The sequence below is a fragment of the Heloderma suspectum genome, chromosome 11 (genome assembly GCF_057233095.1).
Source record: "Heloderma suspectum isolate Gila_16-S chromosome 11, 16-S_ref, whole genome shotgun sequence".
NCBI lineage: Eukaryota > Metazoa > Chordata > Lepidosauria > Squamata > Helodermatidae > Heloderma > Heloderma suspectum.
In genome coordinates this window covers 44,227,133-44,348,649 of record NC_139468.1, presented here as the reverse complement: position 1 = coordinate 44,348,649, position 121,517 = coordinate 44,227,133, and the positions used below count along the sequence as shown (strand labels likewise).

At 51.6% G+C, this 121,517-nt stretch overlaps 8 protein-coding genes across 13 annotated transcripts; 4 read left to right on the top strand and 4 right to left on the bottom strand.

Moving 5' to 3' along the window:
• Positions 1 to 252: 252 nt before the first annotated feature.
• Positions 253 to 10,425, bottom strand: LOC146337370 (uncharacterized). Its single transcript, XM_084817722.1, has 3 exons — positions 9,822 to 10,425; positions 9,173 to 9,266; positions 253 to 2,386 (listed from the first exon to the last, which is right to left on the bottom strand). The coding sequence occupies exons 1-2, from the start codon at positions 10,423 to 10,425 to the stop codon at positions 9,220 to 9,222; spliced, it is 651 nt and encodes a 216-aa protein (XP_084673848.1). The 3' UTR covers positions 253 to 2,386; positions 9,173 to 9,219.
• A 13,990-nt stretch (positions 10,426 to 24,415) lies between these two features.
• LOC146337368 (uncharacterized) lies at positions 24,416 to 37,055 on the bottom strand. 3 transcript variants are annotated; one of them, XM_084817720.1, is made up of 3 exons: positions 35,977 to 37,055; positions 28,074 to 28,451; positions 24,416 to 24,512 (listed from the first exon to the last, which is right to left on the bottom strand). In XM_084817720.1, exons 1-3 carry the CDS (start codon positions 36,965 to 36,967, stop codon positions 24,487 to 24,489), a joined length of 1,395 nt encoding a protein of 464 aa, XP_084673846.1. In that variant the 5' UTR covers positions 36,968 to 37,055; the 3' UTR covers positions 24,416 to 24,486. The 3 variants fall into 3 exon arrangements, with proteins under 3 accessions (XP_084673846.1, XP_084673845.1, XP_084673844.1); XM_084817719.1 differs by lacking the exon at positions 24,416 to 24,512 and adding an exon at positions 26,205 to 26,485; XM_084817718.1 differs by lacking the exon at positions 24,416 to 24,512 and having other exon boundaries at positions 27,893 to 28,451.
• On the top strand, positions 33,652 to 35,676 carry LOC146337369 (zinc transporter ZIP1-like). The gene is made up of 3 exons (XM_084817723.1): positions 33,652 to 33,772; positions 33,836 to 33,969; positions 35,032 to 35,676. Exons 1-3 carry the CDS (start codon positions 33,652 to 33,654, stop codon positions 35,674 to 35,676), a joined length of 900 nt encoding a protein of 299 aa, XP_084673849.1.
• Positions 37,056 to 37,070: 15 nt separating the features above from the next.
• PDIA3 (protein disulfide isomerase family A member 3) lies at positions 37,071 to 48,773 on the top strand. Its single transcript, XM_084817717.1, has 13 exons — positions 37,071 to 37,290; positions 38,794 to 38,872; positions 39,278 to 39,395; positions 39,614 to 39,718; positions 40,141 to 40,270; positions 42,160 to 42,276; positions 42,373 to 42,498; positions 44,193 to 44,375; positions 44,686 to 44,794; positions 44,916 to 45,044; positions 45,308 to 45,387; positions 45,604 to 45,661; positions 45,878 to 48,773. Exons 1-13 carry the CDS (start codon positions 37,148 to 37,150, stop codon positions 45,995 to 45,997), a joined length of 1,497 nt encoding a protein of 498 aa, XP_084673843.1. The 5' UTR covers positions 37,071 to 37,147; the 3' UTR covers positions 45,998 to 48,773.
• Positions 48,774 to 49,585: 812 nt separating this feature from the next.
• On the top strand, positions 49,586 to 59,684 carry LOC146337366 (uncharacterized). The gene is given in 11 exon segments (XM_084816390.1): positions 49,586 to 49,663; positions 50,120 to 50,507; positions 52,032 to 52,144; positions 52,435 to 52,665; positions 56,307 to 56,661; positions 56,869 to 56,991; positions 57,140 to 57,259; positions 57,584 to 57,798; positions 57,801 to 58,785; positions 58,969 to 59,169; positions 59,424 to 59,684. Coding segments are annotated over 11 exon segments (2,982 nt in total). The 3' UTR covers positions 59,597 to 59,684.
• A 7,919-nt stretch (positions 59,685 to 67,603) lies between these two features.
• On the bottom strand, positions 67,604 to 77,320 carry SERINC4 (serine incorporator 4). Of its 3 annotated transcripts, none has more exons than XM_084817802.1 (12): positions 74,553 to 74,972; positions 73,874 to 74,038; positions 73,403 to 73,581; positions 73,186 to 73,265; positions 72,579 to 72,672; positions 72,196 to 72,407; positions 70,739 to 70,834; positions 70,529 to 70,655; positions 69,875 to 69,947; positions 69,182 to 69,233; positions 68,744 to 68,891; positions 67,604 to 67,740 (listed from the first exon to the last, which is right to left on the bottom strand). In XM_084817802.1, the coding sequence occupies exons 1-12, from the start codon at positions 74,949 to 74,951 to the stop codon at positions 67,683 to 67,685; spliced, it is 1,683 nt and encodes a 560-aa protein (XP_084673928.1). In that variant the 5' UTR covers positions 74,952 to 74,972; the 3' UTR covers positions 67,604 to 67,682. The 3 variants fall into 3 exon arrangements, with proteins under 3 accessions (XP_084673928.1, XP_084673929.1, XP_084673930.1); XM_084817803.1 differs by lacking the exon at positions 74,553 to 74,972 and adding an exon at positions 77,125 to 77,320 and having other exon boundaries at positions 67,605 to 68,535; XM_084817804.1 differs by lacking the exon at positions 74,553 to 74,972 and adding an exon at positions 77,125 to 77,320 and having other exon boundaries at positions 67,605 to 67,851.
• Positions 77,321 to 81,768: 4,448 nt separating this feature from the next.
• On the top strand, positions 81,769 to 92,100 carry HYPK (huntingtin interacting protein K). The gene is made up of 4 exons (XM_084817801.1): positions 81,769 to 81,980; positions 88,812 to 88,867; positions 89,415 to 89,466; positions 89,600 to 92,100. The coding sequence occupies exons 1-4, from the start codon at positions 81,795 to 81,797 to the stop codon at positions 89,693 to 89,695; spliced, it is 390 nt and encodes a 129-aa protein (XP_084673927.1). The 5' UTR covers positions 81,769 to 81,794; the 3' UTR covers positions 89,696 to 92,100.
• MFAP1 (microfibril associated protein 1) lies at positions 91,669 to 104,486 on the bottom strand. Of its 2 annotated transcripts, XM_084817799.1 has the most exons (9): positions 104,374 to 104,486; positions 104,029 to 104,248; positions 103,711 to 103,840; positions 99,719 to 99,906; positions 99,363 to 99,471; positions 99,115 to 99,275; positions 92,707 to 92,866; positions 92,332 to 92,421; positions 91,669 to 92,181 (listed from the first exon to the last, which is right to left on the bottom strand). In XM_084817799.1, the coding sequence occupies exons 1-9, from the start codon at positions 104,453 to 104,455 to the stop codon at positions 91,999 to 92,001; spliced, it is 1,323 nt and encodes a 440-aa protein (XP_084673925.1). In that variant the 5' UTR covers positions 104,456 to 104,486; the 3' UTR covers positions 91,669 to 91,998. The 2 variants fall into 2 exon arrangements, with proteins under 2 accessions (XP_084673925.1, XP_084673926.1); XM_084817800.1 differs by lacking the exons at positions 91,669 to 92,181; positions 92,332 to 92,421; positions 92,707 to 92,866 and adding an exon at positions 95,977 to 96,292.
• Between the last annotated feature and the right edge of the window lie 17,031 nt (positions 104,487 to 121,517).

Genomic DNA, 121,517 nt, shown 5'->3' with positions numbered 1-121,517 from the left:
CAATGAACAGGGAGGCCACAGCTCAGTGGGGGAGCCCCTGCTTGGCACGCAGAAGGTCCCAGGTTCAATCCCCGGCATCTCCAGGTGGGGCTGGAAAAAATCCTGCCTGAAGCCCTGGAGAGCCACTGCCAGTCAGTGTCAACAATACTGGGCTAGAGGGACCAAGGATCTGACTCAGTAGAAGGCAGCTTCCTTTGTTCCTAGCCTCCGCTGCCTGAGGCATGCCACTGTTAAAGAAATATTCAAGGCAGGTTAGGTTGAACAGTCAGAAATTTATTAAAGCACATCACGGCCATGGGAGAGACAGACGAAACTGTGCCTCTCCCAAATAAAAGAAACAGGATGCATTTATTCAGACTGAAAGTTGGAGAACAAAGAAAACACACTATGCATGCTCAGACACCAATTAGAATCTAAGGCTATCCTTGACTTGATCCTAACCAGCAGAGGTGATTTAGTGGATAAAGCAGCAGTTACAGGAACTCTGGGGGAAAGCGACCATGTTGTACTTCCGTTCTTGGTGCTAAGGGAAGCAAAAGCTGAGTGTAGCCAAACGCGTACCCTGGATTTTAGGAAAGCTGATTTTAATAAACTCAGAACAATGATCAGGAAGGTCCCATGGCAAGCGACTCTAACGAGAAAAGGAGTCCAAGATGGGTGGGAGCTTTTAAAAAAGGCACAATCACAAACAATTCCAAGAAGAAGAAAAGGTGGAAGACAACAGAAGAAGCCAATGTGGCTTCACAAAAAGCTTAGAGATGACCTGAAAACAAAAAAGGACACATATAGGAAGTGGAAAGAAGGCCAAGCAACAAAGAAGAGTACAGGCAGGTAGCACAGAATTGCAGGGTTGCCGTCAGGAAGGCTAAAGCTGAGAACGAGCTGAGATTAGCAAGGGAGGCTAAAAACAACAAAAAGGCTTTCTTCAGCTACATGCATAGTAAAAGACAGAGGAAAGAAATGGTTGTTCAGCTATTAAATAAGGATGGCAAAATGATAACAGATGACAAAGAAAAGGCAGAGGTGCTCAATTCCTACTTTGGCTCAGTCTTCTCCCAAAAGAGGGTCTATGATCCCCCTGGCAAAGGCGAAGTATGGGCTGAAGGGGCAGGATTGCAGCTTGAGATCGGTCAAGGAACACCTAATTACTTAGAATGAGTTCATATCTCTAGGGCCAGATGAATTGCATCCTAAAGGAACTGGCAGAAGAACTCTCAGAACTGCTGTCTATTCTCTTTGAGAAATCATGGAGGACGAGGGAAGTGCCAGATGACTGGAGGAGGGCTAATGTTGTCCCTATCTTCAAAAAGGGTAAGGAGGAGGAACCTGGGAACTACAGACCAGTCAGTCTGACATCAATCCCTGGGAAAATCCTGGAGCAGAATTGTCAAAAACAAGTCCTGCCAGACAAATCTGATCTCATTTTTTGATCAAGTAACCTCCCTTGTAGACCGTGGGAATGCTGTAGACATCATATACCTCGACTTCAGCTTTCGACATTTCTCTTTGCATTCTACTGACCATCTGATGCAGTTCAGCTTTATGTATAGTTTTAGTAAGGAATTTGATACAACATTTAATCAAAGCAATGATCACATGGAACAAAACAAACAACAACTGTGCTTATTACATTGCAGGTCTTGCTAGGTGGTTGTTTCCAGGAGATCTAGGTAATAGGGTTTAGTCATTTCAGTCTCATTTGTGGAATTGGGATCATTGGTGTGCCTCTATGGGCATGGACTGGCACATGGCTGCAGATCCAACAGTTGGATGCATTCAAGTCTACTCAAATCTTGTTCACTATTTTCAGGAAAATGTTCTTTGGTTTCAGGCCACAAAAGATGCTAAGCAGCAGCACGATGCAGGTGGCATGAGAATGTGCCTTTGGTGGCGGCTGAGACAACTCTTTCTTCACTAACAGGCGCTAGGCTCGCTGCTAGGCTTATGCTCACCTTGCCAGCAAGTGCTTGGCTCACTACTGGTCTTTTAGAGGTAGCTGTTTTGTAATCCAGAGGAGGCCAAAGTGCCAAAAGTCTAAGAAGATCTCACATGATAGCAGGAAAAAGGGCAACGAGCCAGTACCACAATGGTAACCAGAGATGTTCTTCTCTTTCCCGTCCAAAATGACTCAAAGGGCTGATGAACTCCGTGATGGGGCACATCCAGTGTTGTCTGGTTCTGGGGCGTGTCGTCTCCAGGGGGCAACTCTTTCTTGCAGTGGGATGCGGGGATCCAGGTAGGCTGTCTTTGCGGCTTCACAGCGGTGTGGGTGGTCAACAGCACCTGATGGGGTCTTTTCCAGTGAGGCTCAAGGGAAGACTTCTTGTGTCACTAGGCTACAGGTTGTGACACTGTATCGTAGGAATGTCTGGAAGCACTTTTTGACCTGTGAATGGAAAGCCTTCACACATTTTATTAATGCTTGGAAATAGTTCAACACAGTCTCATCCCTTAAATGCAAGTTAGTAAGATGTTCTTTGATAGGTGCTGAAGACGGGAGTCTCATGGGCACTGAGCACAGTTTGTCGGTGTGAAGTGGCATGTATGTTTGTCAGGGCCAAAGGTAGAGCATCTGGCCATTTAAGTCCAGTTTCAGCGCAGATTTCCATTAATTTGTTCTTTAAGACTCCATTCCTTTTTTTTTTTCTACCAGCTGGGGATAGTAGGGGCACTGGAAACGCTGTTGAATTTGCAGTGTACACACAACTACTAATACATATTTAAAAGAATAAAATTTCTTCATCTGAATGAAACCTATCTGTACGTTAAAAGAAAGCTTACACGTCTCTTAACTCTTGCTTCAGTCACTCTGGTTTCCAGGGGAATAATGGATCGCCGTACTTTGGAGCTGGTTATCTGAGCAGGTGGTGCACTTTCCCCCCTCTCAGACAAGAACAGGTAACAGGCCAATTCACTCAGGATGTCTCACTAAGTTAGGGAACAGTCAGAAAGTACACAGACTGCTGGCCCCCATTCACCAAGGCCTTTGTCTTTTGGCCACAAAATAAGTTTTCTCACAGTACAGAATGAAGCATTCCTTATCGGTTAGAACGTACACAGTGTGAAGAGCGAGTACGGTGCCTTGTTTTAGCCACTGCTGGAAGAAAAAGTAAGTGGACTGGAGCGGCGACTGTCGACCCTCCAGGGAATAAGAGAACACGAAGAGTTCTTGGACAGAATGGGGGAACTACAGCAGCAAAGGGAAGACCAGAAGCTTGAAGAGCAACAGCAAGATGAGGCAGAAGTGGGAAATGCTGAGGAGAAGAAAAATGGAGTAGAAGATACTCTTTGGAAAAGGGTGAGAGTTAGGAGAAGAAGAACTAGACGCCACTTTGCACCAGTGGAAGCAGTGGAGCTGTGGAACCGATTCCAGGTACTTGTGGATGAGACTGGAGGGCAGCCTGCAGAGGAAGAATCACAGGGGAACCTACACGAGAGTGAGCAAGAGGCTGAAGGTCAGTCAAATAGAGGCGATGAAACCCAGGCCTACAACAACAAGAAGAGTGGCAGTACTGGGAGACTCCTTGATGTGTGGGATCGAGACCCAAGTATGTCACGCAGACCCGTGGACTCGCCAGGTATGTTGTCTCCCGGGAGGACGGATTAGAGACATGACTGAAAGGTTGCCTGCGCTCATAAAGCCCACTGACAGGTATCCCTTTCTTCTCATCCATGTGGGAACAAATGATACCACCAAGCGGAGCTACGAAGAAATCACGTCAGACTTTGAAGCTTTGGGAAGGAAACTCAAGAACTTTGGGGCCCAGATAGTTTTCTCATCCAGCCTTCCAGTAGTCAGAAGAGGGATAGAAAGGGAACGAAAAATACTCTGGGTGAATGACTGGCTACGAAGGTGGTGCTGACGAGAGAGATTTGGATTCTGGGACCACGGGCTACACTTCCTGGAAGATGGACTGCTGGCAAGGGATGGGTTGCACCTCACAAAGGCTGGGAAGAATGTGTTTGGCCACAGCATGAAGAACTTCATCAGGAGGGCTTCAAACTGAATCCTACGGGGAAGGGAGATGTAAAGTTGGGGGTAACAATGGACGTAGGCGCATGCACTGCAACAGAGAAAACAGCTCTGACAGCGCCCAATAATAGTCTTCAGACACATGTAGGAAGAAAGCCAGACTATGAAGCACATGGTCTTCGATGTCTATATACTAATGCCCGGAGTATGGGAAACAAACAGAACAAATTTGAACTCTTAATACAGGAGGGAAATTATGACTTGATAGGTATAACTGAGACTTGGTGGGATGACTCTCATGACTGGAATACAGCAATTGAAGGATATAACGTGTTCAAAAAGAACAGGAGGAACAGAAAGGGAGGTGGGGTTGCACTCTATGTGAAAAATACATATCTCTGCACAGAAATACAGGAGGAGGAGCTTGGTAGCCCCGTCGAGAGCATCTGGATCAAAATAAATGGAGCAAAGAATAAAAGGAACATGGTGGTCAGAGTCTACTACCAGCCACCCAATCAAGGAGAAGACGGGGATGAAACTTTTGAAAAGCAAATAGCCAATGTTTTAAGGAAGCATGATGCAGTAGTCATGGGGGACTTCAATTTCCCCGATATTTGTTGGGAGACAAATTCTGCAAAACATGGCCCCTCCAGGAAATTCCTGACTTGTGTGGTGGATAACTTCCTCCTACAGAAAGTAGAGGAAGGAACTAGAGGATACTTGAAAGGTTGTCACAGAGAGGAAGGCCAGGATCTCTTCTCGATCATCCCTGAGTGCAGGACATGGAATAATGGGCTCAAGTGACAGGAAGCCAGATTCTGGCTGATCATCAGGAGAAACTTCCTGAGTGTTAGAGCAATACGACAGTGGAACCAATTACCTGGGGAGGTAGTGGGCTCTCCCACACTGGAAGCATTCAAGATGAGGCTGGACAGCCATCTGCCAGGGATGCTCTGACTTGGATTCCTGCATTGAGCAGGGGGTTGGACTCGATGGCCTTGCAGGCCCCTTCCAACCCCACCATCCTATGATTCTATGATTCTGTTAGTAGGAAAAAACATGGCTTTCGCTCTACATGAATACAGCTATGAGAACAAACTCTAAAATCATGAAAATTGCCAACTTTCTTGCAAATCAGCATATTTGTGCTATTGATTACTGCATTATTACTGCATATGCTTCTGGGCAAATTCACACCTGACTGCTCTCTATTTTTCTGAAACTAAATCTAATACACTTCTCCCTTAAATTCTCACAGATTCTATATGCAGTTGTTTATTAAAGAATTACAACAAATCATATATCATCAAGCTATATATGAAGGGGCAGGATTGCAGCTTGAGATCAATAGGCATACGGTCAAGGAACACCTCATTAATTTGAATGAGTTCAAATCTCCAGGGCCAGATGAACTGCATCCTAGAGTCATAAAGGAACTGGCAGAAGAAATCTCAGAACCGCTGTCTGTTCTCTTTGAGAAATCATGGAGGATGGGGGAAGTGCCAGATGACTGGAGGAGGGCTAATGTTGTCCCTATCTTCAAAAAGGGTAAAAAGGAGGAACCTGGGAACTACAGACCAGTCAGTCTGACATCAATCCCTGGGAAAATTCTGGAGCAGATGATAAAGCAATCCATCTGGAAGCACCTTGAAAACAATGCAGTGATGACTCGAAGCCAACATGGATTTGTCAAGAACAAGTCCTGCCAGACGAATCTGATCTCATTTTTTGATCAAGTAACCTCCCTTGTGAACCGTGGCAATGCTGTAGACATCATATACCTCGACTTCAGCAAAGCTTTCGACAGAGTGCCGCTTTCTTTTGACAAAGAGCAATACGACAGTGGAACCAATTACCCAGGGAGGTGGTGGGCTCTCCCACACTGGAGGCATTCAAGACGAGGCTGGACAGCCATCTGCCAGGGATGCTCTGACTTGGATTCCTGCATTAAGCAGGGGGTTGGACTCGATGGCCTTGTAGGCCCCTTCCAACCCTACTATTCTATGATTCTATGATAAGCTTGCTAGGCTACATACAAAGCAAAAAGACAAAGCAAGAAAACAACAATAACATAACAATGGGACAATGCACAACACATAGGGTTTCCAATCCATTGTTACTTCAGTGTATACCAGTGACTTTCAATGAAAGTTTACCTTTGCTTAGACCATTTTAAAATCTCATTCTTGCCTTGACAGCATCATTCTAGCACATGCAGCATCTCTCAACAAACATTCAGTTTAGCTTGCATTTTCTTCTTTGTGAAGTAACCTTTACTGTTACACACAGAAGGTTGAGCCTAAGCTACAATACATGTTCAAACGCATTAGCTACTACATGACCATACAGACGGTCTCTAGCCAACACTCATTCTCCACTGCCAGTCTCCCACAGTCATTGCATCTTGATCTTTGTCTGAGAGAGGCTGCTGTTATTGTAGCTTTCAGGTGGCATATAGGACAATCTGTCCAGCAGAGCCAAAGGACAGGCATTTGATGACCTAGGGTGCAATCCTATCTAGATAGGCGGCTGCCTCCGAACTCGGAGGCGACTGTCTATCCAAAGCAAGGCAGAAGAAGCATAGGGGGGATCATTCCCTCCACACCTCTCCTGCCCTGCTTTTTCTGCTAGACAGCCGATTTCAGCTGTCTAGCCACGGGCGGGGGGGGGGGGGAGTGCCAAGCGGGAGAGGAGGCTGCTGTACCACACGACACGTAGGATGTGTCATACACGCAGCTCAGCTCTCTCCACCCCAGAACGCCCCAGCCCTGCCCCTTTTCAGCTGCTCCACACTCCTCTTCTGAGTGCAGAGGATGGGGCTTCTCCATGCTGCCTCCAAGGCAGCGCAGACATGGAGGGAGGTTGGTTTTCTAGGAACTGACCTCGGAGTGTGAGGTCGGTTCCCAGAAAACAGCATATCTTATGCCCGTCTAGCCACTGTCTAGTGGCCATAGGATTGCTCCCTAAGTGGAGTAAAAAGCTCACACTCTCACATGGCAGGAATAATAGGCACAAATATAGATATAAAGACATTTTCTCTAAAAGCAAAAGCAAAAACAAAGTTACTGAGCATATTAAACACATTATTCACATTTATGCAACTTGCTTGATTTAAATCATTGTGGCACCTTCACCCCTTAGGGGATTGACTCCATCGACTCTGCCCTTCTTATCTGATACTACAAGGTGGGGAAAAAGGACCAGGGGTGCTACCAGGCGGCCGTCCAGGGAGCGCCACAAATGGTCAGCGTATTGAGGACAACCAGCCAGTCCCCACTTTTCTTTTTCAACATCTGGGCCTGATTTTGGAGTTCTGCAACACCTTCAAAAGTTGCCATGGGAGGCTCATTTATTGCTGAGAGGAATAAGGCAGTAGCCCTAGCGAGGGCAAAAAGTTCTGCCACTTGAGCAGAAGTACAGTTAGGTAAAATAATTTGTTCTATTACGGTATGGGAAGTGCAGACAGCAGATCTCCAGCATTTCTTTGACAAAACCTGCCTACAAAATACGCACAATCTACATTAGTCAGTGGCTCATCTGACAAGTCTGGACATGGCTTTGCTAGGTGCTCAACTGCTAAACAATCATAAGGGATACCCTCTGCAGGATGAGGCAGCAAAAAAGTAGGGTTTAGAGTGGAACAACGTTGTACTGTAACAGGACTGCTAGAGAGAGGCAAAATTTCATACCTGAGGAGGCGTGATTGAGATAGGTGCAGAGTCTTTGTTTTTAAGTAGAAGAGCTGCTACTGAGTGAGGTACACAAAGAGTTAAAGGAGAATTTAACACAATAGTTTCAGAGGCTTGAACAAGGAGGGCAGCGGCGGCAGAATCAAGGAAAGTACCGTAATATGTCACTAGACAGTTATTTCCATGTTTTTAGGTAAGCACACTAAGAGCACAATAATTTTTTTTTCATAACAGAAGAGAGTGAACGGAATAATCCGGAAGCCCAAGTTGTTTTAGAACAGTGCTTGTTTTGGAACAGTGGAAGCAGATTCAGCTTCGGAAGATCAGGGAAGTGGCTCAGCAATATCTAAATATACTCTGTCAGGGAGCAAAGATAGTGCAACTTAGTTCACACAAAAGTTCTCTGGTCAATAGAAAGAAAAGGGTGTTGATGAAGTTACAAACCTCTCGGCTGTCTGAGAAGTTCTGGGGAGGAGGGGGATGTGTGAAGTGTTTCCAGCGACTGGCCAGGCCAGTGGGGACACTTAATTTTTCTTATGCTCAACTCTGGCTACAAAAAAAATGGCGGCAATGCTAGAATGTTCTTCAAAAATGTCTTTAGACAACCCATATAGTTTGCTGTAGTCTCACTTTTGTTTTGTTGATAATTGATTTTTTTTTTAGCCTAATCAGTTTTCCACAGACAAATTTCAGGGATTATTCCTAGGCATCTGATGTGCGCTTGGACTAAAGTATTAAGACCAGCTGGTTCTTGATTTGGCCAATTTGCTTGTTCTTTTAATCTAGTGCACACTTCTTGGGGCAAAATAACACGCATGAATTGGTTCATGCTAGCTCAATTACGATTTGTAACAAGTGATCACTGTTTGCAATTCTTTTCTAAATTTCTGTGGCTTTTCTCTGATGCTTCAAAATTTGACCTGGTCTTTCAGTTTTTTATTGTAACTTTTTTGTAATTATTTATTGTAATTATACTACTCTGCTCCCCGGGACTTAGGTCACCTTTTTTGATGTCTCAACATACCAATCAAAGAATGCATTCTCACTGACTCTGTTTAAATGAACAATTCTGTCCAAATCAAAGGTCCCAACCAAGGGAAATCGTTTGGATAGGTCAAGTTCCATTTGTCCAAAATTTGCGAGTCTTAGGTCCGTGATTCCTGTACGTCTACACTGAAGGTGTCCCCTTTGGGGCTGCAGAATTTCTTTGGAAGAATCTGACCCCATCCTCAATTCATACAGGAGCACACAGGAAAACAATCAGGAGGCCTCCACAGGTTGCGAAAAACAAAAGGCACTGCCAAATCCACAGTACAGTCAGAGACCGACTCTCACTGAATTGGAGGCACAAGCAGTCACTCATGGTCTAGGGAGCTCATACCATGGCAGGGAGTGAAGGAAAGGTTGGGTCACTCACTGCAATCTCTGTTCATTCAGGAATGATTTATTCAGGAGGTCTTGCCTTGCTGGCTGGCTCATACCATGGAGGAAGGGAGGAAAACTCACTCACCCAAGGTTCCAGCAACTATAATTTGTCCTGGTCCTTTTTACCTCAGTTCATACCAGGCAACTCTCGTTCACCTGACGCCATATCCCACGGACCTCTGTAACACAAACACAAACAAAACAAAAACTTACCAAGTGCTGAAATTACTGGCTGTCTCTTTAAAGGTGGTATCCCGTCAGCCAAGGCAGAATCGTCCTCAAGGCAGCCCCACACTGAGTCCCAGACTTAGAGATTTCAAAAGGTCTCTTACCTTGGTGTGTGCTTCTGGGATGTTCAGTGAATGGCGGTCCAAATTGGTTCGATTCTCTTCAGCATTTGGGATCCAAGTCACAGCACCATGTTGTTAAAGAAATAACCAAGGCAGGTTAGGGTGAACAGTCAGAAATCTATCAAAGCATATCATGGCCATGAGAGAGACAGACGAAACTGTGTCTCTCCAGAAAAGAAACAATAAAACAGGGTGCATTTATACGGACTGAAAGTCGGAGAACAAAGAATACACACTACACATGCTCAGAAACCAAATAGTGCTCAGCATAGTCTTGTCAGCACAGCACCCCTCTTATCTTTAGTTCCTGCTTATGAGCAAGTCGCAATTACCTTCGGATGGTCAGACACAGGCCCATTCCCGCAATCCCATCAGGCTCCTCACCTGAACCAACCCGCTGACCAGGCCCAGTCAGGCCGGCCTTCTCGCCGCTCAGCGGCCCAGGAGGGCCGAGCCACTCCGCTAGCCGCGCAACGCAGGAGACGCTTCTCCGGCAGGAGGGACGGCCGGCGCGTGGGCCGCGGGGCCTCGCGCGCCTCCCGCCCAGCCCCGCCGCCGCGCGTGCCGGCCCGCAGCGCGGAGCGCCTCCCCGACCGGGCGCGGGGGCGCCGCCTTGCCCAGCGGCGCCGCCCGTCGAGGCGCGCCGAGGGCGGGGCACACGGGGCGCCAGCCGGGCCCGTCGGCGGGCGCGGCCGCTGGAGGCGGCCGGGGGCTGGCTGGGCGCCGCGGCCCGCGCCCTCCTCCTGCCCCCGGGCTCGGGCGCGCCCCGGCCAGAACCCGGGGCGAGCGTGCGAGCTGCAGGGCGAGAGGCGCCCCGGGCGCGGCGTGCCCCCCTTCCGTGTTTTCCGCGCAGCGGGGGGGAGCCCGCCGGCAGCCTACGCGAGGGGTCCCCCCTTTCCCGGGGGCGGGGCGCTGCCTTTTCTCCAAGGCCCGGCAGCTGAGAGGGTTTTTTCCTGAGCAAAATCTGGCCTTGTGGAGCATTTCTCATTTTCTGTGAGCAAGATCTGGACGCTGCTAGTCATTCCCCCCCCCCCCCGAGCAAGATCTGGTGGCTGTGGGTCATCTCTCGTTCAACTTTTCTGGCAAGATCTGGTGGTTGCAGTGTGGTGGTTGTGGGGCAGGAGCATCTTTTCTGAGCATGACATTGCAGCGGGCTTGAGAAACGTTCATCAGACCCATTCCTGCTTCCTGTCCCAAGCCCCCTGCTGTGTCTTGCTCTGGCAAAAATGCTGCTGCCCCACGGCCACATCATGCTCAAAAAGCAAGCAAGCAAGCAAGAAAAGGTGTGCATCTGTGGGCGTGCTTAGGTGGGTCTGGGGTTGCAGGAAGATAGCTCTGGACTCCTCCTTACAACTTCGTTGGGTTCGTGATTGCATGGAGGAAGAGCGATGGATGCCCCGTTGCTTTGGCGTACGAGAATTTGCTGTTGCTGGCCCTTGGCGCTGTCTCCGCTGACCTGCTCCCTGCCCCACCAGTCTCATTGCCCAGGAGCCACCTCTGGTCACACCCTCCCCACCCCACCCCTCCCCCAAGGGCCACGAGTGCTGACACCATGGCATTTTGCTGCCTTCAACCTGAGTGGCCCTCCCACTGCAGCTGCTGCTGGGGGGGGGGGCATTGTTAGATTGGTGCCCTCTGAACGGGCCCCTCACTGTTCCTGCTCAGCGTTATCGTTCTGGAGCCCGTGGCTGGGGCAGATACTGCTCCTTCGGCCCCCAGGGAGCACTTCCCATCTGGGCCAGGGGCAGGGACATCCGGTGACTCACAGGCGTCTGCTCCCAGCGGGCTGGTCACATGCAGCTCCCCCCTTTGGAAGCGGGCGATGATCGTGTGGCCCACCCAGCACCACAGGCTCTGCCTCAGTCCCTCAGCGCCTCTCACAAGGTGTTCCCATCAGAGCCACCTCTGGCATTCAGTGCCTGCCTGCAGGCTGTCAGGGAACAGCTCTGGAAAAGCCGTGAGTGCCAGGCCAAGGGGCTTCAGGCAGCCATGAAGGGGGGCCAGGTGAATGTGCACAAGGGATGTCCAGCCAGTGCCCACAAAAAGCCAGAGCAGTTTTGTCAGCCAGCTGGCATTTGCTTGGCACCCCCTTCGCTGTATGGGGGGGCTAAAAGGCCCCCTGCGGGCCAAGCCTTCTGGAAAGGGGGGCCTGGCTCAGGGCCTCCATCAGACTGTGGAGAAGCTCTCAGTGCTACCCCAAGGATGCACTGGAACATGGTCCTAGTGGAGGAGGGCCACCAGCTCTGGCTCAAGGCCGTGCCATGCCTCCCAAATCCAGCTGCACCACAAGGAGTAGATGAAGTCCTAGAGGGGCCCTCTGGGGCTGGGGAGGGGCGTCTTGGCCCAAGGTGGCAGCAGCAAGCTCTCCCAGGGCTCAGATTCTGGCCTTGGCTCCAGAGAGATGTGGTGGAAGAAGCTAGAAAGCTGGGCCTTGGTGTTTCGGGCCTGGAGAAACAGCCCTGTGCCTGGCTGGGTCCCCAGTGCCTCCAGGCCTAGGAGCAGGATGTGGATTAGGGAGGGTGGCCTGTGCTGGTGATGTGCCAGGCCTGTGCTGAGCCAGGAGAGAATGAAGCCACCCAAACTCTGCCCTCCTGGTGACCGCAGGAGTGCTGCCAAGGTGTGCATCAGAGTTCTGCTTTGGTCAGTGGCAGCCCGTGCAGGGAGAGAGGAGGCCACTGACCTGAACAGTCACACAGGCTGCTCACCCAGGTGTGGAAGACCACGCACACGCATACTGCTCACAGGGAGAGAAGACCTGCCCACTGAGGGCAAGGAGAGGAGCACAGAATGGAAATACATCCATGCTATTCGGCTATTGGGCGGTATAGAAATGAAATAAATGAATGAATGAATGAATGCCAGGCACTCCTTACGGCACAGTAAACCAGTGGGGTGTGGGGCCCAGGCTTATAGTTGTGACAGGTCACACCAGGTCTTCAATCTGGTGCTGTTTTTGCAGACAGGTCCCAGCCGGCTCCCCTCCACTTTCCCAGCAGTGAGCCAGCAAGGGAGGGCACAACCATGCGTGCCGGGCCCTTGGCCCTGCTTCTGTTCTTCCCCTTGGCTGGGGCCTCCCAAGAGGGAGAGGGAGGCAGGGGCATGCGGTGGGGAGGCCATGCTGCTGCCTCACTGCGTTCAGCTGAGCTCGTTCAGCGACACGCTGGGTGGTGACAGCTGCGCAAGCACGCCGAGCATGGCTTCCCCGCCCAAGGGAGGATCGTGGCCTCCAGAGCCAGCTTCTGAGGGAGGCAGCAGAGTTTTAGGGGTTGTGGCTGCAACCCAGACGGGGAGAAGCTGCTTGGCGGCAGGAAGAGGAGGAGACGACGGTGGGGTGAAAGTGAGCTAGGAAGCGGGAAGGGGGCTGAACTTCTCAGATCAGTGGGCGAGATCACCTTGGGGGGGAGGACGGGGTGTGTCTGTGTGTGGCGTGCATGGTATAGCTCTTTTTGGATGGGCAGTGCAGCATCACCTCAACTAATAATAATTTTAAAAACTCCCTACCGTGCACAGCTATTGGGCAGAATGAAGTGGTGGACTGAGAGGAGGTGCTAGAATTTTTTTTGCTTGGCTTCTGAGCTGTGCTTTACATATCTATTCAGAAGTAAGCCCCAATGAGTCAATGGGACTTACTCCCAGATTAGTGTGTATAAGATTGCAGCTTAAATAGCATTGTTTGCTAGCTCCTTTAAAAAGTAGAATTTTATGCTGTTATTTTTTTTAAATGCTTTTTTTTTTGGCAGTGTTTTTAATTGTTTTTAATGTATTTGTTTTTATGTTCTGTTTTAATTACTATTTTTTAACCTGTATTTCATTATCGGCTGTATTAAGCGCCATTTCTTGGGGAAAAGGTGGAATACAAATTAAATAATAAACAATAAATAAACAATGAGGAGGAAATATCCAGGTGTTTTCTGCTTCAATGAACAAGTCAGTTGAAAGGGGTCAATGGAACGGGGATTTTTCTGCCCGAATTTCTGATCCAGCCTCCAGTCCTTCTATTTAAGGTACCATCCAATGCACGCTTAGACAAAAAAAGTCCAACGTTCCCTATGGTTTGACTGCAGTGTCTGGTCCCCAGAGGTATACTGCCTCTGCACATGGAGGTTCAACTTTGCTATCATGGCCAATAGCTGCTGATGAAACCATCCTACATGAATAACAGCTGCCAATGAGAGTGGCCATTGCCACATCTTTGTGTCCGGGAATTCTGTATGTTAATTGTGCACGGCTGTTGTTTTCTTTTGCAAATCACTTGCACTCATTGTATGATCAGAATATGTCATATGAAGGAGAGGGTGAGATTTTGTTTTTCCCGTTAACTCTCCTAGGTTCAGGCAGTGCTCTTGGGAGGCAGGATAGTACCCCTGATCATCTGATTGCCACCAGATCCTGGGGTCCAGCGGTGGGGGGGGGGCTTTCTCCTTCTTGCCTTGTTTGTGAGCTTCCCAGAGGCGTGTGGCTGGCACCAGTGGACACGTGGTTCTGCATTATTACTTTACACTTACCAGGAGTGAGAAGTAAGATGAAGACTGCAATCCTACGCACACTTTTGTGGGAGTAAACCCATTGAACTCAATGGGTCTTCTGAGTAAGCAGACATAGCACTGATTTGCATTGGACAAACGTAACTGGGAGAAACAGTGGCTTAGAGATAAAGTGACTGAAAGCTCATTTTTATTGTATAATTGTATGAGGTTGTGTAATCTTAGAAGGGGGCGTGGCTGTGAAGGAATCCTGCACTTCTGAATGTGCCACTACGCTACTGGTGGGGGCTTTGTTGCACTCAGTGATAACAACCGAGGGAAGAGAAACAGGCCCTTGAACCTCTTTCTCCCCCGAATCTGGAAGAGGCGCTGTCCCCAGGAGGCGCAGCAGTGCATGCTCGTGGCAGTGTTGGCGCAACAGGGTCTGCTCCTTCCTGCCAGAGGAGGCATTAAACTGCCGGCCAGCCAGGCTGGCCCAGGAATTGTGGCCCTTCCGCTTCCCTGCTGGCCCTTCCCAGGAGCCAGTGCAGCCATCCCCCATTGCTCCTCCAGATTGCCCTCCCCCTGCCTGGCCTTGCTTGCCTGCTATGCATTCTTACCTGTATCTGGCAAGTGCTGCACAAGCAGGAGCAGCCCCCAAAGGCCCCAGGGCCAGGGGCCCATTTCAGCATCTGTCCCATGTGCAGAGGCACTGAGATGCATGGAACTGGGGCTGTGCAAGGCAGGATCACTGGAGCTGTGGCACCAACCCTGCTTGGGTGGCCCTTTTCTGCCAGCTGAGCAGGAGAGGGGCTGGCACCCAGCCTGGTGAGCAGTCCCTGAGCGCGGGCCTTCTGGGGGCTGGAGGGAAGGGCTCCTGCGAAGTGGGCAGTGGATGCACAAAGATGGGGCCAGGAGGCAGCAGGCCCTGCCGGTCTGCTCTCACCTCCTGGTAGCCCTCAGATGTCTCCCTCTGCTTGGTGGGCAATAGGCCGTCCCCACATCTTCCAGCCCAGCCAAACTAGCAAGGGAGCCCCCTGGACCCAGTCACTGTTCAAGGTGCCAGAAGGCACCATGAAGGGCCATCTGGGGACAGCTAAGTTGCAGGGTGTTCTTCAGTCTTTAGTGGGTTCTTAATTGGCAGTTAAAAACACATGAAAGCCCATTAAAAACTCATGAAGAAGTAATGGCTTTTAATGGATTTTAGAAGGCAGCTACAAGAACATAGTAAAAAAACATTAAAGGGTCATTTGTTTTATGCGTTTTAATGGTTTTTAGTTAGCAATTAAAACCCATTAAAGGCCAACTCAGGGGTAATTGGTTTTTAAGGGGTTTAATTTTTTTATTAATTGGCAAAAGCATTAAAAAGTCATTAAAACTCATTAAGAGGCGAGTGTTTTCAGTGGGCTTTTAATGGGCAACTCATTAAAGCCCATTAAAATCATTAAGAATAATGTGTTTTAACAGGGTTGTAATGGGGTTTTAAACAGCAGTTAAAAACCCATTGACAGGAAACCCCTAAAGATGTCTACTCAGAAGTAAGTTCTATGGAGTTCAATGGGAGTTGCTCCCAAGTAAGTTTTTATAGGATTGCGACCTAAAACCACTTAAAACCCATTAAGGGAAATTAACTATAAGGGGGTTTAAATTGGTTTTAATTGCCTTTTACGATCCATTAAAACCAGTTAAAACCTATAACCCATGAATGGTTTTTATTGGGTTTTTAATGGACTTTAAATTGCCCATTAAAACCAGTCACCTCATAATGGGTTTCTAACTGCCAGTTGAAACCCATTACAATGACCCCATAATGGGTTTCTAATGGTTTTTAGTGCAGTTTTAATGGACAATTAAAAACAATTAAAATCAATTAAACCAGATTTTAGGAATAATTGGGTTTTAATTGGGTTAATTGGTTATTGATTGGTGAACATCCATAAATCCCATTAAACACCAAATATGCTTTAATGAGGTTTTTAATTGTTTTAAAGGCATTTAATTGGTTTTAAAACCATTAAAATAATTGGATTTTCATGGGATTAAAAACCCATTTAACCCCATTAAAAACCAATTACCCATGAATAGATTTTACTGGGTTTCTATGGGTTCTATTTGGCAACTAAAATCCCATTAACAATTAAGGGGTAAAAAGTTTTAATAAGTTTTTACTTCATTTTAATGGATAATTATAAACTTACTAAAACCAATTAAAATCCATTACCCCTTAATGGGCCTTTAATGAGTTTTTCACACAAGATGCATTTAATCCTAAGTGGTTCTACCCAGAATCTACATGAGATGTTGAATTGGAAACAGTGACCTACTGAATTTAGTTAAATATTTAAGTGGAAAATTACCAATAACATCCCACACAGTCAGATTTGACTTCAAAAGATGAAAGATCTCCAAAATGAGAGAATTGGTAAAAAAGAAGTTGAAGGGGGGAGTAAAGAGGGTTACACTTCTCCAGAATGCTTGGAGATTACTTAAAAACCATAATAATAGAAGCTCAGCTAAAATGTATCTCATAGGTCAGGAAAGGTTGCACCAAGTCCAAGAGGCCACCAGCATGGTTACTGAGTAGCATTAAGGAAGCTATTAAGTAAAAGATGCCTTCCTTCAGAAATGGGAAATCTTCCCCAAATGAGGAGAAGAAAAGGAAGCACATACTTGTGCAAAGGAAATGTAAGCAGACAATAAGAGATGCAAAAAAGTGTTTTGAGGAGGATATTACTTATCCAAGACCAAGAGTAAGAATTCTCTAAACATATTGTTATGCCTCCCTCAGACTCCTCCAAGGATGAAGGGGAATGGCAGGCCCCAGATCCAGAGGAAGGGACCAGCACAGAAGGCGCCCAAGCCCCCTCACCTCCTATGGATGTTGCATGCCCGGCTGCAGCCCCCCCAGAGGATTCAGAGGGCGAAATGCCACCGACCCCTGCAGAACAAAGGCAGCTGCATGTCCGGGAGCAGCGGAGGAGGAACGGAGGCTTAGGAACTGAGGCAAGTAGTGGTGACAAGAGATGAAATTCCACACCATATTGACAAATTGGAAGCCAGCAAATCACCAGGCACATATGCTATCTTCTAACAAAAATATGCAACTACGATCAGTCTCTGTACCAGGAAACTGGAGAGTGGCCAACGTGATGCCAATTTTTAAAATGGGATCCAGGGGGGTAATAACACTGATTAGCTCAATATCCATTCTGGGTAAATTGGTGGGAAGCATATCCTGTCTCACTAACCTTATAAAGTTATTTCAGAGTGTCAAAATAAACAGACATCAGTTACTTGGAGTTCCAAAAGGCTTTTGACAAAGTCCCTTATCAAAGAGCAAACCCAGTAGTCCTGGAAGCTGAGCAGAGGTCCCCTTATGGAGAGACCACCTGCTGATCCAAGAACAGAAAGCAGAGTTGGGGAATACATGGTTAATTTCCACAACTGAGGATGTAAACAGCGGGGTCCCACAAGGATGTGTATTGTGCTTTTCAACTTGTTCATAAATGATCTGGAATTAGGACTGAGCAGTGAGGTGGCCTAGTTTGCCAATGACACCAAATTATTTAGCGTGGTTAAAACAAAAAGGGATTGGTGGATGGGTATTAAAATGTAAGCAAGGATAAAGTGATACATGTTGAAGCAAAAAAAATCCTGACTTCACATATACGTTGATGGGATCCGAGCTGGCGGTGACTGACCAAGAAAGAAATCTTGGAGTAGTGGTGGATAGCTTGATGAAAATGTTGCCCCAGTGTGCAACTGCTGTGAAAAAGACAAATTCCATGATGGGCATAATTAGAAAAGGAATTGAAAAGAAAATTGCCAATATACTGCCCTTATACAAATCTATTGCACAACCACATCTGGAATACTGTATACAATTCTAGTCACTCTATTGTATTCTATGGATTGACACAGGAATCCTATAGTCCAAGGCACCAAGGATATGCCAGTGCAACATATCTTACATTTATACAGCTCAGACAGGAGGGGATGAGCACAGAATGGAGCAAGAATGACAGCTACACCCTCAACCTCCATGGCAGCGCTGCCACTGCTCACCGGTTATGGCCAGTGTAGCAACAGCATGGCAATGGCACAGCGAAGTTGTAGAGATGACGTGATGATGCCCCCATGTCAGTCAGACACAATCCACTCATGTCATGCCCTGGATTTTAGGAAAGCTGATTTTAACAAACTCAGAACAATGATCAGTAAGGTCCCATGGCAAGCGACTCTAACGCGAAAAGGAGTCCAAGATGGGTGGGAGTTTTTAAAAAAGGAAATTCTCAAGGCACAATTACAAACAATTCCAGCAAGAAAAAAAGGTGGAAGACAAGAGAAGAAGCCAATGTGGCTTCACAAAAAGCTTAGAGATGACCTGAAAACATAAGAGGACACATACAGGAAGTGGCAGGAAGGCCAAGCTACCAAGGAAGAGTACAGGCAGGTAGCACAGAATTGTGGGGATGGCATCAGAAAGGCTAAAGCTGAGAACAAGCTGAGGTTAGTGAGGGACGCTAAAAGCAACAAAAAGGCTTTCTTCAGATACGTGAATAGTAAAAGACAGAGAAAATGCTGGTTCAACTGCTAAATAAGGATGGCAAAATGATAACAGATGACAAAGAAAAGGCAGAAGTGCTCAATTCCTACTTTGGCTCAGTCTTCTCCCGAAACAGGGTCTATGACCCCCCTGGCAAAGGTGAAGTACAGGCTGAAGGGGCAGGATTGCAGCTTGAGATTGATAGGCATATGGTCAAGGAACACCCAATTGCTTTGAACGAGTTCAGATCTCCAGGGCCAGATGAACTGCATCCTAGAGTAATGAAGGAACTGGCAGAAGAGCTCTTAGAACCACTTTGGGAAATCATGGAGGATGGGTGAAGTGCCAGATGACTGGAGGAGGGCTAATGTTGTCCCTACCTTCAAAATGGGCAAAAAGGAAGAACCTGGGAACTACAGACCAGTCAGTGGGACATCAATCCCTGGGAAAATTCTAGAACAGATGATAAAGCAATCTGTCTGTAAGCACCTTGAGAACAATGCAGTGATGACTCGAAGCCAACATGGATTTGTCAAGAACAAGTCCAGCCAGACGAGTCTGATCTCATCCTTTGATCAGGTCACCTCCCTTGTGGACTGTGGGAATGCTGTGGACATCATATACCTTGACCTCAGCAAAGCTTTCAACAAAGTGCCCCATGATATCCTGATGAGCAAACTAGCTCAAAGTGGGCTAGACGAAACAACTGGATCCACAGTTGGCTACAGGATCAGACTCAAAGAGTGCTTATCAATGGGATCTTCTCAAACTGGGGAGAGGTAATGAGTGGGGTACCGTAGGGCTCAGTCCTGGGCCCAGGGCTCTTCCACATTTTTATGAATGACTTGGAGGAGGAGGTGCAGGGAGTGCTGATCAAATTTGCAGATGAGACAAAATTGGGCGGGATAGCTAATACCTTGGAAGACAGAAACAAAATTCAAAGTGATCTTGATAGGCTGGAGAGCTGGGCAGAAGACAACAGAATGACATTTAATAGGAATAAATGGCAAGTTCTACACCTAGGAAAAAGAAACCAAATGCACAATTACAAGATGGGGGATACTTGGCTCAAAAATACTACAAGCGAGAAGGATCTCGGAATTGTTGTCGATCACAAGCTGAAGATGAGCCAACAATGTGATGTGGCCGCAAAAAAGGCCAATGCTCTTTTGGGCTGCATTCATAGAAGCATCGCTTCCAAATCCCGGGAAGTACCCCTCTACTCAGCACTGGTTAGGCCTCATCTGAAGTACTGTGTCCAGTTCTAGGCACCACACTTTAAGAAGGATGCAGAAAAACTGGAAAGGGTTCAGAGGAGGGCAACAAAGATGATCAGGGGACTGGAAGTAAAGCCCTATGAGGAGAGACTGAAAGAACTGGGCATGTTTAGCCTTGAAAAGAGAAGACTGAGGGGAGATAGGAGAGCCCTCTTCAAGTACTTGAAAGGTTGTCCCAGAGAGGAAGGCCAGGATCTCTTCTCGATCATCCCTGAGTGCTGGACACGGAATAATGGGCTCAAGTTACAGGAAGCCAGGTTCCAGCTGAACATCAGGAAAAACATCCTGACTATTAGAGCAATGCGACAATGGAACCAATCACCCAGGGAGGTGGTGGGCTCTCCCACACTGGAGGCATTCAAGACGAGGCTGAAAAGCCATCTGTCAGGGATGCTCTGACTTGGATTCCTGCATTGAGCCGCTTATAGGCCCCTTCCAACCGTACTATTCTATGGTTCTATGATGACACAGACTCTCCCATTATGTGCTCCCATGCTATCCCACACATAACAAGCAACTGGCCAGATACAATAATTCCACAGCATCTTCCACTGTACATTGCAAGCAAGAGCCCCAGGCATCCCTGCACACAGTTTAAATTCACCTTATGCTATGCAGTATGTATGAGTTTTTAATCACAGCACACAAAGGGAAGGAAGGGGAAGCCATATAACACAGCACCCACATAGCTCCCTTAGCAGGAGACCTCCAGAGAAGACACACCACCCTCCTTGCAAACAGAGTGCAAGACCCACCCAGGGAGGAAAAGAGTAAGGGAAAGGGGGATGGACCAGCACAGGTAACTGTGGTAGCCAGAACCACACACTGACAGGAGCAGCCTCCAGGAGCTGTTTTTTAAACAAGGCCTTCTAATCTAATTGCTTGTAGCAGCACTGGGGAGAAGCTAGGTAGGGCTGTAAAAAAAAAAAAAAAAAAGGCTTGCGAGGGAGTCCAGCTCACCAGGAGTGAGGAGGTGGCCCACGGACAAAGCATCTCCGCCCCAGCAGCAAAGTGTCAAAGTAAAAAGAAGTGAAGCACACATGAGTTAAGCACCTGTGCAAGTTCAGCAACTGAGCAAGGAGTCCGAGACCATCATAGAAGCATAAAATGCTAGAGTTGGAGGGGGCCATTTAGGCCACTGAGTCAACCCTCCTGCTCAGTGCAGGAATCCAGTTTGAAGCATCCCCGACAGATGTCTGTCCAGTCTCTGCTCGGATACCTCCAACGATGGAGAGCCCACCACCTCCCTAGGCAGCTGGTTCCATTCTGTTCTGCTCTGCTCCCAGAGTGCTTTGAGTGTGAGGAAGTTCTTCCTGATGTTCAGCCAGAATCTGCTTTCCTGTAACTTAAGCCTGTCATTTCATGCCCTACAGTCTTGGATGATAGAAAGCAGGTTACGGCCCTCATCTGGGTGACAACCTTTTAGGTACTTTAAGGGTGTTATCATATTCCCCGCTCAGTCTTCTCAAGGCTAAACCTATCAGCATCAAGTTCCTTCAATCTTTCCTCACTGGACTTAGTTTCTAGTCCCCTGATCATTTTTGCTGCCTTTCTCTGAACTTGTTCCAATTTATCTGAATCCTCCTTAAAGTATGGTGTCCAGAACTGGACACAGTATTCGAGGTGAGATTTGACCAGCACAGAGTAGAGTGGAACTATTACTTTCCATGATTTTGAAACTATACTTCCATTGATGCAACCTAAAATTGCCTTTGCCTTTTTTGCAGCCACATCACACTGTTGACTCATATTCAGCTTGTGATCGACTACAACTCTAAGATCCTTTTCACACGTGCTATTGCCAAGCCAGGTATCTCCCACCTTATCCTTGTGCATTTGATTTCTCTTTCCTCAGTGAAGAACTTTGCACTTCTCTCTGTTAAATTTCATTCTATTATTTTCTGCCTAGTCTTCTAACCCATCAGAATCAGTTTGAATGTTACTTCTGTCTTCTAAGCTATTAGCTATCCCACCCAATTTTGTGTCATCTGGAAATTTGATAAGCATTCCCCACTCTCTTCCTCCATGTCATTAATAAAAATGTTGAAGTGTCCAGGGCCCAAGACTGAGCCCTATAGCACCCCACTTGATACCTCTCTACAGTTAGCTGTGGATCCACCTAGTAGTAATGCTATCTAGCCTGCTTCTAACTAGCTTGCTAATCAGAATATTTGAATATTTGTCAAATGCCTTGCTGAAATCAAGACATATTATGTCCACAGCATTTCAATAATCTACTAAGGAAGTTACCCAATTAAAAAATTAAATAAGATTAGTCTGGCAGATTTGTTCTTGACAAATCCATGCTGGCTTCCAGTGATTGCTGCATTAGTGTCAAGGTGTCTACAGATCAAATGCTTTATAGTCTGCTCTAGAATCTTCCCAAGGAATTCCTTGGATCTTCCCTTTTGTCTTTTTTGAAGATAGAGGCAACATTTGCCCTCCTCCAGTGCTCTACCCATTCTCCAGGATTTCTCAAAGGTAATAGAAAGAGGTTTCAAGAGTCCATTCACCAGCTCCTTCAACACCCTAGGATGCAATTCATCGGGACCTAGGGTCTTGAACTCATTTAAGGTGCTTAGATATTCCCTGACCATCTCTGTCGCCACATTCAGATGTCACTTTAAGCCATACGTCACCCCACACCTCTCCCCTCTCATTGGGATATTCTGGAAGGTTAAAACAGGCTGCTGCAAAGTTGTCAATGGGTGAAACTGCGCCACTGCTCGGGCGGGAGGACTGCAGTGGGACGGGGGACGACTCAGATGACACACAGTAGCTTTATAAGCTTCTCACAGAAGCTTGTGTTTTAAATGGTCCATGATGCCCCCCACATGACGGGGCTAATAAGCTACTGTGAGTAGCTTCTGAAGCTACTGTGCATAATCTGAGTTGTCCCCCATTCCGCTGCAGTTCTCCCGCCTGAGGACTGGCGCAGTTTCACCCATTGACAACTCTGCAGCAGCCTGTTTTAACCTTCCAGAATATCCCAGTGAGAGTGGAGAGGTGTGGGGTGACGTATAGGAGCTTAATTCAGCACTTCCAGCATCACCCAGACAAGGGGATGATGGCTCTAAAGTGCTGGAAGTTTGCTGGATCGGGACCAAATTTCATACACAGCCTCCCCTAGTCAGGAGGCACCCAACGCACCATCAAAACCCTGCAAAATTACCCCAGAGGAGGGAAAATCCTGGGTGCAACAAAAAGGGGGTGTCACAAATAAATCCTTGGGGTTTGCAGGATTGGGACAAAACCCTCAATTGTACATTTCCCCCCATAGCCATTGCTGGCACAGATGCCTTTATTGTCCAAGACAATAAAGTGGAGTTGTGCATTTCACATACTCCCTCCCAGACAATGCTGGCAGAGTCGCTTCTGTTCACTATAGCTCTAAAGTGCTATAACGCTTTAGCTCTAAAGCAAAATTGCACAAAAGCCCCCCACCCCATATTCATTGCTGGCAGGAAGCCTTTATTGTCTCAATATTGTTAAAGTGCAATAGTGCTTTAGCGATACAGTGGAGTTGTATTTCACGCCCCCCCCCCAGATACTGCTGGCAGAGCAACTTCTGTTCGCTATAGCACTTTAGCGCGAAAGTGAAATTGTGCAAAAGCACAATTACACATCCCCTCCCAGCCATTTTCCTTCTCAATGGAAAAGTGACCATTAAGGAGCTATAACTCCCTCCTAGTTTGCTGGAATGGGGCAAGATCTCTGGGGTGCTCTCTTGGGGAGCCTTCAGATGCTGTAGTGGATTAATGCAGCACTGTGCTTCTTCATGGAAGAGGGAGCAGTTCTTTCCCTATTCCCCAAGTTGCGTAGTTTCAAAGTAGTGATCAGGGAAGCCTGTCATTGTGTAACTTCGCTGTAGCAGGGTAGCATGATAGTGCGAGGCAGTCATTGTACTTGGGGAAGTTGCTTAAGTGGGGGGTGGAGCTCTGACTGTTGGGTCACCTGACTTAGTTTGCTGCTATAAGAGCCTGTGGCTTGTGGGCCGGCTCACAGTCAGGGCTAATCAGAGCAGGTCAGCTCTGTAGCAAAGCTCTGTGTTTCCTGGGAGTGAGCAACCAGAGTGAGCAAAGTGGGGAGTTTTGCATGGGAGAGGTTGCAGGATAGTCCATGTAAATGGTGGTCATCTGGAATGCCTAGCGCTATGGGAACAGAGGGAGTTGCTCCAGGATCTGCAGGGTGTGTGCCATTTTAGTCTTCCTGCCTGAGGGCAACAGGAATCACACCTGAAGCAAGTACGAGCTAGTAGCTCTCCTGGAAGAGAAAGTGATGAGGCTTCAGGCACGCACTAGTAGACTTCTACTTATCAGAGGGAGTGAAAGGTTTGTAGAGGCCCTCCTGAAAGCAAGGGAAGGGGGAGGTTTCCAAGGAAAGGAATAAAATAAAGGGCAAGTGGTAGAGGCGTGGAAGAATGTGACACACAGAACCTGGAGAATCAGGAGCCATTACGTGCCACTTCACAACAGACACCAGGTTCTTCCCGTGGATGGTGGGTGACCTTGGGCCACTGGGAGATGGGACTCTGCCCTGCACTCAACAGGACATTGAAGAAGGCACCCAGGCCCACATGGATGGGAGGAAATTAACCACCAACCCGAGCAGCAGCCAGCATGTGACAGTGGTTGAAGACTCCTTGCCGAGAGCAACAGAGGCAGCTGCATGCACCCCGGAGATCTCATCTTGGAGGATGTTGCCTTCCTGGAGCCTGGATTCAAGATGTGCTGGGGGGCTACCGAGTCTCAGCAAACTGACTACTATCCTCTCCTGCTGATAATACGTGCTGAAAAGAATACAACGAGAAGAATTGTTGAATGGGTCTCCAAAGAATGTGAGGCTCTGGGTAAGAGGAGCAGGCAACAGCGGAAGTGCTCAGAACAACAAGCAAGAGATCAACCACAGTACATCAGCGGGGTACATTTCGCGGTCCAGAAGCAGAGTTGTTAGGCAGTCCAGAAGGTCAGCAAACAGAACATCAGCCACAGGGCGCAGATCAGGAGGCGACGGACCCAGCACAAGGGCTGGATGGAGAAAGTTGTTCCAATGCTGGCTGGGTTTCCAGCGAAGGCTTTCCAGCCCAAAGCCTGCTGAACCCCACCCAGAGCTCAGCTGCAGTAATCAAAGCCCCCTTTCCAGAGTCTTACCCCTGAGGAGCTGCTTTCTTCTGAGGAGACCTTTCCTGGAGGCAAGCACTCCTTTGCACAGGAGCCCTGCTGGCCCGTTGCTTGAGGCGACAATGCTCCCGGGGCTCGGGGTGGCTCAGCCTCTGCTGCAGAGGCCCCTTCTCCTGGCAGGGATGGCCCTGCAGCCACCTCCCCCAAGGGCTCAGGCTCCTGTGGCTCTGGCAGCAGTCCCCGGCCTGGGCCCTGGGCTTCTGGGGCCTCTAGCTACTCCTCTGGGGAGGGCTCCTCCAGTGCAGGCAGGACAGTGGGCGTACTTAGGAAAGGCATCTACAATAAAACTGCCAAGATCTTCCTGCCCTTACCCAAATCTACTATGCAACATACCTGGAATACTGTGTACAGTTCTGGTCACTACACCTAAAAAGGGTTATTGTAGAGTGAAAAAGGGGCAGAGAAGGGCAGCTAAAAGGGCCTGGAGCAGCTGCCTTATGAAGGAAAGTCACAATGTCTGGGACTATTTAGCTTAGAGAAAAAGGTGAACAAGGGGAGACATGATAGACATGTACCAAATTATGCATGGTGTGGAGAAAGTGGATAGGGAAACATTTTTCTCCCTCTCTCAAAATACAAGAACCCAAAGGAGCACCCCCTGAAGCTGACTGGTGGGAGATTCAGGACAGAGAAAAGGAAGGATTTCTTCACACGGCGCGTAGCGAAACTATGGAATTCGCTGCCACAACATGTAGCAATGGCTACCAGTTTGGATGGCTTTAATAAGGGGCTAGTTAAATTCATTGAGGAGAAAGTTATCAATGGCTACTAGTCCTGATGGCTAAATGCTACCTAGAGTATCAGAGGCACTATGCCTATGTACACCAGTTGCTGGGGAACGTGAGCGGGAAGATAGTATTGCACTTATCTTCTCCTTGTGGGATTCCCACAGGTAGTTGGTTGGCCACCGTGTAAACAGAATCCTGGACTAGATGGATCCTTCGTCTGATCCAGCATGGCTCTTCCTGTGCTCTTATGGATACCAGAGCTTCAAGCAGTTTTATTGGCAAGGCCTTTGTGGTAGAGTGCTAGATAGACTTCTATCTAGCCTGAGAGCATGGTGTAGTGGCTAGAGTGCTGGACTGGGAGTCGGGAGATCCAGGTTCTAGTCCCCACTCGGCCATGGAAGCTCACTGGGTGACTTTGGGCCAGTCACAGACGCTCAGCCCAACCTACCTCACAAGGTTGTTGTTGTGAGGATAAAATGGAGGAGGAGGAGGGTTATGTACACCACCTTGGGTTCCTTGCAAGAGGAAAAAAGGCAGGATATAAATGTAATAAATAAATAAAATAGATCCTCGCGAGTTTTGTCAATATTTTGCCCATATTTTGTTGAGGCCATTGATGGCCTTTGCTGACATCTTGCCCCATCATACAGGAAGCCCAAGGCTTATGAGCAGAGATCCAGAACCATGGAGAATGGTTGTTGTTTAATGTAGTACTTCCCTATTGTACTAGGGATCACCTGGCTTGCTAGGCACAACCCTTCCATCCGCTGGAGTGATCAAATGGTGCAGACTTTAGAAAAGAGCCTGTGGCAGGGATTTATTCAGCCCTCTACATCTCCTGCGGGCCACATGTCCTGTTCGTAAAAAAGAAACATGGGAAGCTATGTCTTTGCAATGACTACCAGGCCTTGAACAAGAACAAGGTCCAAAATCAATACCCCTTGCCATTCATCCCCAGATTGTCTGATCAACTGTGAGCCACCCCATATGCACCAAGCTTGACCTACATTGAGCAAATAATATGGACTGGATCAAAGAAGGTGATGAACAGGAAATGATATTTTGTACAAGGTATGGCCACTGCCTCCTCAGTTTTCCAGCACTTGATGAATGATACCTTTCATGAGGCCTTGGATCCCCTTTTTGTCATATATTTGGATTACATCCTTATCTACTTGGTACCCCACACAAGCATGCTTTGTTCTTCAGCAACTCCGAGAAAATCAGTTGTACGCTAAATTAGAAAAACTCCAGAGTGCAGTACAGACAGGTCCAATATCTTATTGAATGGAAAGAGTATGGACCAAAGGAACATTCCTGAGAACAACTTCTCCACAAATTCCACAAGAGGTAGCCAAATAAAGCCATACTAGCTCCACCAAGAGGGCATGCCAGTGTGCAAAAGAGGATTCTGATAAGCACAATACACAGGCTGCTTCCTCCAGGGCAGGATAGTCAGTGCCTTATTCAGGTCCCTCCCAGCAGCCCTGCCATCACTTATTTATTTACAATGTTTGTATACCACTCCACATCTAAACAGATTCCAGAGTGGTGAACAAGATAAAATGAACAAAAGATAAAAAGAATGAAACATATTAAAATTATTCTTAAAAAAAAAAAAAGATGACTCCCTTTCTTTCTGCCTTGATCTTGCTGCCAGCTTCTCCTCTATGCCCCAAGGGACCATGGAATGGAACACTGGACAAGCTAGACAGGGGAAGCTGAGGATTCGCAATGTGTGGATGAGACAATGGTGCAGGGAGTGGGTCTAGACTTGTTAGGTACCGGGGAGCATTTGGGGACATGGTGATCCCTTACAAACTTTTGAACTGAACTGGTGGGATGGGTGAGCTGACAGATGCTGGGAATCATCCAGTTCAAGCTGAATCATCCCTAGGGGATGAAAGTGAAAAGGTTTCCAATTAGCCAAATAGCGATGGGGTGATAACAGGCCATGAGCATATGAGGAACGGAGATAGTCAGCCAAAAAGGCCTAAGGGCCTAAGGCTGAAAATACACACTAGAGACATCTGTAGAGGGACACTTCTAGGTGCTCCTGTGAGAATGCTAGAGGCCTCTGATCCGAGATAGAAGAGTTGGAGTGCTTGGTTTCAAAGGAGAACATAGATCTACTGAGCATAACAGAAACTTAGTGGAATGGAGAGAGCTGGTGGGATACAGGAATCTCTGGATGCAAACTCTGCAGCGGAGTGGGCGACACATAGCCTGCTGGCTACCTGCAGCCCCCGCTGGGTCCCATGTCTCCATGGCACTGCAGCCAAGTTGCCAGGTACCCAGCGAGTCCGCTGGAAACAAGGCACGCACCCCCCGCACAGCCCTCCAAAACTGCTCACCTCTGCGCTACAGGAAGGACAGGGAAGGGTGCAGCGGAGGTAGCGCAGACCAGGGAGGGCAGAACGTCAAGCAAGTGCGAAATCTTACCCGGGTCAGGCTCCTCCGTGCAGGAACCGAGTCCGGGGTTCCAAGCCCTGCTGTTGAGTAGCGCGGCTGCTAACGCGACTGTACGGGGGTGACCCGGAGCAGAGGAAGGCACGTCCAGCACACGCTCGACAGGCGCCGCGACGTTGTGGAGCGTGCGCCGGGGAGGCTGAAGGCTCGCTGGCCTTGCCTGAGAGCAAGGCTGCCTGCATCTGAGAAGCTTGTTCCTGCAGTCGCAGCCTGCGTGTTCTCCACAGCATCTGTGAAGCCAAGGGGCACGCTCCGTCGGGAGGCGAAGGTGAGAGAGCCCCTCCACTTCCGCCACGGCGACTGCCACTCTCGGGAAGGGAAGTGCGTGCGGGCGGCGCTCGCCAGGGTCACCTGTGGCGGTACGGGAGCGCGTCAGCCGCCCTAGCGATTCCGGGAAGGGGTGCTCAGCTGATGGGAAGCAGGCGCTGTCCTGCCCACCCCAGCCGCGCACACTGTCTCACAATCCCCGCACAGGTGCCCTGCACACGCACACACCCCTTCCTGTTTCCCCAGGGCCACTGTAGCCCAGTGTTTGCACCAACGAAACCCCAAAGGACCGACGATGTCACCCTCAGAGGAAACACTTGCAGGACTTTACTAGAAAACGGGACAGCAAACGTGGGGTATACAATAACAACTTAAACGTGGGAGGAACTGAGGTGGGGTTTCCTACCACCACGAAGGCAGAAAGGGGCGGACGAGCTATGGCGCAGTTCAGCCTGGGAGGGATCCCGTGGAGACAGTGGAGGTTTCCCAGGGGTAAGGCATGATCCAGTGATGCCCCTGAGGCACTAACGGTGCCTGAGAAGTCAGGGGCGAAGTCCAACAGGGGCAGCGCCCTCCCTCCCGCGGAACACGCTGCGTGCCGTCAGCTACTCCCCCACGCCGTATTTCCGGGCTCGTGACACGCCGCTCTGCGCGGTCCGCCTTCTCGCCTGCAGGCGAGTTGCGAAGGGAGAGGCGAGGGCGGTTTTGCTTAGCGAGTGGCGGCATGGCCAGCAGCTGTGGGCATTCTCCACCCCCGCCCGCGGTGCAGCAGCAGCCCTGGACTTCCCAGGAGCGTCCGATAAGCGGGACAGAGTTCACAGTCCCTGTGTTTGTGGTCCATCTTGTTTTTTCCAAAGTGCTGTTTTTGAAGGTAACTTAATGCAAGTATTACTTCTCTGCTACACAGAGTGTGCACTGGTATGGCTGCAAGTGTGTAGCGTGTTTCCACATTCTTAAACTGAATGTTTCCAACCCGCATCTCCATTTCCCATCAATAGATCATATAGTTACATGGTGTCACGTTCTGCTGTAGGAAGTGGACAGTCGCTCACTCACTCTTTTTGGAAAGCCACAATACATGCTTTCTACTTTAAAAGGGGCCTTGTGTCAGGCTTGCTGTCTCTTTAGGTTGTTCTTGCAGGACAAAGTGTGAGCACGGTATTTAAGAAGAAGTGTTATTCCAGAACAATGATGTGGCCTCTGGCAGGCACAGAAGAGGGATCTCCTGGATCCATCTAGTCAGCATTTCTTTGTCTTTAGTTAAAATATTTGTGAGACTTTTTAGTTTTGCTTTAGTTAAAATAGTGCTCTCTCAAGGCAGCCCAATGCAGACACACCACCTATGCCAGGCAGGGGCAAGATCACAGGAATTTCCTAGCGGTGGAGTGCTCTGTCCAATGGCAGTTCAAGCTCACAGCCCTACACATCTTTACAAAGGAGAAGCTACTTCTACATCCACCATCCCCCAGATATGGAATGGCCAGCGTGGCTTGCTCTGGAATGCTCAGAGTTGTGGGACTCCTCTCCGTATCTCCACACTTTTTCCCCCTCCACCCAAAACTCTGTGTTTCGCATGAGTCACACATCGCCATGATTTCAAAATGGCCACAATATGGCTAATGCTGTCCCTGGAAATTGGAATCAGTAATGGATCTCTGGCCATGTCTTCCGATTCTTGCTAGGTGGACATGAGCAAACTTGGGCGGGCATCAGTGAATAGCACTATTTGCCCTAGCCGACCACGGCAGGATGCCTGTCTGTAGGAGCGCGACACTTGCATACGTTCTGCACCTGCAGGTGCAGCGCTGGGACCGACTCCATTAGAACATCCAATGTTTCTTTCATAATGGATGGTGCTCCGTCCGTATCGGTAGTCAGTGATAGAGGAGTAGTTAGGGAGGGCTAATAGGTGCTGGGTCTGAATTTCTTACTTTGTGTTATAAGGAAGGAAAGAAGGACACGCACCTGGACATTTCTGTTAGGGTTATATTGGTTGAACCATCAAAATTTAAAAACATAACTGAAGCACACCTACAGTTCTTAGCAACGTCTTCTGGTGTCATGGTACACCTGGGGAGAAAGAGCCCATATGTGGGTACAGCGTAGCGCTTGTTTTCAGAGTAGGTGTAACCCATTTTGGAGTGTCCAAGAAGTTGCAGATGGCAGGGGAAAAGTGCAAAAAAAAGCTAATGTAAGAAGTAAGCATTATGTTATGGGGGAAACTGGTTAGAAAAGGGAAAAATGTTCACCTGTGTAGCTTTAACATGAGATCTGGCATAAATGGGATTGTATTGTTTGGATTGTTTCCCTCCGGGGCAGGACAAATGACTGATCTAAAAAGGAAGTCAGTGTGTTGCCACACCCTCTTCAGATTGTTCTTCATCTTTAACAAAATGCAGTTTTAACAGAGAAGGGAGGGGGAATTGAAGGAAAGAGAAAGTGAGAAGAACCGTGTTTCTGGGCACATGTACAAGGAAATTGTTCTTCGGTGGACTAACAGAAGCTACGTTAGATTACAATCCTATGCATCTTTAGACATACAGAAGTCCTACAACTCCCTGCCCTCCCCCCACCCTCCGCCAAGCCATGCTGGCTGGGGAATGTTGGGAATTGCTGGCCTTACTTTCTGCCGAAACAGGCATGCGATTGCACCCTGAATGTTTCACAGCAATGTAGGATGTACAGTGTACATGTTGAGCCTACAACATGTAGGCTCCTAGAAGTGGAAGGAGCCTCAGAGTTTATCTAGTCCAACCTCAGCACAGAGCAGGAACTCTGCTGTCAGGTGCAGGTACGTGATCCCTGATAGATGATGGCCATCCAGTCTCTGCTGAAACAGCTCCAGCAAAGGAGAATCCACGACGTCCTGAGGCAGTCTGTTCTCCTGCCGAGAAACTCTCACTGCTAGGAAGTTTCTCCTAATGTTTAGCCAATATCTCCTTCCTTCCTTCCTTTCTTCCTTTCATTTCATTTCTATACCACCCAGTAGCCAAAGCTCCCTGCAATTTCCACCCATTGGTTGTAGTCCTGAAAGGAGTTGACTTCCGGACCTCTCACCATCCTAGTTGCACCTCTGTGGACACACCTGAACTTGTCAGCACCCAAGGCCAGTGTTCCAAGCTATCTTGATCCCTTCAAAATGTGGGCCTGTCCTTTATGGTGTTGGCTACCCCTCCTAGCTTTGTGTCATCTGCAAATTTGGGAAGCAACCCCTCTATACCCTCATCTAGGTCCAGATCTACACAATTCCATCATGGTGAAGCTATATTGCTCCTGCACATTTATTCCTCGTAGCATACATAGTGACCTGTGTTGCAGTATTTTGGATAACAGGGAATAAAAAGCTGGAAATTACAGGAGAACACTGCAGCCACAACCCCAGCAGAAATGTGGGCACCTACATGTGGGTAACGCAATGACAACCACAGTGTCATATGTTAACAAATTGAAGTGCTGAACTGCTCAAATGTGCAAACACATCTGAAACGCACCACCTTGGGAAAGGCTGTAATACTGCACACCTTCTCTATGGGCCAACTCAAGTGTTAGGAGTAGTCAGGAAACTTTTGAGTTCTACAGAACTCTTCATCTAGCAGTTGCAATGATTCTACAGAACCGGAGGGGGGACTGCAGGGGGGGACTTCCTACAGCCACTGGCGTTTCTCTGGATTCTAGCATTATGCTTCCCACTACACTTAAAAAGAAATGAAAGGGCGGGGTGGGGGGCTCGAACAGGCCAGTCATGCAGGTCACTGAGCAGCACACAGCCCGTAGTGTTGTGTGACGGCTGTGAACTCCCGGCACTGCTGTTACCCTGCCCCGATTATCCCATCACGCCTCGGATAAGAAGCCTGATGGGGCGGGAAGCCACAGCCAACGCAGCCGCACCCACTGGCCTAGCTAGCCCCTTGGCAGACCATGAGTAACGCCAGGTGTGTCCATTCTATCGCTGGTCTGTTACTTGCAAGTAACTGCTGGCTATTATGTATTCCAGAATAAGGAAGTGGAAAAGAAGACCAAGGTGGCTGATGGATTTGGCTCAGGAGTGTTTAATATTTCAATATTTTCAAGATACAGCGTCAGGGTCGGAGCCGTAATTGCTTCTGTAACGCAGAGGACAGGTGCCGGTAGCTGGCCCCGCCCCGCCCCGCCCCGCCCCGCTAGCTTCTCCCTCGCGGTGCAAGGCGGCGCTCGGCTGACCTGGGGCGGGCGGCCGGGCTCGCGGTCGAGCGGACCCTGAGCCGCCCCGTGTCGGGGCCCCCCGCGCGGAACTGGACAGCCAGCCACGCGCGGCCCCAGCCGGCTCACGCAACCCCTTCGGAGCTGCACTGCTTTCGCAGAAGAGGCACGCTCGGCGGCCGCGTTAGCGCGGGTCGGCGCCCTGCGCCGCTGGCGAGCTACGTCCCAAGGAGCAGCCACCGTCCCCGGGCTGCCGGCGGCTCTCGCGGCACATGCGCGACTCTGCCAAGGCTGCCCGCAGAACGCGCTCCGGGCTGCGCAGCCCGCAGGGGCGGCACAGCGGGGCGATGGAGCCGGTTGGCAGCATCACGTCCCGCGCCTCATCAGGATGTTCCTGCACCGCGCCGCAGCTGCAGACCTGCCCGGAAGGCTCGGGGCGACGCGACACGGGCGGCGCCGCAGGCTGGTCCACGATGCGGCCGGCTTGGCCTCCCCGCAGCGAGCCACAGCCGAGGCGTTCGGGGGCAGAAGGGCGGCCGCGTGCGCGGGGGGGCTTCAAAACGCTCCCCGGCGCGGCAGACGCCGGGCTGCGGCCGCTTTTGCTCGGACGTGCCTGCCGGGGCCCTTGGGAGGCCGCCCCGCCAGAAGGAGCCGCGGCGGCCGGGCGGCGGCGCTGCACGCCCGCGTCTCCCGCTCCGCTGGCAGCAGGGCGCCGTCTCCTGCCTCCGGGGAGCGCCGCTGGGCAGCCCGCCCTGCCGCCGTCGCCTGCCACGGAGAGGGGCGGCGGCGGCCGGCCGCCTTCTGCCCCCGTTTTCCGCGCGGCTCCGCCGAGCCACGGGAAGACAGGGCGGAGGGGCGCCTGCAGGCGGGGCCAGGCTCAGCCCGCGAAGGGCCGGCTCGCGGCGGGTACGGCGCCCGGCGCGGAGGGAGCCTGTGTCGCGGGGCGGGGCGGGGCGGCGCCGCAGAGGCGGGGCGAAGCGGCTGGGAGCGCGCCGGCGGCGGGGGCAGGACGGCCCCGCGCCGCTGCCCAATCGGGGCCCGCAGCGGGCGGGCCCGTCGCGCGGAGCCGAGGCTTAAGCGCCCGCGGGCCGCCCCGCGGGCAGCCATGCGGTCGCTGCAGGCACTGAAGCTGGGCGCGCTCGCGGCCCTGGCGCTGCTGCCGCCGCTCCGCGGGCTCCTCCCAGCCGCGCTCCTGCTGCGCCGCCGCCGGGGCGCCCTGGGGACCGGTGCGTGATCGCGCGGCCGGCGGGCGGGCGCCTCTCACCGCCCTTCTGCACCCCTCCCCGCAGGCTCCTTTTCTCGGCACGGGCGGAGCATCCTGAGCAGCGCGGCCGGCGGAGTCTTCCTGGCCGCCTGCCTGCTGGACGTCGTGCCTGACTCGCTGGCCGACCTGCGGGACGAGCTGCGCCGACAGAGCCTCTCGGTAGAGAAGCGCGGGGAGGCCGTGGGGGGGGGGGGAGTTCTGGGCAGCAATGGCCCCTGGGGTGGGGCAGCCCTGCGAGAGAAGCAGCACCGGGTGGGGCTGACGCACCGCCTCGACTCTCGTCCCAACGCTTCACGTTGGAGTACCTAGCGTTGCCAAAGTACTGCCTAGGAGGCTTAGTAGGAGCAGCAGGTCAGGCCAAGCCAAGCCCCTTAGCGTTAGAGTACTGGGGGTAGCAGAGACTCTGGCTATTGGCAGTACAGAAATGTAATAAACCAGACATGGGCAGGACAGCAGCTTTTAAGCTGACTCAACTACAGAGCATAGAGTAGAAGGAAGGCACATGAGAACAATACCTTGGAATCCCAGCAGCGTTATTGAAGGTACTAACCTGATTCACACAATCAAAACAAACCACTGTGGCTCGTTGTGAACTATGGTAGTGCCAGGAGCAATTTACATAATCACTGCCCTGCTTATGGGCTGTTGGAGGGTTAAACAACCCTCATCCCTACAACAAGCCATGCTGCCTAGGTTCCGATGACACAATAAGCTGCAGCTGGGTGATTATGGAAGTCGTGCCTGGCCCATGCTGTCACTCACAAGCTACTGTGGCTTGTTTTGATCAAGCGAACCAGGTCATTGTCTTGCTCTGGATTTTGGCAGTTGCTCCCTGCAAGGATCTAGTTCTCCTGAATTAAGGGGGGGGGGTGAATGAAAACCTCAAGCCCCATCTGCTGACTGCCCCCCAATTTTAGCCAAACCATGTCTGCCCTGTAACCTTCTGAAAACAGCAGCAAAGTGCCTCCCATAATTCCAGCACAGCAAGTCAACCCAGGGTTATGCTTTTGAGGGCTTGGTCTGCCCCTGAAAGCTTGCCCCAGGCAGAAATAGTTGCATGAAGGAACCACAAAAGTGTCCTACTGCCCCATGCTCCCCCCCCCCACCGTCTGAGATCCTCTTGTGGCTTTATCATGGAATGGAGCTGATGTGGCACATTGGTGGGACCATGGAGCTTTCTCAAGCTAGCCTGACCCACACACACACTCCTCTCTTCCATAGCTGGACTTCCCAGTGCCTGAACTCATCCTGGCTCTGGGCTTCCTGCTGGTGCTGGAGCATGTGATCCTGGACTGTAGTGAATGGCACGGGGATGGAGCTTTACTTCCACTCTTGCCTAGCCCCACCAACCGGCATGGTGAAGAGGCCAACCTTGGCGAGCAGCATGGTGGAGCTGGTGCCCCTGAAGCCCACTTCCCCTCATCCTTCCGCTCCCTGGTGCTGACACTTTCTCTCTCGTTGTACTCAGTTTTTGAGGGCCTTGCTGTGGGCCTGCAAGATACGGAGACCAAAGTGCTGCAGCTGGCTGTGGCCATTTTGCTCCACAAGACCATAATTGCTTTCAGCTTGGTCCTGCTGCTGTTCCAGAGTGGTCTGCCCCTGCACTGGCTTGCAGGCTCTGTTGGTACCTTTACACTCATGTCTCCACTTGGTGTTGGCTTGGGTATGGCAGTGCCACACAGCCCTGATACAGGCAGTGCCACAGCCCGGACTGTGCTGGAAGGCGTGGCTGCTGGAACCTTCATGTATATCACCTTCCTGGAGATCTTGCCCCAGGAGCTGAACTCTCCTGCCAGCCGCTTGCCCAAAGTCCTTGCTGTCCTGCTGGGTTTCTCGGGCATGGCTGGCCTGCGCCTCTTGGGCTAAGGCTGCCTGGCACAGAGGAACTTTAAGTCACCAGCTGACGAGGAGACCCTCACCTTGGAAGTGGAGACTTGAGCAGACTGAGGAAAGACTTGGTTTCCCAGGCAACTGAAATGGTTCTTCTCCCCACCTCTGCCCTTTCTAAAATGGGTACTGATGGGCTGCGCCCTTAAATGCTTTTATTAAAAATCTCTTCTTTTTAATTGTTTGGAATTAAGCTGTTCTGTTTTTTATTTACTCTCCCACACCCACATTCCATTCCATTAGACTTGCAGATAGAAAGCTTGCCATGTAGTTCTGTACCTTGGTCAGGTGATAAGAAATCCCTCTGGTCCCCCGCCGGCTGTTTGGGCAGACAGCAGCAGCTCAGCTGGGGAGGGGGTTGGAAGAGGTCTGTACAGACCCAGCCCTCGGTGGGCCTGCAGTGCCTCCTGCTGGCAGGAAACAGGAACACCATGTGGACTTCGGCCGACCGCTGATCTCCGGGGCTCGGGGCGGGGAAGGCGTGCCCCTCCCCTGCTTCCAGGTCTCTGTCGCGGCGGAAAGCCCAGCCGCTGCCCGAATCTCGATATCCTGCGTGGGTCCTCTGCCGCTGCCCCGACAGCCGGCTGCCGCGCCGGGGCGTGCCGATCTTGATTCCCGGCCCAACAAGGCCAGCGCGACGCAAGCTGCGCAAGCGCCTGCCACGCCCGAGCGCGCGCGGGGCTGCAGCGCCGCCTGCGAACGCGGGCGAAGCGGGAGCGGGCCCGTCCTTCCAGAGCCGCGAGGCCCGGGGCGCCGGTGCCACCCGACGACTGCGCCGAGGCGGGCGCTGCGGAGCCCCTTCGCGCACCCGCGAGGGCTGCCGCGTCTCTAGGCGGCGGCGCCCGCGCGCCGGGCAAGAAGCGCCGGCAGACCCGGCGAGGCGCGTGCGCCGGCGGGGGCTCTCCGCTCCGGGCCCGCTTATTTCGGACTCGCAGCAGCGCGCGCGCAGAGCCAGGGGCGCCCGGAGCAGCGGGGGCCGCGCAGCGCGGCGCGGCGCAGCCCTTCGCCTGGCGCCGCGTCTCCGCTGCTGCGGCAGCCCGGCTGCGCGCCGGCTCCGGGGCGAGCAGGAAGCGCCGGAGCGGTGGGCGGCGGCCGGCCCGGCCGAGCCTGGCGCACAGCGCGGCCCCCCGCGGCTGGAGGCCTCGCAAGCCGCCCTCGGCGCCGCCGCTGGCAGGCGCGCTCGGGAGCGCCCGGCCGCGGGGGACCCCTGCGGCGCCAGGGCCACGAGAGGAGGCCGGCCCGCCTCTTTCTGGGAACAGCTCTCCCCCATTGGCGCTCTCCTCTCGGCGCCGGCCAATGAGCGGCTGCCACACTGCAGATCCGGCCTGTCCCCTCGAGGGGCGGGATTTCCGCCTCCTCTTTAGCTTCCCGCTGAGGCGAGCGCGAGAGAAAGCGAAAGCCGCCGCTGGCCCCGCCGCTCCGCCTCGCCTCGCGCCGCCCGCCGACCCTCATGGAGGCGCTGCTCCTCGCCCTGCTCCTCGCCCTGGTGCCCCGGCCCGGCCGCGCCTCCGACGTGCTCGAGCTCAGCGACGACGACTTCGACAGCGGCCTGGCCGACCGCGGCGTCGCCCTCGTCGAGTTCTACGCGCCCTGGTGGGTGGTGGAGGCGGCCGCGCCGCGCCCGGGGCCCTGGCGCCGCGCGAGAGGAGCCGGCCCGGCGCGCGGCCCTCCCGGTCTGCGCGGCGGCGGGGGCGCCCGGCCCGGCGGCGGGGACAGCGCCGTGCGCCGCCTCGGCCGCTGCGGCGGGAGGGGCGCGCCCCTTGCGGGCAGGCTCCTCGGGGGAGCGGCAGCCGCGGGCCTGCGCGGCCAGGCCGCCTGCGCCCGAGGAGAGGCCAGGGCAGGGCAGGGCAGCGCGCAGGCCGGGGGCTCGTTGGCGGGCCCGGTGCCGCTGGCGCTTCCGGGAGGCAGAGTCCGTCGGGCAGAGCAGTGGTTTTTAGAACTGCAGCCCCCAGCGTGCCCTGGGGTCGCTGCCTGTGGTGGGCGGAGCCTGTCGCTGTGGCTGCGTCTGAATGGTTGCGCGGTGAGGTCGCCCCTGGGATTGGCTGGAGACCGCGGGACGTGCCCCTCGGCGGAGAGGCGTTAGGCGGTGCGTTGTATCGGCAGGAATAGCCGCGAGTCCCGCTCCCAAGTAGCCTAGAAGAGAGTTTTTGCTGGAAGCCGCCTCGCCTCCAACGCCCGCGCGAGCCCTACAGTCAGCTAGTGGTGGCTGGCCAAGAAAGACCTTCGGGTTGTGGCGGACAGCTCGACGGAAACGTTGACCCGTTGTGTGGGCTGCTGTGAAAAAGGCAAACTCCGTGCTGGGCGTAACTAAGAAAAGAACCCAAACCAAAACTGCCAGTGTCATGCGGCCTTTATACAAAACTGTGCTGTAGCCACGCTTGAAACATAGTGTACGTTTCTGGTCACCATACTTTAAAAATGATGTTACAGAGTTGGAAAGGGGGCCGAGAAGGGCAACCAAGGTGATCCAGGGCCTGGAGTAGCTCTCCTATGAGGTAAAGTTGCAGTGGCTAGGACACTTTGGCTTTGGAAAAAAGGCAAGTAAAGGGAGATTTGATAGTGGAACACAAGACTGCATGGTGTAGAGAAAGGGCATAGGGAGGCATTTTTCTCCCTCTTCTGTAATACTAGAACTTTATGGTTATCCCATAAAGCGGAATGTTGGGAGACTCAGGACAGACAAAACAAAGCACATAATTCACTACCACAAGATGCAGCGATAGCCACCAATTTGGATGGTATTAAAAGGGGATTATAAAGTTATCAGTAGCCATCACGACTAGTAGCAATGTGTTATCCCATTATCAGAAGCAGTTACTTGTGTATACCAGATGCCAGGGAACCCAAGCAGGGGGATGCTCCTGCTCTTGGGTCCTACTTGTTGGCTTCCTGCAAGCGCCTCGTTGGCCGCTGGGTCAACAGGGTGCTGGACTATTTGGACTCTTTGCCTGATTCAGCATGGCTCTTTATGTTCTTAAGAGCTGGCTTGTTCCTGAACTAGGTTCTTTGAGGTGAAAGTGAGATCTGAGGCCAGTAGTAGTTCTTGGTGAAGTAATGTAGAAACACAGCAACATTGTAATTCACCCTATCTTATAGGTGTGGACACTGCAAACGCCTTGCACCAGAGTACGAGTCGGCTGCCACCAGGCTAAAGGGAATAGTTCCTCTCGTGAAGGTTGGTTTTAAATTTTGTTCTTGTGCAGAACTCAGGAAGGAAATGTCCAAAAACTAGCTTGTGGATTTCTCTGATGTTGCCTTTAATTAGTATACTGTTGTATCAGTTGCTTGACTACTCATAGCGGGAATAAGCCCATCATAACATGTGCATGCATGTCATGGACGTCAAGGTGGGAAGAAAATAGGCTCTGTGTCTGCTGTTTTTTTGTTCTATACTCCCCAGGGAAAAAGAAGAGTCTGTTGGGGATGGAGGTGTGTACACGTGTGTGTGTGTGTGCATGTGCGTGCATGTTCACTCTGTTACATGCTGCTGAACGCTGTTGCGAGACGTGTTAGGATGAGAGTTGAAAGCAAGAGTTTTACGTATCTGTCTGGCAAAAGACTTGCTTGTATCCTTTCTCAGGTTGACTGTACAGCAAACTCAGACACCTGTAACAAGTATGGAGTGAGTGGTTATCCGACTCTGAAGATCTTCAGGAATGGGGAGGAGTCAGGCACTTACGATGGACCAAGAACAGCTGGTAAGAAGCTGTGGTTCAGGTCTCTGGCTGCTGTATTGCCTGGTTGGTAGCCATGTAGCACCAAAGGGGCCCAGATTGACCAGGAGAGCTAACTTCTGCTGCAGTTGTTTTGCAGGGTTTAATGGAACATTGGTTTAGATGCTCTTTGTGACTGTATACATTTAGTGTGCCCAAAGCAGTAATGGCCTGCCTCTAATCGTGCTAAACTCTCCTCCAAGATGGAATTGTGAGCCATCTGAAGAAACAGGCTGGGCCTGCCTCAGTTGCTCTCCGCTCTGAAGGCTTCGAGAAATTCATCAGTGAAAAGGATGCTGCTGTAGTGGGTAAGTAGTTTGGAGGAACTAGTCCTCTCTGGGCCATTGCATGCAAAGGGGCAGGTGAGCCTCTCCTGTCTTTCTGGTATTGAGCATCATGACCCACAGATGTGCACAGGCCCCTAGGTAACTTTATATATGGCAGTGCTCCATGGCCTCTTCTATTCCGTTCTGAGGTGCTGCAGCCTCTTAACTTGATGGGTCTATAGCCTTCAAATGAGAACATGATACGTGCCTAATTCTCCCCTAGCTGCAAATATTAGCTGGGAGCTGGGTGTGTTCCTTGGTGGGATTTGGAGACCAGGCCTGTTCTTGTAGCTGTTTACTGTCCTGGGCAGGCTGAGGTGTTTCTTATGGCTTGGGTTTAGGTGGAATAACTTCTGCTGATCCTCCCTCACGCAGACCCTTTTACTTCTTATGGTGTTCTGCAGGCTTTTTCAAGGAGCTGTTTGGGGATGCACATTCAGAGTTCATGAAAGCAGCAAGCAACTTGCGGGACCATTATCGCTTTGGGCACACAGGCGATGAGGAGCTAATTAAGAAATACGAGCCAGACGGAGAGTAAGTGTTCAGCGTGTGGTAGCTCCTATCTGACTTTCCCACTAAAACACAAGTAAAACACAAGACACACAAAATTCAGAAATTCACATGGGTGTAGAATAGGGGTGGGGAACCTTTTTTGGTGTGAGGACCAAACCGGTTCTGGACAATCCATTCAGGGACCCTGTGCCCACAATAAGCGAGGCCACATCCCTAAGCGAGTGAGGCCGCCCTGCTGCTGGCATGTTGCCCTGGAATGTGATTGCTCAGACCCCATTCACACACTGGGCTGGTTTCCAAGTCACAGTAAGCCACCATGGGTTAATTTACCCGCAGGGCACCTGCAGCACCCTACAGGCAAATTAACCCACAGTGGCTTAACTGACATGCAAACTGGGTCACTCGTTCATACACACTCACTCATACATTGCCCTGCCCCCACTTCAATCAAGGCTTTTAACAGCCTGAGGGTGGCAGGCAGGAGCAATTTTTTGAGGAGGCATGTGCCGTGTTGGAGTGGACAGGCTTAGCTCTTCTTCCCCAGCAACCACACATGCCCCAAATCCCTCCCCACCCCCACACAGTGAGGTTTTTACAGCTACTTTTTTGCACCAATGGCTGCTTTTAAAAAGCCTGATTGCAGCAAGGAGCAGAGTGTTGGGGAGGGTTGGCCCTTCCTTGCCCAGCGCCCACCCACACGTTACAATTCGGGTTTTAAAAGCCTCTTGGCTCTTGGGCAGCCTGGGCATGGGAGCAGGGTCAACGGTTGTATCTAGTCAGTGATTGCAAAGAAGCTGGTGAGGCATCCCGGGCTAGTAGGCCAGAGATTCTTGGTCAGCTGAGGGGGGAAGCCACAGGAGGCGATTAATTCCTCCATGAGAAGGCAGGGCTGTGAGAGGAGGAATCTTTCAGTCAGGCTTTTGCTTTCCCTTCTAGAAAACATTAGGGTACCTTAGTTTGCTCCTTGCCACAGGGTTGAAGAAAAGAAGCGAACAGAGCATCTTTCTATTGGTCTCAGCCCCCAATTTGTCAATCAGTCAGTGGGGGGAGAACTGGGACTAGCTTTTTGCCAGATCTGTTCCTTGGGGAGACCACCTGGGCAGAGGCCAGTAGACACAAGGCAACCGCTCCCTTCTGGCCCTCCTGGCGCAACGGTGGGAGCCTGACTCAGCTGAGCAGTTGGCGTTCCCAGCCTTCTCCGCGGTTCTTTGGGAAAGAATGAGCCAATCAAAGCTCTCTCCCTCGCCGCAGCTGGCTGTCAGACTGGGGCAGCCAACGTTACTCGACACCGGGGAAGTGTGTTGTTGAGTGAGTGAGAGGGGAGCCCGCATGCAGGAATTCTCTGCTTTGCCAGGAAAAGCTTTGTCTGCTATTTTGGAGGTGGACCTACCTGAGCAGAGAGCTCTTTTTTACAGCCAGTTTTATCCATTCTTGTGGCAAGTTCTTTTTTAGAGAGCAGCTCTGAAAGCAGCTGTACCCGTTCCTGTCAAAAGGGATAAGGCCGTAGCGCTGAGCTTTAGCAGCACTGGGCTAGTTGCTTGAGGTGGTTCCACAGGATAGCCAGGCCTTGCTGTTGGCAATTGTCTTTGCAAGTCAGTAGCTTGTGCTTCCCACAGAAACATATTCCACCCCAGCAAAAACTCCCAAGTCCCTTCTGGGCTGGGTTCTGCTTGTTTATCCTACTACCTGTAGGGAGCGGACAAGTCAGAGCTTGAGATGCTTGCTGACTGTCAGGTAACTTCTCCTGAGGGAGTTGGTTAAACAGCTGAGACACCTGCCAGCTTATTGGACTTGCAAGCCTATGTTGAAAGAGCCAGGAGCCTCACCTGTGGGCTAGACCTAGCAGGTGCAGCCTGCTTGGCTGGGCGTGCTTTGCCCACTGTTAAGCTGCAATGGTCAACTTTCCACAGGGGCATCTTATTGTTCCGTCCCCCGCACCTGGCAAACAAGTTTGAAGACCATTCTGTGCGTTACACAGAGGACAAGATCACTACTGGCAAGATCAAGAAGTTTCTCGAGGACAACATGTGAGTGCAGCGCTTCCGTAGCTTCAACGTGTGCGCGTTCTGCTCTGAGGGGCGGATCTGCACCCTAACAAAGTTGGCGCACCTTCTGTGTTTTAGCTTTGGCATCTGCCCACACATGACTGAGGACAACAAAGAACTGATCCAAGGGAAGGACCTGCTGGTGGCTTATTATGATGTGGACTACGAAAAGAATCCCAAGGGTTCAAACTACTGGCGCAACAGGTGAGACCCTTCTTCCTGCCCTGGATATAGCGAGGACTTCCCTGTGGAACTGAAATCCTTCTCCTTTCTGAGTAAAGTTGGATCACTGGATAAAACAGCAGAGAACTGCAAACAGTTTAGTTCCCAGACTGTTAAAGGAAACAGACTTCCACCACGAGCAGCAGAGAGTATTCTGATGCCTTGAAGAGTAACGCATTTATTACGGCATAAACTTTTGTGGATTGCAGTCCACTCACAGATGCATGACATGTTATCCTGAGTTGTGCGTGTGTCTTCATATATATATTTGTTTGGGGAGATTGTATTTTCTGCATTTCAATTGCAGACAGTGATAATTGCTTTAACAGTGGCGATTTACAAAACAGCTGTTGGACGATAACTTCCAGCACATGCATTAGATCTGTGCATGTCTTTTGATTTCAGTTGTAGTTCTATAAAAACAAAAAAGTATATAATAAAGATACTCGGTGTAAAGCACTGTCGGGCCACATCACATGGCTACTATGCAGCCCTTCCGCCCACAGCAGAAGTGCTGCACCATTGCCCGAATGCAGGCATCCTGGTACTTGCAAGAACCGATTTAATAATCCCCTTCCTGGCGAGGAACGGTGGAAAGAAGCCAGCAACAGGCTGGCATAAAGGGAGGAGGCTGCAGAGATCCTCCTTCAGCTAGGAATGACTGGTGAGAGGAGGGCCAGGCAATTGCATTCCTTCCCAGAAGGAACACACCAAGCCCCAGCATCTGCATTAGTCAGCTTGTTCCTAGACAACAATCTTGCCCTCACAATAAAAACAGAGCTAAGATATGAGCCTCCTGAAGATGGGCTAGAGATGAGGTGAGCGTTCTTCCCCAATTTGTCAAAACAAGGGGTTGGAGCAGTGTCCTTGGACAATACCCCCCTAGAGCGCAGGGCTCCTTAAAAATAAAACAGGTGAAAGTTTTGTTGTTTTTTTTTAAAAAAAGGCCAGAACATACGTTCTTACAAGCTCTCCAGTTATTATTTGCAGAGCTGCCTTATCCCGAGATCAGTCTCCTGTGCCATATAGCACAGCTCGCTCTCAAAGGCTTTTTCCCATCCTGCTCCCCATGTGGCAAGGGTGCATGTGGCCCATGGTGCAACCTCCCACCACATTGCCAGATTTGGTGGCCAACCCCCCCATGGTTCTGCCCCCATCCAAGGTGGTGGTGTTAGTGCTACAGAACCCTAAAGGGTCACATTTATTTAGCTTGTTGGGAAGAAGCTGAATTTGACCTTTACTGCACCAAAGTGAACTGCCAATTCTTTTTATCCAGGGCCCCATGGGGTGAAAATGGTTCCTGAACACCTCCCCCTTGCTCCTGGCTAGACTAGGGGGATGGGGCTGTATAGGAAGGGAGGGTGCTGCTACTGAGCTGAACAAGTCATTTTCTATGGGCAGTATAACAAGGTTGGCAACATGTCTCGGCCTGGAAGCAGCTCTATTCTCTGGACTGTGCCCCCTGCCACTAACAACCTTGTGGCCTCCGCTAGGCTGCTCCCAGCGCTCTTGATTCCACTAGTTAAGGAAATTACGAGTAATTTCACAATGAAGGGCCTTAATTGCACAACACATGGGACTGAACCCTTCCAGAGCCAGGGAACTGCCAAGGTTGGTTCTAGTTAATTCAGTAGATCTAATTAACTCAATAAGAACTTGTTGTAATGTTTCTGCAGAGTGATGAAAGTTGCCCGGAGTTTCGTGGATGCAGGACGCAAACTGAACTTTGCTGTTGCTAGTCGGAAGACCTTTGGCCATGAGCTCTCCGAGTTTGGATTGGATGGCTCCACTGGCGATGTTCCTTTGGTTGCTATCAGGACAGCCAAGGGAGAGAAATTTGCCATGCAGGAGGAATTCTCGTAAGTGGAGCCCTTTGCCCAGTGTAACTTTATCCTTAGCAAGGGCGTGTCACCTCAGTTCAGCAACAAGGGGCACACATGCAAACAGACCTTTTGCTGAGGGGAGGTGGTGGGCGGCAAACTGTTTCTGGTGAGAAGACGTTGCACTGACTTCACATTGAATCGTTCAAACTTGATAGGATGGGCAGATCCCCAGAACAGGTACAAAGCAGCAGTCTCGGAAGAATTTTGCAGTACAAAAAAGCAGCTCTGGAGGGAGTTGCAGAGGGGAGCAAACTGGCCGAGACAGTTCTCTTTTTTTGGTTTGCAGCCGTGATGGGAAGGCCTTGGAGAGATTTATTCAGGATTATTTTGATGGAAACCTGAAAAGATACCTGAAATCAGAGCCCATCCCAGACAGCAACGATGGACCTGTGAAGGTGGGACTAGCTTCTGCTTGGGCCTTCCCCTAAAGAGCCTGTAGATGGTCAGCAAGTCCAGAAGGGTGAGTTTGGTGTGACACTTCAAAGGCTGATGTAAGCCTACTTGTTTTCTCCCCAGGTGGTTGTGGCTGAGAACTTTGATGACATTGTAAATGCTGAGGGCAAGGACGTGCTTGTAGAGTTCTACGCGCCATGGTGTGGGCACTGCAAGAATCTGGAACCCAAATATAAGGAGCTGGGAGAGAAGGTAGGCCAAGGGGGAGGGCTAGGGCCAAGAGGACAGCTCCTGTAGGCAGTGCTGGAGTTCGGCTTTCTCTTCAGGGTGGTCCCTGTTTATAGGCCGCAGGTGGCGGGAGCAAGTGAACACGCAGGCAGAATAGCTGCCGGGCAAGCTCTTCTCTGAATGTGGAGCAGCCCCAGGGGGACTGAAACACTACTTTCCTGTCAAGCCTCTGGTCAGAGCCATCTGCCGCCAGGTTCATTTGCTGACCTGACTTTATCTTTCAACAGCTTGGCAAAGACCCCAACATCATTATCGCCAAAATGGATGCCACAGCCAATGATGTGCCTTCTCCCTATGAAGTCCGAGGGTAAGAAAAAGCTTTGGCTGGTAATTGACAACTGGGTTTATATGAACCACTTGGGCTCCAGCTCTAGGCTGAATGCCTTGCCCTGTCACCTTGAAGAACTGCTGTATTGTGTGGCCAGTGGCATAACCAGGCCTCTCTTCCCTGCAGGGCAGTTATTCAGGATGAAAAAAAAATAGTACTGAATATGTGTGTTCTATCTTTTCGTTTCCTTGATAGCTTCCCCACCATTTACTTTTCTCCTGCGGGTAGCAAGCAGAGTCCAAAGAAATACGAGGTGAGTTGTCAGGCTTGTAATGGGTTTCTAGAGCAAGATTTCAAGCAAACTCATCCCTCTCTCTCCCTCTCAATGGTGGTCTCCCTGCAGTGAGGCCATTTTCTTTCCCAATTAGTGCAACGTGTGGTGGGTGCCACAACCGCAATCGCAAAGGGCGAGTGAGGAGGAGCACCGTAGCAGGAGCTCCACCGTGCCTCAGTTCTGTTCTCTTGGCAGGGAGGGCGTGAGGTGAGTGACTTCATCAGCTACCTGAAGCGGGAGGCCACATATCCACCCATCCTGCAGGAGGATGAAAAACCCAAGAAGAAGAAGAAAGCACCCAAGGAGGATCTGTGAGGGGGCCTTGGCATCACCTTGTCAACAGAGGAGTCCTGCAGCCGCTACTGGAGGCCAGGGCCCTGTAATGCAGCATACATTGTTGGAAAGTGAAGCCACTTTGGGCAGAGGGGACCTAGCTGCTGCTGCTGTTCTGTTTAAGTTCTGCCCCCTCGTTTCTAGCTGCACTTGCCATGGATGCCCTGGACTGGTTGATGTTTGTGGGTGGGGATTGGGGAGGGCTTATTTTCTAATTTTTTGTACATTTGGAGGAGTGAATCAATAAATGACCCTTAGGCCCCAAATTGCCTGGGTGATGGTGGGAGCAGCCAGTGTTGCTGCTTCAGCCTCTTCAACAGGGGTGCATGTCTCTGCTTCTGCATGGAGGCTACTGTGCCAGAGGGTTTTGTCTAAGACACTGTTCAATAAGTCTGCTGTACTTGGAATGTTTTTTGCTAAGGATAGCTGAAGTCTGCAGGTGGGCCACAGCAGGATTCATTCCTCCCCCACTCCCAAGAAAGGGCATGTAGCCTATAGCAGCTCTTCATTGAGGGATCTTTAAGGGGAGGGGAGAAGCAGTCCTGTGTACTCAAAGTATCTGTCCTACAAACCTGCATTTTTCACAGAGAAAAGATGGATGCTGTGACATGACTAAACGCCATGCTTTCTGTAAGTGATTCTGCTCAGAAGCTAGTGATCAGGGCAACCTCATTTACAGTACAATCCTATCGACGACTCCTTAGAGGCAAGCCCATTGCATTCAGTGGGACTTACTCCCAGGTAAGTGTATATAGGATTGCACTCCTAGCCACACTTCTGCCTTCTTAACATGCTGGGCTTCAAATTGTGTAGGAAAGGTTGGCTCATGCAGCTACCACAGACTTGCTTCCTTTTTTAAAAGGAGAGAGGAATTTCAGACTGAAGCTGAATTCTGCACCCAGTAGCAGAAATTGGGTATGTTCAAAGTTTTGTTAGGACAAGGTTTCTAGGACTCGTTTGAACTGAGGGTAACAAAGTATATGTACCTACAGGGTTGGGTGGAGCTGTGAGCTTACTGTCCAAACAAATTTAAACACAGGTTGAACAGACTCTGTGGTAGCATATCTGGCTTGTATGCACACGTTTTCCCACGCTCTGAAAGGTACAAGAGTAGTTGCTGTGTAGGAAACTACATCAAAGCAGCTGCTCTCAAGGCAAGCTTCATTTCAGGCCAGAGATGGCTTCTGTGTTTGTAGTTGCAGGCAGTCTGGTCAGGGAGGAAGTCGGGGCCAGCCTTCCCCAACCTGGTGCCCTTCAGATGTTTTCGATTTGAACTCTTCCCCAGCTCCACCCAGCATGACCAATGGTCAGGAACCCTGGGAGTGGTCCAAAACACCTGGAGGGCACCCGGTTGGGGAAGGTTGCGATCACATGAGCCGTCCGCATTTTCCTAAGAGCTTATGGGCACGTGTGGACAACCCCAGGGGCCAGTGGTGGTGTGGAGCCACATTGCAGAGAGGGTTAGGGAAACAACAGGCCACCCCACACCTGCACACACACCTGGCAGCGCCACTATGCCGGGAGCAGCACAGTTTACGTGCCCTGCCTGAGGCACGCCCCCTCCAGTGCCCTCCTGGCCCAGCGGCTGCTCACGGCAGTGCCATCATGGGGGGTGAGGGATCCTGGTGGCTGCACAATCTCAGCCACGGAGATCTGCGGAGCGCCAGTGGGCTCTAGGCTCCCCGCTGTGCTTGGTCCCCATTACCCCTGTGACAACAGGGTGAGCCGCCATGGAGCCCTTTAGCTCTGCTGTAGAGTATGGGTCACAGTGGTGGTAATTAACCCATTGTGGGCAGGGACCCCCCCAACACATTGACCCCTTGTGGGTCACTCCTGGAACTTACCCACCTTGGCTTAGTGTGTTGTGTGAACCTAGCCTATGAGTCAAAGGGCAGTTCTAAGAAACCAGCCAACAGTGCAGCCCAGAAGCTCCTCTGAATGGAGCGCCACAGCTTCAGGGCATGCTGCAGGGGAGATGAGGTGCTGGTGCAGTGCCTTCATGTACCGTATGCCAACTGGAAGGTGTATTCTATTCCACCTGTAGGATCTGGGAGAGCTTCTGGGCCAGATACCTATCCCTTTTCTGCTCTAGCCTTACCTTGGAGTGCCTGTGTTGCAAAGTCTGACTGGTGGTAGCTGTAAGGTTTACTGTGTAAACCAAGAGAGCTGGATAAGCTAGCCAAGCCACAGTAGCAGTCGGGGAGCGGCCCCTCCATTTTCCTTCCTATAAATACTCCACAGTTCCTTGCTCCTTTATTTGAATTCTTGTGTCCAACTGGACAAACCTGTTCATGCTTCCAGTCCTGGCACAGAGATGCTAGTCCTCGGTAGGGTCTGTGCTGAAGTCCTTATAAACTTGGTACAGCTGCACTGAGTGAATGGGAACATTTGTCTTGGGGTCCCCAAACACAGTTTTGCAATGGAGGAAGACCAACCTTTACAGGTGGAATCAGAATGTATGTGTTGGGAAGCTGACAGGATCCCCTGTATGACCTGGATGCCCTGAGCAACTATTTCAGGATTTCTTGCCTCCATAAGCATCCTACTCTCCTTTTACCTTCCTGTTTCCAATAACGTGGGGTTTAGGTTGTAGGTGTGGGGTGATGGATGCTCACAGGGTTTAACCACAACCAGTTTACTGGTAAATTAAAGCAAGCAAATCACAACTTACAGGCATTTACACAACAGAAAGGAGTGATACAAAAGGCCTTAAGAGAAAATAAACGTGAAATGCAAGTTCCTTTACCCGAGCTGTACTTCAACTTATCCAGGCTGCTGCTTCCTACTTCCTTTTCAGGCTCTGGTCTCCCCCTCAAAACTGAAGGTACTGTTTCAAACCTGAAGAAATGGAGCTACTCAGGGAGACCCCCTCCCACCAAAAAAGCTCTAGGCTTGACCTCTTTCCCTTGCCTCTGTAGGCCTCAAACCTTCACAGCCTCACTGGCAGGGCCACTACTGTGAAGAGAGCAGCAGCTCAAGCCCCCACGGTTTCCCCAGCTACAGGGTAACAGGTCTGAGGGCTAGGGAAAGTGGCCTGGCCTGCATAGAGCAGGCATAAAGGTAGTTGAGGGTCTCCTCCTGGCTGCTGGTGTGGGAATGCTTATTGGGGAGGGCGCAGCCACCCAGTAGCATGGGACACCAGTTCCTCCCAAGAGGATTTGTAAACGGCCCATAAAGAGGCCCTTGTGGATTGCTTGCTTAATTCAGTCTGGTGGACTAGAAAGTGAGCTTCCTTTGGGCCAGAGATGGGGTGGAGGGCTGCCAGCTTCCTTGCTTGATGCTGGCTGTCATGGTGAGCTGCCATGCTCTTGTCCCCACCAGCGCCTTACAGTGCAGCCCTGGCTGCAGCTCCTGCCGTTGCTTCTGCCGCCTCTGTGCTGCTCCTTGGCCATCGCTGCAGCGGGGCTGGGCTGTGCTCTCCTGCCACAGGCTCCATCTGGGGTCTGCGTTTGGCTTCTGGGAAGTCGCCCCCCTCCCCCATCTCTTGGCAAGGGCAGGCTGGAGAGGCTATAGTCTCTGAAACATCAGCACGCTATTGAAGTGTGCTTTGCCAAGCAGACAGGAGGAAAAATGGGGAATCTCCCAGAGAGCAACCGCTGCCGAGTGTCAGCTCAGAGAAATGATACACCACCAACACCGCTCACAGAGGTAGGCAGTGCTGCATCAGGCTCCAATCTACAATGGCAGGGGGGAAAGGTGCGCGCGCAACTGCCTCTCCGAAGGCAGCCTGCCAGCCAGCGCAGGCTCAGGATTGGGGAGGTTCAATGGAGGTGATGCAATTGTGGTCTGGCATCCTGCTCTGCATCAAACTCCCCGGCACTGTTCCAGGGGAAAAGAGTGGAGCTCCGTCAGCTTGAGAACAGAGGCCCTTTGCAGGGCCTGGCCCTCGTTTGGTGGGCTTGACCTCTGCAGGAGGGGAAGAGCCACTGAAAGGGGCTATGTGGGCCACAGTGAGAGTTACAAGCTGAAACCTCCAAAGAGCTACATGTTGCCTGTTCCTGCATTAAACACTGGTGAGCAGCAGAGCAGGAGCATAGATGGACAGCCCCCCTCCCCGGTCACAAGCCGGAGTGCCCCTGCCCTGGCTGCGACCGCGCTTCGTAGCACTGCTCCAGGGCTCCCCAAAGCAAGAACCAAGGCCCCTGCTGCTGGGTGCTGCCCGTCTTCCTGTCCCGGAAGCGCCTCTCACAGTGCAGCTTCTTTCCTGGTGCTCAGCTGCCCTACCTGGGGGCACAAGGGAAGCCCTGGCGAGGCGGGGAGCCCAGAAGCCTCTCCAAGATGCCCCTCTTCTGCGCTGCTAGCGACCGCAGCCTGCCACGATTCGCCCTGCGTTTGTTCCAGGAACTCCGACTTCCGGTGTGGCTGAAGGGTGAGATGCTTGTGCCAGTGCCTGGGGCTCGCTGTCTGAGGGTGGGGCTGCTTTTCCTGCCTTTGCTGCCGGCACCCTTCTGCGGCATGCTCAGGGCTGCTTGGGACCAGGGACACGGCCTAGGTGTCTTGCGCTCATTCCTTTTTCTCCATATTTTTCAGTCATCGGTTTTCCCAATTAGTTGCAATAATAGATGATTGGGGGAAGAAATCTGGTGCACGCAGCTGTTCTCGCATATATAACAGTGCCTGTCTGAGCTTTCACCTTTGCCCTTCAGGGCAGTAGCTTTACAATGGGGGCGGGCAACTTCAGGGCAGGGTCGGGGGGCCGCTTTTGAGGCCCCCACCACGGGCTGCACACCTGCTGCTGCCTCACCAAAAATGGACACATTTAGCTAGTTCCCAAGCTAAATGTATCTGTTTTAGCAGTTAGCTGCCAAAATGTGGTGGCAAAACTGGGGGTTTTTTTGGCCACTACTGCAAATTCTGGCAGTGCAGTATAATCAAACGGTTGCGTGATTCGGAAGCTTCTTCCCAGAATTCCTTGCAGGCTAGCTGGAGTGCTGCAATGATTCCTTGACTTGAGAACTTTTAAGTTGGGATAGGCAACAGCCCTAACTGGGAGAGAGGACTCAATAAAAAACAGGATATAGATGCATTACTAAAAATACAGTATGAATGCTCAGTTGCACCTCCACATTGGTCGTATCAGCTGAGCATATCTTGAAACTGGTGAAGCAGCAGGGGACAACCCACCTGGTTCCTGCCTCTGATTCTGCTGTGATGGTGGTGGTGGCAGGAAGGGTTACAGGGTGGCCAAACCCCTCCAAAGTTGCCTACCCCTATGGGAAAGGAGAACCTACAATCTACCACAGTGCAATCCTAGGCCTGTCTACTCAGAAGTTCCATTGAGTTCAATAGGGCTTCTTCCCAGGTAAATGAGCATAGGGTTACAGCCGTAACCACCTTATTAAGCTCTCAGCAGAAAGTTAATTTACTAAGCTCTTCAGATAATTTAACAAATAAGTTTGCCAAAGTGAAAGCAAAGAATGAGCCATTGAGGTATGATGCCTTTTTTGTTTATTTGAGCCCACTTTGGGTAGAAAGAGTTTTTCTTTTCATTTGTACATACTTGACAGTAAATGAGTTATACGGGGGGGGGGGGGGGCAGGAGAAGAGAAAGCTAAATCAGCGTGTGTTCCATTTGACTATAATCCAGGAACAGAGAATGGGCTGAATCCAAGATCTGCCCTCCATTGACGGAAGGGCTCCGCGGAAGGTACCTCTTCCCAATTGTCAGAGATCCCCCCTCCTCCACAGCTTGCCCCACTCCAGAGCCGCCGCCCTCCCCCCCCCCCCCCCCGTGTAGCATTTTCAGGGGGCTGGAGCCAGTGATGCAGGGAGGAGATTCTGCTTCTGCCAGCCCGGTTGCACGTCCCTAAATCTGGATCCAACCATATTTTGCTAATTGGGGGGGCGGGGAGTCATTTGCTATCCAAGTTTCACATTTGCTCTTGCCTCGTACATGTCCACAGTGGCCAGAAGTTCAGAGGCCACCAGAGGGAGAGGAAACAGCAGTCAGGCTCCCCCATCATGCCTGGATACGGCACCAGCTGAAAGCGCCCCCTGCACCCACTCCTCCTGCCAGCTGCCATTGCTGAGGCCCCCGGTGGCAGCCCCTCTGGGACGCCCAGGTCCATCTCCGTGAGGGCTGAATTACTGCCTGCCACGCCAATGCGAAGGGCTTTGGAGGACACACAGGTAGGCCAGTCAAGCCATACCTGAAAGCAAGTGCTGTTCACATTCCAAAACCTTTCCAGCATTAGAGCCGTGCCCAGGCAGCCCTGCTGCTCGTGGAAGGGCCTGCTGGGTGGGGTGGCTTTGTGGCCCCCTCTCACCAATGCGGTGCCAGGAATGGGGGCGGCGGGGGCACCTTATCAAGTGCAGAGCCCAAAAGTCTCCGGTGGCCGGACAGAGCCCCCCTGCTGCCTACTTGGGAAAGCGAGAGCACCCTGGGGGTCCCTCTGGCTTCCCTGGGACCCTCAACACAGCCTCTAGCAAGGCTGCCTGCCCATCTGGACACTGATGGCCCCTTCCACAAAAGGTCGTGGGCCTGCCACACCCAGCCCGCTAGCCAGCCCAGCCAGCCCTGGGAACTCTTCCCTCGTCTGCCTTTGCCTGCTGAGGGCTTGCCCTGTACGGATCCTGCCCAGGTGGCCCTAAGGGCCAGAGCTGGCACCCAGAATCACCTGCACCTTGTGGCCAGAGACCTCTGTTCTCCTGTGAGGCCCACCAAGGCAGGACCTCGGCCACGTGCTTCACGGCCACCTGCTCTGATCCCTAAGCCTACTAAGTGCCAGGCATTTGGTCCTAATACACGAGCAGGGAGGGGCTGCAGCAGCCCTTCAGGATGCCTGAGGTTGCACAGGGGTCCCAAGTGGACCCCAACGAGGAGGAGCTTGGCAGGAACTTAGTTTGAGGGCCCTGCAAGAGCCTTGTGGGCAGGTGCAGTTGGAGAGGCGGGTGCGCCCCCCCCATGTCACCTGCTCTTGGGGGATGGGAGAATGGGCTCCCCTAGACTAGCTGGAACACTGCCTTGTTGTGGTGAAGGGGCTTGCGTAACTCGGTGAAGCCATACGCTATGCCGTGCAGGGCCATCCAAGACAGACAGCTCATGGCCGAGAGTTCTGACAAAATGGGGTCCACTGGAGAAGGAAATGGCAACCCACTCCGGTATTCCTGCCAAAAAAACCCCATGGAACCTATCACAAGGCTAAAAGAAAAGAAAGTCCAATGCTGTAAAGAACAATATTGTTTAGGAACCTGGAATGTAAGATCAATGAATCAAGGTAAGCTGGAGGTGGTCAAACATGAGATGGCAAGATTGAACATCGACATCTTGGGAATCAGCGAACTAAAATGGACAAGCATGGGCGAATTTAATTCAGGTGACCATCATATCTACTACTGTGGGCAAGAATTAGAAGAAATGGAGTAGTACTCATAGTCAACAAAAGGGTGGGAAAAGCAGTACTGGGGTACAATCTCAAAAACGATAGAATGATCTCAGTACGACTCCAAGGCAAACCATTCAACATCACAGTAATTCAAGTCCATGCCCCAACCACTGAGGCTGAAGAAGCTGAGGTTGATCGGTTCTATGAAGACCTACAACACCTTCAAGAACTAACACCAAAAAGAGATGTCCTCTTCATCATAGGGAAGAACGTAGGGAAAACCACGAAACCATTGAGGTATGACCTAAATCATATCCCTTATGAATATACAGTGGAGGTGAGGAATAGATTTCAGGGATTAGACCTGATAGAGCACCTGAGGAACTATGGACGGAGGTCTGTAACATTGTTCAGGAGGCAGCAACTCAATCCATCCCAAAGAAAAAGAAATGCAAGAAAGCAAAGTGGCTGTCTGATGAGGCTTTAAAAGTAGCTGAGGAAAGAGGGGAAGTGAAAAGCAAGGGAGAAAGGGAAAGATATATCCAACTGAATGCAGAGTTCCAGAGAATAGCAAGGAGAGACAAGAAGGCCTTCTTAAATGAACAATGCAAAGAAATCGAGGAAAACAACAGAATGGGAAAGACTAGAGATCTTTTCAAGAAAATCGGAGATCTCAAGGGAACGTTTTGTGCAAAGACGGGCATGATAAAGGACAAAGGAGGCAGGGACCTTACAGAAGCAGATGAGATTAAGAAGAGGTGGCAAGAATACACAGAAGAACTAGACAGGAAAGATCTTAATGTCCCTGAGAGCCATGATAGTGTGGTCACTGAACTTGAGCTGGACATCCTCAAGAGTGAAGTCAAGTGGGCCTTAGGAAGCATTACTAACAACAAAGCTAGTGGAGATGACAGTATTCCAGCTGAGCTATTTAAAATCCTAAAAGATGATGCTGTTAAAGTGCTGCACTCAATATGCCAACAAATTTGGAACACACAACAGTGGCCACAAGTCTGGAAAAGGTCAGTTTACATTCCAATTCCAAAGAAGGGCAACGCCAAAGAGTGTTCAAACTACTGTACAATTGCGCTCATTTCACATGCCAGCAAGGTGATGCTCAAAATCCTACAAGCTAGGCTTCAGCAGTATGTGAACCGAGAACTACCGGAAGTACAAGCTGGGTTCCGAAGAGGCAGAGGAACTAGAGATCAAATTGCCAACATTCGCTGGATCATGGAGAAAGCAAGAAAATTCCAGAGAAACGTCTATTTCTGCTTCATTGACTACACTAAAGCCTTTGATTGTGTGGATCACAACAAACTCTAGCAAATTCGTAAAGAGATGGGAGTACCAGACCACTTTACCTGTCTCCCGAGAAACCTGTACGAGGGTCAAGAAGCAACAGTAAGAACCGGACATGGAACAACCGATTGGTTCAAAATTGGGAAAGGAGTACGACAAGGCTGCATATTGTCGCCCTGCTTATTTAACTTATATGCAGAGTACATCATGAGAAACGCCGGGTTGGATGAATCACAGGTCGGAATTAAGATTGCCGGGAGAATTATCAACAACCTCAGCTACCCAGACGATACCACCCGAATGGCAGAAAGCGAAGAGGATCTCAAGAGCCTCTTATTGAGGGTGAAAGTGGAGAGTGCAAAAGCTGGTTTGAAACTCATTAAAAAAACGAAGATCATGGCATCTGGCCCCATCACTTCCTGGCATATAGAAGGGGAAGAAATGGAAGCAGTGACAGATTTTATTTTCTTGGGCTCCACGATCACCACAGACGGTGGTGACTGTAGCCACGAAATTAAAAGACGCTGGCTCCTTGGGAGGAAAGCTATGGCCAACCTAGACAGCATAGTAAGAAGCAGAGACATCACCTTGCCGACAAAGGTCCATGTAATCAAAGCTATGGTTTTCCCAGTAGTAACATATGGCTGTGAGAGCTGGAGTATAAGGAAGGCTGAGCGCCGAAGAATTGATGCTTTTGAACTGTGGCGCTGGAGAAGACTCTTACGAGTCCCCTGGACTGCAAGGAGGTAAAATCAGTCCATCCTAAAGGAAATCAACCCTGACTGCTCATTGGAAGGGCAGATCCTGAAGCTGAAGCTCAAATATTTTGGCCACCTAATGCGAAGAGAAAAGTCCCTGGAAAAGACCCTGGTGCTGGGAAAGATTGAAGGCACAAGGAAAAGGGGACGGCAGAGGATGAGATGGCTAGATAGCATCACTGATGCAATGAATATGGACTTAAGCACACTCTGGGAGAGAGCAGAGGACAGAAAGGCCTGGCGTGCGATGGTCCATGGGGTCACGAAGAGTCAGACACGACTGAACGACAACAACAAAGACTAGCTCTGCTTGCAGACCAGGGCTGATCATTGGGGGCTGTTCTGCCTTGCCTCTGACTCCAGCTTTAGGGGTCATGGGAGAGACGAGGAAAACCTCTTCCTCCGCCCAGTATCTCACTGGTGAAACTTGCTCCTGAGGATTCACTATGCCGCCCCCCCCCCGCCTTCTTCTCCAATTGTGAAGGGGCGGGGGAGGTACAGCCTGAAGTGACATTCTGGGTATGTATTTTGGTTGCAAGAGTCTGTACCCCTTTATGCTCCCTGAGCGCAGAGGCCACTTACTAAGCTCTGCCCCTTGCTTTGAGATCAGAAGTCTTGTAGGGCTTAGAAGGCGCGGCTGGAAAGCTCCGGCAACAACATGCTTAGGCCAATACCTTGAGCGAATGGTGAACTTTGTTAAGGGAGCAAGAACACTGGCCCAGAATTAGTTTGGAGACATTGGTAATATGTGCTGAAACCAGCTGCAGCCCGATGCACACTCGCACAGGGGCGGAGGCACGCTTGGGGGCCAGCTCGAGTCCCACGGCGGGCGCAGGGTGGGCGTCACGTACTCGCCACACCGAGGCGGTAACTGCGCTGGCAGCTGCTCAGTAGTTTCCCCATGAGCCCCTTGCTGCCGCTGCTGCCACCCCTGCCCTGGATGTGCCATGTAGGGGCACGCAGGCCCAAGCGGGCCTGGCGCTCAGCCCCCAGCCAAGCCCTCCAACTTCCCCAGTACGGCCGACCCGCCCCGAGCTGCAGTGTCGCAGGACATGGAGGGAGGGGAAGAGCCAGGGGCGGGGCTGGGCTGCCACAGCCCCCGGCGGAGCCAGGGACCAGCAGGCCAAGAGCTGCCTCCAGCCAGGGCAGGGGGTCCAATTCCAGCTGCCACACACCACGATCCAGGTGTCTCTGGACCGGCAGGAGGAGCAGCCATTCTACTGGCGCCTGGAGCGCTGGTTGGATGCAGCAAAACGGCCACTTTGAGGACCTCTTTGCTGCCGACAGCTGGGAGGGCCTCCTAGGCGGGTCCTGGGGCATGTGGCAAAGGGGGCTCTGGCCCACCTTGCTGCCAGGTCTGCTCAGAAGCTCCAGGCAAGATGGTGCCCCCCCTTGCTGGCAGCATCTTCCTGGCATGAGGACCTGCTGCGCAGCTCTGAGCCCCTTTAGTTCTGCTGCCGCCTATTAGGTAGCTTCTCCAGGCAAGCTGCCATCCCTGGCTTGCAAGCCCACTTTACGAACCCACCGCCAGACAAGAACAGCCCCATGGACTGGTTGCTGAACTTCCCGGCTCTGGTCTACGACTGCCTAGGTGGGCGTGGGGGCAGGGGTGGGCGCCCCACTTCCTCTCGCTTGGAACAGTGAAGGGGTTTTGCTGGCTTCTGGAAAACCACCTGTTCTGCGCAAGTGCCTTGCCCCTGGGACTCCAATCCCCGGTCAGCTCCCATGTTCTCTCCCAGGCACCAGCAGCCACCCTCTGAACTGGAAGCTTTGTCTTTGCCTTGGCAAGCCAGGGCAGTGGCTGGTTGCCCTGACCCCACTGGGCACCAGAGAAGAACACAAATTGGATTGCTGCCTGCGTAAAGCCAGGATCCCCAGAGCATAAATTGTGTACACTGTGGTGAAGCAAGGGCTGGGGAAGGCACTCTGGGGAAACGAGAGCGGCTGCACAGGAAAATCAAACTACAAATGTTAGCTACTGGCTGGAATGGGGGACTAAAAATGGTGCGCGGGGGCAGTCAGGCAGGACTCGCAGGACCGGTGAGCTGGGCCAGATTCCTGGGACATGGGTGTTCCGACATCGCAGCATCCATGGGACATTTCAGGGCCTCACAGGCTGGGAACTGGACCAGGCTCCCTCCACCTGACAAGGGCAGGCTGTGCCCTCCACACGAGGCCTCACTGACGCAACCCTTCTCGCCCTCCAGAGGACAAGGGCCTGAGGAAGTGGCTGGTGAGAGGTGGCCAAGGCAAGTGCAGCAGGCCACAGCCAGGCCAGGAGGTGACTGTGAAGCTGCTGGGAGCCTTGGAGGACCAGAGCCTGGTGGGGAAGGACCTGAAGCGCACCTTTGTCCTCGGCCAGGGCAGAGCCATCCAGGTCAGGAGAGGGAGAGCTGTAGCATGGCTGGCCCCTCTGGTTCCTGGGAGGCTAAGATGGCCAAGGGCCTTTTCTGCACAGCTGAGGCACCTGCACACCCTTGCCCCCTGCCCTTGCCGAGGATTCTAGAGCCAGGGAAGGTGCCTTCAGGGCGGCCACATGGGCAGTCCTTTCTGAACCTCACAGGCTCCCCTTTCGCCTTGTTTCACTGCAGTGTTGGAGGCATGCAGTTCTCCAAGCAATGTGGGACAGAAAGGGCCGGGGCCTCCACGGTTGGTGCTGTGGCACCCTCCGCCTCACGCTTCCTGGCCACAGCGGCTTCTGCTTCTGGCCTGCACTCCATCTCAGAAGCCAGTTCAGAGACTGTGGCCCCCTGTGGGGTCTGCCTGGCTTTTCCTACGAAGCCCACCTCTTTTTGCGACGTGCTGTGCCCAGTGTGGCTGCAGGCTGAGGGGGACACTTGGGACAGGCCCCCTCCCATTTCTCTTCCTAGGCCTTGGAGCTCTGTCCACACAGTTGGGAGAAGTGGCCCTTTTCCTCACTCATCCTGCATAAGCCTACAGCCACTCAGGCAGGTGGGGCTAGCCAAGTCCTGCTTCAGACAGGGGCCCGTGGGGACAGAGGGCCAAATCTGCATCGACACTTTGCTTTATCATCTGGGGCACATGCACCTTCCCGCACGCCTCTCCTCCCTGCTTGCCAGCCAGCCTGACATCCCAGAGGTGGCCAAGTTGCTATATGAGGTGACCCTACTGCAGGTGCGGGACAGTCCCGACCTGGTGCTCCTGCCAACCACGGAGTGCCTCAGCGTGGGCAACCAGGAATGGGAGCGGGGCAGCTTCCACTTGGAGTGGGAGCAGCACCAGCGGGCCCACATTCCTGCCAGCATGCCCTGGGCGTGCTGGTCCTGCCCAGGACAGGTGAGGCATTCCAGCCCGTGGGGGCGGGAAGCCAGAGCCCAGAAGCGAGGGTGCAGAGCTGTCCTAGCCGCCAGCCACGGGGGCTCTCGTTGGGCGAGTCCAGGGATTAGCTGGAGCTGAGTCTGGCCAAGGAAAGCTGCTGGGGAGGGAGTGAGCCTGCCTGGAAAGAGGGCATCCCCCCAGCCTGGGCGCAGGCACTCTGGGCGACGGGTGTGGGCTGAGCCCTGCCCTGAAATCAGGTTCTGGGGCTCTGGCTGCACATGCGCTTGAGGGGTCCGCATGGCCTTTTCTTCAGACTGCTGGAGCCCGGGAGAAGAGGAGCAGGAGCTACGTGAGCTCCAGGTCAAATGTCTCAATAACTGTGCAGCTGCCCAGCTGAAGACGAGGCTGCTGGATGAGGCCCTGGTGTCCTGCAATGCGGCGATGTGACTGGACCCAGACGTCAAGGCCCTTTACAGGAAAGGCAAGGTGTGTCAGCTGACAAGGGGCATCAGGCTGAGGACAGGAGGGCTGGACAGCCCACGGAGCTGAGATTTGGGGTGGGGGTCGTCCTCCACAATAGCGACCAGATGCCGACCCTCATTTGAGTAGGAAAGAAATGGCGATCACACGGGGCGGAGGGACGAGGGGCCCAGGTGGCCAAAGCAGCAAGAAAGCAGGGGACAGCTGCAGAGAGCAGGAGGGGAAGGGGAGGCCAGCCCACCCCGCTGAGCCACCGCTCTGTAGCCTCTCCCTCTGCCACTCGGCTGTTGTCAGAGTGGGGAGAGGACCAGGCCGCCACGGCCACTCCAAGGAGAGCCCTTCATTTGGAACCAGCCACAAAGGTGAGGTGGCAGAGCACAGCGAGACCCAGGCCTAGGCCCAGGATCATGAGAAGACCTGAACAGGCTGCGGGATAGGCCCTTCTTTGCGGTTCCATCGTCCCCTCCCTGCTTCCCCACCCGTCCTGTGACTGGCATCGCCCACTTTGCTCAGGGAGTGCCACAATGCCATCACGGTCACAGGGCGGTGGAATGGTGCTTGGGGGAGAGGGGCACCGCCCATCTCAGCACATGCTCACCTGTTGCTCCCCAGAAGGACTAAGAAGTCCTTGACTGCCTCCTGGCCACCCATGCTGAGCTCCCCAAGCTGCAAGACAGCAGGGAGGGCAGCTGGAATGCCCCAGCCCAGGAGGGAGCCTCCAGGAAGATGCTACAAAGCCACCGCTGCTCCCAGGTTCGCCATCAGGGCCCAGGCAAAGCACAAGCACGGTTCCTGTGGCACAGCCGGCCTCCCTCGTGCGGATCACCTCCTGTCTCTTCGTCCTGCCCCCGCTGTGCAGAGTTCAGTCCCCAGGCCTGTTCCAAAGGCAGCATGTCCCTGGGACAGCCTTCTACATGGGCCAGAGGACAGGCCATGCTGGGGCACTTACTTAATTTCTCCCCTCCCCCTTTTTTGGCAGACAGATGTTCCCACCCCACAGCCAAGCTGAGTGGCACAAGCCCTGAGGTGGCCTCCACCCTAATAGGTCAAGGAGATTGTGGGGCCTCTGTGTGGAGACTGGAATGTAGCTACGGAAGTCAAAGGGCTGATCAGCTCCAAATCCAACCCACCAGCAGCTGCTGCCTAGATTGTGCTCTCTGGGGTAGTGCAGGGTTCTGAATTTCAGCCCTTCAACTGAGCAATAAGGATGAAGTGTCTGAAGAACAAATGAAGGCAGTCTGTTCACAGGAGCTGGAAAATCCTTTCCAACTGAAGTTTGTTTTGACTTTGCTCCATAGCCAGCCTGCTGATTGCTGATGGACGGACACTTTCCTTGGCCTAGCTGAAGCTCTGTGCTGGATTCACGCCCCTGCAGTCTGCATTGGCCCTGCTGGAGTCGCTTCACTTCGCTGCCCAGAGGCTGGCCTGTTCTTGCCACTTGGCCCAGAGGCTGAATGTGGAGCATCCGGGGCATCTGCGGAGGGCCCTCCTTGCAGGAACGGGGGCAGGGGCTGCTGCAGCGACACACGCTCCTGGCGGTGAATCCTTCTGGACTCCGGGGGCACATTTATCCAGGTAAATGTTTGTCCAGCGCTTCAGAAATAACCGAACCCCACTGGTTGAGGGATTGCTGTTTGGGGGCATTCCCCCTACTTGAAGCGCAGCTCTGGGCGGAGGAGAAGAGGCTCCAGCATGGGCCAAGCCCTTTCTCAATCAGCGCTTTGCCCTTTGGGCAACGGGACCAAGGGCGAACCACATGTCTAGCCATTACGGGGTGATTCTAGGGCCCGGGCCGGTGCGCCAGGCCTTGCCGGCAGGGGCCAAGATCGGCGGGTTTGCGGAGCGGCTGCCCTGCTGCCCGTTCTTCTCCTGTGGGTGTTTCTGGATCAAAAGACCCGGCTCGCTGCTGACGGCGTCGGCCACGGCCCTGCACGCGAGCGCCGGCCCGCCGGCCACCACCCCTGCGCCGGGGAGCCTCGCCTTCCGAGCCACGGCTGGGCGGCGAGGCCCCTGCTCTCCCAAGCGGGCTGCGGGGGAGGCGAGCGGCGGAGGGCCCCTCGCCCTTTGCGGCGCTTGGAGGAGGCGCTCCGCTCGCGAGCAGCAGGGCCCCCTCGGCTGGGGGCCAGTGAGGCTGCCAGCGACTGACTGCCGCGGGAGGCACGCCGGATGCCCTGGGCCGACTCCCGGGGCCGGAGGGGGCCGCCCGCCCGGGGCAAGTGCGCCCCAGGAGCACGCGATGCTGGAGGCGGCGCGGCCTGCGGGCGGGCCCAGACCCTCGCGCCCGCCGACAGCCGCCTGGGCACAGGCGCCGCCGCCCCCCGCGCCGCGCCGCGCCAGGCTGCCCCGGAGCGCGCCCCGCCCTCCCTCCCTGAGCGGCCCGTCGAGGGCGGTGCCGCCTCCGGGCCGCGGGCTCGGGCGGGGCGGCCCCGCAGGCCGGGGGCGGAGCCAGGAGGGCCGCGACGGCAGCCGTGACGCGTGAGCGAGACCCCCTCCCCCGCCGCCGGGTGACCTGCTCCGCTGCCCCCTTGCTCGGCAGGCGGCAACCAGCGTGAACTGGCGCGCGGCAAGAACGTGAAGAAGCAGACGGGCACGGGCAAGCGGCGCGACGACGGGCTGTCCGCGGCCGCCCGCAAGCAGCGGTGAGGCCTGGCCGGAGGCGCCCCCCGGCCTGCCCGCCGCCCTCCGCCAGGCCTACAGAAACCACAAGCCTACAGAAATGTAGTTCTAGGATTGAGGGAAGATCCCAAACCCCTTAACCCCACCTTTTCCCAAGTTGAAACCAGTTTCATCATTCAGCAGGTAGCAGTGAAATTCCTCTTTCCCTGTGTCATACCTCCAATGCATGGAGGGTGCAGCCCTTCAAGTACATTCAAGTACTGTGGCCACACACGTTGTTGGATCATGACCCACAGGTTGAGAGGCTGCAGGAAGGTTTTTTTATGGATGTTCTCATTGTTATCGATGAAGAGGGGAGTCCAGTCTACACCAGTGAACGTGAACATGGCACCATGGGGCCGGGGCAGTTAGTCCAAGTTAATTAGTACAGAATCCCACCTTCAGTCCCACCTCTTCCCTGCTGGCTGTGTGGACACCTGCATTTTGTTGCAGTATGTTTCCTCAACATCACCCTGACACCTTGGCTCAATCATTCTGACAGCAGCTGCACAGAAAGCTGCCTGGCCGTGGGTACTTGCTGGAGGATTGCGCTCATGCTTCCTCCGTGGCTTGCATTAAAGGGAGTTGCTCCCAAGTGAGACGTGAACGCCTGCTGGATTGCCATGCTGCCATCACGCCAGCAAACCCAGGAGGGCACCTTTAAATTGGCCGGGATTGGCAGGAAATAGGGTCCAACCTTCCCCTTCATGGATCACTGCCTTGTGGCGAAGGGGCTTGCATAACTCAGTGAAGCCATACGCTATGCCGTGCAGGGCCACCCAAGACGGACAGGTCATGGTGGAGAGTTCTGACAAAAGGGGGTTCGCTGGAGAAGGAAATGGCAACCCACTCCAGTATTCCTGCCAAGAAAACCCCATGGAACCTATCACAAGACTAAAAGATATGACGCCAGAAGATGAGCCCCTCAGGTCAGAAGGTGACCAATGGGAATTTCCAAGTAGCGCCAGAAAGAGTGAAGCGGCTGGGCCAAAGCCGAAAGGACACTCAGCTGTGGATGTGTCTGGTGGTGAAAAGAAAGTCCGATGCTGTAAAGAACAATATTGTTTAGGAACCTGGAATGTCAGATCAATGAATCAAGGTAAGCTGGAGGTGGTCAAACATGAGATGGCAAGATTGAACATCGACATCTTGGGAATCAGCGAACTAAAATGGACAAGCATGGGCAAATTTAATTCAGGTGACCATTATATCTACTGCTGTGGGCAAGAATCCCTTAGAAGAAATGGAGTAGCACTCATAGTCAACAAAAGGGTGGGAAAAGCAGTACTGGGGTACAATCTCAAAAACGATAGAATGATCTCAGTACGAATACAAGGCAAACCATTCAACATCACAGTAATTCAAGTCTATGCCCCAACCACTGAAGCTGAAGAAGCTGAGGTTGATCAGTTTTATGAAGACCTACAACACCTTCTAGAACTAACACCAAAAAAAGATGTCCTCTTCATCATAGGGGATTGGAATGCTAAAGGAGGAAGTCAAGAAATCACCGGGATAACAGGCAAGCGTGGCCTTGGCGTACAAAATGAAGCAGGACAAAGGCTAATAGAGTTTTGCCAAGAGAACACGCTGATCATAGCAAACACTCTTTTCCAACAGCACAAGAGGCGACTCTACACATGGACAGCACCAGAGGGTCAATATCGAAATCAGATTGATTATGTACTTTGCAGCCAAAAATGGAGAAGCTCTATACAGTCAGTAAAAACAAGACCTGGAGTGACTGTGGCTCAGATCATAAGCTGCTTCTTGCAAAATTTCGGCTTAAACTGAAGAACGTAGGGAAAACCACTAAACCATTGAGGTATGACTTAAATCATATCCCTTATGAATATACAGTGGAGGTGACGAATAGATTTAAGGGATTAGACCTGATAGACAGAGCGCCTGAGGAACTATGGACGCAGGTCCGTAACATTGTTCAGGAGGCAGCAACTCAATCCATCCCAAAGAAAAGGAAATGCAAGAAAGCCAAGTGCCTGTCTGATGAGGCTTTACAAGTAGCTGAGGAAAGAAGGGAAGCGAAAAGCAAGGGAGAAAGGGGAAGATATATCCAACTGAATGCAGAGTTCCAGAGAATAGCAAGGAGAGAAAAGAAGGCCTTCTTAAATGAACAATGCAAAGAAATCGAGGAAAACAATAGAATGGGAAAGACTAGAGACCTTTTTCAAGAAAATCGGAGATCTCAAGGGAGCGTTTTGTGCAAAGACTGGCATGATAAAGGACAAAGGCGGCAGGGACCTAACAGAAGCAGATGAGATTAAGAAGAGGTGGCAAGAATACACAGAAGAACTATACAGGAAAGATCTGAATGTCCCTGATAGCCATGTAGTGCGGTCACTGAACTTGAGCTGGACATTGTTTAGCCTTGAGAAGAGAAGACTGAGGGGAGATATGATAGCACTCTTCAAGTACTTGAAAGGTTGTCACAGAGAAGAAGGCCAGGATCTCTTCTCGATCATCCCAGAGTGCAGGACACGGAATAATGGGCTCAAGTTACAGGAAGCCAGATTCCGGCTGAACATCAGGAAAAACTTCCTGAGTGTCAGAGCAATACGGCAATGGAACCAATTACCTGGGGAGGTGGTGGGCTCTCCCACACTGGAGGCCTTTAAGACGAGGCTGGACAGCCATTTGTCAGGGATGCTCTGACTTGGATTCCTGCATTGAGCAGGGGGTTGGACTCGATGGCCTTGTAGGCCCCTTCCAACCCTACTATTCTATGATTCTATGATTCTATGATCCTAGAGAGTGAAGTCAAGTGGGCCTTAGGAAGCATTACTAACAACAAAGCTAGCGGAGATGACAGTATTCCAGCTGAGCTATTTAAAGCTGAGAGCCGAAGAATTGATGCTTTCGAACAGTGGTGCTGGAGAAGACTCTTACAAGTCCCCTGGACTGCAAGGAGGTCAAATCAGTCCATCCTAAAGGAAATCAACCCTGACTGCTCATTGGAAGAACAGATACTGAAGCTGAAGCTCAAATATTTTGGCCACCTAATGCGAAGAGAAAAGTCCCTGGAAAAGACACTGATGCTGGGAAAGACTGAAGGCAAAAGGAGAAGGGGACGGCAGAGGATGAGGTGGCTAGATAGCATCACCGATGCAATGAATATGGACTTGAGCACGCTCCGGGAGAGAGTGGAGGACAGGAAGGCCTGGCGTGCCGTGGTCCATGGGGTCCTGAAGAGTCGGACACGACTGAACGACTGAACAACAACAACAACAACAAAGTGTCCACCCTTAAACATCCCCACCTCCTGGACAGGTTAACAGGTTCAGATACCACCTAGATGATCTTTGTGATACTTTTGTGTTGTACACTGGTATCATCTGCTGGCCTGCTCTTGCCCTATACAGCTCAAATGACTTCCTCGCCATTTGAATCAATCAAAAGGTGAGGAAGCTCCCATAGCTTTCTTCTCACCCCCAGTTCTCTTGTTTTGACTCATCCTGTATCCAGCCTCTGGGCCACAGAGTCCTTTGTACCTTTTGTTTTGAACCCTGTGACTGCTCTGGAGTTTGGGCAGCTGTTCTTTGTTTTGCTTAGGCATTCCTCAAGCTTGTGGGTCTCGATGCCAAGAACAACTCAAGGTCCAATTGCCTTCTAAGAGCGTTCTTCTAGGACTTTATCCTCACAACAGCTCTGTGAGGTAGGTTAGGCTGAGAGTCAGTGACTGGCCCAAAGTCACCCACTTGACCAAAGGTGTGACTTTGGTGGAGTGGGGGCAAGAACCCACTTCTCCCGAGTCCCAGTCCAGCACTCTAACCACTTGACCACACTGGCTCTCCGCTCCAGCACCTGTGCCACGTTTCCAAGGGCAGAGCTCCCCCACTTTTCCTCTTGGACCACTCATTGCCTCATTGGCCTAGAGAGATCCGTTTGCCTTGCGTACCTAGAGAAGAAGATTCTCATCCTGGTAAACCACCCGTTGAGTCAAAGGCAGGTTCCATGTGCTGCAAGAACATGGCTCAGCCTGCAAGGACATGTAGGTAGCTTGCAGCCCCACAGGCGCTGTAAGTGAGTTCAAGGGTAGTGGATAAGCAGGGAGCCTGGAGCACTGGGGAGTGCTCTAGGCTCCCTGCTCAAAGGCCCCAGGCGGGGCGGAGCCATTCTAAAGCTGACTGAGAATTCTCAGGAGACGCTCCATTTTCAAAGCTCTCTATTCAAATTCTGTTCTGAAACCAAACGGTGGTGGCTCCAGGGTCCCTAAGAATGGCTAAGCTTGCATTCGGCCTCCACATCACTACCCATCTAAAAGCCTTTCTTTTGGATATCTGTGGACAACCTAGTTCACTGTTCACAACAAGGCCAGGGTGGCTTTCACCCCATTTTTGCATTTGTGACTAAAAGCTACAGAGCCTGAGACCCGCCTGTGCCCAGAGCATTTTTCTGTTTGTAACTGACCAAGAAGTGAAACCTCCTGGGTTCCCCTTATTCTGAAGCCAGGTAACATGAAGAGTTCATGCTCCATTTCCTTCCCTTCTAAATCTATCCATCTCGGCCCCTGCGGCCCACCAGTCATCAACACCTGAGCTCCCCTGGTCGTAGAGCTCCCCCAATTCGCCGACTTGCCTTTCCATTAGTACCACCTCCCACTCCTTGTTTGGCAAACATGTAGCTTCCCCAGTCGCTGTCTTTTTCTGTCTTTATGTTAGGCTTATTAGAACTGCTGGGGTTGGTATACTAACCAAGTTATTTTTCTCTCTTGTAAAACGTGTGTCATGTTAAGAACAAAATCTGTAAAAATAAGGCTTATGTTTTTGGATAGTGTTAGAGCTAATTTCCCCATCTTAAAAGCAGTCATTGCCCACTTTGCTAGATGACAGTACATAAATTTTTGTGAACTGCCCAGAGAGCTTCGGCTATTGAGCGGTATAGAAATTAAATAAATAAATAAAAATCTGCTGTGTGCACACCACACCTTTGGTAAAGGACCCTTTAATCCTGCATCTGTCATTATGTGTGTACACGTGTGTTCACATGCGCATGGAAATGACTCAGGGCAACACACCAGGGCTGCGCAAGGGGCAGGGGCAACAGCTGCCCCCTCTGCCCAACTCCTGGCCTCCTCTCCCCCAGCAGGTGCAGCTTTCTGTGGAACCCTCATTCACTGCCTGGGTACCCCAACACTTGAAGCAGCACAGCTCTGAGCACTTCCTGCAGCCCAGCATCTGGCTGCCATTGCCCCCCAGGCGATGGGGAGCTCCTGACAGTAACCCAGGAATGCTGAGCATGGGGAGCAGTGAGAAAGAAAGGCGTCTGTGATTCAAATGCAGGACTCCTGTGGCTGTGGGACAGGCCTGCCATGCAATGCGTTTGGAGGAACGGCACACAGTAGACAAAGCAAGGGCTACATAGCTGTACGCCTCCCCAGCGGCCTCCGTGGTTTGTTCTGACTCTACTGCCACTCGGTTTCATTGGGACAACCCAGAGTTCAGGGCAGAGAAAAGCCTGCCCTCCTCATTTTCCCAGCTCTGACCCTGCTTTTGCAGGCTGTGCTCACATCCGCCTCCCATCATCGCCACTCCCCAGGCCCTGCTAGACTAGAAGGCCCAGCCAAACTAGGCAGAAGTCTTGGACATCATGAAAGAATGCAGTCCGCTGCATCACAGAGGGCAAGGCACTTCCCTAAGCGGCCTGGATCCAAAGGGAGTACGATGTGGGCCACAATCTCAACACAGCTGCCGTCTCTACTCTCTGGGCCCAGGCTAAGGAGGCAAAGGGCAGCAGCCTGGGGCTCCTACATCACTGCATTCAACAGCATTATAGTTGCGCAAGACTTTATTGGCAGAGCAAGCGGGATGGCCACAAAGACCACGAGCCCTTGGGTGCAGCTCTTGCTGGTCAGTCTTGAATTTGACCCTCCTTTGCCCATCTGGCAGGATCTTCCTTCCAGCACCACCTGTCCACAGGGAAAGGGGTGCTACAGCATGATGCCGCCACCCCCCGAGGTGTCAGTCATTGCCAAGCCTTCTGTTGCTTCGCAGGGTCTCTTGGCCACAGGATCATAGATCTATCACAGATTTGGAAGAGACCTCAAAGACCACTGAGTGCAACCCCCCACCAATGTAGGAAATCTGCTCCTACAACCAGCCAGAGAGGTGGCCACCCATTCTCTGAATCCTCCCACTTTCATCATCTCTCCTGCTGTCCCCGGCCTGTGTCCTGGGGGCGGACCACTTTGGCGCTCCGCCCCATACTCAGCCGAGCCTTGCGGCCTGTGCTGGCGGGCTGGGAGCACCTCTAGCATCCTCTCTGGCCGTCCTGTGCTGGCTTTGCCCCCTTAACAGTCCAGGCCGGAGCGAGGCATGCTGAACTGGAGCAGCGCCTAGGGCAGCACCAGTGTCCTCAGCCCATACCAGTCATTCAGCAGGAAGTGTTAGGGTTGTGCTCTCATCCTGCACCAGCCCATCTCCTGGTTTTAGCCTTTGGCAGTCCCAGCAGGCAGCTGAGCCCATGGCAGGCAACATGGCAACAGACCAGAGGCTACGTGGCAGCACTGATGCGGTGAAGTGCGCGCCTCCGCCGTATAATGCGCAGCAGGGATCTGTTGTGCTGGAGCGAGTCTGGTAGGCATAGTGGGCCCAGCAGAAGCCAGAAGTAGAGCAGGACACAGGCCCAGCCAGAAACTACCTTGACCCAGAAGGTGGACCAGCTGCCATGGGTGAACGTGGTCTCCAGCTCAGCATTCTCATAGCTGCAATGAGAGCCGGGGGAGGGGGCGGGGTTGCATTGCAAGCCACTTTCCAAGTCTCCAGTCTGTTTGGCTGACAGGCCAGGCAGTTGGGTGGCCAGAGGAAAACCCCTGGCAGAGGAGCTGGCTGTAGGCTGTGGCAGCTGCTGAGGGAGGAGGCGCCCTGGTTGAATCCAGTGTCTGAGCAGCCTGAGACAGGAGCCGTCCCTACCTGAACCAGTTGGTGAGCGTCATCATGACATACAGCGAGGCCAGGAAGAAGACGAAGTGGAAGGTAGAGTAGCTGTAGACCACGTGGTCATGGTCATCGTGGACTATCCGCTGTCCCCCAGAGGGCTCCTCCTGGCCAAGTCTTTGTCCTGTGCCAGGTGCAAACAGAGGCCCCTCCTAATCACAGACCCCATGGATCTAAGGGCCAGCTGTGCACCACTGCTCACTGCCGAGGAGGATGGCCAGATGTCCTGGCTTGTATGGGATGCCACGCTGTGGGCAAGCGAGCCTTACTCATCTTGTCCCTTGTTTGAGCATCTCGGGAAAAGATTCAGGGAACATAGAAAAGTGCCCCCTCCCTCGTCTCCCTCCATTCTGTCTAAGAAATCTACTGGAGCGGGGGGCAGACCTCAGATCCCCTGAGCCCAGCTGCACTCACCTGCCAGCTCCTCCTCCATCTTCTCTGGGCAACAGAAACAACAGGAGGGGTTCTGCGAGGAGAATAACACATGTCATGTGCAGAACCATCTGCCTCCCCACCGTGGCTTCTGCTGCTGTCCTTTGGTTCACAACATGAACCAATCAGCTCACAGCTTGTGTGGCACCAGCCAGGATGGGATCCTCTGACCTGTGCTTTCAGGCACATACCATCTGTGTAGTTCTGATCACCAAGGAAGCAATGCATGAATCTTGATTCAGCTATGAAGGGCACATAAATGTTTAAAATGTGGCCTTCACCTTCCAAACGATTGCAAGTGGTGACCAGGGCAGCATTGGGCTAGCGTTTTGCAGGGGAAATCCATGAGTTATACATGTGTGCATCCTGCATGGGAGTAACACATGTAGATTGTGACGCTGGGCATCGTGCGTACAGGATGTGTCATAAGGAGGAGCACTCAACCATTTGTGTACTTTATTTACTGCAGTAATATACTGCCTTTAGGCCAAAGCACTCAAGGTGGTTTATAATTTAAAATACTAAACAAAAACAAAATATACAAAAGAAAAAATTAGGCAGCAGAATTTCCTGTGGCAGAGGGTGGTCTGCAGGAGCTGCACAATATTCATGCTATTCAACAGCAGCTACTGCTGCTGCTTCCACGAAAGAGCTTCTGCTCTGGTACGTGCTCACCTGGACCTCGAAGCTGTAGACCCTGATCATCCACCAGGGCCCAAACATCTCAGCTAGCAGGGATGCTTCATTGCTGCAGAAGGAGAGGGGTGTGAATGAACACAGCGGCTGCCTCAGGGCGGGGCTGCGTGCCCACGGGGAGACACCGTGTCTCTCCTGTTTCCCTGGCGCAGGCTCCCTCCCAGGATCCCGGCACCCCAGCAGGCTCAGCCCTGCAGCTGCAGGCCGACCCCAACCCCCAGATGTGCAGGGGCTGAGCCAGCCCAAGGTCCAGCAGCACTCCTGCAGACTGGGAGCCATGCCCAGCCAGGTCTGAGGGCTGGCAGGAGTGGCCTCTTCATGGAGCAGGGGCTTCCAGAGCAAGGATGAAGCACTGCATTGCAGGGTGCGGAAGGGTCAGAATGGGGGGGGTGCAGGGGGGTGCCCTTGTCAGGCCCAGCTCTGGCCCGAATGGCTCCGAGGGAGGTGCAAGTGGGAGGGCCGCCTCCCTGCAGCCTGCCAAGAGCCTTGCCCAGAGACCAGGTGGGAGGCAGGGCACCTTTGCCCAGCCACTCATCTGGCCCAGTCTTGTCAGGCTCCCTGGTACGGGATATGCTGGAGGCCAGGCCTAGGCTTGGGGCCCGAGATCTCTGGGCACGTGCAGCCAATACCCACCAGGCAAAGAGGACACAGGCGTACATCACACCAGCGCCCAGGACAGCCAGCGCGGTGCCTTCCACCTGCGTTCCATCCTTGCTAATGCTGGGGAAGCAAATGGTCAGATTTTGTCCCTTGTACTGCACTGTGGGAGAAAAATGTGAGCAAATCAAGGACTTGGTCCATGCGCAATGCTCTGCAGCCAGGCAAAGACAGAGAGACACAGACCTTTCTCTGGCGGCCGGCTAGACAGGGCTGAGAAGGTCAGGTACATGACATAGCAGCATATGATGGAGGCCTGCAGCGGGCTGGAGCACGGCTGTCCTAGGAGCAGAGGGGAAGGGTGTGTGCCGTCAGGGAGCAAGAGAGGCCAATGGAAGGCATACGTCATGACAGGGAGAGGAATGGCGCATCTACCCCAAATGGCCCCTCCTCCCAGGCGTCTGTCCTTCCAGCCAAGTACGTCAGTCCTTCAGGGCAGGAAGGGACGGTGCACATCAATTTCTGTCTTGTAGCAGCGCTGTCTTGTTCTCGCTGCAACCAACTAACATGGCCACCCTTCCGGAATTTGAGCTCACCAATATTCCTGTGGACCGTCTCTTCTTACCCACCCCCAGCTGTTACCCCAGTGGGCATACCAGAGTGTCAGGGGTGTTTCTGAGTGCAGGGAGTGGGATAGCAGTTCAGATTCTGAAGGAGAACTGCCAGACATAGGGGAGGTGTTTTCCCAAGCTAGTCCAGACATGACTAGGCTGGCTTCTCAAATGTCCAGGTTACAAATGTCCAGCTGACTGAGGATGAGGGTCCCTCTTCACCCCCCCACCCCCCGTGAGAGGCAGCGAACAGGAAGAGGCAGGGTTTGGGGAGTCTGACTGAGTAGACGCCAGACGCAGGCACACAGCAAAGACAGAGAAGGCAGGAGCGGAACTTAGATGGTCTACCCGACTGGCCTTGTGTGAAAAGCTGTGCTTAGAGGCCTCACGAAAGAGAGGGACCTCTCCTGCCTTAAGTTAGGCTAGTGAGACCGCCTTCCTCTTCAAACGGCTGAGAGTCACTGAGAATTTGCATCTGTATGACCCTGTGAAGTAATGGATTAAAAGCTGTAGACTGAAGCCTCTCATCTGTGTTTGTTTTCGGCACTGAAATAAAGTGGGGGCTAAAGGAATCCTGACGCAGAGCAACTCAGGTGTCTGAGGAGACTGGAGACCAAGCACTTTGTAATTAGTTCTGAGAAGTGTGTGATGCCATGAGGCTTTCAGCCATGAAGTCCCAGTCTACAAAATAGGTGTGCCCTGGCAACCCTAAAGCTCCTGGCCAGCTTCTGCTCAGTTATCTTTGAAATAATTGTACCCTTCCATTTCCTCTGGTTTAAGAATTGTACCCTTCCATTTCCTCTTGGGAGTTCCATACTGCCACTGAAGCCCCATTAGGCTCAGTCATATCAGAAGGTGTACAGAGACCACCCATCAGACCATAAAAAAGACGCTCAGCCAGTGCCAGTGACGTGCTGCTTGGTGATGGCAGCCAGCACCCCTCACCCCCATCTGGGCCTGGGAGGAGGGCTCAGCCCCACGACCTCAAGACCTGGGGGTGCCTGTGGCAGGATGTGGACAAAGCTCAGGCACCCCTGGCCTCCAGCCCCGGTCTGTGCCACAGAAAAGCCAGGCCCTGCCCACAGCACTCACGGAGACGGACACAGGGGGTGACCGAAACGAAGGACATGAGGAGGCACAGGCCACCGTTGAGCACCAGCAGCCCCTTGCTGAGGATGCAGCCACCTGGGTGGGTGTAGAATTTGTACAGGAAGGCATAAGCTGTGGACGCTACTGCATAAAAGCCCAGTGTGGCCAGGAACACGGCCAGGTACCAGCGTCTGTCTTTGGAGGATCCGGTGACCCTGGGAGGGAAAAGCTTGCTGGGAAAGGCTTCCACCATTGAGGCACCAACCTTGCTCCCTGCCCAGCCCAACGTCCTCAGCATCTTCCAGGTCTGCCAGGCTCCCCTCCCCTCCCCGTTGTGGCACCCAGTCCAAGAGAGCCACCCTGCTTCAGCCTGTGGGCCGACTCACCAGTTTTTGTTCCAGGTGTGGGCAAAGGCTGTGATCAGCACCAGCTGGACCAGGATGAAGGCAAAGCCTCCACAGACACCCACAAAGTGCCAGGCTGCAGGGGGCAAAGCCAGAAGAGAGCAGGGGTGGTCAGGCAGGGACCTGGGGCGCTCAGCACAACCTCTGGCTGTCCGGCTAGACTCCCCCGCTGGGATGCTCACTGAGCTCTGTGCAGTAATGCCCAATTGCTGCTCTTCTGTGCTGGATTCCACTAGGTGGAGGGGATTGGCAGCCGGGGGGCTTTCCCTACAGTGCAGGGGTGGGGGGCAGGAGGGAGAACCTAAGCTCCAGTGCAGTCCCCTGCAGGCCAGCGCTTGCTCTCTGGACTGCCCCTCTGGGAATCGCTCCTTCACTTGTAGGTGTGAGTGAGGAAGAGGAAGGGAGGGAACGAGCTGACACCGAGGGTGTGGAAGTGTGAGCCAATCCTGCAAGGCTGCAAAGGCTTCCCTTTGGGCTCTGGCCCCACGCAGTAGTGGCTGCAGTCCCTGACTGGCTTTCCTGCGGGCCAACTTGGGGCCCCTCCCCACCTCGCCGTGGGCTTCTACTGAAAGCCAGCAGGGGGGAGTACCTCGGATGAAGCGCTGGTCAGGAAGGAAGAAGGCTGCTGCACAAAGCCCCACCAGGATGAGGAGTTTCAGGAACCAGAATCTGCAGCAGAACCCGAAGTTGTGGCAAACCAGGCTTGGCCCAGGCCTGGAGTGCTTCCGCTGCCCCAGCACAGAGACGGCGGGCCTGGGAGCAGCCTCAACTGGGGGTGGGGGTGGGGATCTCCCTTTCTCTCTTACCCGTTGTGCAGGAGAGCCCGGAAGCTGCTGCTGGACCTGACGTTGATCAGGAAGGCGGCCTGAGCCAGGTAGAAGCAGGCAGTGCCAAAGCAGACTCTGTAGACAGCAGAGTAGCCCACCAGGGCGCCGCAGTCCGCGCCCCCAGGGAGGGGCTCGCACAACGCTGTGTGAAAAGGCACCTGCGGGAGGGAGCAGAGAGCGGGGGGGGGAGCGCGCGTCTGGCACAGCCGAGGCCCCGCTTTTCCACGGTGAGCCGGAAGTGGGGCTGAAACCACGCTTCGCAGAGCCCACCCGTCTCTTGGCGTAGGGCCCCTTGCGGCTTAAAACGAGGAACGGCGTTCACGGGAAGGCCTCAGCCTCAGCCAGGGCAGCCTCCCTCCCGAGAGGGCCACGCGGGGGCTCTTCGCGGGGCAAATCAGAGGCTGCTCGCAGGCCCGGGCCTCCCCGCCGGCCCCTCGAGCCCTCACTCACGATCTCCTTGATGGCCTCAGCCACGGTGTGGGAGAGCATGAGGCAGCAGCTGGCACAGGCCAAGAGGTGGAAAAGCATGTACAGGAGCCGGGTGCCCGTCGACGCCTGGACGCTGGGGCAGCCGGGGCAGCAGAAGCCGCGAGGAGCCGGGCCGCCGCCGCCGCTCTGAGCAGGAGGGAGGGGAGCGGATGAGCCCTTGTCCGGGCTCCCTCTGCGCGGCTCTCGAGGGCCGCAGTCGGAGGGCTCGCCGTGCGGCCGGGGGCCCCGCGCCTAGCTGGGACTAGCTGAGCTCCCCGCCTCTGCTGTCTGCCCGGGCCCGCCAGACAGAGGCGAGCAGGCCAAGGCCAGGGCCAGGGCCAGGGCCGGCCGCCCGCAAGGCCCGGCGGCGGGGGCAGCCTTGCGGGGCCAAGCAGTGCCACGAGAGGAGCGCCCACCCGCCGCCCCGGCCGAGGCTGCGCGCCCACCGGGCCAGGCAGCAGTGCGGCGGCGCCCCTTCAGACCACCGGGGCCCCGGGCTCTGTGCCCGTGCCTCTGGCCAGGCCCTGCTGCGGGGGGGGGGGGGGCGCCCAGCGGCCCCGCCTCTCTCGCGGGGCGCGGCTGGGGGCTGGACGCTCAGCCGCCCCTGCTGAGGGGGCGGCCGGGGCGGCGCAGACAGGCTGGCCGAGGCCCGCGCTCCTACCAGCCGCACGGCTGCCCCAGCCGGGCAAACAACGCACGGCCCCGGGGGGCGAGATCCGGCTGCGCCCAGAATGACACGGAGCGTCGCGCACGCTGGCGGGGGGCTGCGGTATGCCCGAGCCCCTGGAACACAGCCGGCCAGACGCGTCGCGCCTTCGGATGTGCGGCGCACCGCGGTGGGGTCGCCCCGCGCCAGGGCCGCCGCTGCTGGCGCCGGACTCCCTGCGCGGTTCCTAAGGCCGCTCCAAAGCCTTCGGCGCCCCGCGCTCCGAGCGGAAGCGCTGCGCAAGGCGGCTGCGCTGCCGCTCCCCGAGCTCCCGGGATGCTTGCGGGGACGTGGCGGCGGCCGGCTTGCCGGGTGCTCCCCTTGTCGCGCTCCGGACCGCCCGCCCCCGTCCATCCCGCTGCTGCCCTCCACGGCAGCCCCACCCACCCGTGCCGCCCCCGGTAAGCTTGCCGGGGACCGGGAGGGCGGTGCTGGGGGCGGGGGCCCGGGCGCCTTGCGCAGGCCCTCCGCAAGCCCGCAGCAGCCCTGCTTGGGGTCCCGGCGCCGTTCGTGCTGATTTTCACCTTGTTGTGAGCTTGCTTTCTGCCATCGGTTGCAGACCCCACGCCAGGTGAAGGCCAGCGTGGGAGATGCATTAGTATATTATTTTTTTGCTCTGAATGCCTCCCGAAGCGTGCATACATCAAACATTTAATTTTGCCATCAAATCCCCGCACCCCACCGCTGGATTGCCGAGCAATTCGAAGGCGCGCCCAGGGCCATCTCTAGCAGTGGGCTGGTGCCGCAAGGAGCCCGGTGCGCCCGATCGCGGCCAAGCTGAGGGACGCTCCAGCTGGGCGGCTTGAGCAAGAGGGGCGAGGAAGAGCTGGGGACTGGTAGGGTCAGAGGGGGGCAGTGCAGGCTGGAAGCCAGGATGTCCTGGCTGGCACTGCAGCGGCACGGACACCACCGAGTCCCCCGAGTGTCGCGGGAAGGAAGGAGCGCGCTTCCGGACGCAGGGATGGCTCCCAGCGCTGACCGTCGGGAGGCCTTGAGCAGCTCTCCCGTCTTTAGTCCTTAACGGGTTTTCCGTGGTAAGAAGAAAGACAGAAGTGGTGGGAAAGCACAGGCGGGCGGCGCGTGGATGACGACGGTCGCCAGGCCCCGCGCAGTTCCACGGGTCGGGCAGGGGGTGACCGAGCCTCACCTGGAGGCGCCCGCATCCACACCGAGCGCCGGCGCAGCACCGCCGCGCAAGCCCTTGATATCGCGGAAGGATCCTGCAAACGGCGCTCTGGCACAAGCAGGCGGCCCCTGGCGGGCCGCTCCTTCGGGGCGCGACGGGGGCGGGGCGTGTGCGGGGAGGGAGATGGCGTTGGGCGCTGCTGCCCTGAGGGGCAGGTGCACGTGGGCTACCTGGAGGCTGAAGCGCCTGAAGGACGACACGGAGGGGGCGAGACAAGCAACGCAGCAGCGGCCGCGAAGCGCGTGCCCGCGTGGAGGTGTGCAGGCAAGAGGAGACGCGCAGTCGTGGGAAAGCGTCCACAGAAACACCGAGAGTGGCAGGTAAACCATGCGAAGGATGCAAGAACACCACCCACGCAGGCGCACGCGCACTGCGAGAACCAGTGGAGGCTGGTGGGCCCAATGCCAGTGGGGCTGTGCATTCGCTCTGGGCTTCAGCCACAACCAGCCAGAACTCTAACGGAGCTATCCAAGGTGCTGAACCTATGTTGGGGGTTGGGTTAAGCACCTTGGATAGCTCCTTTGAGTCCTGGCTGGGACCCACACTGGATTTACAGCACCACTGACATCGGAGCCACCAGCCTCCACTGGCAAGAACTCTCGGAACATTGCTGCCATCAGTCCAATTCCCTTTCAGCCAGCTGTGCTGGTGGGCAAGGCTGAGGCTCGCAGCACCACCCTCAGTTTCTGGTGTCCCCCCTGCAGGGGCTTTAAACCTCCCTGGGAAGTCTGCCCTCCCGTGTTCCTGGAGCTGAGGGGAAGGAGGAAGGATGAACGGCTTGCTGCCTGCATGGCACATGGGCTGGCCTTAGCGGGAGCTGCCGTGAGCCTGGCCCGGGCGACAGGCTCCACTGCCATGGAGCCACCACAGAGGCTCTTCTGATGACCAGGCAAGGGCAGCCACCGCTGCGAGGGCCCTCCTGCCCTGCCTAGACAGACTGATACGTGGCCCGACCCTGGAAGGTGGCCACTCTTATGGCCTTTGCTGGCCAAAGAGAGTCAGCCGGTCCATGAGAGCTGCAGGGCCCTCTGTGCTCCAGACAGACGGGGCAGGCTGGGTGCACACACCTCCCGCACTCGCAAGGGTCAGTCGGGGCCTGTGGCATGCCCTTCCTCGGCTGTGGGGCCTACAGGGGAACCAAGCTGGAAGGACCATCCGCAAAACTGTCCTCATGCCAGGCAGCTGCTCCTCGCACGAACACAGTGTGCAAGACCGGGCTGAGTGTGCCACGTCGCCCACGATGCGACCCGGCCAAGGAAGGAGCCGCCTTGGCCAGAGTCTTGGTGAGCAGGCCTGCTCAGGAGCTCCCGAGGGGCAGTGAGCCTCCCCCCCCCTGCTCACCTGGGCCTTGCAGCAGGCCGGCACCATCCCTCCTCTCCCAGGAGACAGCCTGGCCCCTGGGCATCTGCTCCAGGCTCCGTGGCCCAGGACCTTGCTCAGCCGCACAGCCCAGGGACAGGTGGCACCTGCCACATGCCAAGACCATCGCTCCGCTCTCTAGAATGGTGATGCAAAGCCCATTAGCCACGAGCCAAGGACTGGACAGCAGCGGACAGCCCTCCTCCACCTTCGATATCTGGGACCTGTGATTGGCCACAGGGGTGGGCGGGGGCCCCACCTGATCTCTAGGCGAAACGTGCCTCTCTGCCTGATTACGTCAGGAGCCAAATCTGCCTCCTTAACCCTCTTACCCAACAGAAATAGAGAGCTTAGCTGTTCCTTAGAGCCAGGGGAATATCAGGCTCTGCAGACTGGGCGGGACAGGCAGCTTCTTACCTGAAGTCACCCCAGCAGGGAGTGGAGGGCAAGAGAGCCACGGAGTGAAAGGCAGGTCCTGGCCTGGCTAAGGAGCCTCGGTGACCCTGACTGAGTGCAGGAAGGGGGACAGACAGTTGGGGCCCAGCCACCCCTACCCCTCAGATCTATTGGCCTCTGGGCTTGGGAGCCCTGGTGCCTGTTTGGGTCAAGCAGGCATGAGCAGAGGTGTCCCGGAGCCAGAGCTCGCAGGGGCAGCCCAGACACTGGCGTCTCAGCCCCCCTCCATCCCTCCCCCCTCCGAATCCCCTCCTCCCTCTGAGCTGAGCTGCAGTCCTCCTAACAGATGAGGGGAAATGAATTATCCCATTGTTCCCTGTTGTCATGCAAAGTATTTTGGGGTGTCTTGAAGGGGAAATGGAGACCCATTAGCTTCAGCAAAGTCCTGCTCCTGGGGGAGATGAAACTGCTACAACTGGTTTGTTGATCTAGATCAACCCAGCTGCCTGAATCTTTGGAACCTCCAGGGGGCGGGGGGGACTGGCTGTAGGGATGGCTGTGATGAGTGCCTGCACTCCAGGATTTGCCGCAGCACCACTGGGTGTTAGTGTCCCTTTCCTCGGGGTGCCGCCACAGACTAGCTCAGGCTCAATGGACTATATAGCAGGAATGCCATCAGACACTCTAGTGTGCAGCAACCTGCAATGTGTTTCAGTGTTATCCCTATATTATGCTCTTCCCTACAATATAGGAGTAATGGACTGTATTGGGATGTTTTTTGTTGCCGCCTCCTGAACAATGTTGCGAACTTCTGTCCATAGTTCTTCAGGGACCCTATCTACTAAATCTAGTCCCTTAAATCTATTCTTCACCTCCACTGCATATCCATTAGGAATATTAGTGAGCTCATATCTAACTGATCTGTGGGTCTTCCCTATTCTCTTTAGTCTGATTCTAAATTGTGCAATAAGAAGTTTGTGATCCGAACTACAGTCAGCTCCAGGTCTTGCTTTTACTGACTGCATAGATGTCCACCACCTTTAGCTACAAAGGATGTAGTCAATCTGATTTCGGTGTCGACCGTCTGGTGAAGTCCATGTATAAAGTCGTCTCTTAGGTTGTTGGAAGAGAGTGTTTGTTATGCACAGTGAGTTGTCTTGGCAAAATTCTATCAGCCTATGTCCTGCTTCATTTTGTTCTCCCAGACCATGCTTGCCTGTAATTCCAGGTGTCGTTTGACTACCCACCTTAGCATTCCAGTCTCCTGTAATAAAAATAACATCTTTTTTTGGCGTACTATCCAGTAGGTGCTGCAGATCCGCATAGAACTGATCTAGTTCTGCTTCTTCAGCATCTGTGGTTGGGGCGTATATTTGGATCACTGTGATGTTAAATGGCTTACCCTGAATTCGAATTGAGATCATTCTGTCATTTTTTGGATTGTATCCAAGCACTGCTTTAGCCACGTTATTATTAATTATGAAGGCTACTCCATTTCTTCTGTGGTCCTCTTGTCCACAGTAGTAGATCTGGTGGTCATTTGATGTGAAGTGGCCCATTCCAGTCCATTTCAGTTCACTGACACCTAAAATGTCTATATTTAATCCTGACATCTCCCCAGTAACCCCATCCAATTTGCCCTGGCTCATAGATCTTACATTCCAGGTTCCTATGGTGTGTTGATCTTTAGAACATCGAGTTCATCGTTCACCATCAGCACCATCGGCTGCTAGCCGTCCTTTCGGCTTTGAGCTAGCTGCGTCATCACATCTGGGGCTAGTTGAACTTATCGTCTGTTCCTCCCCAGTAGCATTTTGACCATCTTCCAACCTGGGAGTCCCATCTTCCAATGGTATACCGACATATCTCTGGTTGTACTGATCCATTTAGTTTTCATGGCAAGAATACTGGGGTAGGTTGCTGTTTCCTTCCCCAGGGATCGTATTTAGTCTGACCTCTCTGCCATGACCTTCCCGTCTTGGGTGTCTCTTCACAGTTTAGCGCATGATGTCACTGAGGTGCTCAAGCTCCAGCACCACGACAAGGTAACGATCGCCTTTGCTGGTTACAAAAAAAACCAAATCTCCTTTGTTTTTGGTTACTGTACACTTTTTGCCTTCAAAGTGTATTGCAAAACCTCTTTTGTCTAATGCAAACACGCTTAGCATGTTGCAGTTCAACTCAGGAATGAATAATACATAATTTGCTATATTTGCAACATTTTTATCTGGCAATTGACATTGTAATATTCCACTCCCTGTGCCTTTAATCTTCATAGTTTTCCCATTTGCTGTTTGGATTTTTCCATAATCACTTTCTCTAAGTTTATCAAAAAATTTACTGGAAAATGTACTGTTGCTAGTGCATCCACTATCCATAATCCAGTTCTTTGCTTTTGGATCATTGCTGCTAGCCATCGGACTCTTGTGATCCAAAAGGAAATTACTCCCTCTCATTCCAGCATTTTGAAAAACTTGTTTCTCAGGCTTTGCAAAATGTCCTTTACCATCACAGTTAAAACAAAGCTATGACTGGTTCTTGAATCTTTCCCTGGGTGGGGCTTCCCCCCTCTTCTTTTCATACACTAGGTAATTTGATTAACATGCCTGGGGATTAACAAACTTCTGTTCTATGCATTCCTCCCTCAAGCAGGAAATGGCATCTTCAAAAGTTAGTCCAGTTTTCCCATTCAAAATGAGATAAAATTTCCAAAACTCTCTCCTAGAGATCCAATAAAAAAAGTCCTAGGTTTTGATCATTAGTAAATGCTAATCTGGTTAGTTTTAGTTTATCAAAAGTTGTGATGAAATCTGTTAAATGTCTCTCAAGAGTTTCTTCTGGATTCAAGCCTGTTTACCCATTTCTCTGATCCAGATGGACTGACTCTTAGAACTTGTAAACCCAAATGTAGCCTGGCAGCAGTTTAACACTTCTTTGCATGTTTTCGACTCCTTTACATAAATTAGCTGATTGTCATCTAATGCATCATAAATAAAAGCCTTTGCTACTGCGTCTTTCTCCAGCTGTTTGAGCTTCAGCTGCAGTTCTTGGTTTATCTTTTGAAATGCTCTTTGAGACCTTATTTGCTTCTAATACACTAATTAATCTGGTTTCCACTGCTCAGAGTTGTGGCTATTCAGCTTTGGTAATCTTCTAAAGAACCCTCCATTAGTATTTGAGACCATTCTGCTAAATGTTCAGCAGCAAAACAACAACGATGAACTAAGCTAGCCGTCTCTAGGTGTGTGAAAACAATCTGGTAAAACCTGCTCTGCATGCCTGGCCCCATGGTTAGCAGAGAAAAAACAAAAGGCAGAACTGAACGAATGTTTACCAGTTCCACATGCACATGAGGCTTAACAGGAGACCACGTCCTTCTTCAGGAAGGAAAGATAAAATAGTTTACTCACAATATTCTTGCATATATAAATGCAGGTACAGTGTACAGTTTCAAAAAAGGCGTTGGTTCAGTCCATTTTGTGTTTCATAACACTGGCAGGAGCAAGAGAGCAAACCCAACTGCTCCCTGGGCTGTGGTGCTGAGCCAGGGCCTGGGCCAGAGTCTGGATCAGACACCCAGGGGCCAGGCTCTCTCCTGGGAAGGGGAGGAGCAAAAGGAACAAACACAGGAAACCACACTGTAGGCTACAGAGATCCTAAGGCTAGCTGTGGCAGGAATTCCCATGAACTAACTAATTGCAATACTGCCCCCTACAGTAACTTGCAGACAAGGTTGCAATATTCCCAACAGCTCACAGGGTAACAGCTAAAACCGCAGAACTTTTAACACCGAGGTCTTGGCACATGGAGCTGTGGTAAAGCGCCAAGGCAGAAAAATGGATGCATCAACTTAAATTAGCTTCAGGCAAAGTCAAAACATCTGATTTTTATGCAATACGGCATGATTTTATTTCTCATACAAATGCGGGGCACCTGCAGCAGCATCCACCCAAACATTTCTAGTTTGTGGAAGAGATTGCAAGGCGCTGTCATGACGAATCACGAAGAAAATCTCCAAGCGCCACTGGATTCCCACCCCGACCTCTGCGCGGGAAGGGGGCTCGCTCAGCGCGCCGCCCCGTCAGTCACTAGGCCGAACCTGACGGGCTTCCCTTCGCCGGGCGCTTGTCGGCCGGCCTCGGCTGCGGGGAAAGGGCCGGGACGCCGCGCCCACGGCCCGGCCCGGCGCGCGCCGCCGCCCGCGCCCGCGCCCGGAAGCCGCGGCAGCGCGCGGCGGGAAGGGGCGGCCCGGCGCGATGGCGGCCGAGGGCGACGTCGAGCTGGAGCTGGAAGCGGAGCCGAACGGCTCGGCGGGCGGCGGGGACGGCGCCGGGGGCCGGCCGGCCGAGAAGCCGCGGAAGCACGACAGCGGCGCGGCCGACCTCGAGCGCGTGACGGACTACGCGGAGGAGAAGGAGATCCAGAGCTCCAACCTGGAAACGGTGACGGCGCGCGGCCGCGGGCGCCCCGGAGCCCGGCTGGGCGGCGGCGGGCGGGCGGCGGCGGCCACCGCGCGGCGCCCCAGGCCCGCGCCCCCTGGCCAGCTGGCCCAGCGCGCCCGCCGCCCGGGCCGCTGTGGGAGCGGGGCGCAGAGCGGAGGCTCGCGCTGCTCGGAGGAAGGGCGGGTGCCGCTGCAGCCGGCCGAGTGCCGCGGCGGGCTGGCCGCGGGCGCCGGGAACGCGGCCGCCGGGGCGCCAGCAGCGGCCGGCCGGCCGGCGGGCGGGCTCGGCCGCGCTCGGCCCCAGCTCGCCCTCCGGCGCACTTCCGCACGCTGGGTGGCGACGCGCGTCCGAGGCCGGAGCGGGCCGGGGCCGGGGCCGGGGCCGGGCGTCGTCCCGCGTGAGCCTGGCTCGGCCGTGAGACCGAGGCCCACCTCCGGCGGCACGAGGCGCCTCCGCGGCCAGGCCGGAGCAGCTTCCGTAACGCCCGCAGACGCAAGACAGGCCCCGCCTGCGCGCCGGCCGCCCCGGAGGCACGACGCGGGGAAGGGAAGCGAAGCGAGCAGGCTCAGGCGCTGCGTCGGGAAGTGGCCGGGGCGCGCGTGTAACGACCAGCTGGCATGAAAACACGTCAGGGAGAGAAGATGCCCAACAGCCGGTCTCTGAGGAGAGCTGATGGAATCTCCCCATCTGCTGGGGCTAGGGGACAGCTGAGGGAAGAGGTGCCTGGGGGGGCCCCTCGGTGGTGGCTCCACAGCTGTGGACTCCCCCCTCCCCCCCGGAGGCCAAACACCTTCCCTTATTCTTAAGCAGGTTTTGAAAACATATTTGTTCTGGAAGGCATTTTAGGATTTAATATTGCTATTTTTAAAGTATCTTTTAAAGCTGCTGTGTTTTCTGCCGTTTTTAAACATTGTATAAATATCATGCTGTATTTTGTAAGCTGTTCTAAAAATTCTGGAAATTAGGATACAGGTCCATTGAATAAATTGCAAGTTGACACCCCTCCTGCCCTGCTCCGGACGTGAACGTGCTGCCTCATCACAGCTTGTGTGGCTCTCGTTTCGTCATATGCCGCCCGTCTGGGTCAGCCTCCACCGCCACCCCACGCTCCCCTGTGCTGCCCCTGCACAGAGCCAGCCGAGCGTGGGTCACAAGCAAGCCACAACATGTAGACGTACGGGGGCGGTGTCACTGCCCAGCGGGAATGTGCACAGCTGTGCATCCAGCTTGTGCTTCCTCTGCATAAATTTCTCTTTAGATAACACAACAGTAACAGTGCAAGAATCAGAAACATGAGATATCTTCAGCTAACCTAAGGCCCTAGCAGTGGATATGTGACTTCTGCCCTAACATGCAGAAAAGCCATAGTGTTCTCTGTTGATTCTTCCACTGAACCTCATTTGCCCATCCACCCAGTTAGAAGAGATCTTTTTTGAGCTTTTCCTAATTTGCTTGGGTTTTTTTCTATTTTGACTGATTTAGCTTAACTGTCCCCCAAAGTTGGATACCTCACTGTCCATGCTTTGGCACTCTTAAATAGCTCCAGTGCAATCTTGGCAGGATTGCACCAGTTCCTTCCTTTTACTACAAAAACTACCCCTACCTTTCCTGGGGCTATTTAAGACCTGTGTGCGCTGAAAGAAGGCACAAGAGGAGAAGCCCAAGCTGGGGAGCTTGTGTCATCAGCTCCTGAAGGGACCTTCAGTTGGCCAGAGATAATTATATTCTGGTGTTCAGGTTGTTTATTTTGATTGTAGGCCAGCACATGTTAAATATAAAGTACCAAAAATACAGTATACAAGGAGTCAAAACCAAATAACTACAAAACAGTACAATAAGAATATACAAATCCCAAATGCAAAAAACCTTGATAAAATGTTAAAATAATATTTTATCATTTTATCCTCCTCCTCTGACAAGCAGTAGCAGCTGCACAGAAACTAACCACTTTCACTGTGACCTGGGGATTTTTATCAGACAGAAAGATACGATAAATAAAATACATCAGATCTACCAGGAATTTTCTGTAAAATTGAGGTGATAAAAGTTAATCAAAGATCACAATAAAATAAAACATGACCAACTGTCTCCACTTCCCCCACCTTGTTGTTGTTGTTGTTCAGTCGTGTCCGACTCTTTGTGACCCCATGGACCATAGCACGCCAGGCCTTCCTGTCCTGCGCTCTTTCCCGGAGCGTGCTCAAGTTCATATTCATTGCATCCGTGATGCTATCTAGCCATCTCATCGTCTGCCGTCCCCTTCTCCTTTTGCCTTCAGTCTTTCCCAGCATCAGGGTCTTTTCCAGGGAGTTTTCTCTTCGCATTAGGTGGCCAAAATATTGGAGCTTCAGCTTCATTATCTGTCCTTCCAATGAGCACTCAGGGTTGATTTCCTTTAGGATGGACTGATTTGACCTCCTTGCTGGAGAAGACTCGTAAGAGTCTTCTCCAGCACCACAGTTCGAAAGCATCAATTCTTCGGCGCTCAGCCTTCCTTACAGTCCACCTCTCACAGCCATACATTACTACTGGGAAAACCATAGCTTTGATTAGACGGACCTTTGTCGGCAAGGTGATGTCTCTGCTTCTTACTATGCTGTCTAGGTTTGCCATAGCTTTCCTCCCAAGGAGCAAGCGTCTTTTAATTTCATGGCTACAGTCACCATCTGCGGTGATCTTGGAGCCCAAGAAAGTAAAATCTGTCACTGCTTCCATTTCTTCCCCTTCTATATGCCAGGAAGTGATAGGGCCAGATGACATGATCTTAGTTTTTTTAATGTTGAGTTTCAAACCAGCTTTTGCACTCTCCTCTTTCACTCTCAACAAGAGGCTCTTGAGATCCTCTTCGCTTTCTGCCATTAGGGTGGTATCGTCTGCATATCGGAGGTTGTTGATAATTCTCCCGGCAATCTTAATTCCGACCTCTGATTCATCCAACCCGGCATTTCTCATGATGTACTCTGCATATAAGTTAAATAAGCAGGGTGACAATATGCAGCCTTGTCGTACTCCTTTCCCAATTTTGAACCAATCGGTTGTTCCATGTCTGGTTCTTACTGTTGCTTCTTGACCCTCGTCCAGGTTTCTCAGGAGACAGGTAAGGTGGTCTGGTACTCCCATCACTTTAAGAATTTGCCACAGTTTGTTGTGATCCACACAATCAAAGGCTTTAGCGTAGTCAATGAAGCAGAAATAGACGTTTTTCTGGAATTCTCTTGCTTTCTCCATGATGCAGCGAATGTTGGCGATTTGATCTCTAGTTCCTCTGCCTCTTCGAAACCCAGCTTGTACTTCCGGTAGTTCTCGGTTCGCATACTGCTGAAGCCTAGCTTGTAGGATTTTGAGCATCACCTTGCTGGCATGTGAAATGAGCGCAATTGTGCGGTAGTTTGAACACTCTTTGGCGTTGCCCTTCTTTGGAATTGGAATGTAAACTGACCTTTTCCAGTCTGGTGGCCACTGTTGAGTGTTCCAGATTTGTTGGCATATTGAATGCAGCATTTTATGCAGCCCGTCTTTGCACAGAACGTTCACTTGAGATCTCCAATTTTCTTGAAGAGATCTCTAGTCTTTCCCATTCTGTTGTTTTCCTCGATTTCTTTGCATTGTTCATTTAAGAAGGCCTTCTTGTCTCTCCTTGCTATTCTCTGGAACTCTGCATTCAGTTGGGTATATCTTCCCCTTTCTCCCTTGCTTTTCGCTTCCCTTCTTTCGTGAGCTACTTGTAAAGCCTCATCAGACAGCCACTTGGCTTTCTTGCATTTCTTTTTCTTTGGGACGGATTTCGTTGCTGCCTCCTGAACAATGTTACGGACCTCCGTCCATAGTTCCTCAGGCACTCTGTCTATCAGGTCTAATCCCTGAAATCTATTCCTCACCTCCACTGTATATTCATCAGGGATATGATTTAGGTCATACCTGAACGGTTTAGTGGTTTTCCCGACGTTCTTCAATTTAAGCCGAAATTTTGCAAGAAGCAGCTCATGATCTGAGCCACTGTCAGCTCCAGGTCTTGTTTTTACTGACTGTATGGAGCTTCTCCATCTTTGGCTGCAAAGGACATAATCAATCTGATTTCGATATTGACCATCTGGTGACGTCCATGTGTAGAGTCGCCTCTTGTGCTGTTGGAAAAGAGTGTTTGCTATGATCAGCATGTTCTCTTGGCAAAACTCTATTAGCTTTTGTCCTGCTTCATTTTGTACACCAAGGCCATGCCTGCCTGTTATCCCGGTGATTTCTTGACTTCCTACTTTAGCATTCCAATCCCCTATGATGAAGAGGACATCTTTTTTTGGTGTTAGTTCTAGAAGGTGTTGTAGGTCTTCGTAGAACCGATCAACCTCAGCTTCTTCGGCATCAGTGGTTGGGGCATAGACTTGAATTACTGTGATGTTGAATGGTTTGCCTTGGATTCGTGCTGAGATCATTCTATCATTTTTAAGATTGTACCCCAGTACTGCTTTTCCCACCCTTTTGTTGACTATGAGTGCTACTCCATTTCTTCTAAGGGATTCTTGGCCACAATAGTAGATATGATGGTCACCTGAATTAAATTCGCCCATGCCTGTCCATTTTAGTTCGCTGATTCCCAAGATGTCGATGTTCAATCTTGCCATCTCATGTTTGACCACCTCCAGCTTACCTTGATTCATTGATCTGACATTCCAGGTTCCTAAACAGTATTGTTCTTTACAGCATCGGATTTTCTTTTCACCGCCAGACACATCCACAGCTGAGTGTCCTTTCGGGTTTGGCCCAGCCGCTTCACTCTTTCTGGCGCTACTTGGAAATACCCTCTGCTCTTCCCCAGTAGCATATTGGACACCTTCCGACCTGAGGGGCTCATCTTCCGGCGTCATATCTTTTAGCCTTGTGATACGTTCCATGGGGTTTTCTTGGCAAGAATACTGGAGTGGGTTGCCATTTCCTTCTCCAGTGGACCACATTTTGTCAGAACTCTCTGCCATGACCTGTCCGTCTTGGGTGGCCCTGCACGGCATAGCTTATGGCTTCACTGAGTTACGCAAGCCCCTTCGCCACAACAAGGCAGTGATCCATGAAGGGGTCCCCCACCTTGCAAGTGCATAAATGCTCTTGATAAAGATCCCTCCTGAATGTTCCTTCCAAAAGTGCAGATGGCAGAACATTGAATGTAGCTAACATAAATGCTTTTCTAAATTTGGGAATAGTCTAATTTGCCAAATTGCACGCACAAATGCCCTCTCATTGTCCCTGAAGTTAGGGTGTAATGTGGCCAGACTTAAATGATTTCGCAATTCAATATCCCAAAGTCACTGATGGATAGTAGCTTTAGTTTTGGTGTACTGAAGAGCTAAAAGAACATTAGGAGAGAATCCCGAATTCCATAATTTCTCATTCAATGTCCTTTTCCATTTTATCTGAAAGACATCAGTTAGCATTAGTGGGCCAATCCCACACGAAAATCATCTTCAACCAAACATTAATCTTGTGTACCTATGCACAGGCCTCTACGGAAATGTACCCCGCTTCTAATCGTAAGATTACATTGGGCACACAGCTTGGGGCTCCAAATAGGACTCTCAGAAATGTAATTTGTATGACTTCAAATGGGGCATAATTGCTGTAAGCACCTATCTGTGAACCACACAGCATCTAAGCTGTTACCTTGGCTGTAAATGCATGCATAGCTGAAGGGATAAGCTGGCCCCCTTTGGTGTAAAAAAGAGCCAAGGAGTGCCTTTACACTCCTCTGAGCATTTGCAATAGCATTGTGTTCTCCAGGAGCCTGATGAATGGAAAATTACACCCAGATATCTGTACATTGTAACCTGTTCCACAGGATGCTCATCTGCCATCTGTGTTTGATCCTCCTCCTAGTAAAAACTAGGACCTTGGACTTGGTGTAATTACCAGCAGTTTGACAGAGGTCTATTTGCCAGTTTGGGAGGGTGGGAATTTATCTCTGCTACACTTTTAACCAAAGAATTAATTTAAAAATTAAACAGAGTAGGAGCTAGAATACACCCGTTTAACTCCATTGGAAGTTGGTATAGGTCCAGACAAGTGACCAGCGTGACTACATCTTACCCATAGATGAGTGTTTCCATAAAGGCTGCGGTGTTGTTTTTGGTGGTGGTGTTTGGGGAACATTCGTTGGTTTCTGTATTTAAAAATTGTAAACTGCCTTGGGTACTTTGGCAGAAAGGTGGTATAAACATGTATTAAATGAATCAAACTCTGCTCTTATGCTCCACTTTTTTCATTGATCAGAGGGATAGATACGTTAATTTGTTGTAGCAAAATCAAGTGTTGTGGCATCTTAAAGAATAAATGTGGACTAAAGTCCACTTCAGCTACATGAAATGTTATGCTGTTTAGACTGAATTTTATTTTCATTGCCATTTTTCTTTATACCCATGAGTATGGGTGATACATCTGCCAGTGAGGATAACGCTTCATGTATCTGATGAAGTAAGCTGGGGCTTGGCAATGTGTGGTCTTTCAGATGATGTTGGACTGCATCCATCCTCCCTCACCCTTGGCTAGGGCTGATGGGAGTTGCAGTCCAATATCTGGAGAGCCACTCATTTCCCACCCCTGAAGTAGGCTCTAGTCCACAAAAAAGTGTGCTACCATAAAGTTGTTAATGTTTACAGTGCCACAAGACTGTTTTTCGATCATTGATCAATAAACAGGACCTAGATTTTCTTAGGCGCTTTTGATGAGAAACTAGGTTAAGCTTTTTGGAAGTCTAGCTATGTGATGTCTACCAGATCACCCCTTCCTATGTGTGTGTTTGAATTCCTCAGAGAACCCTAACATTTCCTTTTGCTTTCACTTGCCTAGGCCATGTCAGTGATAGGAGACCGAAGATCCAGAGAGCAGAGAGCAAAGCAGGAGCGGTGAGCACCTTCTTTCCTAATCTCATGCTATCAGAGAGCAGCATTGTCCATCACAGCTTTTAGGTGCTGCCTCTACAAGAAGTGCATACGTTGGTAACCCCTAGGTGTAAATATCATTTAGTGCCTGATGTTTATAGCTGTGGCCAAGCTTAGAGGTTGAAGAGCACACCAAAGTGGAATGCTGTTTACATACTACTTAACTATTGAATAATTTCCCTTAAGGAAGAGCTTGCATGTTTGAAATTTGTTAGGTGTCAGCTTGGCATTAAGTCACTGCACTTTCTGCCTTGCTTGTTGTTGGCTCTGCTCTCTTGGTTGGAGGCTTGGTTTGCAGCACCTGAAATTAATGGGTATAACAGTTTCATACCACAAAACTGTCCCTTGCTTGTGGAAAGCTAGAACTGTGCCATTACTTGTAGTTCCTATTCTGCAGGCACAAGTGTTACTAAAAACTCTTATTGTGTTTTGGTGGGGGAAGAGGTGGCAGCAAGGATCCAGTAGAGCTGGATAGAGAGTCCTGAATCCTCTCTTCTTCCTCCTGTTTTAGGGAAAAAGAACTGGCCAAAGTCACCATCAAGAAGGAGGATTTGGAGTTAATTGTGAGTATAGTACAGCGATGATGATAGCTTGGACTGGCCTTGACTTTGAAAGAGTCACCAACGAGCAGCTCCAGGTACTTTCCACTTGGCACCTCTTGGGTAAGGATCTACTTCTTCTCTCTTTTCCCTTCAGATGAATGAGATGGAGATATCCAGGGCAGCAGCAGAGCGCAGCTTGCGGGAACACATGGGGAATGTGGTCGAGGCACTGATCACCCTCACCAACTGAGAGCCATCTACTCTATATACTGCTATGGACAAAGGGAGGAACAGCTTCTCATTGGCCCTCTTTGCACAGATTGCATGCTGCACCCTACATTTTAAAGCTATTAGAATAAATATGTCATTCTTGAGCTTACTGTTGATGTGGCTTGTGTGATTGAGCTGGATCCTTCTCCCTCAGCTGACTGAAAGACTGGTGGTGGTAACTTGGGGTCCCATTTTCCTTCAGGGATCCTCCGCTTTCCACATGCACCCTTTTGTTGCAGAAACGTAGTAAAGGAAGCAACCAGTAAGGCTGTATCTGCTCTGCAGTAGCCCTGTTCTGTATCAACATTTGCAAAACTTAATCTAAGATCCAGACTTCTAAACTATTTGGGGTGTTCTTTTCAAGAGAGCCAGTATGGTGCAGTGGCGAGAGTGTTGGACTGGTAGCTGGGAGATATGGGTTCTAGTCCCTGCTCGGCCATGGAAGCTCACTGGGTGACTTTGGGCCAGTCACAGACTCTCAGCCCAGCCTACCTCACAGGGTTGTTGTTGTGAGGATAAAATGGAGAGGAGGATAATGTAAGCCGCCTTGGGTTCCTTGCAAGAGGAAAAAAGGCGGGATATAAATGCAATAAATAAATAAATAAAGGTAAGGAGGAATAGTACAGAGCCAGGGGAGAAATCAATCCCACTCCCAACAGTCAGATTTTTCCTAAATCTCCCTGCTTCTCAAGTCAGAAATTCTATACCCTTTTGTTTCTGCTGTCAGCCTTTTATTATGATTCCCCTAAGCGAGGCATAGGCAATTTTGGGGGGCCTGTGGGCACATTTGTGAAACTGTCCTGGGCACCATCACAAAATGGCTGCCAAGGGAAGGACAAGTAATCTGCCAAAAAGAGGTGGAGTCTGAGCTGCAACACACTAAACAATTCCTTTGAACCCAGTTTTCAGCATCGGCAGAAATGTATTTCACAGCAGGCACACGTTTTTTCTGTTCTGCCCCTGCCTACCAACTCATTCCCTCCCCCACCACTCTCATACACACATGCAGACCATGTATCCATCATGCATGCATGCACACACTTCCCTTCCTTCTCCCTGCAGGCACATTAAAAAACACCTTTCAGTATCCCTCTAAAATAGCCCCCCAACCCCTGAAACCATCTTGCATGTGGCCCCCTCCATTCAGACATAAAAGCACACATCCCTCCCACGTTTCTCCCAGTTGGTTCCCCCAGCTCCTGCTGGCTTTCTGCTGGTCTCCCTCCCCGCTGGCTTGCCCACACCACTAAACTTACCAGACAGAAGTGGAGAGTCCTTCTCCCTTTTCTGGGTGGCTGAGCACATCAGCTTGCAGCCGCAAGCCATCTTCATTTCACCAGAATGTCCCTGAGCCCCAGGGGCATTTATGGGAGATGAAAATGGGAGCTATGGGTGGCCCTCAGTTTCCTTTGAAGTGATCCTAATTGCTAGTAAGAAAATGTGCCGATTTTGAAAATGAAAAGTGGGAGGGGCAGGGCACCTTAGTGGGCATCAAGGAAGGTGTTCTGGGGTGCGCTGGAGCCCACAGGTGCCGCTTTGCCTAGCTCCACCCCTCCAGTTGGGGTTGGGCTCCCAGCTCTGCCACAGCCCCAGCCAGCTTGCCCAATGATCAGGAATGGTGGGAGCTGTCATCATCTGGAGGGCACCAGGTTTCTTATCTCTGTTCTGTGGCAGCAGAGCAGTATAAAAATTCTGCAAATAACAGAACCTGGCTGATGCTGGTTGCCTAAGTTCCTCTGGTATTTAGCAGACACAGCTCTCCAAATAGGAACAAATGAGCTGGTTTCTTATCCTTTCGGCCCTTCCCCACGAGGCAGCTCATACCTTGCGCGCACCACTACCAAGCAACAAAGGCCTTTCTAAAGGTGGATTTGTCGGGAAGCAGTAGTGGCTGTCTACCACATTGGATATATATCAGAATACTTCCCAGCCCTCGTTTATCACAGCAGCACCTTGATAAGAAATACATTTAATACAGGTTTCAATTTTGCTTTTTTCCCACCCCAAACCACATTATCAACAGTACCTCTATAAAGGACATGGAATCTTTATGGCCAGCCAAAATTAAAAAGGGGACCACAGAGGGAGGTGTACTCCAGGGGATAACAGAGAGCCTGCTGTGCCAATACCAACACCCTAGAAACAAGTAAGGTGCCAAGGCAAAGTAGGCTTCCACCACCAGCATGAAGAATAAGCAGTCCAGGCCTATGGCAGAATTCTGTTGTCCCAAGCCACAGAAACGGGGTGAACTGGTCAAGAAAGTGTCCTTTGTGATTCTCCCACTCAGGTAACCTTCCGCTTCTTGGCAGAGGGTCTCTCAAAGACATCCCGCACTCCAGCTGCCTTCTGCTTGAAGAACTTGGTGTTCTGTGCACTTTCCTGGCCCCAGGCAGAGTCAAAAGAGGTTGTGTCCTGATCCACTAAGTGTGTGTACTTTGTCCGTCCAGAGCGCCCAAAGTTCTTCACCTGGATAGAAAGGCAGCATAAAAATATGGGACGCTTTGAGCAGTGCCTCTGAATCGCCTCGCTTCTGGCCCTCTCCTGGAAGGGCATGTGCAGCTACAGCTCCCAGGCCAGGAACTGGGACCCCCCTAAAGAGGTGCCCCTCCCACGTACCTGCATGACTTTAGGCAGGATGGTCTTGTTGAAGTGATCCTCCAGAGTCGGGGCACTGAAGTCCCTCTTGTACACGTCCTCATCCTCGTCCTGGAGGAAGAAGAGCACAGCGGAAGCCAGGCCAGCTCCATCACTGCAGCCTCCCCTTTCCCACTCCACAGCGGAGGCCAGGCCAGCCTTGGGAGAAAGAGCCCGCGCACCCCCCAGCCCCAACCGCAGAGGAGTTAAGCCAGAAAGGGACAGGGGCTATCACGGGAGAGGGCCAAGAGTTCCATCCCTGAGCCCCAGTCTGGCCACCAGCCTCACCACCAGGCCTGCATTTAGTGCTTTCTGCGTTGCCATTCTAGGAGCAAGGTGTCCAGGCTGGCTACTCACCATGAAGAAGGCTCCTCTGTGGTAGTATTTCTGCAGGAACTTGTATTTGCCCTTCACAGCCTTATTTGTAATGACCTTGCCGTTGGCGCGAAGCTCAGCACGGCGTTCCTCCTCAGTCAGACTCCGCACCCGCTCAATCTCCGCCTTCTCCTTCTCCAACCTGTATGGAGCAGAACGTCCGTTATGGCCAGACACCCCCTTTGGCTGAAACACTTGTGCACAAGAGATCTCCTCATGTAAATCTTTGTTGCCAGGGTGCATATAAATAGATCATGTTAATCATGGCTGTTTTCTATATGGACCAACTCAGGATTTGGCTCTCTATGCTGTCTTGTTTGCTACTGAGCTTATAAAAGCTGCTTTGGAAGCCTTTTCTGATGAAGAGAAGGTAAAAATGCTTTAAATAAACAACAAACTCAAAGAAGAGCACTAAGCAACATCACTTACTTGAAGGGGCAATTCAGATGTAACACGGGGGCACAATCCTATGGGGATAGTCCTTCAAACTCGGAGGAAGCCAATTATCCCATGCAGGGTGGGATCTTCTCCGCATTCCAGGCACCGTGCATTTGCAGCTAGACAGCTGATTTCGGTTGTCTAACTGGGGCATGTCAGAGCTGGCGGGGAGAGAGGCCGGACAGCCATCGGAAGCGTCATAATGGCACTTCCGCGGTCCCATCCCTGCCCCCGAGAATTCCCCCTTTTTTGCCACTCTCCACTGCCCTTACAAGCACAGAGCCAGAGGGGAGGGTAGTCGGGTTTCTGGGAACTGAGCTCGGTGCACGGCTCCAAGCTCAGTTCTCAGAAACCAAAAAATCCTATGACTGTCTAGATGCTGTCTAGCAGCCATAGGATTCCACCCTAAGTGATGGTTCAGCAGTACATGCATGAGCTGCAAACAAGCCAGGACCATAAACTGGTTTGATCCAATCGTTGTTTAAATCAGGGCTGCGGAGCCTGTGGTCCTCCAGATGTTGTTGGACTACAGCTACCATCACCACTGCCCACTGGGAGTCCAGCAACATCTGGACGGCCACAGGCTCCCCAGCCCTGGTCTAAACTAACCAGAATTTGGCTGTAACAGGGCACTCTGATCAGCTCAAAATTTAAAGCAGAAGATTTCAATCTCCTCTGGCATGGGGCGGGGGGGAGTGCCCCAGCCTAAGGCGTGCTGTGGCTCATTCACATAACGCTAAATGATGGTCTGGACCAGGCTGAAGACTTAACTGCCTAGAATTCTCCAAACTTAAAGGCAGATAGTTACCAAGCAGAACTGTGTTCTCCCTGTCATGATGTAAGATGGAGAGTTTAAATATTTACAATGTGCATAACAACGAATACAACACATACCTATTGTGCCAGTTGACCTCAAGTCACCTTTTCCCTGGTTCTTTTATAGAACTAACTCTGGCTTTAATTCTGTGTTTGACAGAGGATCATGGAGTAGATGGCGCACAATTTTAACAGCTGGGAGTAGGTGGAGGCATTTTGAACTCTAGAGTTAACAGGATTTTAGAGCTGGAATAGATCTTGGAAGTTTTATGATGCTGCTGTTTTAGTTAGCTGAATTTTATATTTTATTGTTCTCTCTGCAAGGATAGTGGACATTTTACTGTATTTTAACATATTGTTTTAATCAATTTTAATTGTGCCTATAAGCCCCTAGAGTGAGATTTTTTGGTAGAAAGTCAGGGTACAGATAATTAAAATAAATCAAATAAATAAAAATATTGAAGTGGTCCACCCTGAAAGCTGACAGAATTTATATAATTCTATGTCATATAAAATAGTTATTTTGTGGTTTGCAGAGCTGACTCAGGCAGTATGACTAGATGCCACTCTTATGGTACTTCATGCATCCAGCATAGATCTGGTCTTGTTTGATAGCACGAGTTTCAGTTGTTGAAGTCTGAATACGTGGACTACGAGAGATGCAGCCTCTCATGTGTGAACTCAAACCTTACTCATCTTGGCTCATAACACTGAGCAGGGAGGGCCTGGCTGGGTCGAGGAGGCAGCCTTCTTAAGAGAGGGAGTGGCCCTGGCCGCCATGAAAGGAGCTGTTGTGAGACCGCTCCTAAAGAACTCATTCTAGGACTCAGGAAGATCATAATAACAGCAACTGTTTGCAACAACACTTTCTGGGCAAGGTGCCTGAGTGGCTGGTTGCCCTGCAATGCCAGGCCCTCTTGAGTGAGACCAGATCCATTTCAGGCTGGTTTTAGGCCTGATTATGGCACAGAAACAGCCTTGGTAGCCCTGACCTATGCTAAGAGGACAGCAAGCGAAAAATCCTGTTAATTCTCCTGGATGTCTCAGTGGCCTTCGATATTATTGATCATGGAATCCTTTCAAATAGGGATTCTGAGCTGAGTCTTGAGGCACCGTGCTTCAGTGGCCCCATTGCTACCTGGAGGACTAATTCCCCTAATGAAAGTGCTTATCTCTGAAGCCTTGCATGGCTTGAGGCCTGGACACCCAACCATCACCGGCCCCTACACTCAGACCATCTTCAGAGGCCCTCCTCAGAGCACCACAGCCCTCTAAGGTGAGGTAGGGAGGGCTTTCTTGTTGCCCCATTTATGGAATGCTTACTCCAGGTAACCACATCTGTTGCTAACACCAGTGTCCTTTCGGTATCAGTCAAAACCAGGTTTTTTTCACCCAGCTTTTGCCTTTTGATGTTTTAAATATTTTAATCCGGGGGGGGGGGGGGTTAACCTGCTCTTACTCTGTTTACTTGTATCTTTTGATTTTACAGGAGTTTTTAAGCATGATTTTTGTAATCCACCCTAGAAATGTTTTTACATTGAAGGGATGGGTGCATTCATACAACAGAGTCCTTATTTTATATTCTGGTATTTTGAAGTAGGCTATTTAAGGGACAGAATATAACTTTCTTTTAGTCCACCAGCCCTGCTTTCCACTTCACTTGCCATCTCAAGGAAGGGGCTTGAGGGATAAAAGGATACCTCTCCTTCCTGCAGAGGAAGAATTACAGGGGACCCTGCATGAGAGCGAGCAAGAGGCTGCAGGTCAGACAAGCAGAGGCAATGAAACCAAGGCCTACAGCTACAAGAAGAGAAGAGTAGTAGTAGTGGGAGACTCCTTGCTGCGTGGGATCGAAACCCAAGTATGTCGTGAAGACCTGTGGACTCGCCAGGTAAGCTGTCTCCCCGGAGGACGGATTAGAGACGTGACTGAAGGGTTGCTTGCACTCATACAGCCCACTGACAGGTATCCCTTTCTTCTCATCCATGTGGGGACAACTATAGCGCCAAGCGGAGCTATGAAAAAATTGCCTCAGACTTTGAAGCTTTGGGAAGGAAACTCAAGAACTTTGGGGCCCAGATAGTTTTCTCATCCATCCTTCCAGGAGTTAGGACAGAAAGGGAAAGAAAATACTCGGGTGAATGACTGGCTACGAAGGTGGTGCTGACGAGAGAGATCTGGATTCTGGGACCACGGGCTATACTTCCTGGAAGATGGGCTGTTGGCAAGGGATGGGTTGCACCTCACAAAGGCTGGGAAGAATGTGTTTGGCCACAGCATGAAGAACTTCATCAGGAGGGCTTTAAACTGAATCCTATAGGGGAAGGAGACGTAAAGTTGGGGGTAACAATGGACAAAAGCTCATGCACCTCAACAGCTCTAACAGCACCCAATATTAGTTTTCAAAAACATGTAGGAAAAAAACCCGACTATAAAGCACATAGTCTTCAATGTCCATATACTAAGGTCCAGAGTATGGGAAACAAACAGAACCTACTAGGGGAGGGAAATTATGACGATAGGTGTAACTAAAACTTGGTGGGATGACTCCCATGACTGGAATAAAACATTTGAAGGATAGATCTTCTTCAGAAAGAACAGGAGGAACAGAAAGGGAGGTGGAGTTGCACTATATGTTAAAAATACATATATCTGCCCAGAAATACAGGAGGATGAGCTTGGTAGCCCCATTTAAAGTATCTGGGTTAAAATAAATGGAGCAAAGAATAAAAGGAACATGGTGGTCAGAGTCTACTACTGGCCACCCAATCAAGGAGAAGACGAGGATGGAACTTTTGAAAAGGAAATTGCCAATGTTTCAAGGAAGCAAGATGTAGTAGCAAAGGGGGACTTCAATTTCCCCGATATTTGTTGGGAGACAAATTCTGCAAAACATGGCCCCTCCAGGAAATTCCTGACTTGTGCTGCTGATAACTCCCTCCTACAGAAAGTGGAGGAAGGAACTAGAGGATTGGCTATCCTTGACCTGATCCTAACCAACAGAGATGACTTAATGGATAAAGCAGCACATACGGGAACTCTGGGGGAAAGCAACCATGTTATACTTCAGTTCTTGGTTCTAAAGGAAGCAAAAGCCAAGTGTAGCCAAATGCGTACCTTGGATTTTAGGAAAGACAATTTTAAGAGAACAATGATAAGTAAGGTCCCCTGGCAAGCGACTCTAATGAGAAAATGAGTCCAAGACGGGTGGGAGTTATAAAAAAAAAGGAAATTCTCAAGGCACAATTACAAACAATTCCAACAAGAAAAAAAGGCAAAATGATAACAGGTGACAAACAAAAGGCAGAGGTGCTCAATTCCTACTTTGGCTCAGTCTTCTCCCCAAAGGGGGTCTATGACCCCCCTGGCAAAGGCAAAGTACAGACTGAAGGGGCAGGATTGCAGCCTGAGATCAATAGGCATATGGTCAAAGAACACGCAATTGCTTTGAATGAGTTCAAATCTTCAAGGCCAAATCAACTGCATCCTCGAGTAATAAAGGAACTGGCAGAAGAACTCTCAGAACCGCTGTCTATTCTCTTTGAGAAATCATGGAGGACGGGGGAAGTGCCAGATGACTGGAGGAGGGCTAATGTTGTCCCAATCTTCAAAAAGGGTAAAAAGGACAAACCTGGGAACTACAGACCAGTCAGTCTGACATCAATTCCTGGAAAAATTCTGGAGCAGATTCTAAAGCAATCCATCTGTAAGCACTTTGAAAACAATGCAGTGATGACTCGAAGCCAATATGGACTTGTCAAGAACAAATCCTGCCAGATGAATAGGATCTCATTTTTTTCTCATGGCACCTCCCTTGTGGACTGTGGGAATGCTGTGGACATAAGATACCTCGACTTCAGCAAAGCTTTCGACAAAGTGCCCCGTGATATCCTGATGAGCAAATTAACTCAAAGTGGGCTAGCTGAAACAACAATCAGGTGGATCCACGGTTGGCTACAGAATTGGACTCAAAGAGTGTTTATCAATGGGAACTTCTCAAACAGGGGAGAGGTAATGAGTGGGGTACCGCAGGGCTCAGGCCTGGGCCCGGTGCTCTTCAACATTTTTGAGGGAACTGGGGAATGCTGGAAATGCTGATCAAATTTGCAGACGACACAAAATTGGGCAGGATAACTAATACCTTGGAAGACAGAAACAAAATTCAAAGTGATCTTGATAGAGTGGAGCTCTGGGCATAAAATAACAGAATGAAATTTAACAGGGATAAATGCCAAGTTCTGCACCTAGGAAAAAGAAACCAAATACACAGTTACAAGATGGGGGATACGTGGCTCAACAACACTACAAGCGAGAAGGATCTTGGAATTGTTGTCGATCACAAGCTGAATATGAGCCAAAAATGTGATGTGGCCGCAAAAAAGGCAAATGCTCTTTTGGGCTGCATTCATGGAAGCATAGCTTCCAAATCCCGGGAAGTACTAGTTCCCCTCTACTCAGCACTGGTTAGGCCTCATCTGGAGAACTATGTCCAGTTCTGGGCACCACATTTTAAGAGGGATGCGGAAAAGCTGAAAAGGGTTCAGAGGAGGGCAACCAAGATGATCAGGGGACTGGGAACAAAGCCCTATGAAGAGGAACTGAAAGAACTGGGCATGTTTAGCCTTGAGAAGAAAAGGCTGAGGGGAGATAGGGTAGCGCTCCTCAAGTACTTGAAAGTCTGGCACAGAGAGGAAGGCCAGGATCTCTTCTCGATCATCCCAGAGTGGAGGACATGGAATAATGGGCTCAAGTGACAGGAAGCCAGATTCCGGCTGACTATCAGGAAAAACTTCCTGACTGTTAGAGCAATATGACAATGGAACCAATTACCTAGGGAGGTGGTGGGCTCTCCCACACTGGAGGCATTCAAGATGAAGCTGGACAGGGATGCTCAGACTTAGATTCCTGCATTGAGCAGGGGGTTGGACTCGTTGGGTCTTGTAGGCCATTTATTTATTTCATTTCTATACCGCCCAATAGCCGAAGCTCTCCAACCCTTCCAACCCTACTATTCCATGATTCTATGATCCTTCCTCCAGAGGAAAGGGTATGAGCCAGAGCAGCCCTACGCCTGACAAGCAACCAGGGGATGGACGCCCTTCAGCCCTGACCTGTGCCGGGTCTGCTTTCACTTACGCTTCTCGCTCCTCACGGTCCCGCTTGATGCGTTTCAACTCCCGCACTTTCCAAGCCTCGTATTCTTCCTCATCGTTCTCATCATCAGTGTCCAGAGCATCAAGGGCTGCCAAAGAGCGCCTGTTCTCCTCCAGCTCTTTCTTGGCTTCTTCTTCCACTATCTGTAGTAAATTAATGACAATGAGTCTCCTAAAGTGCTCCAACTTCCTTCTTGGCCCTCAAACACACACTCCTGTCTTCCCCAATACCTTAAGCGTGTACTTGCGCCTCTCCTCAGCCATCCGTTTGGCCTCCTGCTCCAGTTCCTTCTGCTTCAGTGCCTCTGCCTCCCGCTCCTGGACTGTTACCCTGTCCTTTCTGCAACAGACATTTGTGGTGAGTTCTGAACAGTAACCAAATCACACTTTCTCTTTAAAGACACTTGCTTATCTTGCTGTCTAGAACTGGTGCCTTCCCCAGCCAGAAACCCCACAGTGGACTTTTGTTCACATACTGCCAAATTCAGAAACAAGAAAGTACTGCTAGGTGCGGCTCTCTGCTGTCCCCAGTCACACATCTCCAGTTCTTGAAAGACCGACCCTCCCCCAGCACTGATGGCACTTGCTTGCGAATGAAGACAGGCTTGAGACGTGGCTCAGTCTCATCCTCGCTGTCTGTGTACTCCTCATACTCCGACTCCGATTCAGACTCCTCCCCAGAACGGCCCTCATCTTCCAGCTCCATCACTTCCATCTCCTCATTCTTACGCTCCTGAGCACGCTGGCGCATCATGCTACGGCGACGCTCAATTTCCTGTCAAGAACAGAGATGAAAGGAATCTATGTGGCTGCCTCGGGAAGAGGCATCTACTATACACAGCAAAAGCTGTATTTATGCATTTATTAAATGTACCACCCAACTGGCAGATGACTCAGGTCTGTTTACAGTCAAACCCCTCAAAACAACAGCAATCAAGGCAGTAACTACAATGAAAATATTTAAACATGAAAAATGCTACAGAGCAATCTTAGTAATCAGATTAGAAATTAAATGCCTGCTGGAAGAGGATGGTCTTAATCTGGTGTCTAAATGTATACAGTGAAGATGCCAGGCGGATCTCCCTGGGAACCACATTTCACAGATGGGAGGCCACTGCAGAATAGGCTCTTCCCTTGGTAGCCACCCATCGCTCTGTTGTGGGTGCCCAGAGAAGAGCTTCCGACGACGACTGTAGCAGTCATGCAGGACCGTGAGAGAGGAGGCGCTTCTCTGGGTAGAGGAAAAAACGAGACTCATTCTTGGCTAGCCATCATGCCCTGTTATTTGGCAGGCTGACACTTATTCAAGGGTTGTCCCGCAGGTTTGCATGCAGAAGGTTCCAGGTTCAATCCCAGGTAGGGCAGCTCTAGGTAGGGCTGGGAAAAAATGCCTGAGACCCAGGAGGGGTGATGCCAATCAAAGATCTCCGAGAGAGGAGTCAAGCATTTCAAGCATTCCTTCTTCTGCAATCACTGCCACAGACAGAACAGCTCTGACAGCGCCCAATAATAGTCTTCAGATATATGTAGGAAGAAAGCCAGACCATGAAGCTCATGGTCTTCGATGTCTATATACTAATGCCCAGAGCATGGGAAACAAACAGAACGAACACGAACTCTTAATACAGGAGGGAAATTATGACTTGATAGGTATAACTGAGACTTGGTGGGACGACTCTCATGACTGGAATACAGCAATTGAAGGATGTAACTTGTTCAAAAAGAACAGGAGGAACAGAAAGGGAGGCGGGGTTGCTCTGTATATGAAAAATACATATCTCTGCACAGAAATACAGGAGGAGGAGCTTGGTAGCCCCATCGAGAGCATCTGGATCAAAATAAATGGAGCAAAGAATAAAAGGAACCTGGTGGTCAGAGTCTACTACTGGCCACCCAACCAAGGAGAAGACGAGGATTAAACTTTTGAAAAGCAAATAGCCATTGTTTTAAGGAAGCAAGATGTAGTAGTCATGGGGGACTTCAATTTCCCCAATATTTGTTGGGAGACAAATTCTGCAAAACATGGCCCCTCCAGGAAATTCCTGACTTGTGTGGCGGATAACTTCCTCCTACAGAAAGCGGAGGAAGGAACTAGAGGATCGGCTATCCTTGACTTGATCCTAACCAACAGAGATGACTTAGTGGATCAAGTAGCAGTTACAGGAACTCTAGGGGAAAGCGACCATGTTGTACTTGAGTTCTTGGTTCTAAGGGAAGCAAAAGCCGAGTGTAGCCAAATGCGTACCCTGGATTTTAGGAAAGCTGATTTTAATAAACTCAGAACAATGATCAGTAAGGTCCCATGGCAAGCGACGCTAACGAGAAAAGGAGTCCAAGATGGGTGGGAGCTTTTAAAAAAGGAAATTCTCAAGGCACAATCACAAACAATTCCAACAAGAAGAAAAGGTGGAAGACAACAGAAGAAGCCAATGTGGCTTCACAAAAGGTTTAGGGATGACCTGAAAGCAAAAAAGATCACATATAGGAAGTGGAAAGAAGGCCAAGTAACAAAGGAAGAGTACAGGCAGGTAGCACAGAACTGCAGGGATGGCGTCAGGAAGGCTAAAGCTGAGAACGAGCTGAGGTTAGCGAGGGATGCTAAAAACAACAAAAAGGCTTTCTTCAGCTACGTGCATAGTAAAAGGAAGAGGAAAGAAATGGTGGTTCAGCTATTAAATAAGGATGGCAAAATGATGACCGATGACAAAGAAAAGGCAGAGGTGCTCAATTCCTACTTTGGCTCAGTCTTCTCCCAAAAGAGGGTCTATGACCCCCCTGGCAAAGGCAAAGTACAGGCTGAAGGGGCAGGATTGCAGCTTGAGAGCGATAGGCATATGGTCAAGGAACACCTAATTACTTTGAATGAGTTCAAATCTCCAGGGCCAGATGAACTGCACCCTAGAGTAATGAAGGAACTGGCAGAAGAACTCTCAGAACTGCTGTCTATTCTCTTTGAGAAATCATAGAGGACGGGGAAGTGCCAGATGACTGGAGGAGGGCTAATGTTGTCCCTATCTCCAAAAAGGGTAAAAAGGAGGAACCTGGGAACTCCAGACCAGTCAGTCTGACATCAATCCCTGGGAAAATTCTGGAGCAGATGATAAAGCAATCCATCTGGAAGCACTTTGAAAACAATGCAGTGATGACTTGAAGCCAACATGGATTTGTCAAAAACAAGTCCTGCCAGACAAATCTGATCTCATATTTTGATCAAGTAACCTCCCTTGTAGACCATGGGAATGCTGTGGACGTCATATACCTCGACTTCAGCAAAGCTTTCGACAAAGTGCCCCATGACATCCTGATGAGCAAACTAGCTCAAAGTGGTCTAGAGGAAACAACGATCTGGTGGATCCACAGTTGGCTACAGAATCGGACTCAAAGAGTGCTTCTCAATGGGACCTTCTCAAACTGGGGAGAGGTAACGAGTGGGGTACTGCAGGGCTCAGTCCTGGGCCCAGTGCTCTTCAACATTTTTATGAATGACTTGGAGGAGGAGGTGCAGGGAATGCTGATCCAATTTGCAGATGACACAAAATTGGGCGGGATAGCTAATACTTTGGAAGACAGAAACAAAATTCAAAGTGATCTGGATAGACTGGAGCGCTAGGCAGAAAACAACAGAATGACATTTAATAGGGATCAATGCCACGTTCTGCACCTAGGAAAAAGAAACCAAATGCACTGTTACAAGATGGGGGATACGTGGCTCAACCACACTACAAGCGAGAAGGACCCTGGAATTGTTGTCGATCACAAGCTGAAGATGAGCCAACAATGTGATGTGGCTGCAAAAAAGGCCAATGCTCTTTTGGGCTGCATTCATAGAAGCATCGCTTCCAAATCCCGGGAAGTATTAGTTCCCCTCTACTCAGCACTGGTTAGGCCTCATCCGGAGTACTGTGTCCAGTTCTGGGCACCACACTTTAAGAAGGATGCAGACAAACTGGAGAGGGTTCAGAGGAGGGCAACAAAGATGATCAGGGGACTGGGAACAAAGCCCTATGAAGAGAGACTGAAAGAACTGGGCATGTTTAGCCTTGAGAAGAGAAGACTGAGGGGAGATATGATAGCGCTCTTCAAATACTTGAAAGGTTGTCACAGAGAGGAAGGCCAGGATCTCTTCTCCATCATCCCAGAGTGCAGGACACGGAATCATGGGCTCAAGTGACAGGAAGCCAGATTCCGGCTGAACATCAGGAAAAATGTCCTGACTGTAAGAGCAATACGACAATGGCACCCATGACCTGGGGAGGTGGTGGGCTCTCCCACACCGGAGGCCTTCAAGACAAGGCTGGACAGCCATCTGTCAGGGATGCTCTGACTTGGATTCCTGCATTGAGCAGGGGGTTGAACTCGATGGCCTTGTAGGCCCCTTCCAACCCTACTATTCTATGATTCTCCTCCAGGGGAACAACAGACCCCTGGCTGGCTCCCTAATACAAGATGCTGAATTCCTAAAACTCTTGGAATAGCATCAGCCCTCAGATTCCAGACTCGTTCAAGGGTTGGCCTCATTTCATGTAAATGTCATGCAATTCAACTCAGGCTGCAGCACCCAAAGCGAAGGCTGCCATACCTCGTCATCAATCTCCTCTTCTTCCTCTTCACTGGTGTCCTCTCGCTCCACACGCCAAGCCTCTCCCTCCACTTCGGAGTCACTTTCCCCCATCACCTCGGGCTCCACGATCTTACGATGCCTCGCCAGCCTAGAACACGGACACTCACCTCTCAAGCAAATGAACTGGCGCGCTGCGCACCAAACGCCCCATTCCGCGCCAGCGCACACCACCACAGGCTTTGCCCCCAGGCCCCCTTTCGCCGCCCCTTCTCCAAGTCTGCCAAGCGAACCGGCCCAAGTGCGCTCGCGCTCACTGGGCAGGGCTGCCCGGCTGACCTCTCCTCCACGTCCTCCGAGATGCGGTTCTGCAGGCGACGCAAGCGGGGGTCACTGGCCAGCTCCTCTTCCTGCTCCTCCGGCTCCAGGTCCTGCTCCTTGGCCTTCTTGATGAACTGGAACTCCTCGTCCTCCTCGTCGGAGGACTCCATGGGCGCGTAGTCCGGCCTCTTCCCCGAGACATAGCGCTTCACCTTCACCTTCTCCATGGAGATCTCCCCTGGAAGAGGAGAGCGGGGGCTGGTCAGGGGCGCTGCCCGCCGGGGCGCCGGGCGGAGGGGCGAGGCCCCGGGCCACCCCTCCCCGGACAGGGCGCGCCAGCCCCGCCGCCCGCGGGCTCCTCACCCTTCTCGTTGCGGACGGGCACGGCCCCCGCCGTGGACTGGATCGGGGGCTGCTTCATGAGGGCGCTGCTGGAGCCCGACATGATGGCGACTCCGACGGCCGCCGCCCAGCCAGAAGCGCGACCCGGAACTGGATCCCGCGGGCCCTTCCGCCGCGACTTCCGCCGCTGGCCGGAAGCGGCGGGGCGGAGGCGCGGCCGTTGGCCGGACCCTGCGAGCCCCGGGCTGGCGCGGGCTGGCGCGGGCTGGCGCGGAGGGGAGGGGGCGGAGGGGAGGGGGCGCGCGCCCGCAGACCCCGGCGCTGCGGGGCGCCGCCCGCGCCGGGCGCCCAGAGCAGCGCCGGTCGAGCGCGGGCGCGGCTGCTCCCGGGCCGCGGGGCCGGCGGGGAGAAGGCGGCTCCCCGAAGGCGACGCGGCGCGGGGGAGCTGCTGTCCCGCGCCCAGGCGCGGTGCCTCGCTTCGGGCCGCGCCTCCGCTCGTTTAACCCACGAGCCTCCGGAGGGAGCTTGCGGGTCCGCGCGGAGAGGGAAGGCCGGACGCCGCCGAAGGGAGCCGCCCTGGCTTTCAGGGAGGGCTGCGGCGGAACGGTGCGGAAGACCTGTGCAGAAAACATTGTCAGCCCAGACAAAAGGAACGGTCCCAAGATCAGTGTATTTCTTAAAAAGCAGTTTAAGTACTTTTAAAAATGAAATTCAAAAATAATTTTAAACTTTAAAAAAATTAAAATAACTTAAAGCAGTCATTTCTCACATCATCCCCACATTTCCTCCTTGCAAAAATCCAACTGGGGATTTTATTTTAATGTAGTAGTTTAATGCTTCAGGATTAATTTTTTCTGCTGTCTCCCAGATTTAAACAAAAATAACCAATGGAAATACTCAACAACCCTATTCATTTAAAACATATGTTTTCTTGTCCCCATGAAATTGTTTCTGCAACACAGATGCAGCTGGTGGTTATTATAGACAAAACACATTTGGCAGGCTGATAAAACGATCCGAGTTTTCTTTTGCTGCTACTGCTGGAATGTTGCATTTAAAAAAGGCAGCCGATGGCAACCCACGTGTGCCCCTTGGGTGAAAGGCACTTCTCTGGCCCCAACAGCAGCATGAAGTGGCAGGCTGTGTTGGTGGTGAGGCGGCCCAGGAAGCGAGGCAGGGAGCAGCGAGGGAGGAGGAAGAGGGCCACTTTCTCACGCCTGCAGCAGCAGCATCTCCACCCAGCAGGAGCAACCCAGGCCCTTCTCTGGGAGCTGCACAGTGGGGTTGAGCAGCTTTTGGGCCAGGGCTGTAGGGCCTGTGGTGCGGCCACGCGGCTGTGACCCACTCAGCAACCCAGAGGATGCTCAACCTGCTGTTACCTGTCAGAATCAGTGGAGGACTACAGCTGCAGCCCCCTAGAGTACAAGGCAGCATATACCCAGGTGTGGCAGGACATGGCCATATTTGTCAAAGAGCTGCTGTCTTGCCCACCAACCATCATCCCAAGCAAGAGGGTATTTCCCACAGTGGGCAAAATGGTAACATCCCGGAACAGCCGCTTGAACACTAAGTTGATGGAACAGTTGGTCTTCTTCAGAGTCAGCCTCTTCCTCCCTCTGGGGCTCCCTCGCCATAACCACCTCTGAATGAGCAGCAGCATCCTCACTCTGCCACTGCCACACCCTTTCATCTCCCCACCACTCTCCTGTTCATTTTTTAAATTTTGATTTACTTTGGAATATCTATTTCTCCAGCACTGTAACTCAGCTCACTGCATTTGTTTTCCCACTGCTGCTTGATTGCAGCAACTCGGCCCTGGACTTCAAGACACCCTTTGCTTTTCATACATGGTGGCCCTGTGCCAGTATAGAAGCCATGCCCACTTGGGTTGGGTGCTGTTTATAATTAGGAGGGAGCCTGCCTGCCTCTCTGCCTGCCAGTGCCCCCCAGTACCAGGACAAAGTAGCGGGGCCCAACGAGTGGCACGCTAGAGCTGTCAACTCACGGCTGAAAGGCTCAGTTGTGTCTGGTGCTACCTATCACTTGTCTGCTTGCTCTGCCAGCATTCACCACCAGCTGCCTCTGCTGCCTGCTGCCCACCTAGCTGCTCTCTTGGAGCAGAGCAGATATTCTGCCCAGCTCCTCCTGACCTTTTGCCCGTCTGGCAAGTGTGGCACTTAGCTCTGCATTGCTGCCTGCCTGTGTCTCTGTGACTGCCTGCTTCCTGCAGTCCCAGCATCTGCCTTTGTCTCTGCCTGCTGGGCTGGCCACCACCTAGGCAGTCTGTAGGCATGATAGTGCAGTTTAGCTACTTAGGGCGCAATCCTATCAAGATAGGTGGTGCCTCCAAACTCGGAGGCAACCGCCTATCCAAAGCAAGGCAGGAGAGGCAGGGGGGTGGGATCGTTCCCTCCGCACCTCTCCTGCCCTGCTATTTTCTACTAGACGGCAGTTTTTGGCTGTCTAGCCGTGGGGGGGCTGACCAGGAGAGTGACTGAAAAGGGGCATTCCAGGGTGGGGAGAGCAGAGCTATGTGTATGACACATCCAATGTGTCGTACATGCAGCTCTGCTCTCCCCACCCTGGAATGCCCCTTTTCAGTCGCTCCATGCTCTTCTTCTGAGTGCGAAGGACAGGGCTTCTCCACGCTGCCTCCAAGGTAGCGTGAAAGTGGGGGGGAGGTCAGTTTTCCGGGAACCAACCTCGGAGGGCAGGCTCCGAGGTCAGTTCCTGGAAAACAGCATATCCTGTGGCCCTCTCAGGATTGCTCCCTAAGTATGTTTTCTTATAAGGAATGCCTGTAATGATTGAATGTAAATAGTACTGTTGGCTGAAAGCAAAATTTATGAATGAAGAAACTATCTGCAGCAGATAAGGAATTGAAACAATTGTATTCCTGTTGTCATCACTCCCTCCTGTAAAAGAGTGTTGCAAAGAGACCTAAGAGTGTTGCAAAGAGACCCAAGGGAATATCATGGACACTGCGTGAGTGCTACGTGACCATGCCTGAAGCAAGGTTAAAGCAAGCAAGATAACAGCTTAGAGGGCGTCATCATCTTCAGCAACAACTGGAGGTGTAAACCAGGAGCAGATAACTATGACATGGAGAATGGAGAGAGAAGTGACCAGGAGATCCATCTACAAGCGGGACTCCAGCTCCATCTGCAACAAAAAAAGAACCTGCTAGTGCGCATAGCATTGCCTCTCTTCACACGCACACACAGCCACACACACGTGCTTGTGAGTCAGCCACTCACATAGTTGAGTGTATATAGTATGAGAACGACTTATCTAGACTATAGCTCAGGGATTTGGGAGTGTTTTTGCTGCTTTACTCTTTGTATAACTTTCTTCAATAAAATCACATACAAAGTGTTTTCACTGTGAATACACATATTGGTATCTCATTCTCCCTAAGGTCTGTGCAATTAAATCTGCTCAAAGTAGTGCATAACAGATTATGGAGAATGCATGGGGGGACTTGAATGCATATGTGCAATGATAGATGATTCGGGTCCAGGAGGGGACCAATTCAAAATTCTGGAATCCAGGTAGTAAGCAGGGGGACACCACCCCTTGGACGATCTCGGGAAAGGATTCTGTTTTTGGAGAAGAAGTCCCTTGAAAGCAAGGCCATAAGAATGATTATTCCCAGGAAATGGTTGAAGTGTTACCTTTCCCAGATCCAAAACATCAGGATAGGTGTACAGGTCCTAGACCATAAAGCCAAAAGGAATTTGGGAACGCCCAACTTTCTCAAGACCTAAGGCGCTGCAAAAAATGTGAGGGTTTCGGATTAAAATGTTGTGCTAAATGAAGGTCTCCTAACCTGAGGTGCCAAAGGAGGGGCAGAGCTTTCCCTAGATATGAGGTGATGTGATAGATGCAAAGATTTTCCCAAACTGAAAATGCCAAGATACGTGCAAAGGTCCTCCAGATCAAAGGCAACACATAGATGCAAGGGTCTTAAAAGGACGCATTCTGCTTAAGGACTTGACTAAACAAGCCGAAGCAAAGCATTTGTGCTTAAAAGGCTTGATAAGAAGCTGACACCAAGTGCTAAGGACTGGAGCCAGTGGGCAAAGGTTTTAAAGATATACCTGTGCTAAGCACTAAAGACAATGGTCCAAAGCTAGTTCTATGAGCTGGGCTAAAATCTAAATGGTCCTAGAGAACATACTCAAACTAAAACTGGGATAAAATCCAATCAGGTGTGCTTTCATCTGGGATAAAATTCAGCAAGTACATATCCAAGTCAAGCAGGACGCTGAGGTAACAATCAAGCACCATGTTTAAAAATTAAAAAGGGGAAAGCAAAAAAACAGTTTCTGTAAGTCTGCTTAAACAGGCGACTGATTCCCTGGGGAAAGATCCATGGCTTTCTCCATGGGAAATGTTATATATTACAAGAGAAGTGGATCCTGGTCAAAGAGGCTTTTGAGGATTGCTACAAAACCTATCCCAAAGTCAGAACAAATGCCAAGTTAGCACCGGCGGCACAGTTATGTGCTAAGGCTGCACTGTATTTGCAAACGGAGTGCTGAAGTTTTTTTAAAAGGAAAATACACAGATAAGGAAAATAAAGGTCAGGGACCTGATAGATAAGCTCTGGAAGAATCTGAAGGACAGAGGAAAGGACATGTCTTCTTTCAACGAAGCCCCACCAGTAACATTCTGGAGGCAGCGATAGCTAAAGGGGTCCAGGAAGTGGCCTCCTTCAGGAGCCCTCAGAGCCCCTACAAGGAGGCACGGGGTCTCAGGGAAAGCACACGAAAAATGCCCACAAGGGTGCCCCATCAGGCCAAAAGAGTTCACCAAATGGACCTACCTGGGGAGAGTAGATTGCAATCCGGTGGAGAGATCCCACATACAAGTGTCTATAAACAATAAATGGGGATAGGCACTGCTGGACACTGGTGTTATGTGCAATGGCATAAGCTGGATATCAGTCCGTGGTGAGTTAGTAGGACTTAGCCAAGCAAAAGGGGTAGTAGACACAAAACAGGTAGCAACCTATAGGACAGTGCAATTGGGATTAGAACTTGTGGGGAAAGCAATGGAAGAAAACTTGTAATTTGAGAGTTTTGAATGACAGTTAAAGTGGACAATAACCCAATTTGGTTTTAGCCATGAGTCAGAAAGGGGGCATGCTTGTAGTATATGAAGAAGGGGAAAGGAGGGGAGTGTTGTGGAACTGGGGCTGGGTCTAAACGAGTGGAGGGAGCCATCCTATGGCTGCTGGTCAGTGGCTAGACAGCCATAGGATATGTCGGTTTCTGGGAACCGACCTTGGAGCCCGCACTCCCAGAGAACCGACTTCTCCCCTCCTGCACTGCCTCACAGGCAGCTCGGAACGGCCCTGCGCTCAGAAGAGGAGTGTGGAGCGGCGAAAATGGGGCATTCCAGGGTGGGGAAGGGGGAAATGCCGGTATGACACATCCTATGTGTCATCCAGCAGCAACTTCCCCCACTCTGCCTTCCCGCAGCTAGACAGCTGACTGAAATCGGCTGTCTAGCCACACATGTAGGGTGGCTGAAGCGTGGAGGAGATGATCCCCTCCATGCTTCTCCAGCCCTGCACTGGATAGGCGGTCGCCTCCAAGTTCAGAGGCGGCTGCTTATCCCCATAGGATTATGCCCTAAGAGTATAAAACTGAAGAAGTTAGCAGTGAGGGCTAGGCAGAATAAGTTTCAGAAACTATGAGACAGGAATATGGGGGAGGCTCCCACATGCAGAAGTTCCATATAAAACCAATTAGCAGAAAGGTGTGTGTGTGTGTGGGGGGGGCATTTAGTACATAAGTGATTTGCTAGTTGCCCTAGCTAAATATATACAAGAAAAAAGGGTATATACAGGAGCATAGGGACAGTGTTAAAATTACAAAAGAATATATGCCCTGGATAAAAAGCCAAACATGATGGTTTAAACCTTCTAAGAAAGTCCTGAAAAAGTCAGGTGTAACTGAAGGGCCAAGGAAAAATATGGGATCACTTAAGACCCGGTCAGAACAACCCAATGTAAGCATATTTACATTTGTAAAATAATAGTTCAAAGTAAAAAGTTAATGTAATGTTGAAGAAAGGCAGTAGAATGTAGTACAGAAAGTCAAAGTGTGTGTGAACACTTTTGGCATGAAGAGGAGTGAAAACAATGGGTATGGAGTCAAAGAATTTATGAAAGATTTTACAGAATGAGCATTAAAATATTGGAAGGCAGGTTAAGAAAGAAGTTAAAAAGGAAGGACATGCTTACCTACAGAGTTTTGGCTTAACATTCTGGCGAAAAAAACTTTGGGGCTAGTATTAATAAACTCACTTCCATTCTCCCTAATAAGGTCTGCACAATTAGGTAATATTTAAATCTAGTAAAAGCAGCACGTAAGACCCTCAAAATGTCAAGGGTGCTTTTGCTCCAAGCCCCTTGAAGCTGTCATCCTGACATTTGCCAGGCTTGATACCCTCAGAAGGCAAAACCATTCCTGCTATTTTAATCCAGTTCTGCCAAGAAATAAAAGTGTTATCAGCAGTTCCCTTTTAAAAATCCAAAATATATTGGTGCATAGCACAAAATCCCCTGTATCTATCTTCCTACCATTTGGCAGGTGTACTACCCTCCTAAGGGGCTGCTACGTCTGCAAATATCATTCAATTCTGAGCAAGATAAACAAAGCTGCAGCTTTTTTTGATTGCTCTTGATAGTCGATGGGAGGCATGAGGCATCAGATTTCTGAATTTTGACTTGGGTGCAGTACCAGAGTCAAAGTGGACACAGTCTGACCCCACATTTGGCCAGAACAGTCAGTGCTGCCATCTGCACCACCTGCTTTTGCTGCAGGATCAAGTCCATCCAGTGGCCTAAATGGCCACTCAGGCATCACAGGACACATACACCCGGTCCAGGGAGGCACCACACCCAGCACGGAAACTTTGCCACCAGGTGGCACCTTGACTTCTGTGCTCCAAGACGTGACCCCCCACCCCACCCCGCAATTGGTGCAACCCAGCCGGGTTTGTCAGCTGGCTGGCCCAGAAGTCCCATGCCGTTCAAGAGCCAGCCTCCAAGCTGTGATCTGAAGAAGCGAAGAAGAGCCCCTGCCCTGCCCTGCCCCACCCCGTCCCAGGGTACAGGGAGGGGGGGACCTGTGGCCAAAGAGGAAGTGTGTGCCAGGCGGGACATGCTGAGCAGTGAGGGGCCCAGCTCCTCCACCGAGCCAAGGATGGAGAAAACCAGGCCCGTGGCTGCCTCTGTGGGAAGGAGCAGCAGATGTCCATGGGGCAAGGAGTGGAGTCTCCAGAGGGATGTGGAGGGAGGGTCAAGTCCTGGGCTCCGGGAGCTGGGAAAGTGATCCAGCAGACCAGCTGTGGGGCTAGCCAGCACTGGCTACCCGGCGTGCTCTGGATCTCTGCTCCTGGCCACCTCAGCCTGCAGGCTCACAGGGCAAGCCGGAGTCACGTGATGCCACCCAAGCCACCCTCCCAGCCGCTCCGCCCACTCACCACTCCCGCTCCGCGAGTCAGACCCAGCTCCCACATTACCCAGGGAGCGCTGCTCTGTGCCACCCGCCTGCCCCATCAGCTGCTGCTGCGCCTCCACAGCCACCCTCCAGGCTGGCGCCACCCAGCTCCAGGGGCGCTGCTGGGGGGGCGGCGGGGGGCTGTGCTTTTTGGAGCTGCTGACGCCCACTGGTGAGGACACTGAGGATGACACACTGGGGGGTGTCGGGCCCCTCAGGTGGTGTGGCACCCTCCTGCAGCAGCGGTGGTGAGTCACGCAGTGAAGCCAACCCAGCCGCGGTGGGGAGAAGGGCAGGAGCTGCAGCCCCCCCGCTGTGCCGTACTTCCCGCTCTCTGGCCCTCTTTTGGCTCTCTGCCACCTGCTTCCCTGCCTGCGCCCAGACCTGGAGCATGGAACTGTGGGCAGCGGGTGAATCGTGGCTGGGTCCCCGGTGTGTGTGCGTTCCCAACGGCCACGTCCCAGCAAAGGCCGATTTCTCAGCCTCCCACCTGCAGCACATTGGTCACACCCTCCCTGGGTGGTCTCTGCTCAGACCTCCTTCCAGGCCTGTTTTGGGGGCAATGGAGTTCCCTGTCATAGGTGACAGTTGCAGAGTGTAGCCCACCTTTCTGATGAGGACCCCAAGAGCATCTGGGCCCCAAAGGCAATGGCTCCTCTTGCAGCTTTGGCAGGCACGTTCTGGGGCCATCTTGGGCAACGATGTCATCAGGACAGGGTGTGCTTGGTTTTGCATCACCCTGGACATGCTTGGTGACTGTTGCTACCCTAGTGAAATGTTGGGACGAGGTCCGCAACAGCCCAGGCATCACTGAGCAGCAGAGGCAACTCTGGGTACCATTTTGCTACTGGTTTGGGAGGGGCCTTGGGCAAGATGCCCTCAATGGGCCCCTTCCCTTTACCTTCTCACTGCCAGTGTCACCAGATGCTACTGGGCCTCCTCCTCTTCCTCATCACCGCTCCCACTTGCTGGCTTGACAGGCAGAGAGCCAGGGAGCCACCTGGCCCTGGGATCTGCTGCTCCTCCTTTTCTCCACCAGCCTTGTCTGGCCAGAGCCAGAGGCAGGGGAACAAGCAGGTTGCACTGGGGAAGAGGAGCAGCCACTCCAGGGGGCTCTTCTCAGTGGGCCCTGCTGGGTGTGGGCCCTTGGCAGGGGCCCAGCCCTGCAGCCACTGCGAGAGCTCACCCAGCAATATTGTGGGCGTGTCTCTGGGGCGAGCCGTCCCCAGCAGTCCTGGTGTCCCTGGCACCAGGGTGGCTGGACCCCCCTCCCCTGCTGCTCATGTCCCCAGGCAAGGCATCCCCCGCCCCCGCTCCTTGGCCCAGAAACCTGCTCCCCCTTGTGGCTGCATGCTTGTCCTGCACGTTATGGCTATTGGGCCGTATAGAAATGTAGTGAATCACATGAAATAAATGCATATCCTTTGTCCCTGGTGTTTTCCCAAACACAATGCCACATGACTTTTGATTGGTAGTGCTAGAGGCTCTCCATCTGGAAGCACCTCAGCTCATCCTATATTCCCTGACACCCATGTTAAATTCACATCTCAGCTATTTCCTGCTGCTCTGGAAGCAGAAGAAACAGGTATGATTTCAAGTCAAGATGCGCCCTAAGCCAGCAACACCCTCATTCTCAAGTAAATTCAACTGGCAACTACCAAAGGGCAGGCCAGGATAATACCACAGAGGAGAATTTGGGTGGATGAAGCTGGAATTTTAATGCTAGGAAGGACAGTGCATAGAGTGACGTGTAGAACCTGCCCAGGTTTGAATGAGAATTTGCAAGATCTGGGCAATATTGTCTGTGGGGGTTAATTTTTTCTTTTAAGAATGCAGTCTCCTCTGCTCCCCCCTGTACTGACCCAGTAATTAGTTGTTAAGCATAGGAATTCCCCTTCTGCTCCTACTGATCAGCTCTACATAGCTTTGAATTTGCAAAGTACAACTGGAGGCAAATCAACTTGCAATTTAAAAAATGGCTCCACCATCACTCCCATTTTACAGATGAGGAACTGACACTCCTATGACCTAGGCAACCTAGTGGGGCTCAGTATGGCATTTGTGGATGCTGGCAAGCTGCTTGATGCAGAGCATGCACAGACATCCCATCCCATCTCGGTATTTGGCAGACTGTAGTATAGCCACTTCAAGAAATTCAGCCTAGCATGGAGTAAATCAAGACATGGAGTATACACAGGACTGGCGGAATGGCAAGGGACGTAGCCGACGATTTTGCCAGGAGGGCATCAACACTTCACCACACACTCAGGTCCCGATTGAGCAACACCACTTAATCAAGCAGTACTAGATCAAGTGCCCCATGCTTAGATCAGGCACAGCCATCAGGAACTTATATATGCAGATGCCCCAGGTAGATTGACTTCTCTCCGGGTGCAGCATAGTTATTGAGAAGTACAGTAGGTGGACCGGGATTTTCCCAGCCTTAAGCATAGTACTGTGTTGATTCAATTTTGCCCACCTGATCTAGCCCTTTTAAGACCCCTATTGACCCTAGCAGCAAGTCATATCGACCCTTTGCCTGGTTATCCAAAACTAATATTGACTTTGCCCAACAGTCTTCTCCTTTCTTTTGTTTATTGTCTTCACTGGACCCTGAGCCTTTTACCCCATTGTAGACTTCATTTAAACCCTATAAAAGCCCTGGGCTCCAAGCCCTCAGTGTCCCAGTACCCACGCCATTCCCACTCTGCTGATATCACTCATTGGTCATCTGAAGGCAAGGTACCATTTCACTGAAATCACTTCTGGTTATGTGACAAGGCCAGTTTGTCCTGCTTGCATCAGTTGGGTCTCACTCCTCCACTCCAATTTCTGAGCAACAGAACCCAGGGTTCTGTCTGAGCCTCACCAGACCCTTTCCCCCCAGAGCACCCATTCTGGCCACCTGAGTCTCCACTGCAGCTGAAGTGATGACCCAACTGCCGCCTCTTCCAAGAACTTCCCCACCCCTTAGCACCATCTTCCGAAACAATCCATCGGGATCACGGGAAAGGTATCTTTCAGTTCAATTCTATCTTCTTGTCCTCGCTTTACAAATTGCAGCCTCTGCCCCCGTACCTGCTCCCTATTGCATGTGTGTTTGTGTGAGCCTGCTTAGTGATTTCGTCTATGCCTGGGACAAGCTTTTGGGTCAGAAGCCTGGCCACCTTGGTGTGGCCTTGCCCTGGCTGTCCAGTGGAAAAGATTACGGCTGGAACCTCCTTTGGTTCACCTTTCCCAACTAGCCATTTCTATTTCACCAGCAAGACTCTCTGGCACTTGGATAAAACAGAAATGGTCCACAAGGATGATTGTTAAAGGGAACAGAAAGAAGCAATTAGCGCACAACGTGCTAGAAACTGGAGGGATTGTGTGAGCTGGAGGCAGTTAAACGGAATCATGCCCTCCTCTTCTGTCACAGGGACTGTGTGCCAGGATGGTCCTTAGTGCACCACCCACTCTGTGAGCTCTTCTCTCCTCCCTGCCCTTGAAGTCACACTTCCCCAAACCTGTTTCCCAGCACTGTTGGGTCCCCAGTTTGCTTAGTCCTGACCTCTGCAACTCCCACAGGACCATAGTCCAGCCCAGTCTGATCCAGGCCCTCCATGCATTACCGGCGGCCTGGGTGTCTGGAGCCCTGGGCTTTAGCCACCAAAAAGGCCTTTGAGCTAATTTCCTTACCGCTTGAACCCAGAGCATGGATATATATTTTGCCTTTTGCATCATTTCCTTGATAGGTATAGGTTTGTTTGTAATCTAGGAACTAATTGAATTCACCCTGGAGTTCATGTAGTGCCTTTAGCCAACCAGCTAACTCCTAAGAGTAATTACTGTGTATGATGATACTTGTGTGCTCAGTAAAATTCCCATTTTCGAAGAAACCTGTGTGTGAGTGCTTCATTGGAACACCTCTGCCATGACACGCTACAGCCAAAGTTCAGAGGTCCCTTAGGCAGGACAGCTCCACATGTTTGTAGGCTTGTACTTGTGTCTGGACACTTGACAACATGCATGAGTTACATGGTGCTTATCAGATGTAATGTCCATGTAATGTCTCTGCTGGAGGACTAGAAGGCCACGGAACTAGATGTTTAGAGCCTTTCCCACAAACACTGGAGAATATGCACAAGGCAGGAGCTGGTGAAATTGACTATGCTGTCTTTTTAGGAATAGGTGTCAGCTTCGGAAGGACCATTTCTAGCAGATGAGCTGTGCTCAGCAATGTGTTTCCCAGAAGAGCGGGCCACTTCCTGCAAAGCAGAATATAGGGTTCACTTCATTAGAAGGAAATCCTGAAACCTGATATATTTCAAAGCACCATCTCTCTTTCCCGGAAAACCACCTTGAAACAGCATTTGGGTTACCAGACCTCTGTGATTTCAAGTGGCAAAGCTGATGCAATTCTGGTTATTCAAACAGAACAGGGTGATCATTTCCTGCCAGCTTCATTGTCTTTCAGTGATACCAGAGGCACCTGCCTGATTTCCTGTGCACTGTGAAGAGAAGCTCACATGGAACTTATCTTGGAGCCTGGGTTATTGAATCTCCTCCCCACTCCGCCCAGCTTTCTAGTTGTTGATTGCTAACAGAGTGGTCATGGCAGTTCCTACACAGGTCCAATTTCTGAACCCACTCCAATAAAAGCTTAAAGACACACATTGAACAAGGTGAAAGCAATGTCAGGTATTATTAGGAAAGTGATAACAAGTCAAACTGCAGATCTTGCAAGGCTATTATGTCTGTCTGTCTTCCACATTTAAGGTATTGAGGAGGAACTTTGCTCCGTAGTAGAGCTCCTGCTCTGCATACAGAGGCTCCTAGAGTCAAACTCCAGTTAAAGCGTAACTGGAAAAGACCTCCACCAAAGACCGTGGAAAACTGCTGCCAGAGCAGACAATACTGGACTGGATAATCTGACGTGGTACAAAGCAGCTCCAAAAGAAATGGTTCTGATGGACATTAGCAGACAGGGCTTTAAAAAAGGGTAACTCGAGTACATGGAGAAAGGCTCCATCAGCACCTACCGCTCTGGTGTTCTTTGACAACCAGACCCCAAGCCAGGACTGCGCTTGCCACCGCGTCTGGGCTGTGAACCTCCCCGAGTCATCCGGCTGATTATTGTCTAAAGCAGTCTTCCCCAACCTGGTGCCCTCTAGATCTGCTGGACTGGGACTCCCTTTACCCCCAGCCAGCATGACCATTGTCCATACTGACTTGGGATGATAGCAGTTGTAGTCCAACACATCTGGAGTGCAACATGTTGAGGGAGATGGTTCAAGAGAGCTACATTATCACTGCCCCTGTTGTTTGGAAGCAGAATAGCTACTGTTACGTTCATAAATTTGCAGCATACAGGAGACTGACCAATGGAACAGGCTATGAGGCAGAGGGCGAGGACCCGAGGAGATGCTGCCAGAGATCCCTTCATATTTCAGAGTTCTTGGGCAATCCTTTGCCAGGGCTATCAGGGGATAGGGGATTTGTTTCAACAACAAATGTGCTTTGCAGCTAAACATGTGGTCAGAAGGGGTTTCTTTCTGTCATTGGGAAATTAGCCAGCACCATTTCCTGCCTATTTTACAGGTGCCATATTGCTCACAAGCTGGTCTCACTGTGTTCAGCAGCTCTTACTCCTAGAAAGTATAGGACTGCAACTCTAGTCTTTCTCTGGTATGACTCTGGGCTGCCAGCTTTGCAGGGAGGCCAGACATAGGCCACTTCCATGAGGGTTTGTAACCATTTCTTCTGGGCTTGTATTTTGTTGGGTGCGCTGGTGTTCACTCACCTTGGCCCTGCCAGTCTTGGCACTGATCTCCCACAAAACAGCCCTCAGCCCTCTCCCCTCTTTCTCTTCAGAACTATGCTGGGTTCCAGACATCCCACCTTGTGCCACAGGAGGGCAAGGTGTGCATGGTGGGTCCCTGCGCACACCCCTCCTGGCTGAGCCCTGCGTCAGGCCAGAGCAGCGCCTCTCGCTGTGTGCTGCTGCCTGGTGGGGCTCCCCAGCAGCCCCTTCTGTGGCCATAGCAAGGAGGAGAGCAGCTCTCCCTGGCTGCCAGCTCAGAGCTGCCAGCTGGGCACTTTTCCCATTTGAAACCAGAGTGCCCCAGCAGTCTCTGTGGTGATATGAAGGTTAACCAAACATGAGGCAGTTGCTACCGCAGCTCAAACTTCCAAACAATGTTTGTCTTTGTTTGACTTCTAAGTGAAGACAGAAACCAGGTATTGGACTAGGCTGAAGTGATGGAGTGGGGAAGAAATGGTACCCGTCTGTATAGCTGGGTGGAATGGAGAGGTTACAGCCGATCTCAGAAAGCTGCAGTAGGCTCACATGCTGAGAGGAAAGTCCACAAGCAGATGGGGAGGCAAGAAGAGCCCTGCCGTGCCCAGCTCAGCCAGGAGAGGGAAGGAGCCCCTCTTTATCTCCCCCCCCCGCTTTTGCCCCTTCGTGGATCACGGCCTTGTTGTGGCGAAGGGGCCTGCGTGACTCACTGAAGCCATACGCTGTGCCGTGCAGGGCCACCCAAGACGGACAGGCCATGGCGGAGAGTTCTGACAAAATGGGGTCCGCTGGAGAAGGAAATGGCAACCCACTCCAGTATTCTTGCCAAGAAAACCCCATGGAACCTATCACAAGACTAGAAGATATAACGCCGGAAGATGAGCCCCTCATGAGATCAGAAGGTGCCCAATGGGAATTTCCAAGTAGCGCCAGAAAGAGTGAAGCGGCTGGGCCAAAGCCGAAAGGACACTCAGCTGTGGATGTGTCTGGTGGTGAAAAGAAAATCCGATGCTGTAAAGAACAATATTGTTTAGGAACCTGGAATGTCAGATCAATGAATCAAGGTAAGCTGGAGGTGGTCAAACATGAGATGGCAAGATTGAACATCGACATCTTGGGAATCAGCAAACTAACATGGACAGGCATGGGCGAATTTAATTCAGGTGACCATCATATCTACTACTCTGGGCACGAATCCCTTAGAAGAAATGGAGTAGCACTCATAGTCAACAAAAGGGTGGGAAAAGCAGTACTGGGGTACAATCTCAAAAACAATAGAATGATCTCAGTACAACTCCAAGGCAAACCATTCAGCATCACAGTAATTCAAGTCTATGCCCCAACCGCTGAGGCCGAAGAAGCGGAGGTTGATTGGTTCTATGAAGACCTACAGCACCTTCTAGAACTAACACCAAAAAAAGATGTCCTCTTCATCATAGGGGATTGGAATGCTAAAGTAGGAAGTCAAGAAATCAGCGGGATAACAGGCAGGCATGGCCTTGGCGTACAAAATGAAGCAGGACAAAGGCTAATAGAGTTTTGCCAAGAGAACACGCTGATCATAGCAAACACTCTTTTCCAACAGCACAAGAGGCAACTCTGCACATGGACATCACCAGATGGTCAATATTGAAATCAGATTGATTATGTCCTTTGCAGCCAAAGATGGAGAAGCTCTGTACAGTCAGTAAAAACAAGACCTGGAGCTGACTGTGGCTCAGATCATGAGCTGCTTCTTGCAAAATTTCGGCTTAACCTGAAGAACGTAGGGAAAACCACTAAACCATTCAGGTATGACCTAAATCATATCCCTTATGAATATACAGCGGAGGTGAGGAATAGATTTCAGGGATTAGACCTGATAGACAGAGTGCCTGAGGAACTATGGACGGAGGTCCGTAACATTGTTCAGGAGGCAGCAACTCAATCTATCCCAAAGAAAAGGAAATGCAAGAAAGCAAAGTGGCTGTCTGATGAGGCTTTACAAGTAGCTGAGGAAAGAAGGGAAGTGAAAAGCAAGGGAGAAAGGGGAAGATATACCCAACTGAATGCAGAGTTCTGGAGAATAGCAAGGAGAGACAAGAAGGCCTTCTTAAATGACCAATGCAAAGAAATCGACAAAAACAATAGAATGGGAAAGACTAGAGATCTCTTCAAGAAAATTGGAGATCTCAAGGGAATGTTTTGTGCAAAGACGGGCATGATAAAGGACAAAGGAGGCAGGGACCTAACAGAAGCAGATGAGATTAAGAAGAGGTGGAAAGAATACACAGAAGAACTATACAGGAAAGATCTGAATGTCCCTGAGAGCCATGATAGTGCAGTCACTGAACTTGAGCCGGACATCCTAGAGAGTGAAGTCAAGTGGGTCTTAGGAAGCATTACTAACAACAAAGCTAGCGGAGATGACAGTCTTCCAGCTGAGCTATTTAAGAACCTAAAAGATGATGCTGTTAAAGTGCTGCACTCAATATGCCAACACATTTGGAACACTCAACAGTGGCCACAAGACTGGAAAAGGTCAGTTTACATTCCAATTCCAAAGAAGGGCAATGCCAAAACATGTTCAAACTACCGTACAATTGCGCTCATTTCACATGCCAGCAAGGTGATGCTCAAAATCCTACAAGCTAGGCTTCAGCAGTATGTGAACTGAGAACTACCGGAAGTACAAGCTGGGTTTGCTGAGGCAGAGGAACTAGAGATCAAATCGCCAACATTTGCTGGATTGTGGAGAAAGCAAGAGAATTCCAGAAAAACGTCTATTTCTGCTTCATTGACTACGCTAAAGCTTTTGATTGTGTGGATCACAACAAACTGTGGCAAATTCTTAAAGAGATGGGAGTACCAGACCACCTTACCTGTCTCCTAAGAAACCTGTACGAGCGCCAAGAAGCAACAGTAAGAACCAGACATGGAACAACTGATTGGTTCAAAATTGGGAAAGGATTACGACAAGGCTGCATATTGTCGCCCTGCTTATTTAACTTATATGCAGAGTACATCATGAGAAACGCCGGGTTGGATGAATCACAGGTCGGAATTAAGATTGCCGGGAGAATTATCAACAGCCTCAGATACGCAGACGATACCACCCGAATGGCAGAAAGTGAAGAGGATCTAAAGAGCCTCTTGTTGAGGGTGAAAGTGGAGAGTGCAAAAACTGGTTTGAAACCCAACATTAAAAACACTAAGATCATGGCATCTGGCCCTATCACTTCCTGGCATATAGAAGGGGAAGAAATGGAAGCACTGACAGACTTTACTTTCTTGGGCTCCAAGATCACCGCAGACGGTGACTGTAGCCATGAAATTAAAAGATGCTTGCTCCTTGGGAGGAAAGCTATGGCACACCTAGACAGCATAGTAAGAAGCAGAGACATCACCTTGCCAACAAAGGTCCGTCTAATCAAAGCTATGGTTTTCCCAGTAGCAACGTATGACTGTGAGAGCTGGACTATACGGAAGGCTGAGCGCTGAAGAATTGATGCTTTAGAATTGTGGTGCTGGAGAAGACTCTTACGAGTCCCCTGGACTGCAAGGAGGTCAAATCAGTCCATCCTAAAGGAAATCAACCCTGAGTGCTCATTGGAAGGACAGATACTGAAGCTGAAGCTCAAATATTTTGGCCACCTAATGCGAAGAGAAAAGTCCCTGGAAAAGACCCTGATGCTGGGAAAGATGGAAGGCAAGAGGAGAAGGGGACGGCAGAGGATGAGGTTGCTAGATAGCATCACCGATGCAATGAATATGGACTTGAGCATGCTCTGTGAGACAGCGGAGGAGAGGAAGGCCTGGCGTGCTGTGGTCCATGGGGTCACGAAGAGCTGGACACGACTGAACGAGTGAACAACAACAACCCCCGCTTT

Coding starts and splice junctions, on each gene's coding strand:
- LOC146337368 (XM_084817718.1), bottom strand. CDS start 36,967: ATGGGGGAGAGCTGTTCCCAGAAAGAGGCGGGCCGGCCTCCTCTCGTG. Junction 28,452..35,976: donor TTTCTTATCACCTGACCAAG/GTACAGAACTAC, acceptor GTACCGCCACAG/GTGACCCTGGCGAGCGCCGC.
- PDIA3 (XM_084817717.1), top strand. CDS start 37,148: ATGGAGGCGCTGCTCCTCGCCCTGCTCCTCGCCCTGGTGCCCCGGCCC. Junction 37,291..38,793: donor GTCGAGTTCTACGCGCCCTG/GTGGGTGGTGGA, acceptor CCTATCTTATAG/GTGTGGACACTGCAAACGCC. Junction 42,499..44,192: donor TCAAACTACTGGCGCAACAG/GTGAGACCCTTC, acceptor ATGTTTCTGCAG/AGTGATGAAAGTTGCCCGGA.
- LOC146337370 (XM_084817722.1), bottom strand. CDS start 10,425: ATGAGAAATGCTCCACAAGGCCAGATTTTGCTCAGGAAAAAACCCTCT. Junction 9,267..9,821: donor TGGTCAGCGGGTTGGTTCAG/GTGAGGAGCCTG, acceptor TTTGTGTTACAG/AGGTCCGTGGGATATGGCGT.
- MFAP1 (XM_084817799.1), bottom strand. CDS start 104,455: ATGTCGGGCTCCAGCAGCGCCCTCATGAAGCAGCCCCCGATCCAGTCC. Junction 92,867..99,114: donor GACCGTGAGGAGCGAGAAGC/GTAAGTGAAAGC, acceptor TGCTCCATACAG/GTTGGAGAAGGAGAAGGCGG. Junction 92,422..92,706: donor ACAGAGGAGCCTTCTTCATG/GTGAGTAGCCAG, acceptor TTCTTCCTCCAG/GACGAGGATGAGGACGTGTA.
- SERINC4 (XM_084817802.1), bottom strand. CDS start 74,951: ATGGACGGGGGCGGGCGGTCCGGAGCGCGACAAGGGGAGCACCCGGCA. Junction 72,673..73,185: donor TGACCAGCGCTTCATCCGAG/GTACTCCCCCCT, acceptor TGCCCCCTGCAG/CCTGGCACTTTGTGGGTGTC. Junction 68,892..69,181: donor GATGGAGGAGGAGCTGGCAG/GTGAGTGCAGCT, acceptor CACCTGGCACAG/GACAAAGACTTGGCCAGGAG.
- LOC146337369 (XM_084817723.1), top strand. CDS start 33,652: ATGCGGTCGCTGCAGGCACTGAAGCTGGGCGCGCTCGCGGCCCTGGCG. Junction 33,773..33,835: donor CCGGGGCGCCCTGGGGACCG/GTGCGTGATCGC, acceptor CCCTCCCCGCAG/GCTCCTTTTCTCGGCACGGG. Junction 33,970..35,031: donor TGCGCCGACAGAGCCTCTCG/GTAGAGAAGCGC, acceptor TCTCTTCCATAG/CTGGACTTCCCAGTGCCTGA.
- HYPK (XM_084817801.1), top strand. CDS start 81,795: ATGGCGGCCGAGGGCGACGTCGAGCTGGAGCTGGAAGCGGAGCCGAAC. Junction 88,868..89,414: donor CAGAGAGCAAAGCAGGAGCG/GTGAGCACCTTC, acceptor CTCCTGTTTTAG/GGAAAAAGAACTGGCCAAAG. Junction 89,467..89,599: donor AGGAGGATTTGGAGTTAATT/GTGAGTATAGTA, acceptor TTTTCCCTTCAG/ATGAATGAGATGGAGATATC.